Genomic DNA, 144,179 nt, shown 5'->3' on the forward strand with positions numbered 1-144,179 from the left:
TGAGAACCCAAATATTAAAACTATAGCTTTTCCTTGTGATTTTCAAACTTTTAAAATCGAGTTTAATCTCCCATACTGACAAGCCTGTAATTTAGAAAATTAGAATTATAAAGTTGCTCCTCTTCCCTAGAATTCTAAATCTCTCTCTCTTCTTGCCCACTCTCCATCTCACCATGGATGACTGCATATGACAGCAGCCCCAACCAGATTAGCCAGGATCAAAACTGAATTTACCACGTGACAACTGCCAACATGCCCATAAAAGCGTGTTGCAGAGGATGTGAAAGAAACAGCCTTCAATTCCAGAATACTCTCGACCCTCAACAGGGCAGCTTGCAGGAGAGCTGCCCACACCCACTTTGGGGTCCTGCCTTCCTTCACTCCCTGGGCAGCAAGGAGTCCTTCCCTCCAAATTGAGTTGAGGTATTTCCTGGGTAGAATTACACCATAGTTGAAGCATGTCGGAGCTTTTCTTTGTCACTAGAGCTGTTAGCTACATTCTGAGTTTCATGTACCACATACTCAGCAAATGCTGGGAAGGGGTGGGATAGGAAAGTAGTACACAGATGTATAGTTAGCATTTATGTCCTACAGGGATACCCTGAAACTTGTTTAAAAATGTCAGTCAAGACATCTGGTCAGCTGTCCTGATCCATATTGGGGTTTTTAGGCTACCGTTATGCCCCAATATGCTTTGACCATTGCCAATATGCTTTGTACGCAGAAGCAGCAGTGTGTCCCCTTCGGTTTCTCAGTTCCTCCCCAGCAATGGTCTTTATAGCGTCACGTACAGAGCAAAATGCAAGACCACATACTGTATCTCGTGTGTCTGGCTAATGAGACGGGTCAGGCAAACCTTGTGCAATCAGGGACGGGGGCCGATTGGCTTCGGCCGGGTCCATCTTGCAGACTGCGAAAGAATCAGCTGCCGCCGTGCCATGCGGCAGATGGACAGTTTGCATCCGATTTCCAGTCCGGCGCCAAACCCTTTAGAAGCTTTGGCAGCCCAAGCGCCATCAGGAAGCAGCCTTTGATGTCCTGCAGATGGCTGTCACAGCCACCTCGCCTTTGCATCTGGAGAGGCCCGGTCTTGCTTTCAGGCAGCATTCACTCTGGCCTAGGACCGCGAGGTCAGCCAGAGAGAGGGGTCATGGTCTGACCTTCTACCACTTCTTCATGGGTAGCAGCTAAGCAATGTTCATTTATTGATAAAAGAATCTCTCTCTCTCTCTCAATATCTCTCTCTCTCTCAATATCTCTCTCTCTCTCTCTCTCTCACACACACACACACACACACACACACACACACACACACACGATTGTGTCCTCCTACTTCCGATCTCCAGTTGTAAACATGCCTTTTTACCTCCTCCCAAGTCCACAGTCCAACCCCTTTCTTTTTCCCTGGTAACTGAGCGACAGCTCTGATACTCATCACAGCTTTCCACCCACATCCACTTCTGTGCAGATGACACGGGCACCTACCTGTCCCTATAAAACAAAACAAAATCAGAAGGGGAAAAAGCAGGGGGGAGGGGGGAGAAAACTGAATCATGGGGCTGCTTCTTCCTTCCTCCACACTTCCTAAGGTGACTACTGCCTACTCTCTCCTTCCCAGGTCACAAGTCCAGTCCCCAGAAAATCTCAGACGCCCTCTCGCCGTGGCATTCCCACCCAAAGTGACAGCATTTGGGTAATTTCTGAATAACCAGGATTGCCAATGCAGAGGTTTCTGATGCGGTGTCCATTTTAAGACCCCCTCGGAGCTCCGCTTCATCTGGGTCTGACTTGCCCTAAGCGCAGAAGCAGAACAAAGCTTCGTCTTCCAGCGGTCAGACTCATCTTACACCGTGAATAGCCCAGAATAATCTGTCGAAAAGCTGAGCCTGGAGGTCTTCCAAGCGGAGCCTCGCGCATGTGGAGGGAGCAGTTAGGAGTTCTGACGGGCACTATTAGTCACAAGCCATGTCACTGCACCGCACAAGCAACTGGGGGTCTCCCCCCCCCCAGATCAACCCAGACATTTCCATTTTCCTCCACCCCTCGAGAGCAGCGCAGGCCGGGAGAAGTTTAGAGAGAGAGGCTGACGAAAATCAAAAACAAACTCCGCGAAAATAAATTCAATAATGTGTGCTTTCCAGCCACTCAAACGTAATAGAAATATTTGGTAAAAATATATAGATATATAAATTGCCAATTAATGCAAACTGGTTAAAGCCAGTAAAAGGGAAAAAATAAAAAGTTAATTAGAGCTTTTTGAAGCTTTGTGTTATATACATCATTTGCAGGTGCTACAAAAGTGAAAAATAACCATTATAATTACTAGTATTCAAAGATTCATATTTTTTCCCGTGTAATTTATTTAGGATTATCAGTTTCCTTGTAGTTACACAAAAGGCCTGTCAAGGTGTTTCCCACGTGTTTGGCTCATGTGTGTTCCAAAACCAAGCCAAAATGCTGTTGTATTTCACCCAGTAAAGGGAAGCTACTCTAAGAAAGAAAAGAAAGAAAAGAAAAGAAAAAAAATAGGCCAAGTTTTACCTGGATCTCTATCTTGGTTAAATTACCTTACATACGTTTTAATTTTTTTTCCTTGTTCTCTCTGTCTTTATCTTTCTCTCTCTCTCTTTGTTAAAATACATCTGTGTTTGTTGACTGCCCCAGATTATATCTAAGTGAGGAGTGGGTGTATGAGCACCTGGTATAGTGTAGGTAGCTTAACAATACATATCATTACATTATTTACAGCTCATTTTATGTTATTCAATAGTAAACTGCAAATTAACCCCTCAAGAACCAGTTGGAGAATATGCCCCATTAGGCATGAGGTATGCAATGAAGGGAAGGTTCCCGCCCGCCCCCCCACCCCACCCCGCCCCGGGGCAGAATTGTGAAGAGTGTATCTATAACTGGATTCATAAACACGGAAGTGTGTTCATTGCAGCAGGGATGCCCACCAGAGCCTGCTAATTCCTCTCTCAGGTAATCTGTTCATAATGATATTCCTTACTACACCACACTTGTACTTATGCTGATAACACAGGTTATAAAGGGGACTGAGGACTGGAATCAATTAATGTACTGGCTCTTTAACCTCCTTTATTAGAGTACACTAGGCACCAAAGGGAATCGATGTGATGCTGCTGGCAACAGAAACACCCAAGCGATACCATTTCATGCCGTCTCAGCCCTGTCTTCAGTTCACGGGAAGACACAGCACAATCTGACCTCATTAGGCACTGATTCAGTGGCGGCAGTCCAGTGTGAGAATGGGGGGGGGGGGGGGGGGGCGGGAGTGGGGGGAGAAGGTTGGTGATGAGAAAGCACCTTTCTCATGCCCGGTGAAAGAAACCTCCATCACTGATGTCAGGATCCATGGCACCTTGACCTTGACAGTCATGATGGAGTCATCAGATCATCAAGTTCTGCTGATGTTTTATGGTATTCACGTTTGGGGAAACTGAGGCAGTAATGACTCGGCTAAAGTCACCCAGCTTGTTAGGAGCAGAGCCCAAACTAGATGATTCAGAGGTCCTGGTTCCTAGAAGGGTCCTGGTTCCTAGAAGGGGGCTCCCATCCTATCCCCTGATGCCTTTTAAACACAAAAGGCAATCGTTAATGAGCCACTATTAAAGACTGAACCCAGAGAAGAGAAAGGGAGTGGGAGGTTAGAGGAGGGGGGGGCGGGAGGGAGAGAGAGAAAAGGAGAGATTGTAAGAGAGAAATTACAAGTTTCAAAATAAGTTCTCTTTGCTAATAAGAAATTGGTTTCTCTTTTCTCCACTGATTAGCATTAATGTGAAAATAAATGTATGTGTTGGACCATAATCGAATATAAATGTATGTTAATAATGTGGCATTTTCTAAAAGAAGGATGCATATAATTTGAGGTAGAAAGAATCCTACGCTACCATGCTACCCAAACACTACTGCTAACCTTTAAATAACCCAACAATGTCTTGTTCCTGAATTTATCACTCTGAAGACTATCAGCATTTTAGCTATACTTTGATGGTAATTAGCTTGATCAATTAAGATATGCAATAGAAACATGACATCTTATTGTTCCTGAGGTTTTATGGCATTTTCTTTTTAAAAAACAGCAGCTTTCTTTTAAAACGTTCAATTCTGTTGCAAGGAGACAACAAAATCCAAAGTTTGCCGAGTCTGGCTCCAAACAACAACAGCCTGCCCCAGATCCACTGGGCAAAATATCAAAGATCAGCCATTCATAACGCAAACTTCAAACCTGTGGTTTAAAATCATATTCAAATCCTAGGACTGTGGCCAGTAGCTTCTAAATAGTGAGAAACTATCAGTTCTATTCCTTCGTGTTCTCCTTTCTTTTCTGTCCTCATGGAACAAATGGGCTGGCGGAGAAATACTGTAAAAAATGGTGAAACATGGAGAACTGTTTGCCTGCTTATCCGAAGGGCTCCCTGCATAGTAAGAGTGCGAGAATGGCAAATGAGAGGCCGAGCTCTTTTTCATCAACACTGTCCACAAACAAGATGATTTCTTGGGGCTAATTTCCATTCGGGGGAGAGGGACCGTTCTTTTAAATGACCAAAGCCATTGCAGAAGGCGAAGAGCATTTCAACGTGTCCATGGGGTCAGGACTGCTAGCTCTCAAAGACTCGAAATGCTCCGTGCAGTGCCTCTGTACAATTCCCTGCCTCTCACAATGAATGGAAATGAGAAAAGGTATCTTCCTCGGAAACAGGCTAAAAATATAGCAATTACCCGATACAGATGTGGTGTTATAAGCCCCTGCTCCAAAGCATTCTGTTTCAGCCACGATTTCCATTGCAGAAAACGGTCCTAATAGAAACATCCCGATTAATCTGAATTTGAGATATTTCATACAATGTGTATTACCTTTCTGCTGCCTGCAACCTTCTGCCAGGTTTTTTTTTTTTTCTTTTTAGGAGGTGCTTTGAGGGGACCATACCATGAGAACAATACACAGCTGCTGCTGTATAGAGATATCTAATTGTCAATATTGTGGAAATTCTACAGCTTATTACGTGCATTCAGTCTAATTCTGGGCAAATTGCCAGTCACTTCAGGGACAATCAAGTGAGCCACATTACACGTGGTACAGCATCACAGCTTTGAGAGACCCGGCTGTTTTGCCTCTGGCCAGAGACTGTTTGTACCAGTGCTACCGAGTGAAGGGGGGTAACTACAAATAAAATAAAATTTGTATTTTTTTTTCAAGTGGGCTGCATTTCAAGCCCAGATGTTAGTAATGAAAGATTCCATTTAAGGATTTAAATTACAAATAAATAAAGTATGAAACAGATGTGATTTTTAAGGAAGTTCAAATTATCCAGGAAGAAAAATATCTCTGTGCATGACAAAGTAATAGGGATTGTCTTGAAGAGTCTGTTGAAAACAATCTGCTAAGCGCGATTCACCCTCAGGACAGGATTGGTTTGGAATGGGAAGGACTGGTGGAGCTTGTCATTAAACAAAAATTGTGTTTAATAAAACTTTATAACCGTGATTAATCCTATGAGGCCCTCAAGGAGTTTGCAGTTTCTGATAAACACATTTGCCTTGTTTGCAATGGTAATGATATTTTGGAGTAAATGGAATAAGAACAACAACAAAAAACCTCTAAGGGTAGAAAAAGGAGGCTGTGGCAAGGGAGCACCTAGGCAGAAATTACAGGGACCCGGAAGACACGGGGCCACCCAGGAGGATTCTGCTTTGATGTGCGCGCGGCACACGTGCGCTAGGATGGGCGCAAATGTTACCGAGAAACCACGCCAGTGAGCAGGCGGGAACAGAGCAGATCTTTATTTATACAGACAAGCTAATAAGGCTCCTCTAAAAAATTCTAAGCTGATCATTAAGTTTGCCCATCAAAAGGATGCCAGTGATTTAAGACACAGTGCCTGATACTGGTGAATACTCCCCTTAAAAGTGAAACCAGAAGGGACCCTCCAGAGTTGTGCTGTCCAGGACAGTAGCCATCAGTCATATGTGACTATTTAAATTCCTATTTTTTTAAAATATATTTTTATTGATTTCAGAGGGGAAGAGGGACAGAAACATCGATGATAAGAGAGACTCATCGATCGGCTGCCTCCTGCATTCTCCCTACTAGGGATCGAGCCCCCAACCGGGCAGGTGCCCTTGACCAGAATCGAGCCCCGGGACCCCTCAGTTCTCAGGCTATGGCTCCATCCACTGAGTCAAACCAGCGAGGGCTAAATTTCTATTTTAGTTAATTTAACATTTTCGGCGCTGCATCATTTTAGCGACATTGTGGCCAGTGGTCATCACTGTGGACAATGCAGGTGAAGAGCGTTTCCATCACCGCAGCAAGTTCCACTGAACAGCACTGCTCTGAGCAACGCAGGGAGTTAGGCTTAAACATCGGGAGACAGAGCTTGGCACTCAGTCCTCCTCTTTCTAGCCACGGGACCCAGTGCCATTTGGTTCTCCCTGGTCTTCTCTGAATCTCATGCACACCTGTGGTTACAGACACACACACACTGACACTAAAACAAGGCTGACAAAAGGGACCGTGACAGTAACCCTCATGAGGCCCCGAGGAAAGGCCAATCCACAAGCCCAGCTCTGCTGGCCTGACCTCCACTGCTGGTCAGTTATTTCCGACAGGTGACTGCGGATAAACAGCGCCGAAGTCTCATTCTCGATGTACAGGCACTCGGTGGGTGTCATAGCATCAACAACCGAGCCTCGGTTAAGCAAAAGGCCACAAAACTAAATCATTGTGTGACAGCTTAGATGTGGAGAAATGCAAACGGCAGAGCAATAGGCCTTTCCATTTTTTCTGCACTGAGAAAATAAAAAGTGCTCATCTCTTAATACATAAGCTCTACCAATTGGGTTGTGTGTGTGTGGTGGAAATCGTATCTCCTGGGCATCTCCCCAGCGTCCACTGAGCATCCTCAGGGCGCCGCCCACACACAGACCCACCCTGGAAGCACCGCACAGCTTCTTTGTGCGCAGGGCACGATCCCTCTGCCATATGAACTTTCTCTGACTCCTTGGAACCGCCAGCAGCCTTTTCACTTGGGTTCTGGCTGTGACAAAAGCACCACTGCCTCCCTGGCATCAGATGGAAAATGTGATTTTATGAAAACGCGAAAGTCAAAATCTTGCAAAAGTCAAAACCCTTCAATATGTGCCAGACTATTGAAGTCTTTCACAGGGTCTTCCTCTTCCAAGAGCACTTTCAAAATCTGTACATTTTTTTCTCTCGAGTCAAGTAGCTGCCTTTCTGACATCTCTCACATGGCCTTCCCCACATTCTCTGTTTGGTGAAGGATTTTTGTTTCATGAAGTCGCATGTAGTTCTCTAATAGACCAGGGTAATGCGAGTATTGAAAGAATCCTAGCATATGGGAGCGAGATGGGACGGAGAGATGCTGTGGTCCAGAGTTTATAACTTGGGGTCCACAAACAACTAGGAAGATTCATGAATGGGCATGAAAGAAGCATGCGAATCTTTCATTATATATAAAGTTGTATATGGGCATTTTTCTGAGAATAGGGTTCAGAGCTTTTATCAAACCATCAAAGACCAAAGAAATGGTCTGATTCTGCCCATTTGAAATTAAGATAACTGAGGCTCAGAGGGATAAAGTAACTTTCTGAGAGTCACACCAGCTAGTGTGACTCAAATTAGATTGGCAACTGTTCTCCAGAGTCACAATCAACTGCCATTTCCACTGTAACAGGCTGAAGAGGGCATTTTCCTTCTTGCCTGTAAGAAATTCACATGCCAATGTTAATTCAGTATCCCGAGATCTTCTTGTAAGTCAAGAAAGCCAAAAGATCACTACGAGGATTTCAAGGAAATGCTCAATGGAAAGTGTGTTGTGTTTTGTCTTACTGTAACACACACTCTCAAATTGTTACGACATTGAGGGAAATTTGAAAAGTCAGTTACTTGGAAAATCTTAGCCTTTTGACTTTTCCCAAATTTTAGAATTACTTTAAAAAGAAGACCCTACCACTGGTTATTTCCTAGCGGCATACTATTTGTTTCATTTTCAATTAAACTCATTTACTGAGTTGTGCTATAATGCCTTGGATTTGAGACCAAGATAAGCATGTTGATAATTAGAAAATGCATGTGTGTTAACATAAGTTGTTCACCAACAATTTTTAAGAGCTTAAAGAGAAAAAGATATTTTTTTGAATTGAAGCTTTTAAGACACTGAATGTATGCTTTTTTTATTTCTTCCACAGAATAATGGTTAAGAGCCCAAACTCAAAGCAGATGGACTTGGTCATAATCTTGGAGCCATCCCTCACCATCACACTAGCTCTGTGACCCTGGACAAACCATTTACCTCTCCAAACATGAGCTTTCTCATCTGTGCAATAGAAATAACAATAGGAGCTACCTCACAGAATTATGAGAATTATCACCCTCTCTAATAAAATGGTAATATGCAAATTAACCGTCACTCCGCTACATAAGCCACGCCCACCAGCCAAGCCACGCCCACCAGCCAATCAGGGAGAGTATGCAAATTAACCCCAATCCAAGATGGCTACAGCCACAGAGAGCAAGGTTTCCCAGGTAACAGAGCAAGCCAAGCTTTCCATAGCCTTTGCAGGCCTAAGCCTCCACTCAAGCTACAAAGTTTCAATTATAGAAGGTAAACAAATTCAAACAAATGGTGGCAAAATGGAGCTTGAGAGAGCAGGCCAGGGTTGCCGGCGGCAACAGGGGAAGCAAAGCTTTCCGCACACCCTGGCCGGGCTCACCCGCTTAAGGCTACAAAATTTCAATTGTAGAAGGTGAATTAACTGCCACAGAAATGGCTGCCACCCCAGAAATGTCTGCCACCCCAGGCTACAAAGTTTCAATTGTAGAAGGAAAATAAATTCCAGATACCAGGGCCTCCCCTTGGGTTGCCAGGGGGCGTGGCCGGCCTGCAAACCACCACAGGCCCCTCGCTCAGGCCGCCCCACACGCCAAGGGAACCCCCACCCTTATCTGTGACACCCTTCAGGGTAAACCAGCTGGCCCCCACCCGTGCACCAGGCCTCTATCCTATCTAATAAAAGAGTAATATACAGATTGATCATCACTGCAACACACAATATAGCTGCCCCCATGTGGTCAAAGATCCTGCCCCCATGTGGACACAAGATGGCCACCACAAGATGGCCAGCAGGAGAGGGCAGTTGGGAGGCACCCAGCCTGCAAGGGAGGGCAGTTGAGAGGGACCAGGCTTGCAAGGGAGGGCAGTTGGAGGTGATCAACCCTGCAGGAGAGGGCAGTTAGGGGTGACCAGGCTGGCAGAGGAGGGAAGTTGGGGGCAAACAGGCTGGCAGGGGAGCAGTTACGCATCAACCAGGCTGGCAGCGGAGTGGTTAGGGGGTGATCAGGCTGGCAGGCAGAAGCGGTTAGGGGCAATCAGGAAGGCAGGCAGGCAAGCAGTTGGGAGCCAGCAGTCCTGGATTGTGAGAGGGATGTCCGACTGCCCGTTTAGGCCCGATCCTGGTGGGATCAGGCCTAAACGGGCAGTCGGACATCCCTCCAGGAGTCCCAGATTGGAGAGGGCACAGGCTGGGCTGAGGGACAACCCCCCGCCGTGCACGGATTTCGTGCACCGGGCTTCTAGTAAAAGAATAAGCTCAAAGACTTTGTACCATGTAGGCACAGAGAAAGGGCTCAGTAAGGGTTAACTCATGATCACAACATATTTTAGATGCCAAAGGTCAGGCATTTCAAGGTACATAAGAAGATCAACAAACCCATTGTAGTGAGTTGGATGATGACTCTAAAATGATGCATCCACATCCTAACCAGTAGAACCTATGAATGTGAACTTATTTGAAAAGAGGATCTCTGCAGATGTGATGAAGTTTAAGATTTTGAGAGAAGATCATCCTGGATTATCCAGGTGGGCCCTAAATCCAGTGACAAGTGTTCTTTTAAAAGACACACAGTGGCCTGGCCAGTGTTGCTCAATGGTTGAGCATTGACCTATGAACAAGGAGGTCACAGTTCTATTCTCGGGGGCTCTATCCCCAGTAGGGGGTGTGCAGGAGGCAGCCAATCAATGATTCTCATCATTGATGTTTCTATCTCTCCCTCTCCCTTCCTCTCTCTGAAATAAAAAAGAAAAAAAAAAAATATATATATATATATATAAAGACACAGTGAAGAGACAAATGGAGACACAGTGAAGAGGAGAAGGCCATGTGAAGATGGAAGCAGAGATTGGAGTGATTCAGCCACAGGCCAAGGAACAGCTGCAGCCACCAGAGGCTGAAAGAGGCAATGAAGGATTGTCCCCCACAGCCTCTGGATGGAGTATGGGCCTGCCAACACCTGGATTTCAGACTTCTGCCCCCCACAATGGTGCAAGAATATATTTCTTTTCTTTTTAAGCCACCAAGTTTGTGGTCATTTGTTACAGCAGCCACAGGAAACTAATCCACCCACTATGCCTTAAGTGCAATTATGTATTACTAGAGGCCCGATGCACAAAATTCGTGCAAGGGGCTCGGCCCTCACAGGCCCGGCTTTGTCCAGAAGGTCATCCAGTAGGATGTCCGGAAGGTCGTTCAGCTGTCTGGCCTAATTAGCATATTACGCTTTTATTATTATAGATTGGTGCACACATACATATCTGCCATGATATAAAATTGAGATGATTTTTAAGCAGGTCTCACAAATAATAATATATTTGATTTATACTTAAACTGGCAAAAAGTTAATGAGGGGCTTCAGTTCTCTTGAGGGTTTCCCTGATGTCTAGGTCTTCCTTCTGTGGGGCCACACCAGAGCCTATGCAGCTTGCAGAAAGTGTGGGAGTCCCGTCAGAAAACTCCCCTCTTCTCCACCTCCCCAACCCTCTTATCTTGTCCTTCTTTGGAGAGAACAGGCTCACACAAAGCACCTCACTTGGTTTTATGACAAAGAGTGGAACAAGCACAGTTTGTCAAAACCACGAATAAACCCCCCAACCAAATTAATGCAGCAAGCTGAGGAAAGGGAGGGCCCGCAAAAGCATATACTCATTAAGTTCTATGAGTGGAATTTTCTTCTGCCTCTTATGAGGGTTCAGAATAGTCAAAGGAAAGTGGTGCTCAGAAGGAAAATAATTTGAGTAATTCAAGTAGGTTAAATAATAATGTATTTAAGAATCTTTACCTGCCCATTAAATGGCCATTACCCAATCAGTACTAAGCAATGCCAGGTAACGTCTTTTCAGTGAAAATAGTCAAACTTATATGTCACCTGTCTTAATGCCCATGTGATCAAATGTATAACCGACCTGATCATGCCAGTGTTGGCCCAGGTCCCTTCAGATCCCCTTGGTGGGGATCTGTGCACCCATCCCCCAGCCTCAGAATTCTCCACTCCCAGGTTGCCAATTATAACAGTCTCCAGGACAACCCTTCCCATACTGGAGCTGCTTCACCTCACACGCTGAAGCCCCTGGGAGCTTACAACAGCCCTCCCCAAGCCCCTGCCTCCCACCTACCCATTCACTTGACCCAGGCTATAGACCATCAGTCAGCTTGGGCCGAGATTAGCAATGCTAAACTTAGATGACTACCAAGTCATGTTCCAGAATCTGCACATCTAATCACCCTGAGTTTCTTGGGTATTTTAATAGAAATAGAGATGATGGACAGACAGACAGACAGATATCATCTTTGGTATCAAATATTTGACTTCTGGGAATAGTTTCATTCTTGGAGGCAGACAAAAGACTAGTGACCTTATCGCCAAGTAACCTTGTTTTGTGTCAAAAGGGGATAAGTAAAAAAATGAGATGGGTTGTCTTCTGAGGCTTATGAACCAGCTCTGAGAAACATTCCAAAAGAAGTGGTCACATCATTCTCGACAACGACAGAGCTCCCCAGTACGTGGATGTTTTTGTTTGTTAAAACAGTCTGTCTCCTTACTTCCTAACCAAACGGTGTGTCTGAGTCATGATGTTAGCATGCAGGCCAAATGTATATGCCATTCTAAGGGTTTGATAAAGTCTCTTTAAAAGTCTTCTGGTTCTGTCATTTTTAAAAAAACCTGAAACTTCTTAGTTTTTGCTATTTCTTGGTCACTAAAATTTATGTGGTTTCAAACCAGGAAGGAAATTGCCAGTAGGTTCAAAAGAGTAGGCAAGAGAGATAAGAATGAGATAAAGAGCAGGGGTTTGGGGTGGGGGGAGGAATTATCCTTTGAGAGAACAGCAGATGGAAAGAATAGAGTGCATATTGGAAAGAAAAGTGGCAGGTGAAAAGCACTGGACAAAGTCAGGAGTCCTGGGTTCAAATCCTGAGGTTCTGTCCTACTAATTGATTAGGTGACTTAGCCTACCTCACTTATAAAATGGGCACAATCCTTACTTCAGGTCTTTGAAAATCAGATGAGATACAATATGTAAAAAAATATTTAATGAGCTGTATGCACCAGAAAATGTTAGATTTTTTTCATGATTATGATAAACAAAAATTAGTAATGTTTGAATATTTGTGGCTGTCCCTGACCCCGCCCCCCAGGTCAACACCACCACCTGCCTACTGGACAGAATTCCCCTTCCTATGTTCCCCGCCCCATGCCATGCTCCAGCATCTTGGCAGCACCCTGTATGGCGCCCACCTTCCCCTCAACTGATTCTTTGGGCTTTTCTAAGGCAGAATTGAGAGAGTGGAAGAAACACAAGAGAAACAAGAAGAAAACACAATTGGCTAAAGAAAATTTATATATCAAAGTTCTGAGGGAGAGGAAATGGCAGGGGGGGGGGGGTGGGGAAGTATTGATGCCTGTTAGAAATAGAGGAATTTTTAAGTGATTTGAGGAGAGAGGCACTGAAATTATTCCAAAGTGTGAGAGAGTTGAGTGAAGATAAAAGAGTTGCTGTAGACTTATGTTTAGATCCTATTACAGGTTTCCAAAATTCAAATAGAGAAGAGAATTCCTTTTTAATTACTTTTGGCTTTGAAAATCTGATTCCTGAACAAGATGTGGCTTCCACACTGAGCCATATGGGATGCTGGTTTTATAAGGATTATACACTCTAGCTGGTTGGACTGAAGAGTTTGAACTTATCAAGGCATAAAACTGAAGTTATTTTATCTTTCTAGTAACTACTACCAACTGTGTTCTGCCAAACCACCCAATATTTCTGTAGATGAGTGGACATTCTTTATGATACCCCAGCCTGATTCCACAGCTTTTTTCAGTCACTTTCAGTTATAAAACAATCTCATTTGGGTTACTAAGAGGTAATCCTTACTATTTAAGAACATGTCTTCAATTCAGAGCTCCCCCTGGCCCCTCAGCGGTAGGATTGTGGCTCTGGTGGTCTGCAGGGAATATTATCTTCACTCTCCCATACCTCCTTCTTCCCTATGCTTATTCTTTTTGTGTCCCCTCAGGAAGAAAAAAGAGAAAGGGGTTATTTCCTAACATGACTGCTCTTGGCTGTGTTGTTCTTTGTTGACCAAAAGCACTGTTCCCTTACGTAAACATCTCATACTGGGCCTGTTCCTGGATTAAATACCCATATCTATCTCATGGTCCATATATCCTCAGAGAGGCAGTTAGAGGTCTTCACTGGACCTATTAAGGAGGAATCCATCCCTACCATTCCCCCTGCTTTCGCAGGTCCTTAAAAACAATGCAACTGATTCCCAGTGGGTGCTCTCTAATGCATGGGTCTCTTTGCCTCACACTGTAGTGGTCTCCAAAAGACCAGCAGTCCCTAATCTCGTCCATCCTCCAAATTTCTAACCTATAGGCATGATAGTCCATCTTCACAATCACTGATGAATTAGGAACTCAAGGAGGCATGTCATTGCCCCCTCCTCTTGCCAGAACTGTCTTACCGTCTCTCCCATTCTTTGTCCCCACTCAGATAACACTGGGGCAGATCAGTAAGCCCAGTGGCTCAGCAGACACCCAATTCAGGACCAAGATACTAGTTTCTCTCTCTCTCTCTCTCAGCTTCTGAAAAAAAGACCAGGTAAGTATTGTCCATGGGGGAAGAAGGGTGAGTTAGCCTCTTTAGCAAAGTGAGGTAGTTAGCATGGGCTCCTAAGAAAGACTATCTGGGTTCCAGTTCTGGTTTTATCATCTACTAGCTGGCCGTGCTAGTTATTTATCTATTTTCTCTCAGCAGTGAGTCCATCCTTCCATCCTTCACTACGGTGTACCAAAAAATTGGGGCTGGAAGAATACAAACTACATTTCCATATTCCCTTGCCAGATGGCCTACCATTTTACAGATTGGAATAAAAGAGGAAGGGAAACTTAACTCTCTGGCTTCCAGCTCCAGTCTACATCACTCAGCAGGATGAACAGTGTGAGCCAGGTTGGTGGACACACAGATATTGTGCCTGCCTGCCAGCTCTGTGAGGGTTTCAGAAAAGGAACAATGGCCTCTGCCAGCACTTCTGTCTGGTAGAAAGCTACCCTCTCTCCCCCAGCTCTCGCCCTGATGCCAGACAATTCAGTTCCTCCCCATATGTTCCTGGTGCCTTTTGAGCTACTGCCCCAGTGCTGGAGCTCAAAGAGAATGAGTCCAAGTAAGTCCATGCCAGGTCCCTTTAAGAGGAACTGCCTAACTCCAACAGCTCTATCTCACTCATCTACAGTCCCTGCTGGTTTTTATAACCAGAAGTTATGGGACTTCTCCTTTCACTGGAACCCTGGGCCTGGGAGCCAAGTGTAGGTCTGGGACCCTTCACTCCTCAGGATGGGGAGCCTCCATAGCTGAGATATCCCTCCCAGTTTTCATCTTCCACATGAAGGTATGGGACCAGCCTGCTCTGAGTCTCTGTTCCTCCTACCAGTCTGTATGTAGCTTCTTCTTTAAATCCCTAGTTGTAGGACTTCCATTCAGTAATTACAGGCAGTTCTGAATGATGGTTGTTCTGTAGCTTAGCTGTAATTTCAATGTGGTTGTGGGAGGATGCAAGTACACTGCCATCTTGACTGGAAGTCTTTGTAATTCCTTTTTAAAATATATTTTTATTGATTAGAGAGGAAGAGGGAGAGAAAGATAGAAACATCATTGATCAGCTGCCTCTTGCACACTTCCTACTGGGGATTGAGCCCATAATGTGCCCTGACTGGGAATCCAACTGTGGCCAGTTCATAGTTATCAAAATTCCACAAGTCCAGCACTAATTTTGGTACTACTCAGGACACAGAGGTGTGAAAGACATGGTCCCAGGGTTCCAGTGCCATCAGATAACTTTAATCTAGTTAGAGAAATCAAGATTAATATTCATGAAAAAAGTTAAGGAACTATGCAGAGACATAAGAAGGTAATTGGTATAAAAACACAAAATTCAACAAGAATATAGTCCAGTTTAGTGTTAAAAGAAACCCCTTTCTCATGCCTCACCAAAATAGGTGAACACACTTACCTCCACCTTCAGGTCTCAAATTAGACTGAAGATTCTCTTCATCTACATCAGAACAACCAAAGTCATTGTTATTTAAGATTCTCAAGCCTCAACCCACTGCCTCTGAGTCAGAGGGGCCTAGCAATCTGCATGTTAACTCTCCAAATGATTTTTTTAATTCCCCAAGTCTGATGGAAGTGATTTCCAACCATACTTAGAAAAAAAAACTGATTTAGGGATTATTCCATCCCATTTTTCTTTAGCAACCTGTGCCCTGCATCTGGGATCCAGGCATCTGGCCTCCCACCCCATTCCCCACTCTCCTTACCTTAGCTCCTAAGCTCCTTGTCACAAACTATCTTCAGTACCAAACTATTCCTTCAAGACTTGACCATACACTTTTGTACTGATCCTGGCTCTAATCTCCATCCTCACCTTGGATTCTACCAAGCCCACCACTTCTTGAGGCCTTATCCAATGCCTTTCACCTGCTTACCCCAAGCCTTGCCTTTATGTCCTTAGTCTTGCCTCTCAAGCTCACAGCCAGGCTCCTTAATAACATATGGGCTAACATCACCTGAGCTGCCCTCTCTGGAAAGCAGACTTACCCTGTACCTTGTAGTGTGGAACAGAGTGAGGCTAATTGGCCATCACTGCAACCAAAACCCAAATGCCTTAGCCTCATCAATTGAGATCTTGGAGCTAACCAGCTAAAGGCAGGAAAGCATATTCAATTACAGAAATTACCAAATTATGCCTCCTCCCTGTAGAGGAGGAAAGCAGAAAGACCTAATGGGCTTTGTGCAGCTCTGAATAATAATGCTACATGTGTGTGACAGTTTAATGCTTCACAAAACCTCTCCTATGTCTCACCTCTGTTGACCCTTTCAACAACTTTTTTTATTGTCTAAAGTTTTACATATGTCTCCTTTTCCCCCAATTGACACCCCCCCCCAGCCATTCCCAACCTGGGCAAGCCCCCACCACTCCTTTCACTAACTTTTAAGGGAGGCCAGGCTCTTATATTCATCCCCACTTTGTGAATGAGGAAACTGGGGTCCTAAGGCTAGCTTTGGAAGACTTACAACCATCCAGAAGGCTCTCTGGTCATCAACTAGCACTCATTAGGGTCCATGTAGCCCCCCAGAAGGAATAAAGAGCACTAGGCTCTTGCCAGGCACTTTACATGTATTACCTTTCTCCTCTCCCCCAGCTCATTCCTCTCCAGCCACACTGGCTTTCCTGCTGTTCCTCCAGCATGCCAGGCACTTCCTGCCTCAGAACTGTTACACTTGCTGGTCTCTGCCTGGGATGAATCCTTCCAGCTATGTACGCATATGGCTGGCTCCCTTCCTTACTTCTGGTCTTTGTTCAAATACTTGCTCTGTGAAGCCATTCCTGATGGACCTTCTTAAAAATCCCAGCTCCCACAACCAATCCCCACTCTTCCCTGCTGTTTTATTTTCCATAGCACAAATCATCATTTGACACGTTCTTTACTGTCCATCTCCTCATGTGACCTTTATGAGCACAGATTCTTATCTGCTTTGGTCACTGCACAGAGTAGGCAGCCAATAAACATTTGTTAAATGAATAAATGACATCATCTAAATCTAGAGTTGTCAAATTTAGCAAATCAAAATATAGGATCCCCAATTAAATGTGAATATGAAATTAACAACAAATAAAGTTGTTTTTTTAACGTGAATGTGCCCTGTATAATATTCGGGACATAACTTATGCTAAAAAATCTAAAATTATACCTGAAATTCAAACTGGGCATCCTGTATTTTATTTGGCAGCCCTTCTTAAATCACATTATAAGTAGGACACAGAGCTGGTAATCTATCTTGGTTTTCTTTGACCCCAAAGTACTACCATCCTAATTCTGAAAAGAAAAAAAAAGAGATCAGAACAAGATAAGCCTATCTATCCTCACAGGGACCATGGGTAAAGAAACTACCTTGACAAACCTTGCCAGAAGTTCCATCACAGTCTCTGATATAGCTGTACCTGCTCGTCAGAGGGAAAAAAGCCCACTTCATCCTCCTGGGCTGTCAGTCTTATAGCTTTCATAAGCTTTAAATTAATTTAAAAATCTAGAGCCTCTCAATGGAATTACAGTCCCCTAACTCAGTTGCCTGTTACTTATTCTGTATTAATAATCCCATTCTATGACCGGCCATTGGATATAGAGGAGTTGATCTCATAAAATTTTAAAGTAAACCTGTTTCATTCCCAGGAGGGCCCAGTGTGACAGAACTGATTACAGAAGATTGACAAGAAAATATTTGGGTAGCCAGGACATTCTCTGGAGCAGCATAAGGTATTTAAATGATTTATTGAGAGTGAGGTGATAAATCCAAGAAAAGAGTGGCTGGCATCAAGAAACTTTTCCTGTGGATAAGATATCCCTCAGCCAATCATGTAGGGAAACTAACCAATGCTAATGATGTTTAGCTTCATCATCCCTCATTTAGATTTTCATTAGCAAATATTTTTCCTCACCATTACCAGATACCATCATTTCCTAAGTACGAAGCTTATTATAAACCTGAGGCATTGGAAATCTTAGCAAGAGCAAAGTTTAGATCTCATGATCTTTTGAGGAACTTCAGGGTCCCAGAGTGGTTTCTGGGTCTTTCCTCTGTGCTTAATAAATCACAAAACTCTGCCCAGACCCGGCTGAGTTAGGATTGATGCACAGAGGACCTTGGGAAGGCATTCTGCACATCAAGGAGAGAGTGGGGTGGTGCGTAAGGCACCTCCTGTAGAATTAATCACATCTTGCTCTTTTATGAGCCCAAGAATTTGTCCCACAGATGCTAGTTTACTGTAAAGACATTTAAGTTATTCCTCAAGGTAAATTACAAGTTCAGAAGCTCTCATGAACTATATTTTATTAATTCTCAGAACATTCCTGTGGCATATAAAAGACGTAGTAGTTTTCATTGTCTTCCTATCAGACCTTTCCTCAACTTTTTCTAAAAGCATGCCCACATGCACATGTCTGCATGCACCCATGCGCATGCGTACACATACACACACACATATATATACACACACACACCACCACTACCACACAGTTATACACAAAACCTAGCCTTGCCAATTCTAAGCCCTTATCCCACCCCACCTCAGGCGATTGTTCAGGGGTGGGACTAGGCCAGAGATGAACCAATCAGAGCCTTTCCATGAAGTTATCTAACTGGCATGAGCAATGAAGACCTCTCATTTCTTAGGTGTCAGAGCTATAGACTATAAATCCAAAGTTAATGGTAATCATAATTTTTGCTATGTGAAGACAGTTGTCTGCCATCGGAAAGAAACAGAGCAAAGGCAAGTTGAGGGGGTGGGGGAAGAGAGAGAGAGATTGAATCCTAGCAGAACTGAGCCCCCTGGTCTGGTCCCAGGCTCCAAAGCTGCCCATTTCTTCCTCAAGCTCTTGCTTCAGACTCTGTGTTGACTAGAGTCCTTCCAAGAAAGCCTTTCTTTTTCTTTTCTTTTTTTTTTTAACTTAAGCTATTTTGAGCTGAGTTTCTCTCACTTGCAACCAGAAGAATCTAGACTTATACATAGGGAGATAATATTATCCCCATTTTATAAATAAGAAAAATTAAAGCACCACAGGTTATGTGGCTTGGCCCAAACTATAACCATAACATTAGACTTTAAAATTGCTACTATCCATCTGAAAACTAATACTCACAGCACACCTCCCCTATAGCAGTGACTTTCAGAGTCTTTTACAATTCACTATTAAAAAATAACTTTTACATTGTGGCCTGATATGTACATACATGTGTGTATGAAACAAAAATTTCACACATTATTTACCCTCAATAAGTGTGATGCACTCTTTTATTCTCCATTCTATTTCATTCTTTCAAATGCTATTTGCGACCCACTAAATTGATTTCACCTCCCACTAAGCTGGTTTCACAACCCACAAGTGGGTCCAAAATCGTAACTATTTAAAAAATACTTTTTACAATATATTTCTAATTAAATAATCCTCCCCACCATAAATTTCCCTTAGGTGAAACTCTAGAGTATGTAGATTTACTGCGTATTCATTTTGGCTTGAACATATGTAAATTCCAAGTCATTCCTACTAAAATGATTAGGAGAAGAGAATATTTTGGGTATGGAAGGAGAAAGGGGAAAACCTAATGCAGGTATTGGATGGAACTGGGTCAAGTTTGTGATAGAATCGTTTAGGATTGGTGGACTCAATGCGCACAAGTGTTAAGAGAACCTTGAGCAGTAAATGGTTACTTGATAACCTAGTCAACTATTATTCTGAGGAAGGGCTATTATTACCCTGATGAGACCTAGGTTACTAGTCTACTATTATGGAAAAAATGAATTTTTACAAGTTCCTGAAATAATAAATGTATTCACAAATTCATCTTTCTGGGCAAAAAATGTTCTAGAATAGTAAAATCTTGTGAACACAGTTTTAGTTCTTAATCATATCAAGCACATGGTTTCATATATAGGAATCTTATTTATCTGAGGTAATAATAGAACCTGCTTAGAACTGTGCCTGGCACATAGAAGGCACTTAACAAATGTTCATTGCTGTTGTTCTATAATTGTGGAAAGTTCCTGTCAGGTGCACAATAAATGTTTATTAAAGTAATTAATCATTATGATTGGAAAGACAGAAGTAAGTCAAGCATGAGAGAAGACTTCGATGATAGTGTCCTGAACTCTCCTTATGGATTTTGGCATGGAGCTACTATGGAAGAGGACATTGGGAAGAACATCAGAACAATTCTTCTCTCACATAGTGAGCTGAGTGGATTAAGTGAAGACGCCCAATATTGCCTCCACAACAACTATCCTTGTGCCATGTACCATGGTGGGACTGCATGGTGGAATCAAAAGTTGAAACAATAAAAAGACAGAAGTGTTGAACTCTCAGATGGAAGATCAGACATGGGATGGCTGAGCCCTTCAATACACCTACAACAAAGCAAACAACTTTCTATATGTCTCATTGAGACTGCAGGGAAGAGAGATTCTGACAATTTTCTATTAAGCAAGGATGGTGAATAGAAATGGATTTTGCGCTAATAATAATGTAAGATGTGAAAATGCTATAATGTCAAAGTGTAATTTTTTATAGTTGAAAACAAGAATCTCATACAAATATAAAATGAACACCTGTCAAAGATTTATTAGCTTATTAATGAAGGAGGCAGTGTGAAGGTAAATCTAGTTCAGAGCATTTTGAGCAACGAGGTGTTTATAGGCATTTAATAAGAAATGCTAGAATTAGATTGCTAGGTTAGATATAAAACAGATTAACGTTCCATGGGACAATAAAAACCATAACCTTTGGGGTTATCTTTGCTATCAGACAGAAGTTATTTGCATCTCTGCCATACAAGATCTACAAGTTAACATGTAAACTTCACAGAATTTGAACCCTTGAGTAATAGCAAAGAGCAAAGTCAAGCAAATGATAATTAATTATCCTTCGATGGCCTTGTTAATGCTCCCACATAGCACTGAAAATACGTGCCTTATTTCCAAGCATTAGAGAATTTTTATAACAATATTCTCTTTACTCTGTGTGTTATCTTTTTTCATTTAATGAGTTTAATTTCTATAGGTTCCATAACTTTCCATAGCTTTCATTGATTCTGAACTGATCCCCAACTCTAGTTCCCGTAAGGTCACATATTTTCAACCACAAGTTCTACCATGAAGGGGAGGGGAGTTGAAGGGGAGGACCATCAAGCTCATGACTGAAAAACATCATTGTACTTTGTGTCGGTCTCCTGCAGAATACAAGCTCCTCGGGGCTAAGACCTGATCGGTTCAGAAACTTCAGCATTTACCTCAGCTACACATTTCTGCTGTCCAGTGATGCCTAGTACATTCTGGAAGTGCACTCAATAATGATGCTTAGATAAATGAGTTGAATGCAATTAGAGCAAAGGAAAACTTATCCGTAATCAGGAAAAAGTTTTGAAGTTATGTAACAGTTTTACACACAGGTCCAGGCCATGACACAGTTTTATACAACAAAGGTACAGCTCAGCTGGCTGGGCCTCAGAGCTGCAGGACAACTGTTCTTTAAGGACAAGCAGAATTCAGCTTATAAGAAAACAATTTAGGGTAAGACAAAATTTGTTCCAATCGGCATTTAGCCCAGAAGATACTCTCTTCTACCTAAAACAACTGAGGTCAGGCTGTAGCCAGTTTGGCTCAGTGGATAGTGTTCAGCCCTCAGACTGAAGGGTCCCAGGTTCGATTCCAGTCATTTGGTGTGTCTCTCTCACAATGTTTCTCTCTGTCTCTCCCCCTCCCTTCTACTCTCTAAAAATCAATGGAAAAATATCCTTGGGTGAGGATTAACAATTGGTAGGTAGGTAGGTAGGTAGGTAGGTAGGTAGGTAGGTAGACAGACAGAAAACAACTGAGGTCTGTAAAATCCCAACTGTCCCACTCAGCAATGGGTCTTCAAAGAGCGCTGCATTGGAGAACTGATCCTCCTGGTTTCTGGTGTGTGTTTTTTCTGCTATGAAAGAATTTGTCCAATAATTTCAAAGAAGAGAAATTATGATAGAATCTATATGTTTGTTTGTTACATTTTTTCCTAGGTTTTATTTAAGAATTTCAAGTGGTTTAAAACAAGATACTAAAGAAGGGTTTTGGGGGGGTTTTTTAGTGAAAAAAAAGTCATAAAGTAAGGAAGGTTGGTTCCTGGACCAGAAACCTAGCCCTAAGCATCCTGGTAGCCAAAGCAAGAAAGAAAAGTCACACATTAAAACCACACACATACACACAAAAAAAGCCAAATGATTGGTTTTTGTTCGAGGAGGGATAAGAACATAAGATCACATAGGTTTTATAATATGAATCCAGCTTGTATGTCATGTGAGTTTCACTGACCTGTATCTATCACTATACTATCCAGGAAAGGTTAGCCCTGGGTCTCTAGGGATGTATTCCCAGTTAATTTAGATTGTCATAATAATGATCATAGAGAGTGTGAACTTATTTAATTGTGGCACATGCTGAGGACCAAGGCAATTCCAAAACGAAAGCATCCATCCATTCCAAACAGAACTCTCACTCTCCAGTTTCACCTCCTGCTTTGAGTCTGAGACATTGGCCATTTCAAAGTTCCTACCATGAGCAGGACAGACTGGAATCTGGAGAGAAAGGTGTGTGTCTCACCTCCTGACCTGCCCCTTTAAAACCTCCCATGCCTGGTCCTTCGTGCTCTTTTCCCTCCTCCAGTGACCTTGGGAGGCTCATAGTGAAGGAGCCACAGACTTGAGTATTGGGAGCCCCTGAATCAGAGCTTGGGTATCCTATCCCTGGTCAGGAGCATTAACCCCAGACAATAAGTGACAGTGAAATGGGATATGGGCTACTGGCTTTGGGATTTGGGGATTTGTCTATTACAGTAGCTGATGTTACCTTAATTAATATGCCTTCATAAGCACAGATACTATTCTCCCCCCATCATTGTACAAGGTTGGCTGGTGAATTAGAACTTCTTCATACATCAACTCTTGTCACAACCCATTCTATAGGCCTGCTCTCTACCTATTCAGTCATTCAGAATGATTTACTGAGCATCTGTTATGGATCTTCACTGGGCACAAGTATCATATCTAAGGGTCCCTTTAAATGAAACCCAAGAGGAACAATTCTTACTTTAAAGCTGGTCCCAAAAAGACTAGGCTTGGAGCTATAATTCTCAAGCAGAATGCACCTGCAATCTCTTTATCACCCACCCCTTCCCTCCTCTCCACCCCACCCACCTCCGCCCCTGCATTCCTGTGTGCCAAGGCAGAGATGGAGCTTCCAGCTATATGATTTGGAAGAAGGAAAAGCAAAAGTTCCCTGGGCGGTTTCCCTGCTCACCAGCAATTCAGATCCACAATTTCACAGGGACATCGATCTGGGGGGCACGGGGTCATTTCCACTGTGCTGGTGACAACAGAAACATGGGAGGGAGAAAGGTCTGCCCTTGTAAAATGAGAGATTTAGACTTTTTGTGTGTGTGATCCCCTCTTCTGGGTCCTCCAGTGACTCTCACTAAACACTGGGATTACTTGTTAAGACCTTTGCAAGTCTGTTTTGTTTCACATCAGTGAGTCGCAGCACTGAGGCAGAGCTCAGGGGAGAAGCAAAGGGCCCAGAGTTTGACACCATAGCTGAACATGACATTCCAATTTCTTTTTCTTTTTTTAAGTATATGTTTATTGATTTCAGCGAGGAAGGGAGAGGGAGAGAGAGAGAGAAACATCAATGATGAGAGAGAATCACCGATTGGCTGCCTCCTGCACGCCCCACACTGGGGATTGAGCCCGCAACCCGGGCATATGCCCTGACTGGGACTAGAACTGTGGCCTCCTGGTTCATAGGTCGATGCTCAACCACTGAACCATGCCGGCTGGGCTGACATTCCAATTTCCACAATCAAATAGAATTTACCTGCGCAACGTACTCCAGATTCAACTCCCAAACAGGTGTATGTCACCTCTGTCACGTTTCATCATGCATTTGCCTCTTAGCTACATGTTTTACAGTCTTTCCAGAAAGTTTAACCATTTCTCATGAACCTTCTTACACAGCTCAGCAGCTCCCTCGCGCACCATCAGATTTGTTTACTTGAAATGGAGAGCTGGGATTTGCAAATCTATTTTGATTTCATTTTTTTGTAAGTGACAAAAAATTAAGCCTAGATGACTATAACCCAGTATATTTTATTCTTTCCTGCTCCTCACATCCAACCTGTGGTCCCATTTCTCCAAGGAAAGATTCTTTTATTGTCCCATTGTCCCACCCATACTACTCCCTTCTTTGCTGTTTATAAAAGTACTGCTGGGAAATTAAAGCAAGATGTGCTATTTTCCACAGAAACTGAAGCATATCTGAGCTAAGGCAAATGACGTTGTTTTAAAGGATATTGGAGACTCAGAACCGAGTACAGTGTTCTGCAGACACTGTGGAAATAGTTAATTCTGAGGATGAAGATGACCTATCGGAAAAAAAGAAAAGAAAGCAAGCCACCGTTTCACAGTCTGCAGACCCAGCTCGGGGACCAACGCTCACGCTGAATATGGATTTCAGGAAACTTCAAATCATCCTCCATATGTAGAATTTAAGCCCCCAAGTCCAGGATCGTCTATTTTTCACATTTGATTTGGGCTGGGACCTGGGGCTGAAATCAGATATGGTTCCCCCTTCTCTCCACTATCCTCCCCTGCGCCTTTAACTCGGTTATTTCTCCTATTAATATCTCATCAACACCGGGCAGGTGCTTCCTGTACGGAGGTTCTTCATTAACAAGTTGTCAGCGGGACAAAGAGGCAGCTCCCCATGGCTGAGGGAAATTGGCATGAAACCTGGCAGGAGACGGCTGGAGAACAGCCTGCGGGACAATGACAGTTTCCATCAGGCCTATGTTTTCCTATCGCACTCCACTTTGGACTCACCTACCTGACTTGCGAAAACTTCCCCGGAACTTCCTCCTGGAGCAAACATTGGTTCTCAAATTAAATCTATTTTTATGCTCAATGTAATATCTGAATCAGCAGTTTTTAAATACTCAATATATCTTCAAATGCCAACAGACAACAAGTATAGCAGGTGTTTAATTGTGGTTTAAAGATCCACATTGTTCACATTTTACAATCACAATTAAAATTAAGCAATAACACCAAAGGAGTTCCGGTACACAGCAATAATACTTACCCGTATAGTGAAATTGATAAGGATCCAGATATAATGATGCTCATTGTAGTAACCCTGTGGTGACTGATTGCTATTCTGCTGTTAGCAAACAACCAAGAAATACTTTATTTTTTCAGAATTATCAATTTGTTTCTAGGGTATGTGAACAATGGAAACCTTAAGGGAGAATGCAATAGTTAGTGAGGTATTAAAACAGTTATATAACTAATAAAAACACTAAATCAACTTAGATATGCAGCAGTGTGTCATTTCCATTTTAATAAAAAAGTACATTATTCTCTTCCCGAAATTACAAAATTTTATTTTTTTTTTACTCCGTGCCAACATATTTAGAAAGTAAAAAAGTCATAAATCTATGGTCTCTGGAATTGTCATTTATGTGATTCTCTAGTCCTTAAAAAAGATAGAATAAAAACAGGCATTTTCATAAAACGATCGATTTGAAAAATTATTTGCATTCGCTGCTTGCAATTTTTTTTTTCTTTGGGAGGTTGGGAGGGGGAGCACAGGGACTTATAAATAAAACACATTTGATTTTCATAGCTTCCCTGTATGCTGAGCGTTAAGATCCCTGGAAGAGCCTGCTCAGAAAGGCGGTGTGTGGAGATGCATTATTGAGAGCAGCTTTCACACCCTTTGCTGTGCAACCTGCGTGGTAACAAAGACCCAGGCAGAGGGTCAGACTCCTGCTCAATTAAATCCCAGCACTGGCCACACGGGAGCCAGTAGGGGAACCGAGCCAGAAGGCTGCAGCAGGCTCTTTTGTGTGTGTAGGCCTGAGGTACCTTGGAATTCATGGTTCTAAATCTGAGCAGAGCTGGCCAGACCTTACATCAGGAAATTCAGATGCATGCATTTTTCTCCTCTGAAAATACAGGGACAGGCTTATCAACAGGGGCCACAGATGGTTTCCAAGCACCCTGAACATTCTCATGAGCTTATTGCCTGGGTTGCTAGTGAACATTCTCGCAAGGGGAAGACCCAAAAGTAGCTCTTGAAAGACCTAGAAGTCGTATTTTTGAATTGCAAGATCATTTGAAAACAGCTGCGGGGGGTGGGGGGGGGGTGGGGGGGGGGAAAGAGGTCCCAACTAGAAAGGACCTTTGAACTCATCCAGGGCACAGAGTTGCATTTTTCCACCAAAGTGCCAGGCTCAGTGGTCTTTGTGCTGCCTGCACAATAGTATCCTCTGGGGAGCTTTTAAATATGCACATATATTGATGCTCCATTCCAGACCAGTTGAAACCAAATCCCAGACACAGAGCCTGGGGGATTCGGACGCACGAATGTGCAGAACCAAAGAACGTGAGGGTAGATCCCTTTGTCTTGTAATTTGATTTAAGAAAGCATGTTGGTTTAATTCATCATATAGGTTTCTGTTTCCCCAAGTATTCAAGTAAAGTCAGCGAACCAGGAAGATGTGCCATATTCCCCCTGTGACCTGCCCTACCCCTGAGAGTGTTATGAATGCCAGAAAAGCAAGGATCTAACTCATTGGGTAAATGAAGAAACTGAGGCTCGGAGAAGCAAAGTCCTCTGGGATTTCTGATGATACTCTACCATCTGCTCCTTTGTATCATAGGTAAAGGACAACCTGGTGATGAAATACTCTGGATTCCACTCAAGAGAACATAAGGAAATATGAAATGGCTGGAAAGTCTGATAAGAGGACACCACAACAATGGCAGTTACAATTTACTGAGCCCCCCTGCTCAATATCAGAAAGTTGCAGATTCATGCATCCATGCAACAAATTTTACTGAATATTAGTATAGGAAAAGCACTGATCTAGCCTCCTGGGGATACAACAGATACTAACATGAGACATGATCCCTCATTTCTTGGAACTTCAGGCTACTGGGGGAGACCAACATTAACCAAAAGCACAGTAATGAGGAAATAACTAGGCCTGTGACAAATGCTCTGAAGGGAATATGGTTCCATGAAAACAGCAAAGAAAGATGATCTCAATAAGAGTTTCAGGAGAGGAAGGGATGCTTGAACTGACAGCAGGAAGGATGAGTAGGAATTCACCAAATGGTGGAGGGTGATAGAGTGAGGACAGAACATCCCTCACAGAGAGAATAGCATGCACAAAAGTCCTGCGGTGAGAGAAGGAAAAGCACTCTGGAAGACCTGAGAGGGTCAGAGTGGCTGAAATAGAAAGAACATGTGAAACAGAAGCAGACTAGAGAGGCAGGCAAAGACCAGGCATTTACTAGGTCTAATCTTTATAACCATCTTACACGGAGGATGTTTCGGTTCCCATTTTACCGATGAGAAAGCCAAGGCCCAAAGCTTAAATAATAGAATCCAAGGTCACATCACCAGTAAGTGGCTGAGTGGAAATCAAGCAAATTGGCTTCCCTGGGTTATCCCTTCTTATGCCCTGCCACTCACATGCTCAGAGTGGACAAAGGGTCTTTAGAAGTTGTCTATCGCACCTCCCTGGGATGTCCCCTCTGCATCGCCTGGGTAAGCACCATGCTCAGGGCTTACACTGCAGAGTCTACTAGTGCTGACCAGAGTGCAAGGCAAGTTCCTTCATACAAGACCTGAATCGGCCCCTGAATGGCCCGGAGTCAAAGTGCAGTGGAACAAGGAGAGGGGAGCTATAGAACAGCTAAGGCAGCACTGCACACCCTAAAATCTACGCGGAATTTTCATATTCTTACCAACAACTTTTTCAATCATTATGGTGCTTTTAACTGCATGTAACAAAAAAGTCAACTTTAAATGGTTTAAGCAATGAGAATATTTCATTATTCCACAAAACACAAGTTCTAAAGGAGCCTGGCTCCAGGGTTGACTCATTATGATGCCCCATCGAGGCCCAGTTTTTTTCTGTTCTCCATCTTCAGCTTGTTTGAGTTATCCTCAATGAGCTTCCGTCTCAGTCACAAGAAGGCGGCCATAATTTAGGTTTCACTTATAGATAGAACAACTAGCCAGAAGAAAACGGGCTATTTCCGACTTATGACTCCTTTTTCAGAGCAAGAAAACATTTTCCCAGATGTCTTTGCACCAGCCGATTTCTCAGATCCCAGAAGCCAGAACTGGGTCATATGCCCAACCCACACCATTAACTGTCTTGGGTGATGAGAAGACTGCATGTGGCTTAGACTAATCAGAATAATTAGTCTTAGAACAATTTACCCTCTAGCTGGGGATAGGGTCACTTGAAAGACAATTAGATGGGGGGAAAAATTAGAGTTCTGTTAGCAAAGAGGTGGGGGAACTTATCTGAGATAAGTAACCAATAGTCTTGTCTCTACTTTGCTTGGCTTGCTCAGAAAAAGTCCCACTTTCTAAGCAGCAGGAATTGAGTGATATCGGGCTCATTGATGGTGTTGCTGATCAGTCCATGTGGCATAAATAAAGCAATAAACAATGGATAGGAAGAAGGCAGTCTAACTTTGCATCCTGGATCTCTTCATGCTGAGAGAAAGAAAGCAAGACCAAATCACAGGCACACCCCAACATTGAAGATATTATCAAGCATGCAGTTGTACCCCATGCGTTCCAGTGTCCAAGTTAACTGCCCACACATGAGGGTCAGTGACACATGCAGGTCAGTCAGCCCTAAACTCAAGGACAAAGTTTAGATTATCCTGAGAGACCATTATCAATCAGTGGGATGAAAAACCACAGAGCAATCATTTGGCACATCACTCCCTGTTTCCATCTCAGGGGACCAGGGTGAGCTATAAACCTTAATTGGGAAAGACCCACAACCCTCCTGAGATGATAGCAGATATAGAATCGCATCTGTCCATCACAGTTACCTCAGAGAACAAACAGGCAGCCACCTAGCACCTTTCCTGGGGCTCATGACAAATGACATTGAGACTCAACAACTAGTGGGTGACTCTCAAATCTCGTTCAGACATAAAAAGAAAGTCGCATGCATCTGAGTTGCAAACAAGACCACCAATGAACTTGTAGTGGGGGCTTTTTGGTAATATTGTCGCCTCTGTCCTCTGCAGACAGTAAGTCCCTGTTCAAACTCCCTGGATAATTTCTATAAGTCACTTAGGAGTTTATGAAAACATATACAAACACCTATAATATAGTATGAAGTAGAAGTGAAAGCAAGGGTTTAGGAGTTAGATGTCAGGTAGAATACCAACTCTACTATTTACTAGCTGTGGGGCCTACTTTGCCTCTCCACACCTCAATTTCCTCACTGGTAATATGGAAATTCTTTTGATGGGGTTGTGAGGATTGAATGGAAGAATAACAATACAGTGCTACAGAGAGTGCATAATACATAATAGGTACTCAGTAACCACAGGCTTTGTGATCGAGGAGGAGTCATGCCTTAGATAACACACCAAGGAGCAGATCAGACAGACACAGGGCATGGGGGAAGAAATGAACTCTCAGAGAACAAGAATCCCAGGATCAGCAGATCTTGAGGTGAAAAAGGCCCCAGAGACAATAGAGAACTACTTCTTAAAACCACACTCTAGGATGAGTGAAATATTCTAGTTCTCCAGAAATTTAGAGAGATTAATGTCCCTAGAAAAGGAGAGACCCATTCCACAGTCACGACACTGTAAACAATCCCTTGAATCACAGATGTGAAGTTTCTCACCGCTGTCACTCTTTAAAGTTTCAATCATGCACTCAGCACACATTTCCTAAGTACCTACCATGGAGCAGGTGACTTTAAGGCCCATGCTCAACATACATAATTTCTTGTCCTGACACTGACCCTAAAGACTAGCTACTACTGACCCCATTTTAAAAGGATGGGTATATCTCAAAATCATAGCTGGTGAGTTTCAGGGATCAGATTTGAACTCTAGTCTATGTATTGCCACGGAAAAATGCTGCCCCCCAAACTATCCCTAATATCAGTAAATTAAACCTACATTCACTTATTCTCAGTGAGGGCCATTGGATCTAGGCTGGGCTAGATTCGGGGTAACTCTGCTTCCAACTGCCTCTCATCTTTCTGAGGACATCAGGCATCTCCAGCATGTTGTTCTCATGACCATGGCAAGCACCTTTCAAACATAGTTACAGCCCCATGCTAACATTCCATTAGCCAAAGAAAGCTGCATGGACAAACCCAGGTAAGGGCAGAGGAATATACTCTACCTTTTAGTGAGAGGAACTTCCAAGTCATATAGCAAAGGGGTGAAGAATTGAGGCCATTTATGTAATCCACCAGAGTCTGACTTCAAAACCTGCACGTGTGCCCTGGCCAGTGTTGCTCAGTGGTGAGAATGTCGGCCTGCACACGGAAGAGACACGGGTTTCATTCCCGGTCAAGGGCATATATCTGTGTTGCAGGTTCAATAACCGGCCCCAGTCAGGGCACATTCAGGAGGCAACCAATTGACGTGTCTCTCTCACATTGATGTTTCTCTCTCTTCCCCCTTCCTCCCTCCCTTCCACTCTCTCTAAAAAAAATCAATGGGAAAAAATATCCTCGGGTGAGGATTAACAACAACAAAAAAGCCTGCACATGTTCCTCCATCCCACCAGCCTCCCAAGATAAACAAATAAATAGAATGTCTGTAAAGGGTTAATAGAAATACATCTAAGATGCTGGGAAAGTTTGGTGGAAAGGAAACCTCACTCAGCCCAAGAGAGTCAGGGAAGAGGTGTAGCGAGAAATGAGACTGTTGAAAAAAATGTAAATATGCTCATGTGTCTCCTGATTAAAGACAAGGAGAGGGACAGGCATGACAATGCCAAGCTCTGGCCTCAGCAAGATCATCACAACGGGAGAAAGCCTGGGAGTGGAAAAGGCTTTTGATGACTCAGATTAAACCTGGAGACAAGCAAACTGGAACTGAAACTTTTGTGGTTAGCCTAACCCGGGGATCAGCTCGCTGGAGAGATGGACGTTATGATCAGTTAAACAATTTCATCAAACTTCATGTTGTAACTCTTGGGCAGAACCAGAAATAGACATTCTATGGGAGGAGTTTAACAGAGAGGGGTAGACAAACCAAAACTCTGACAGAAGAGTGGCATCCAGTGGCCAGGGGTTAATTTGCAATGAGCCACAGATGCAGGCGTGCAGATATGGCAGTTGCTGGCTAACCACATCCAAGCGATGTTCAGCAGACCACAAGTGGCAGGCACCAGCCTGGGGTCTGCAAAAGAGAGAACTCAACCAATGACAAAGACAGATACCGTCACCCTCCTCCTGGAAGAACACCAGAATCTGTGATGTCCTTCTCTCCTGGTGTTCCCATCCAATCAGTTCTACAAGCAAACTGTATCTTATGTACTAAAATGTAGATTTAATTACCTCACAATTTGCACCTCAACTCCTGGGCCCATTACATTTCTTAGGTTGCTAATGTAAATTTTATCTTTAGTTTCTCAGAATAGTTCGGTCTGGTTTTCCTTTCATTGCTGGAAACAAAACATACCACACATCCATCAAACCCATAAAAAAGGACCGTTATGCACATGACCCACCCTCTCACTCTCTACCATCAGATTTGACTCTGGCAGGGGACATGGCTATTAAAGGCTGACTTTCCTTCGTAGCTGGAGACCATATCCTGGGTCAAAAAGCAAATTTTCATTTAAAAGAATTTAAAACATACAAAGTATATTCTCTGACCATAACAGAAATAAACTATAAGTCGATAACAGAAAAATAACAGGAAAATTTCCATATACTTGGAAATTAAACAACACATTTCTAATCCATGGGTAAAAGAAAAATAAAATTCCCAAGGGAAATTAGAAAATAATTGAACCAAACAAAATTCTTAGAGAGAAATTCATAGCATTAAATGCTTATGTTTTAAAACATTCTAGTTTCTTGAAGTGGAAGCTTAGAGAAGTGCACACTAAGCCCCATTTGAGCAGACAAAAAGATTAAATAAATCAACGAAGTTGAAAACAGAAAGACAATAGAGGAAATATATAAAGCAAAGAGATTTTTTGAAAGATTAATAAATTAATAAATGTTTAACAATCTTAAGAAGAAAAAAAAGAGAGATGAGACAAATTATCAGTACCAAAAATAAAATAGAGGATCTCATTATAGACCTCAAAAATATTAAGAGGATCAGAAGGAACTACTATAAATATAAATGCAAAATCTTGGGTGAAATTAACCTATTCCTTGTAAACCACCAACTACAAACTCACCCAAAATAAAATAACCTGAAGAAGCCTAAAAATATTAAAGAAATTGAATTTGGCCCTAGCTGGTTTGGCTCAGTGGATAGAGTGTCGGCCTGCAGACTGAAGGGTCCTTGGTTCAATTCCAGTCAAGGGCACATGGCTGGGTTGTGGGCTTGATCCCCAGTAGGGGACACGTAGGAGGCAGCCAATCAATGATTCTCATCATTGATGTTTCTATCTCTCTCTCCCTCTCCTTTCCTCTCTGAAATCCATAAAATATATTTTTTTAAAAAAAAAGGAAGAAGAAATTGAATTTGTAGTTTAAAACTTTCTGGAAAAGAAATCCCCAGTCCCAGATGGTTTAACTGGCATATTCTAGCAAACATTGAAAGATGACATGACACCAATTCTACACATTCTCTTCCAAAAAAACAGAAATAGAGGGAAGATGTCCCAACTAATTTTACAAGCATTACCCTTATACCAAAACCAAACAAAGACATTACAAGAAAATGAAACTACAGACCAGTATCCTTTAAATACACATAAAAATCCTCAACAAAACATTAACAAATCATATCCAGCAATATATCGAATGAATAATACAAACAACCAAGAGGATTTATCCTAGGAAAGCTAGACTAGTTTAATATTTAAAAATCATTATATTTCACTATATTAGTCTAAAAAACAAAAACCATGTAGTCCTATCAATAGATGCAGAAAAATACTTGGCAAAATATAACACCCATTTATGATTTATTAAAATCTCTCAGCCAACTGGGATGGAAGGGACATTTCTAAAAATTATAAAGGATATATACAAAAATCTGTAGCTAATATACTTGATAATGAAAGACTGAATGTTTCCTGCTCCCCCCACACACACAACCAGAAACAAAACAAAGATGTTAATTCTTACCACTTCTATTGTCCTAAAGTAATATTGTCCTAAAGTCCTAACCAGTGTAATATGGAAAGAAAGAGAAAGAAAAGACATACAGATTGGAAAAGGAAAGATAAAACTGTCTCATTTACTGACAACATGAATGTCTCTGTGGAAAATTCCATTCTGAACTCTGCAGAATAAGGATATATTAAGTCTATGTCAGACTCCCAACTGGAGTTCTGTGTTTAGTTTTGAGCACCATATCTTAACAGGTACATGGAGAAAAATCAGTGACCTCCTAAAGGAATCTGACCAAAAGGATCAAGGTTTGAAAAACCATGCCATTATCACAGCAAGGAGAGGTGCTTACATGGAAACACAGTGGCCTTAACCGTTGCAAGACAGTCATCCACAAATACCTTTTATGTGTGTTGGGGTAAACATTCTCCAGATAAACCAATGACCAGAAAGTAGACAGTATACACTTGTTTAAATGTAATGTTAGAAATAACATCTAAAGCTTCTCTCAACTGGAACAAGCTACCTTGTGGGGTAAACAGAGAGAGGCTAGGACTGGAGTCCACAGTCTTTGGCTCTGCTACTTGGTCAAGTGGCCCAGGCCTCTTGAGTGAAGCTGAAGCTAAAATGCAACTGTTTTGAAGCAACTTTCTAACTATGCTGGAGTTAGTCCACAGTGCTGAGATTAAGTAGAGAGAGGTGCAAAATCTAACCATCCAACTAGCAAGAGCTATCCCCCAAATATATGTGGGGTAGGGTGAGAGGTGTGAGCAGATGCTATTGATGTTTTTTGTCGAGTGTTTGAAAACCCACTGTGAATATTGATTCCAAGAGCTTGTTGCTGGCTCTTGGAAACAAACAGAAGATGAAACAACCATTTTTTCCCCCTCAGTACAGGATCCTGTTAGCCAAATGCAGAATTTCAATTTGATTAAGAAACACAAGTCCATCATACATTTGCCCCTATTGTTAAAATGTGGTTGTTGGTGCTTTGTGGAGTGGACTCTCCTGAAAGGGTTACACAAACCACTGAGCACAGAGGCCCAGGTGGCCAGGCCATATGTGTGACAATACCCTGTCCTGAAAGCCGGATCAGCCAATGGATGGATTATTAAGTGATTATTCAATCCCTTCCAACAGAACCTCATTAGCTGCTACTATTGTCACCCTCTATCCTGCCAGTGAGTTGGATTTTCAGTTCAGTGGAAGCTTAGAATTTTCCTACTCATGCGGGCAGATTAAAGCTCTCAACTAACTCAGGTGTAACTTATTTAATTCACCACCCAACTAATTACTGCAGATGCAGATAAACCAGGCTAAGGGGAAAGAATCCATCTTCTAACACAAAACAAAGAGCAAACCCTATTTCCGAACACTCAGCAAAGGATATGTCAGATGGCAGACATAAAAAAGCAAACAAGTGTTCCAATGACTTCAAAAATCAATGAATTCTAAGAGGAAACACATTCTAGCATGGTTTTTGTTCATTTGGGGTCTACTTGGTTCAACCTTGAATGCCACTTAACATCAGAAATAGAATCAACTATTGCAATCAAGTAAAACTTGAATACAGCAGGTTCATACACAGTTCCATTTTAAGCCAGGTATCCCCACCCTACCTCACCCCCACCAAATTGGGCTTGACTCGCTGTGAAAATAGGACTATAAAATAGGACATTTTTTAAAAATGTGAACTCTCTTTCATACAGAAAGGTTAACTTAATTGAATGTCTTTTGCTCTAAAGAACATTAATTGGATGTAGCTTATTGTGATAAAAAATATGTTTCAAGGGAGATAATTCTGAAAATCTGATTTTTGTTTTGACGAGTCATTTTCTCAAAAGACATATTCAGGAAATAAGTGATTTGAGCATATACTTTGAAAGCAATATAGAATCAATAAAACAACCTGTAAAAATAATTCATTTTTTTTTCTTTTACAAAGATTATAGACTGGATAAAAGTTTCAATCTTGGCTGAGAATGGTATTCTTACTATGGAAAAAAATCTCCAGCCTGGCTGGCATGGCTCAGCAGTTGAGTGTTGACCTATGAACCAGGAGATCATGGTTCGATTCTGGCATATGCCCAGGTTGTGGGTTCAATCCCCAGTGTGGGTGTGTTGGAGGCAGCCAAATAGATGATTCACTCATCATTGATGTTTCTATCTCCCTCTCTCTTCCTCTCTGAAATCAATAAGAATATTTTTTTAAAAAAAAAGAAATATCCATATAATTCTTTTTCTGTTTTGTGACTACTGGTAACATTTTACTCATCATATTCCTACTGATCACTGATATTTTGGGGTAAATATTTAATGGCTCCCTTGTGTAAGAACTATAACCCATTCCGAAGAGTATGGCACCAAGGGGGACAAGCTTGGGCATTAGGAAAAGTTCAAGTACTAGCTCCATCATTCCCTCTGTGTGTGTCCTTAAGTCTCTGGGCCTCCGTTTCCACATCTGTAGAGTATCAGTCCTTTTGAAACATATAGCACGACTGAACAGAAATAAACCTTTAAGCCAAAATTCCATTAAAATGGTCAGGTTGTTGGAGGACTTACCACCAGAATTTTGACTCATAATCAGACTGTAGAAATCTATTCAGTCTGGGTTTCTAGGTACTACATGGAAAAAAAAAACAACCCGGCATATGCACTGAACACATACAAATGAACCAGACACCTGCTTCTATTCATTCTCATTTTTTCTTCTTTCTTTCTCCTTTCTTTCTTCTCTCTCCTTGTTCTCCCTCTCTTCCTCCCTTCCTCTCTTTCTCCCTCTCCCTCTCCCTCCCTTCCCCTCTTCCTCTCCCTCCCTTCCCCTCTCCTTCTCCCTCTCCCTCTTCTCCTTCTGTATCCCTCTGTGTCCCTCTCCCTCCCTCCTTCTCTCTAAGTGTTTTTGTAACTCTGTATTTTCTTGGGCAGGTAAAATTATCAGGCTCCCCAGCCATGGGACAGTGAGAAAGACATTCTTAAACTCTCTTTGGTATAAATTTACTTACAGCTGGGAGAAAGAAACCATCAACAACCCATTGCTCTGAAGCTTGAGGGCCATGACCTTTCTGGAGAACATCCTTAAAATTTTCCTCAGCAACCATAACTTAGTTCCCAGTATTTATTCTTCAGAATCAAATCCCAAATGGTTCATTGAGAAAAAAACAGGTTGGAGGCTCAATGACCAAATGTTGGGGAAACATTACATACTTGACTCCCCTCTTAGAAAGTCTTCATTCCTCTTAGTTTAAAGGAACTAATATTTGCAGGAAATAAATCTGCTTAACTTTGTTTTACCTGGTATGTCCCAAACATATTTGACTTTGTCCTCTTGGTAGCTATTTAGAAATCCACTTTAGTACTCTGCATTTAGGAAATTCTGATTCAATCCCATGGTGCCCGGTTTCATGTGGACCACTTTCTGAGGAAAACTTTTTGTTAAAGGCGACAGGAAAAATCTCAAAAAACTAGAATTTAAACAACACACTTCTAAATAATACCTGGGCCAAAAAGGGAATTTTTTTCTTCATCCTTGAACTTCAGAAAATTCACCAGACTTGTTTATCAATAATTGCTATTTCCATAATTCCCAGTTCAGGAATTTTGCCTGAATCATGGCAAACTCTCCCAATCCACTGACCCCGTTATTTTGTTTTTATTTTTGTTTTGTTTTTAATGCGAGTTTTCTTCTTACATTGTTCCTTGTTATTTTAATTATTACTCATATGCTTTCTTTCCTCCAACTCTTCTCCTTTAGCCAGTTTTATTATATATTTTTCCTCTGCATTCCTAGAGAATACTGCATGTTTGTCCTCTAAATCATTAATTCTCAGTGGGGGAGGAAAGTTTGCCTCCAGTGAAAATTTATACTTCTCTCTGCATCTTAGACAGTTCCCTTTGTATCCCACGTTGCATCTTCTTGTTGTGCAGTAGGGACTACGTGGATAATGCAGATACTGCTCCTAGCATGGCATCTAGGACACAGCAGACATGAAATACACAGCAGCTATTGTTGTAGCTATTATTCCATTTTACACAAATAGTTGAGTATACACACACACACCAAAAAAAAACTATAGTAATTATTTGTGCAGTAAAAAAAAAAAAAAGTATACAGCCCTGGCCAGGTGGCTCAGTTGGTTGGAGCATCGTCATCCTGTACACCAAAAGGTTGCAGGTTCAATCCCCGGTCAGGAGGCAACCAATTAATGTTTCTTCTCTCTCTCAATCAATAAATATATCCTTGGGTGAGGATTTAAAAAATGAGTATACAAAACTATATATATCATCTATGAATTTTCTCAGTAGACAAAAAAATGATAGCCATTATGTTTCTTTACATTATTAAAAACATTATGCAGAAAAATAATATGAGCCAGGAGCAAGAATCATCACCCACCCATCAATATTTCTGGAATGTCCACTGTTTGTACAGCCCTCTAACTCTACTCAGCCTCACCACTCTGTTCCCCTGTGATTTCTGGAGAGTAAATAGCAAATTATTTTGGCTCTAGTCTGCTGTTCATAACAGGAGTAAATAATCAGATAATGCAAGCTTTAAAAAATACAGTTACAAGAAAGAGAGCAAGAGAGAGAGAAATGAGACCATAAGAAAACTGCTTTTCACGGCCGCATAACCCCAGCAATAGAACGGTAATGGCTGTTAAATACAACCCTATTCCTACAAGTGAACAGATTATTGAAAATTTCAAAGTGGCAGCTTTGATTTGAAGATTCACCTCATTGACTATCTAATTCATTCCTAATGACATAATCATTGGTGAACAGTAAACGCAATTCAGAGGGTCAGAACTCTCCTATTAGTCATTAGCTTTTATATCTGGAGTGCTGTTTTACTGCTGAGCCTTGTATTTTACTATTTAAAAGAAGAAGGAAGCATCCCTATTTCCAAGGTGATGATTACCAAAGTGCTGCCACAAACTGCACATGATTATAGCACAAGCAGAGAGCTGTTTGAGACACACAAAATGCATTTAAATCTACTGCACCAAAAAAACCAAATTTTTCACAAATAAAACCCAGCTAGGGATAAATTACCTTATTATGTTCCACAAAGAAAACAAGTGTTAGATACCCTGGTGCATTGTTTGTGGTAAGCAATCAATATTTTACTGTCTAACCATATTTAACTTTACGTGTGTATCTAAATCCCTTTCTACTAGGAATTCTAATACAATACTCTAAGCATAAGTCATGGCCATATTCAGGTAAATTAAAGATTCCCTGAAATATGCCACATGAAGGAAGTCATATTTCATTCATCTGCATCTGTTTCTCTTACTCATTACCTAACCCTTCAACCCCTAATTCTCTTCCTAGTTCTTTATTAATTTAAACAAAATATGTTCACTTGGACTTTTCTTGGTAAGGTATAAATCTGTACACTTACCCTGTCACAGACTATTAACAAAGAGCAAAAATTTTTATATAGAAATTTACAACAAAATAAGTTTCTAAAATGTTATGTGATTAATCAGAAAACTGTACTTGCTTGTATTAAGCTCCTTTGAAAGGTTTGCTTATAGATTTAACTGCCTGTAGCTCAAATATTGATGTTTCCTGGATTTTGAAGATGGCTAGGACGGGACTATAATGTTTGGGTTTTGTAATAGTTAACCTGAAAGCCTTTTATAGATGTCCAAGAAATGGTTCAGTGGTAAATATCAAGAGCTCTTTAATCGTGGAAAATGTTTGCAGACCTACGTCTGTGTGTGGGTTTTCTTATTATTTGAAATTTGTTACCAATGCCTCTATATTTCAAAATCCAAGAGAGGGGCTAATGCTTTAAAAAAAGATAATGGTGAAGCAGAAAAAATACATAATGATAATCTTGGTTTTATTTCTGTATGTATATTGATGTGATATGATGAGTCCTAGGAGAGAAAGCTTGCCTGTCTTGTGTAACCATTTGAAGCTACTGTACTTAATTTATTTTACTTTACAGTTTATAAGTTTAAAAACTAATGTGCATTTGACTTTACACTTAATGTTTAATTTTAATAAATATTTTCATCCTCATGCCCATATGCTGCTACTTCCCTTTCTCAAAACTTCAAAGTTGAGTATTCTTAGAGAATATTTATCAATAAACTCTAAACTCTATACAAAAATTGGGTATTTCCAAAGGTTGCCAGCAAAGTCTCAGAGGAAATGAATAGACCAATAGCCCTTACTATATCCATCCCAACTGTGCACAGAACCCTGCCCTGCTTCATCTGGAAAGAAACCAAAGAGCAAAAGGCAGGGACTCCATCTAATAGACTTGATTGGAATTAGTACCCCAATCTGAATACATTCATTGATCCAGTCATTAATCCAAAAAACAAACAAGTTATTTTATAGGTGAATCATATAACTCTGAGTCAGGCCATCATATAATACTACTGATAACATTTTGTAACCCTGAGAGTCAAAGACTGGTCCATTTATCAGTGGAAAGCCCTTTTTCAGATTTTCTTCCCAAGAGCATTAAATTCTCAGTCTAGTGCTTCCTCTCCCCTCACTGCCCCCCCCCCCCCCCGCCCCACAAAAAAAAGATATTTTTACTAAAAGGGTTAGGGGAAAATGTGGAAGTTTTGCCAGGGCTAGAAGTTACTGCTTCTCCTTTCCCATGCCTAAACTAATAACGTATAATATTATGCCAAAAAGCCTTCAGGGATAATTCAACCTCAGTTATTACAACCTAGGCAACACTCACAAATATCAGACTTTATAATGTAAAAATAACTAACATATTACATGAAACTGAAGTCTTCTGAAATCTCAACTATCTCAAGTTCTTAGGAGGGAAGTGATTCATCAGCACTGTTATCTCATGGCATTAGAAATGATTTCTCGGTCTCTTATCCTTTATTTACAGTAAGTACTTATTTGTTCGCGATCACTTCAGCAATGAAGATCATGGATAAAGGGGAATACATTAAATTGGAGCCTCTCATCCTTCTTTGCCAAAAAAACCTCTAGCAACTGACTACATTCTATGAACTTCTCTGAAATCACACCTCCCACCATAACTTTCCTTCTCTCTATCAGACTCCCTTGTCTATATGCAATGGCAGCTCCTCATATTCCCTCACTTTGAATAAACCCAATTGACTTTGACTTTTGCTGTCCTGTCTGGTTTAATCCCATTTTGCCAGTAAGGGAGGCCCAGAGAATACCTGAAAATTCATGATAGAGCCCAAGAAATTCCCAGATAGGATTTTAACAAAATTAAAATGAGTTGCAACTCATTTAAATCATTTTCATAGGGCTCAATAAAAGAAATGTCACCCGACAGTCAAAATTGTATCAATAAGGTGTAACTTCAGTGCTCCATTCAGATTCCCTTTCCTTGGGTTGTGGAAAAGCTGCATTTGTAAACAACAATGGATTGTCATAAAAAGGAGCAATCAAAGATAAGAGATTTTGACAATTAAAAATATGACTATCATAACAAATTTGATAGAAAGGATGAGGCAAAAAAAGAAGAGTAAGTTTCCCAAAACACTGAGAAGAATTACAAATAAATGGGAAATAAACAGGGAATTGATTGAGGGAGGAGATTTGCAAACAAAATACAAGAAGAAACTAAGAAAATGAAGGGAAAAAAAAAATTGGAAACTTATTTCCTGAGCTGAGGAAAGATAGAAGCCACAAGATAAAGGGCAACCGAAAGAGTATTATGCTAAGCAAAATAAGCCAGTCAGAGAAAGACAAGTATCACATGATCTCACTCATATATGGAATCTAAAGAACAAAATAAACTGATGAATAAAATAGAGCCAGAGACAGAAACATGGAACAAACTGATGAATCTCAGAGGGAAGGTGGGGGAGGGGGAGAAGAGATTAAACAAAGAACCTGTATGCATATATGCATAACCCATGGACACAGACAATAGTGTAGTGAAGGCCTGGGGAAGGAGGGGGCAGACTAGAAGAGGTCAATGGAGAACAAAAGGGACATATGTAATACTTTCAACAATAAAATTTTTTTTTAAAGTGCCTAAGAGGATGACCTAAAGACAACTCATCCTCTGATAATTTAATGAGATTTCAGATCCCTGGAGTAATATGACAATCCAAAAATGACCACCAAAAAGGATAGGTTACCTACAAAGGAAGGAGAATCATAGAGGAACCAGATTTCTCACCAGTAACCTAGCTGCTAGAAGATGATAGAGTCATCCTGTAGAGTTATAAGTAGAAATTATTTTGACCCCAGCATTCTATTTCATGTCAAAACAATGCATTTTTAGACAAACAGTTGATCTCCACTAATCTTTTGTTAAAAAAATAAGTTGAGGTTGTAAAAAGAAACACGAGAAAGAAGACATGGAATCTAAGAAAGATTATTTCTATAACAGGAGGTCAATGAAAATATATCCCAAGAGGGAGCTGTGCAACAGAACCAGAAAATAGTTGTTCCATAATGGGATGGGAGGTCAGGGGGATCCAAGGAAAACATCTCTAAGAAGAAAGTATATTCCATTTCATTCTTTATTTAAACAAAGAAGCAACTTGAGCTTAGCAATTTGATTAAAACATATGTTTACTTTGTCATGGTGGGGAGGGGGAAAGAATGTCAATTAGAAACTCCAAGAAAAATCAGTTGCATAAAACAAAAAAATAATTCAAATATGAAAGAAACTAAAAGATGGCATAGTTTTGAGCAATTACGTAGAGTAAAAACATTAAAGTGGAAGGAAAACATGTGTAGTAGAAACTTTGGTATTCCTCAGGGATGACTCACCCATCCCCCAGCTGCTGGTAATATCAGATGCTAACTGTTTACCTCTTCCTTCTTCACTCAGCCTCAGGGACTAGTTCACCCAAGGTTACTTTCCCTATAGGATTGTCTGAGGCTTTAGTTGCAACCACATTGCACATCAGCTTCTCCCTCTGCCCAGTCCTGCCTTCCTCACCTCCTTAGACTCTCACTTTCCTCAATTCCTTACACTCTTTCCTTCTTCCTTTCTTTGTGAGCATTCAGAAAATTGCACAGTTCTCTTCTCTGGGAGTGGGGCATAGGATTCATGTGGAGAGATAGAGAAGAGGAGGAGAGAAAATTAATAGAGATATGTAGAAGCCACAGAGTATAGAGACCTGACTTCCACTCTGTGGAATCTGCATGGAAACCCTGAGCTGTTTGACCCTCATCACTTAACCTCTCTGAACCTCGATGTCTTCATTTGTAAAATGGATAAAAACCTCTGGGCTTTTGTGAGTAAAATGAGATACTATCTACAAAAAACACTTGAGATGAGATTCAAATATATATTAACTAGTGGCCCAGTGCACGGATTTGTGCACATTGAAAGGAAATTAATTAGAAGAAATCTTTTAATATCGCTATTAGCCCTTCCTCTATAATAGAAGTGTCAACCAAATTCACGATCAACAATGACAGATGGAACACACACATGCGTTTGGTGCCAGTGAGAGCTTTACATATATAGATAAATTTGCTTAATTAGACCTGCTTTCTGATTTAGCTAAACTTTTTTCAGCCCAGTGAAGCACCCCAACTTCTCTTTCAGGTAATTGTCAGCAACACAGCAGTAAATATCAACACAAAGCAGATTATTATTGTAGATCACAAAGAGAGAATAAAGGGTAAAATATTTAACTGCAGCAGTGTTTGACTATATTCTGCACAGTGAGAAAACCTGAAGTCATTTTCAGGGTCCACCATTTCTTACTTCTTTTCAGTTGAGGCAAGTTTCTAAGCTTTCTAAATCTCCATTTTCTGGCTAATGAAAAGAAAACAGAATTTCACCAAGTCTCCTATCTACCTACTCCAGGACTTCTGTGAGGACCAAATGAGATGAGGCACATGAAAACACTTCACAGACATTGGTTAAAGTATAAAATGTTTCCACCTGGCTATAAAGCAAGTCATATTCCTAGGCTGAGGAAACAGCAAGGAGGATCGTCTCTAGGGAGAGGAAGCCAGGCGTTGCTACGTGATGTCATTACCCAGATGGACACTTAGCATATTAGCCTTTAATATATATGTATATAGCCAGTATGCATCATATGTACCAGCTGGTCAGTCGGACAGTCAGATGGACATACGGTTGGTCACTTAGCCTTAGATAGATAGATAGATAGATAGATAGATAGATAGATAGATAATAGACTTCAGCCTGTGATGTCTGAGCATGCCTTTGGGCCCCTATAAAGTGGGCCAACTACAAATCTATTTGCAACAAGAACTAAAAGAATTCTATCCTATAGGAGAAGGGAATCAGATATATAAGCCAGTCTAATAAATAATAGTGATTATTAGAGGAAGGCATGATCCTAAGTTAAGACCTATTGCTTGGATTTGTCCACCCTACCCTCACTGCCCTCCACCCCCAACCCCAGTGAACTTGGTTTAACCTTTTGTACTCGGATGTCGAGATTAAAATTACTCTTTGAATGTATCAATTATTTCAAATATAAAAAAATCCAAATAAATAAGTTTGTATGAAAAGAAACTCGTTTTTTATTCTACTGCCGCGCTTTGTAAAATCTGGGGTATTTACAAAAATAAATCCCGAGTAGAATAAAGGAATCGAGAAAAAAGCGAGCGAGTGAAAAGGGTTAAGTTTGTGCTGATGGGCGTGGGGAAAAGGAGGGGGACAGGAGAAGAATCAAGGAGGAAAAGCTAGGAATAAACACAGAAGCACTGCCATAGTAGAGCTCTGTAAGACAGCACACATATCCCTGCATCATCATGTGACTCAAAATTAGGAGAAAGATATTTTATCTACTTCTGCCAGGAATCTGATGTGGCTCTGGCATCCTGAAGACCCAGAAAGTGTGATGCACAGCTGCCACCTAAGGAACCCCACACATCAGCAGCAATGCTACTCAGCCAAAGAGGTGGAACCTATGGAGAGCAGCTCAGTCATGGGCCCCAGACGCAGTGCAAGGACTAGAGACCTACGCAGAAGGAAGCCTGAGTAGCAGGGTGAACACATGGACCACACGTGGTTTCCATCAGAAACCACGTGGGACTCTAAACAATAACTGCCGGAACCTTTTACAGAAGTAGAGGTCCTGCAGTTTTTGATGAGAGGAGAATCAGAGAAATATGTGTTGTTATTAATGTCATCCTATCTCAACCAGGACTTATGTATCTTGGGAAAGCATAATGACAATTACTATATTATTGCTTACCTGATAATAGCAATCTTTATAAGAAAAATATCTTTAAATTTCTTCTTTATCATTGCCTAGCTTAATCCCATACAAATAGGTGCTGAATGAATGTTAACTCACTAAATGAATAAATAAATGCATGACTACTTCATTATATCAGGTTTCCCTGAAATTGGAATATAAAAGATATGACAAAATAAACAAAATTGAAACAGACTCATAGAAACAGAGGGAAGGGGGGTGGGGGCTGAGTAAAAAAAAAGGTGAAGGGATTAAGAAGTACACATTGGTAATTACATATTGCAATTATATACATAGGGAATATAGTCAATAATATTATACATCATGGGAATCTAGTCAATAATACCATAATAACTGTGTATGGTGCCAGGTAGAAATATCAAGGGGAACACTTTGTAAAGTGTATGATTGTCTAACCACTATGCTATACACCTGAAACTAATAAAAATAATATTGAATGTAAACTGAAATTGAAAAATAAAATTTTAAAAAGAGAGAGAAAATCCTATCTAATAAAATAGTAATATGCAAATTGACCATCACTCCAACACACAAAATGGCTGCCCCCATGTGGTCAAAGATGGCTGCCCCCATGTGGACACAAGATGGTCACCACAAGATGGCCAGCAGGGGAGGGCAGTTGGGAGGGAACAGGCCTGCAAGGGAGGGCAGTTGGGGGTGAGCAGGCCAGGAGGGGAGAGCAGTTAGGGGTGATCAGGCCAGCAGAGGAGGGATGTTGGGGGCGACCAGGCCTGCAGGGAAGGGCAGTTGGGGGGGGGGGGGGCGGACCCAGGCCTGCAGGGGAGAGCAGTTGGGGGGGACCAGGCCTGCAGGGGAGGGCAGTTAGGGGTGACCAGGCCTGCAGGGGAGGGCAGTTAGGGGCAATCAGGCTGGCAGGGGAGCAGTTAGGCATCAATCAGGCTGGCAGGGGAGTCGTTAGGGGGTGATCGGGCTGGCAGGCAGAAGTGGTTAGGGGCAATCAGGAAGGCAGGCGAGCAGTTGGGAGCCAGCAGTCCTGGATTGTGAGAGGGTGCAGGCTGGGCTGAGGGACAACCCCACTGTGCACGAATTTCATGCACCGGACCTCTAGTATATTATAAAAGCCTAGAGAATGGCAAATCAAGCTCATCCTCAAAGGATGACTAGTGAATAACATCAAAGTCCAAAGGTTCTGGAACGTTCCAGAAGCACTCAAACTTTCATGGGTGTATCATCTGTAAATATGTCTAAAAACTCCTCTGAGATTGATAATATTTTCCATCTGCAACATCTCCTTAGGGTGGTACATGTCATATGCTACTATCCCCTGAGTACGTAACATATCCTTTCCCTGTACCGGCCTGTCTAAAACTCTAAAGAGTGTTTTATTTGTCATAAAGTGTGTCTTTCCACAGGGCATTAACTGGGTACTCAGTGTTTGCTAATCAGAATGTGTCTTGAGCTGCACCAAAACGTGGATCAGTTTCTCCTGCTCAGCTGTGGTGAGTGACAGATGTGGAACTTCCTTCTTACTGACATTGCCAATAACAATGTGCTTTGACCTCTATTATTAAGAATTTAAACCATGCCAAGCAAAATCTTACACTCTAACCATGGTCCCTCCAGAGTCAAAGGGCAAATCAAATTATTTCCCTTTTTTAATTAAATTCTTTGTCCCAAGTAGAACTTCTGCCAAATAGATCTCATCTGTAAACTTCTCTCCTATGCTCCGGGATTCTTGAGTTTGAACTTACTTTGTTCCGAAACCTCAGGTTAAAAATAAATTAAAAGTTTGAAAGATTTTTGCGGGGGTAGCGGCTGTGGTGGGGAGGGGACTTTCAAATACTTGTATGGACAAAACGTTTTTAAAATAAATTTTTCTACATTTTTTTTTTTTTTTTTTTTTTTTTTTTTACTGAAAAAGGTCCTATTTATTCCCTCCCTTAACACACCTTGGCAGGAATATCCTGATTTCATTCAATAAGCATGATTCAACATGTTTTTCTCATCCCCTTTTTTCTCCTGCAAAGTTTCCTTAAGAGTAGAAGAATATGATTGCCATCAGCTATAACACGATCTATTTATCTGATCTCCTTTACGTTTTTTATCATATGCTTCACTATTTCAGGTGAATTAATCTTCTAAAAACAGATTACACTCTAAGATGTTTTATGGCTAAAAGCTCCATCAAGACTTTCTCACAACATGTTAATGGAACAGAAAGCAACCAGGTAACTGTGTTCCAGGTGCTGTAATAAATGCTTACTCCTGCATTCATTGAAGTCATTGCTGTTATTTCTCAGACATCGAGGAAACCTCTTTGTTTCATAAATCATTGAAATGTTTAAGGGCCTTTTTCATGAGCCAGAGATATTCTTAGAGTATTTAGCATCAATATCAATGAAAATCAACATGACAATGTCTTAAGCAATCTGAAATATTGTATGGGGAGTTCTATGGGAAGACTACTAAAAATAAGCACATTTTCATCACACACACACACACACACGCAAGCACACATGTGTGCTCACATACACACATACTACTTATGCAACTTATCACTTCTAGGGCTAATTAATCCTTTTTCTTTAATAGAATACAATAGCCAGACTTAATGCATAATGAAAATTTTACATTTTAATCTACTAATTAAAGTGATTAAAATTCACCAAAATTCATGATAGGTAAACTCAACTTCATGTTCTTTACTATGGAGGATCTTACTCAGTGAAAGTTCCTTTCTTATTTGCAAAATAGATAAGTATAAAAGTCCTATCAAAATAAATGAACTTGGTCTTGATGAGACTCATTTCTCTTCTTCCAGTTGCTCAGGCCAAAACTCTTAGAATCACCTTTGATTTCTCTTTCACCCCACATCCATCCATATCAAACCTTAATTGAAAATAACCATAAGCCAATGTCTCACACCTCTGTCGCCATCACCTGATCCAAGACTCCAAGCTGGTTTCCCAGCTTCCTCATTCACCCCTCTGTAATCTGTTCTCTACCAGAAGCCCAATGATCCTTTAAAAACATAAGTCACATCATGTCACTCTTTGGTCTCAAACTCTCCAAATGGCTTCCATTTCTCTGAAAGCAAAAGCCCAAGACCTACCATGGTTTAGAAAACCCCTCATGGCCTAGCCACCTACTGCCTTTCTGACCTCATCTCTTACCACCTTTGCCCTCAATCCAGTCACACTGGCTTCCTTTCTGCTTCTTAAATACTCTATGCTCCTCTTCTGCTCTTGCCTCAAAGAAGATTTTGCCCTTAATGTCCTCTCTGCCTAGAATATGGCTGGCTTTCTCATGTGCTTCAGAATTCTGCTCAAATAGTACCTTATCAGAGAGATCTGGCCACTATACAGAAAAGAGCTCATGTACTGGATCTGATTTATGCGTCTTCTACATTCATTTTGTTCCACCTGTCCCCGGGCATCACCCATTCGCCTTACTCCCCAATGGAGTAGTCCCAGCAAAGGCATTATCTATGACCAAAGCCTGGGTTGTCGCCGTCATCTGCTCATCTTTTTTTTTTCTTTTTTTTTTAATATATTTCATTGACTTTCCACAGAGAGGAAGGGAGAGAGATAGAGAGTTAGAAACATCGATGGGAGAGAAACATCGATCAGCTGCCTCCTGCACACCCCCCACCGGGGATGTGCCCGCAACCAAGGCACATGCCCTTGACCGGAATCGAACCTGGGACCTTTCAGTCCGCAGGCCCAACGCTCCATCCACCGAGCCAAACCGGCCTCGGCCATCTGCTCATCTCTTACCTTTGCTGGCTGATTCAGCTTTCTCTTCGGGGAGAGCCAGCCCTCTGCAGCTCTTAAATCCAGGTCCAATCCAGCCAGACTTATAAAGGTCCCAGTCTCCCCAGGAGCTGCCCAGAAAGGCTAAATAACACAAACCAAAAGTGGAACACTGTTAAGTGATCTTTGATCACTGATAGACAACAGATGGAAGCAAATCAACATAAATTGCTCTCCCCTACCACCCCCCATCCCCACCAATCCCCCAAGCACAAAGCTCCATATGGTCTCTGGGAATGTCCTGAGTGACCCAGCAACCAGGCGTTTCTTTGAAGGCTGTGGTCAGCTCAAAATTACACCACATTTTGTTTTCCTGATTTCTCTGTTTTATACTCTCTTTCCCCATATCCAACCCCCTTATGCTGATCCTGTCATTAGTAATAATAACTACTGATTGCTGAGCATATATGATGTGGCAGACAATGTGGTGAACATTTAGTCCTCACAACAACCCTGAAAAGTGTGGAAATAATTTTAAAACTCATTCATAATAAAGTGTTTGGGACTTACTACTAGTATATTCCCCTCAGAGTTGTTTGCCTGGATGAAGCTGACATGGTCAACAAAAATGAATCACTCTGTCACAGCTTCATGCATCAAGGTGCAAGGGTAACTTCCTCCCTCATACTCCTCAACTTACAGTCCTGCCCAAATCATTGCTTCACAGCCTTGTAACTATCCTGGGATTGCATCGTGAGAACATGTTCTGTCTCTATATGTACTTTAAAGCTCCTTCAGACCACACGTGTCTTTTATTTCTTGGGTGTGCCTGGACAGCTGTATCTGTCTCTTAACTTGATTCCATCCTCTAATCTCTCCCACCTGTAGCCGGTCTGTATTTCCACCACCAGATTTATTCTCACAAAGCAGTGGTCTCCACAGTAGGGGTGCACATATCTAGGGATTGAGTGGGATGACTTTTTTTGGGTGAGCAGAAAATAATTAGAACTTTTATATATACTTATCGTTATCTAAAAACTAAGAAATTATATAAGCTTAATTACAATTGCTATATGGACTCGTGCTATTGTCTTCCCTGGTCTACTAGTATATGTAAGAATGTCGAGGGTACATAAGATGCATGAGAGATCCAAACACAGAGGCTATGACCAGAACCCTCTTTTCCACATTCATGCATTACAGTTTAGGCATATGCATGTAACAATGGGATTACAAACTATATAACTGAGTTTTAACTAAACTAACTCTGGCAAAATGGATGCCTGGCTCAAAGATTCCTACAAAGAAGTCACGAAGAGCAGAGAATACCAATTTTGCAAGCTCAAGTGAACAATAAAATGGCAGAGGTAACATGTCTAGCCCTAGTACAAACTCTTCATCTAACACATTATAAAATTGTGACAAGAAATTAACTGGCTTTAAAAAGTTCAAAATTATCTGGAAGACCATTTAAAACATGGATTCACATTTATTTTCATTAATAAAGAACTTCATCTTATGTATGTATTGTATCTTTGACATATTAGTTAATAGTTGTGATATGAATATATAAAATTGTACTTCAAAGTAATAGCTAATAATATAAACCAATCACAATTAACAAGACATTAAAAAATAAGTGTCTGATATATAGAGAAAAGCCTTTGTGGTTTTTTCAAAGATATTTAAATTAGACAACACTCCATCCATTACTTTACAAAATTTCATTAAACATGTAGTTTCTTTTTAACAGTGAAAAACAAACAACTCCACGTTATTACAGAAATCATAACATTTTTGCTTTGCTGAATGCTGAAATAATACATGCAAAATCACATGGTACAAACCAAAATGGACACATCTGTCAACAAATAGAAGTTATTAACCAGTTTAAACTCTTTCAAACAAAGAATTTCAGTGGAACTTGAACCCACTTTGATAAAATGCATGGAAAACGTTGCTGAAAATTTTTTTAATTAAGAATTGGGACAAATTACACTGTTATGAAGTTTGATACATAATTTGAATGAAGATACCAATATTTCTATTTTACCAGGTCTCAGCATATGGTTTTTGCTAGGTTGTACTTCAGTAATAACATACATGAAGAATTTTTTTTTCTTTTTTCAAACCACCAAAGAGAAAATATACTGATAAGAAAAACCCTCAGCAGTAAATAACTTCCTTAATGGTAAAGCTGTGTAAGTAATGGAGCCACTACTTTGAACAAAATTTTAAAAAGATTTTGGCAAAGGTTACAGAGACAGATCCCTTGTGACTTTCACTCACCCTGCTATATATATAGGCGAGCATTTGCTAAGGGATTGGAGCCAGAAGCACAAAGTACTACAGGATGTCATTGATGCGGTAAATTTTATATTTTAGTTTATCTTTAAAATAGATTTGACTCTTTAGAACAATTTGAAATGGGGAGTAACCATGAATATATTGTCAACAACACAGGGATTTACCCCTGGCAAAGCACTCAGATGAGCTGAAAACATATGCAGGGTGAGGCAAAAGGAGCTTGACAGTTGTTCATATGGAAAATAATACAATAATTAATAAATAATACAAGAATAAACTCTGTGTTTCACATACTCACACCTGTAAACCTACCTTTGCCCCACCCTGTATTTACAAGAAGACAGTTGTTCCAAATATACTAACCTTTTCTATGATGGCAAATGGGCTGTGTATAACATGCTACCTGTAAGTATTCTTTTTAAATAACAATAGTAATAATATTAATAAACACAATCTATCCCTTTAAGGTGAATGTAATGTTTCAATAGTGAATAAGAAGAAAATGCTCTTCTAAGGAAGCTTGCGGTACTAACAGGGCATTTCAGAAAAGATTCTGTAGAAAGCTTTCCATTGGTCTGTAATTTGGATGCCAAAAATAAGATTAGTGAATCCATCATCTATTTTTTTAAAATCTCATATCAGCATATTCTAAAAAAGTGGAAACAAGATTTTTTTTAACCAGTTTAAAACTCTCCCAAAGAATTTCATTGGCATTTGAACCCATTTTGATAATGAAAAGTGGTAACACCTGCCTGTTGTTTTGCAAGAACAACTCATTGACATCAGAGATGACGGAAATCTACTGGTTAAATTTTAACTAAAACCCTTTAAGAACTAGTGATTTAGTTCAAACATCCAGTAAGGAAATTCTTGCATTTTGATTTATGTGTTTTGTGAAAATTATTTTTCAGTTGCAGAAACCATAACAATAAAGTACTGAAAATTAAGTCAATTTAAGAAACATTTAAATGACTGTATCACAAATTTTTAAAGTTTTCAAAACGCGTGAAACACATTCAAACATGGTAATAATTGAAGTGAGAGGAAAATTACTTTTGTACTGACTTTCTCTTCCCTTCTCATTGCATTTCTGAGTTAGACAGTCGGAGGTTTAATATTAGGAAGCAAATATACATAACAGATACTGACATGGTAGTTTGTCTATAATTTGGGGGGGAATAAAAAATATATAGCGAGGGTGTGCATTTAAATTTTTATTTTTTTTTTACTAATAAGGACGTTCAAACAAACAATTTGAAAGGCTGTGTGCCTTAAGTCAATGCTCTTCCCTGTGTTCTGTGAATCACAGCATCAACTTGGCATGTAAAACTGTTGGAAGTGCAAGTTCTGGGGCAACCCGCCACCCCCTCCCCAAATCCAACTGAAGCAGCATCTCTGGGACAAGGAGCCAGAAATGTGTTTTCACAAGACCCTGAAGTAATTCTCTGATGCACCATGAAGAAACATATTGTCATAATGCACAGATCAAGACCTTGTCTTTAAAAGCTGCCAGTTGCTTGCTAAATGATGTTCAAACTCACCATATCCTTTCAAAGGCTTTCCAAATACAACAGAACCTCCTGTAACGGCTTGTTCCCGAGACTTCCACCATGTTGGATGCCCCAGGTATTCCTGATTGCCCACTTCTTCCCTCCTCCCTGCCTCCTTTATATGCTCTCTTCTTCACCTGGGATTCCTTCCCAGCCCTATTACATCTGCTTAATCAAAATCTCGTCATCTTCAATGCCTGCCTCAAAAGCTACCTCTTCTAAGGGTTCTCACATGATCTTAGAAGAAGGGGGGTGGGGAAGGAACCTACATATTCTCCTTGCTTTTTTTTTTTATTTTTTTATTCCCAGAGCATTTTGTTTATGTCCCCTGGTATTTAGCACTGACTAGATTGCTCTATGCATTATACTCATTTGGGTATTTATGTAATTCCCTCAGTAGAATACAAGCTCCTTGAGAAAGAGACTTTCTTAATCTTCCTTTATCCCCTGGTTTAGCAAGGCCTGGAAGGCTCTCAGTAGTTTGCTACATAGTTGAAATAAAGCCCCACAACTGAATTCTGCCCACACTGACTGCTTCCTTCATCATTAGATCGGGGACATTACCTCATGTTGGAGAACGTGGATTTCCCATGGACTTTTCCAGATACAGCTGACCCTGGAACAACCCCAGTTTGAAGTCTGCAGGCCCATTTACACTGCTGGTTTGGTTTCTTTTCAATAAATGTAATCTGTCCTTCCTATCCACGGTTTCACATCCACAGATTCACCATCCGAGGAAGGAAAATGATTTTTACATTCCCACACGCAGTTTCTCAACTAGGGTGGTAAATACTGTTTTAATAGGTGTTAGTTGAATTTACCAAGGAGAAGGACTACTGAAAGTAGAGTCAAAAATTATACTCGGGTTTTCAAACGGGGGGCGGAGGGGAGGGCCGGGGTTGGTGCCCCTAATGCCCCCCTCCCACAGTTGTTCAAGGGTCAACTCACTGACTTTCTCGTTCCTTCACATTGCATTTCTGATTTAGATAGTTGGAGGTCTAATACTAGACAGCAAATGATGACTTTTTTTTTAATGGTTATCATGTTTGAGGGCTTACCAGTGCCAAACATTATACCAAAAACTTTACATGACTATTTCATTCAATTCTCTATTTTGCAGGCATATCATCACTCCCATTTAACCAGATGAGGAAACAGGTGCAGAAAGGTTAAGGATTAACTAGCTTGAGGTCACAGGGCTAAGTGAACGGTAAACCAGGATTGGAATCCAGGCTGGCTGGCTCCAGAGCCAGCAGAATTAATCTCTACATTACCCGATCAGATGATAACACTGCTCCAGGGTCATCCTTATATTATATCCCAGTCACTAGCCCTTATAACCACGAGAAAAAGCCATGTGTATTAGAATCAATTTTGATGGCAATATAAAAACTATGATTTTACTACATGAGTTCAATTTAAATCTAGATCAAAGAAATCTAAATTGCCCTTCATTTGGGCTATAATCATATATTCCAAAGCTTAAATGCTTATAAGAAAGCTTTATCTAAGTTAAGATTACTAGCTCAAATATAAGCACAGAGTTAATACTACTTTTCCTCTAAAGTAATCAGTACAGAGAGTTCTATTCTTCCCATTGTAAAATGTGTCATAGAACTTGAACTAGTAGGCAATCACTATCTTTTCTTCATAAGAAGAAAAAGCCTTTGAAATGTGTACCATAACCCCTGAAAAATACAATTATCCTTCCCAAGAATTGAGGCTTTTTTTTTCTGACTAAAACGATGGGCAATTGATCTATAGTTCTTTTCTTCCTCAAAAAATTATTGTATATTGTGTAATGATCATTATAATTAAAAATTAAGATGGCTTGCAATAATTCCACCATTATTTGATTCAAAATCTTTATAAAATATTGGCATTTTCCAACATTTATTTTTCCTGCCTATGTTCCATTTAAGGCCAAATTTTCAAACCCAGCTGCCAAATTACACATATAATTACTGCATTTGCGCACAAAAATGTGATAATTGCTTACACAATTTCAGAGGCCAGCTTGAGGCTCCTTTCCAAATTTGTTTTACATGTACAGTGCGGTGTATGTAGTTTTATATGAAAATGGGGGAAAGTAGAATTCATAGTTCTTCTGGGTGATGTGTGAAAATGGGTACAAAATAAAGCCTTTCTATAAATGTACGGGCTTGTCTTTATATTTTCTCTCTATAAACCTTTATAGAAGAAAAGTCTTATAGAGCAGCTTAAACTTTGGCTGGTGTTGGAGTAATGGCAATGGGAGGGGAAGATGCCTGGGATAATGCTGTCAATAACAGAGGTGCCCATTTTGTTGGTGGTTGACATGTGGTCATGAGGTGTTCTTCTGCCTGTGAACTGCTTCTGTCAACATGGGTAAGAAAAAAGAAAAGTGATACATGGTCCACAATTATAGTCAGCCAAGACAGCACCAACCTCAGTAGGGCAGCATGGTCGAGCACGGTAGCTGGAGGTTTACCCTTCATACTTTGCATGATGGTTGGTATACTGTTTGGCAAATATCCACCAAGGACATAGTTCACAATGGGTATTAATAGTGGAAGGTTTGGTTCAAAAAAAGACAAAGAAATAAGAGCCAGCTAGTCACACACATGAGTGAGATGATCTGAGACACTTTTGTTTCTACACAAATAGGGCAGAAAATTATGCCCAGTTCCACGCCAGCTGATACCTTGGTTTAAAAATATCTGCTTTCCAAACTCAAGGACTATGAATCTAATCTCTGACTTTATCCAAATACCTGACTATGGAATTGACTGAAGCAATTAGGCCACAGAAGTTTATTAAATATTGAAGGAAGCCCTATTGCCAAAGAAACCCTCAAAAAGATCACCCTCCTTATTGCCACCTGAAATAATCATAACATTTCCTGACTACTTGATATATATTAAGCAACTTTCTGAGCATTTTACATGCATTCTTTCCCTCTTTACATGCTTAATAATCCAAAAGGTAAGTGCTATTATTATCCCCACTAGAGGCCCGATGCACAAAAATTTGTGCAAGAGTAGGGCTTCCCTCCAGCACCCAGGACCCGGGCTTCCCTCTGGCCACCCGCAGGCACCCAGAACCCGGGCTGGCTTCCCTCTGGCCCCGGCTTCATCAGGAAAGACACCCGGTCTAATTTGTATATTACCCTTTTATTATTATAGATTTCACATCAAAGGAGAATGAAGCACAAAAGTTTTAAGAAATTTGCCCAAGGTCATACAATTAGAAGTTAGAAAAGCCAAGACTTGAACCCAGACATTCTGACACCAAAGACTTTACTCAATCACAATAACATATTGCCTCTCCGATGCGGGAAATAGTGGACAAGGGATAGCCTCCCAAATACAAGACTCTGTACAGCCAGTATCATCCAAAGAATTCACTACTGAAATGTAGTCTCACACCATTTTTGTCCAGCAGGGATGATATCGTCATGGACTGATGATTAATTTGTGCTGAATGACATGGTGAAAAGGTTGGCCTTAATTTAGTAAGCAATAGGCAGTTTTTACATATTAAGGCTGACCTATTTCTAGTATTACCTACCAGAAACATCATAGTATTTCTGTTCCTACAGACAATTGTGAGGATGCATTTTCCCCAGGAAGCATCTCAGGCATGTGATTATTCTCCACAGATATTTGCCACACCATCATTTGAATATCTCTATTTTCTCAGGGTGCTGAAGGAGAAAATGTTGATTATAGAATATTATGGAAGTCACCCAGAATAAGAAGGCATATTGTGGTCATGGTAGAATTTCCAGAGGTAATGTTCATGGCTTCATTGTACCTACCTGTTTGGCAGTTTTTCTTTTGTATAAAATGTCTATTCATTATATGGTCCAGGTATTTGTTGACTGAGTTTAGACAGAGTTAACAAGACAGGAAAATCTATATTCTTATACCAATTTTTGACAGCCCTAATAGATGTAAAAATATTTCTAATGCCTTTTCTGGGGCAGTTAAATACAGTAGTCAACCACAAATATGTTCAGAATCTTCCTTTAATTGCCAGATTGGAAGGTCAGCCTTAGACAAGTGCTTTAAAATCCAGTACAGTATTTCTAAAGGAAACTTATAGGATGCCTATATATAGTTTATTCTTGAAAAATTCTTCAGGATAAATGGGAGTGGGGCAGAGCAGAGAAGGAGAATGACAACAATTGTAGATTTTCAAAGGCCCAAAAGTGCTATAAAAGATAGGGAGGGAGGGAGAGAGAGAGAGAGAGAGAGAGAGAGAGAGAGGCAAGATCTAAGGGTTAATATAAATCTCTACCCAATGATAAATGCTACTCAGTTACTCAGCAGTCATATCATGTCCATTCTGTTTTCTACATATGAGTAGTTCACAGAATGGAAACATATAATAGATATCTGGTCATTTTAAATGTTTTCATCAGAGCCATTGCCTAAATGGCCACTGGTCAGTTGGAAGTTCACTAAAGATAATGTAGTAATCTAAAATGTGGGCTCTGGAACCAAGTTCCCTAAATGTAAAATGTCTCATCTTATTAATTAGCCAAATGATTATGAGCAAGTTATTTAACTGACTGTGCCTCAATCTCTCATTTGTAAAATTGGAATAATAACACACCTACCTAAACTTAATCGGGATAAATAAAGTGTCACAAAATACAGTGGCTTCAAGCTAAGTTTATTTCTCTCCTGTAGCAGCCCCCGGTTTCTGGTACAGTGAGTGGAGTAGCTCTGCTCTGCTCATTCATTCACAGACCAGGGTTCCCTCAATCTTGTTATTTTACCTTCCCCTAGGTCAGTGGTTGGCAAACTGCGGCTCGCGAGCCACATGAGGCTCTTTGGCCCCTTGAGTTTTTAGCAAAGGCCAGCTTAGGAGTACCCTAAATAAGTTAATAACAATGTACCTACCCATATAGTTTAAGTTTAAAAAATGTGGCTCTCAAAAGAAATTTCAATCGTTGTACTGTGGATATTTGGCTCTGTTGACTAATGAGTTTGCCGACCACTGACCTAGGTCATCGTCCATATCTGCTTTGTTGAAGCTGGGTCATGGACAAAACTGTAAACCAGCTCACGGGAATGGACGCAGAACACTGGATTGTATGCTAAGATGACCCATAAGTTGCACTCATCATTTCCACTCACATACTGATCCAAACATATTCACATGCTTTAAAGGAAGCTGAGAAATATAGTATCTAGCTGGGTGTCCATGTATCCAGCTCTATTTTGGGGGAGAAGGAGGAAATGGATTTTATTGAACAGAGAGTTTGTCATCCTACCTCATAGGGTTACTGTGGAGTAAATGAGATATGCACTCAGAAGAACTTACTAAGTGTTCTGTAATGGCTAACAATTGGTAATACCAGGTTATAGGCTCCTCACAAATATTCCCTTTCTCCCTCTATTAGGCAGATGGTCAGACTGCAATTCCTTGACCCTTCTGATGTTTGCCATTTGACTTTCTTTGGCCAAAGACATGTGCATAGCAGTGATGAGTGTCACTTCTGGGCAGAAGAATTATGCCCTAATTTCTTCCCCCTGTCATGGCACTTATGGAAACACATGTTAGCCTGGATCCCTGAATAAATACAATGAGCAGAGGCCACGTGACAACCCATGGACATGTAACATGAGCAAGAAACAAACATCTGTTGTGTTATGCTACTGAGATTTGGGGATTGTTTGTTTTTGCAGCATAACCTAGCTCATCTTGACTGATCCATGAAAGTTGCAGGACATTTGGTAGAGAAATAATTTTTAAGAGGTTTCTTTACCTTCGAGGTCTGCAATGTTAATTAATATCACTAAAAATAAAATGTAAAAATTGGCTGATGAGCTTGTGCATCCTTTGGCTGCTGTTGGATAGTAATTGATTATACTGAGACATCATAGATATTGATGACCGTGTGTGCAAGACAAACCAATCTACCTGGGCTTTGTTTTATGCTGTAGAAGCATGTTCAGTGATTGCTAAGGTCTTCCTTCCAAATCTTCATCTGAAAGCAAACTGACATTTGCAATCTTCTAATGCATCTCCCCTGAAATAAGGAAGGTAGCCATCTGGCCACATCTGTGGAAATGCCAGTATCAAGGGGTCGGTCCTGAATAGAAATGTAGGTCCTGTGAAATTTTTTGCATTTCCTCAATTTTGGATTTCAATATTTCCTTCAGATGAACCCAATATTAGCAATTCAGAGAGTACCAGGTAGATATTAAAAGTTGTATTGTCCTGCAAGAATCTAGAAAGTAGATAGTGTGGGTTGCTTGTGAGGGTGATAGACATAAAACAGTTGTAGTTATTATTTATGATCACTTACCACATTAATTGTCAGTGTACTAAGTGCTTTATCTTCGTGATCTCATTTAATTCTCACAGCAACCTCTTAAAGTAGATACTACTGCTATTTCCATTTTATAATTTAGGAAACAGGAACTTAGAAACCTTATGGAAACATTTATTTCTTGGTTATGTTACATATCCATGGATTATGTGAAATGCCTGTCGCATGAAAGACATAATTGGAATTTGAACTCAGACATTATGGCTCCCAAAACCCACTTGTACCTCCAATTCAACAACTGTTAGAACTGAAATATGTTCAAAAACCTGTGGGAACAAAGAAACAGCATAAAGAAGGGGGAAAGACATTCAAGTGAAAGTAAAAGTTATATTCACCATGACCCTTATAAGTAACCATGCTTTCAGCTTTATATTGGCTGCCAGGGAACTCAGAGTCAAATTTATAATACTCTTTCAGTAACTATATAGAATCTAATGGCATGAGCATTTGTGTTGTAACCAGGTCTTTATCAGAATTCCATTCCTACTTTACTCTTTGCCCAATTTCCCAATCTCTGTATGTTTTTAGCCTGTATAATATAAATATCTTTATAGTTGTCTTCTGATTCTTTTTGGAGCAAGACTCAACTACTTTAATATACAAGTTAACAGGCAAAAACAAATGTTCTTATTTTTTTTAAGTAACCTCAGATTCATTTTGTAACAATAATAATTTTGCTTCCAAAAACCCAAATAAATAAATTATAAGTGATAGCATCTTTCCCCTGACAAGGCCATGAATTCCTCAAACATAAAGGATAACTCTATCTGACTAGCAAAAATTCAAAAGTTTAATAACACTCTATGTTGATAAGGCTGAGAGGAAACAAGCAATCTCATATATTGCTGGTAAAAATGTAAGTAAATAAATTCTTATAGAGGGAAATTTGGTAATTGTTATCAAAATTACAGACTTGCCCAGGTGGTGTTGCTCAGAGGTTGAGAGTCAACCTATGAACCAGGGGGTCATGGTTCAATTCATGATCAGGGCACATGCCTGGGTTGTGGACTTGATCCCCAGTAGGGGGTGTGCAGGAGGCAGCCGATAGATGGTTCTCTCTCATCATTGATGTTTCTCTCTCTCTCTCTCTCTCTCTCTCTCTCTCTCTGAAATCAATAAAAGCATATTTTTTAAATTACAAATTCATAGAACCACTGACCCAGCATTTTCTCATCTAGGTATTTCTCCTACAGATATTCCGGTACCAAGACAAAATGACATATATACAAAATTACTCACTTCAGCCTCATTTCTAACAAGAGATTTGGAAGCAAAATAAATGTCCAACAATAAAAGACAGGGCAAATAGATTATTTTAGTTCTTAAATATTTTTGTATATCTTTGGTATGCTCATAATCTATGGAAACTTGACCTATGATGTCTGATTATTAAATTGGTCCCAAAAGAGCCAGGAAGTGTCAATCTTCATCTCTCTCTCTCTCTCTCTCTCTCTCTCTCTCTTTTTTTTTTTTTTTTTACAATGCCTTATCATATTGCCAGGTCAGTATTTTGCTGCCTATATGAGTCACTGAGGTTAAATGGATTGCTAGTAAACAAATATGTGCACTGTTTTCATTTATTCATTCAATTCATCTATTTGTTAGCCATCAGATAGTCATAGCACCTACTCTGCACCAAGCACTCTAGTAGGCATTTTTGAGGTCAAGGATCTAATATATATATATATATATATATATATATATATATATATATATATATATATAAACCACAAAGATTTCTTACTGATAAGTGATGAGTCAGAAAACTCACACTCAGTGTATAACTATGGGGCTTAAGATTCAAAAGTGAGTCAAGTAAAGACAAAGGTTTAAATCAAACTTTTATTCTTTTAGGAGTTTGATAATATAATGTGAGTAGAATTCAATCACAATAGTGTTCATGTAATTTATTACATTTGTCTTCCATTTCAATTACTAGGTGGTCCAATGCTATTATCATAACCTTTGGAAGACATGATGGTAGTAGTTTTCAGAAGTTGAGGTCCAACGTCCAACCAGCTCATGGGCCCTAGCAAAAATTCCACCAGTATTAGGCAGGAGGTAATTAAATAGAATATCCCAATTTATCTCTCCCTGGGGGGTGTTTGATGGTGTTACAGAAGTGTCATTATGCTTTACAAATGGAAAGGATTTGTACTCTGTTTATATTCCAATCAGGAAAGCAAAGAGGCTGGGGTAGAATGATGAATTGTACACAAATACCTGATTTGAGGGGGCACACCTATGGCTGGTCTAGTCCTTTCCAGCTTTGCTGCATCCTGTGGAGTACACTGGAAGACTTCTCTGAGGAAGAATGTTGGAGAAGCCATTGAAATGATGCCCAGAAGAGCCAATGGACTGGGAAGCAAAAAATGGCAGCCATCACTGGTGTTTTCCTTTTTCTTATAAACCACTGTTCTTTTTTCCTTCTCACTCCACACATCACCACCAACAGAACTAAATGAAAGTCACACAATGAATATTTGGAGCCCACCTATGTACTACCCCTCTATCAGTATAATAGCTCATTCTTTAAGCCAGAATGTTCCCTGTAACACATCACTAGTCATTGTGGGGTTTGATTCCTCTATTTGAAGTGTGCCACATGTCTGGTCAAAAAAACTTCTTATAGCTGAACAACAATTGTGGGTGGCCTGAGATCACCTCACAGAGTGTCTGTTACACCCAGAGCTGGTTGCCAGATTCCTCATTACTTACTTCCCAACCACCCCCGCCCCCAACACACACACACACACACACACACACACACACACACACACACAAACTATGCTCCATGTATCATCTCCTTCCTTGTTTTTTGCTGGTAGTTGCTGGGACCGAACAGCAATTTGCAGTTATTTATGCAGCTTAAACCCTATTGTCAACATCCTTATCCTCAATGCACAACCATTCCAACGGTGGGAGCTGAGCTTTTCAGGGAGGACTGTGAGCAGGGGAGGAAGACGGGCTGAGGTTAACAGAAGCAAGGCTTCCTGGGGTCCTCAGCCAAAACACACACTGTTGCCTGGCTGCTTTTTCTCCTCCTCGCCTCTGTTTGGGGTGCATTTTCATTTGGAATTAAAAACGGATCCCAGCTTGCTGTTTGTTTGGTATTGTCAGGTCAGACCAAGCACTCAGGGAGAGGGTGGTAGCATTGTGTGCATAGAATTTTCTTGGCAGTGTAATAGGGAGGATGGAATCGGTCTGTGTTTGTATCACCTTCTCTCCTGGGCTCTCCAAAGGCTCCCGAAACAGAACTGAATCCTCCCAAAAGTGGGGCGTGGCATGGGACATTGTCCTCCTCTTCCCTCAAGCCCGTTTTTTTGAGGGTGTAGTTCCGGGAATGAAGGTGACAACAAATGGGAGGGGGTGGGGGAGCCGGACACTTTCTTAGAGAACCAGAGCCAGTCTTTGTGCTCCTTACCATCAAACAATAGCATCCCCTCTGTGTGGGTAAATTTCAAAAATGCGCGCTTCCCTCTAGACTCTCCGGTCCCCTGCCAGGGCACACAGCTTTGGTGAGTGAAATGTGGACTGGGATTTAGGCCCCAGCTCATCCCCCTCATCCAGGCGCTTTTATACATAGCGCCACTGTACAGGTTGGCCCTGAGTTCCTGCACCCAGTGAAGTGAATCAGGTTTTTGTGCTTAGTGTCAGAATTTTGTCGAATGGCTCACTATATCCCCATTACATTGACCAATGGAGAACTCCATCAATGCCTTAACATCATAATTGAAAATTACAATTTAGAGGCCCCTAACAGTCTTTGCAAGCATCATCTTATTTATTCCATAAATATTTAGTAACCACTTATGTACAAAGCGCTAGCCCCAGGAGCCTAAAGCCCTTTGGGAAGACAACAAAATTGCAATAAATAACTATAGCTGTGGGCCCCAGTGATCTTCACCGCCTGGTATTAATGCTCTTATATAACCTCCTCCCCTGGAATGCAGGCCAGGCTTAGGAACTAAAGAATTCTAACACAATTCAGTGATTAGACTACAGCAAAAGTGATGGCATACCACTTTGGAGAAAAGATTATAAAAGACTGTGGCTTCCATTTTTTTGAGCCCTTCCTCTCTCTTGCTCTCTCACTTGCTCACGCTGATATACATTCAGCTATAACGTGAGATGCTGTACGGAGAGCCCCGTATGGCAAAGAACCGAGGGAGGCCTCTAGCCAACAGCTTTTGAGGAATGAGGCCTCAGTCCAAAAAATCCACGAGGAATTGAATCCTGCCAGCAACCACATGAGTAAGCTAGGAAGTGGATCCTTCCCAGTCAAGCCTTGATCTGAATGCCACCTCGTTAGAGATTCTGAGCCACAGGGCCCTTTCTAAGTCATGCCCAGGTACCTCACCCACAACTGTGAGATAATAAATGTAGGTTAAGCCCCTACTTGGGCGGGTAACTTGTTATGCATCACAAGGCTATTATCACAAGGTTGGAATCAAGATGTCAGCTGGGACTCCAGGTTCCAGTCCCTTGAGTAGGGAAGGATACACTTCCAAGTTCATTCACAGGGTTGTTGGCAGAATTCAGTTCTTCAAAGGTTGTTGAACTGAGGGCCTCGGTTCCTTGCTGGCTATTGGCCAGGGGCCACCCTCAGTTCTTGGCCACATGAACCTGTTCATAGGATAGCTCTCAATATGGCAGCTGTCTTCCATCAGAGGGAGCAAGTGAGAGAGCACAAGAAGACAAGCAAACAGAAGCCACAGTCTTTTTGTAACCTAATCTCAGAAGTAACATCCCAGCACTTTCGCCATTTTCTATTGGTAAGAAGTAAGTTACTAGGTCCAGCTCACACTTCAAGGATAAGAGATGATACAACGATATAAATACTAAGAGACAGAAATCACTAGGGGTCATCTTGGAGGCATTCTACCTCGCCTCTTCTCTCCCTCCCTCACCCATCCCTTCCCCAGGTCCTCACAGGCCTTGGAGATTGTATCTGCCCCGTATTTTCTCTATTTTCTCATCACTACATTAATTTGTGCACAGCCTTCACAATGCATGCTTAAACTCCAAACATAAGCCTCCTATTGAACCTACCTACCTTCATTCTTTCTAGTCTCCCAGCTGGTACCTAGAAAATGGCTTGATACTTCTTAAGATAACACATTGTATTGTATCATTTTCCCATTCAAAAATGCTCACTGGCTCCCAAATTCCTCTTCCATCATTCAAGACTTTTCTCAGACTAACCCAACATACCTTTCCAATACTATTTAACCTCCTACTGCCCTCCAGCCAAACAGGTAAACTCATTGTGCAGAGATCACAGCAAATTGGTCCCTTTTTCATGGCTTTATTCAAGCTGTTGCCCCACCTGGAATACTCTCTCCTCTCTCCATCTATTAGAATTCTCCTACAAATGTAATGACTTGGTCAAGTCCTATCTCCTTTCTGAAGCTTTAAAACTTATGATAGAGCACCTTGGACATAGCTGGTCAAGTAGTCTATCTGTTAGCCTAGTTAGACTTCTGTTAGTCTGCTATCCCAGTAGAAAAAAAAATAGGTTATCAATGCTAAAAATATTAATGCATATGAATTGAAGGTGTGAAACAAGTTCAGATTGAAGATCCAAGCTGAGACATCTACTTTGGGAAGAATGAAATCTACCATCAAACTTTACCATAGTCACAGTATGTTTAGGAGTTGTCCTATCAACCTTCTCAGGATTCCATTGCTTATTACCCTGTCACCAGTGATTCATCATTTTTAGACAAAGTACTGCCATTTATATTCACAAGCATGAATTACTTAGACTTCTCAGACACCATTTCTTAACTACATCATACATTAAGTTTAAAAAAAGAGGGAGCTGGAGGGGAGATAGAATACCACAAGTGTTTGAGACTCAAGAGAGTGCTATAAGAATGGCTGAGAATGTAGATGTATGTAGATAAAGAGCTATGGCACATGGTAAAGGTGTTGGTCGCATCTCAATGATGTACTACCCAAGGTGATAATCTAAAAATAAAAAGAAATAACTCAATAAAAGAGGAAATGTTTTTGGTAAAAGGAAGGGTAAGTAATTAGGGAAATATAAGAAGGTTAAAGTTTCATTCACATACTAACAGACAACAAAAACTAATCATTAGTGATCACCTCCTAAGTACCCTAGATTGTGTTATTCTATCTATTCATCACAACAACCCATTTTACAAAAGAGAAAATGAAGGTTTAGAGAAGTTAAGTAATTTACCAAAAGTACATGACTTTTGGTAATGGATGAGACAGAGATTCTGACACCAGTCTGGCTGATTCCAAATCCCATGCATCTCCCTCTTTTGGACATTACACCTGGGAGATATGGCCTCTTGTCTGTTAGAAGGCATCATATTATTTTGGTTATCATCAGATGGAAGGCAGCCTGTATCATTCTCCCAAAAATGATTTCATTATCTTTTAGCAGCTGTGCCAATCCAATCTGTGCCTATAGGAAAATCATCCTTCTCTACATTTCCAAATGAAATGAAGCACAGACTAGCCAACCCACCAAGCAAAGTTTATGGTAAAGAGAGGGATGGATGGTGAAATTTGATGCAATCATCTTATCCCACAATAGATCTTCTGATGTCACATTCTTACTAATCTTGGAAAAAGCTTTCAAATATGTTCTTTTTTTTTTTCAGACACATGTTGCCTTCAGACCTTAAAAGTGTTTTTTCTAGGGAAATATCAGCATACTATATCTCTACATAAAATGTTTCCTGGAACTACAAGGGGATATATGTATAGTTTCGTCTCAAAATTAGCAAATCTTGTAACTAATATATCTCAAGATAACTGCTTGTTTAGTATTCTTTTCTGGGCTCTTTAGAACCATCCATTCAAAGACTGTCAAACCACTGTGTTTAATGTATTTAATATGTAGACCTTACCCTAACCCTAACACATTCTGGTTTGACAAAGGTAAGAGTACAGAGGAGTCAGGCCAATGATCAGTCTGGGCAGTGCGGGTCTGGGAACCATGGGCCTGGGAGCCATGAGTGTGGTCTGTGGACAGAGGGGGGCAGCAGAGAGCTGCTGGAGAGGAGTGCTCATTAGGGAGCTTCCAAGTTGGTTCTGGTCACCATGGAGACATTGGCTGGAAGACCCTGCCCTGGGATCAGTAACCCAGCTGATAAATTAGCCCTGCTGAAATCCTTGGCTGGAATCCACAAACAGGACCCTCCATTTTCCACCCTGTGGCCAGAGATTTTCACAAGCCTGCCTCTGTTCATGTCCTCCTCGTACTAACAAGGCACTTGAATCAATTGCTCCTCATTGCTTAAGAACACTGGTTCTCAAACTTTGGAATGCATCAGCCACACTTGGAGGACATGGTAAAACACAGGTCACTGGGCCCACTCCCAGAATTTCTGATACGTTAGGTCTGGGGTAGAGGCCAAGAATTTGCATTTCTGACTAGGTCCCAGGTAATGCTAATGTTGCTGGTCTCTACTGGTCCAGGGACCACACCTGGTGAATCACTAGCTTAGACATACTTGAGCTGCCCACCCATCTTCTATCCAACAGCTCTTCTAACCACTCACTCCCTCCTGTTTTCCCCACACCTTCACACACTCTGTTCTACCTGGGAACTTCCTTCAGCTCCTCACAGGAGCTATGTCTTCCCTCACCTCTTGACTTATTCACATTTGCCCTCCCTGCTGAAACCCTCTCCCTCCATCTCTTCACCTGACTAACACTGGCTTATCTTTAGATCCCGAGGTATAAATCTCCATTCTATGAACTCCATAGTTAATGGAAGTACTTCACTTCTTTCCTTTTCTTTTTTTAAAATATTCTTCGTTTATAAACCTTTTGTACATGATTTTAATTCCTAATCCCTGGCTAGGTTCAATGACAAAAGATCAAAATCTCTAAAGATGGCGATTCACTTGAAATCACACCAGAAATCCTGGCTCAGTCCATCTCCTAGGATGAAGGCTGCACTGCATCCACTGGCCACCTGAAGTAGGGACACATGATGTCTGTCATCAGCCACTCATCTTTGCAGTCCATGTGGTACAGGTGCATGCTTGGCAGAGATCAAATGGGGTCTCTGTGAACAAAGTCCATCCAACAGATCACGCACTCCTGGATCTTGTCATCTGCTCCATCTCCTCCATGGTCATAAACTCCTTTCGGCAGATGCTGTATGAGGCTGATTCTTTGAGCTATCCTGATTTGTTGCTCTTCAGGCAGCTTAGCATGTGGAACTTGCTCCTGACGTGGCAGCCACGGCCGTATCCTCTCTCCAGAACAAGCGCAAGCCCGATGTCCATGGAACTCAGACTCAAGAGCCAAAGTGTCACCCGAGGTGGGAGGTTGGAAGGCAGTTCCCCACCTTCTGGGCCTGGGCATGTGGTCTGTGCATTGTTCTGCTAGTCTTCTTAATAGCAGTTCCCCTCCCTCCCTTCTACTGGAATCCAAAGGGAGGGAAATGACAAGGCAGCTGATTCTTTATTGAGGTCATTGTCTCTACTCTTGGGAGCTCAAAGTTGCTTCTCTCCACAGACTGACAGTACTTCACTTCTTACACTGTGTTATAAATAACTGTTTGTGTGTTTGTGTCCCAACTAACACAATCTATCAGCCTCGGGACAGCAGGGCTCACAGACATACATGCCATTACAAATTCACAGTCTCCATTCTTATTTGAATTCTTACAATAGCCATGCTACATTTGCCTCCCTTTTCCACTCTCAATGACAATTTCAAACAGTCTTCACTTTCCCAAATCTCTAACCTTCACAGCTCCTCTATCACACTCAACAGATGGCCTTGCCTACTCCTTCACAGAGAAAATAGAAACCACCAAACAGAAACCTCTCAACTTCCCACCACCAAACCTACAAATCCACCAGAATCTGTACACACCCTATCCCCCTGACCTCCTGTTCAACAAAGGAGCTGCCTGTACTTTCTAAGGCTAGTGTCTAAATCTAGACCAGCCATTTATACTGTGGTTTTCTCTCTCTGGCTTCCTCAAAACCCCCACTATCAACACACACTCTTCATATCTCTTCAACTTCTTCCTCTCCACTGATTTTTCTCCCTGCCATTCTTAAAACATGTTTGACACTCTCTTCTATAAATAATTATCCTCCTTAGACTCCATGTCACCCTAAAATAACAATTTTATTTCTGTTTGCTCCTGCTCAACCAAATATGTCTAACTTTATTGTTTCTATTTCCTCATTTCCCATTCATTTCACGAGCCACTTTTCCTCAAAAACTGTTCTCACTAAGGTTGCCAAGGACCTTTCTTTAGCTTAATTTCATGGACACTTTTCAGTTCCCACCATGCTTGGCCCAGTTAACTCCCTCCTCCATTTTGGAGCCCTCTCTTTCCTTAGCTTCTGTGACATCCCAGCCTGGTCTTCTACCATCTGGCCATTCCTTCTTTAAGGGCTGGCCCCCCTCTACTTCACTTGTAAATGTCAGTGTTTTATTGAACTCAATCCTCAAACTTCTTGTCGACTGTCGGCCTGGATATCCTTATAACCTTACCCATTCTCACTGATTCAGTTACTCTATACATACCAACCACTCCCTCTACTGGAGATGTCTCTATGAGGTCCAGATTCATATAACCAATTGCCTACGCTACATTCTTTTCTTTGAAGTTCCACATGGCCCTCATACTCAATTGACTTATGATCTGCTGCCAAACTTGCTCTTAGAGGTGCTTCTTACTAATGTCAGTGGCATCAGGGGACACATTCTTGACACTCCAAATCTCACCAAATCTACAATTACTCAATTCCACTAGCCTCTCTCCAGCTCCTCTACTACCACAGCCCAAGCCTACCTCTCCTGTACTACAGATACAACCACCAATTTCCTCTCATCTCTGGCCCCCTCCAATCCATAGAGAGGTATCCTATCTAATAAAAGAGTAATATGCAAATTAACCATCACTCCACAACAAAAATGGCGGCCCCCATAGCCACAAGATGGCAGTGCCCAGTCCCCTCAGCCCCGCTGCTGGAGTGTCTGGGCCTGTCTGCCGGAGGGGGCAGATCCAGCCTTCCCGCTCCACCGGTGCTGCAGCAGTTGGGCCCGTCAGCCCCGCGGGGGTTCGTGCGGACCAAGCGGTAGGCAGACAGAGCCAGAACAGGCTTGCGGGAACCAAGCAGCCAGGCTGGATCTGCCTCCAGAGGGGGCAGATCCAGCCTTCCCACTCTGCTGGTGCTGCAGCGGTTGGGCCCATCAGCCCCGCGCCGGGGTTCGCACGGACCAAGTGGCAAAGCTGGATCTGCCCCCAAACATGGCAGACAGAGCCCAGATAGCAGGGCTTGAGGGCTTCTTTCGCAGGGTGATGGCTGTGAAGCCCCAGGCCCAGCAGACAGAATCCAGACAGCAGGGCTTGGAGGCTTCCTTAGTTAGGTGGCGGCAGGAACACCCCCAGGCCCCACAGACAGAGCCAGGACAACAGGGCATAGGGGCTTCCTTAGTGTGTCAGTGTTGGCGAAGCCCCCAGGCCTGGCAGACAGAGCACACTGCAGGGCATTGGGCTTTTTTCGCATGGCGGTGGCAGGCATAGAGCAGGGCATGGGGGCTTCATCTCCATGGCTGCAGCGAAACGCCCCAGGCCCCGCAGAGAGCAGAGAACCATGGGAGTGGGCCTGAGCCATCAGTAGGACATCCCCTGAGAGCTCCTGGATTGTAAAGGGTGCAGGTTGAGCTGAGGGACCCCCATGCATGAATTTCGTGCACCGGGCCTCTAGTCCTATCTAATAAAAGAGTAACATGCAAATTAACAGTCACTTCGTGATAAAATGGCCACGCCCACAGCCAATAAGCAGGGAATATGCAAATTTGTGGGCCAAAATGGCGATGCTGGCCGGAGCCACAGAGCCTGTGGAGACTGGGGGGAAGGCTTGGTGTCCTGGGTCACCCCAGTGATCCAGGATGCCAAGCCTGACGGGAGAGCAGAGCGGGAGATGGGCAGGAAGGCTTGTTGTCCTGGATCACCCCAGAGCAGAGTGGGAGATGGGCGGGAAGGCTTGGCATCCTGGGTTGCCCCAGAGCAGAGTGGGAGATGGGCGGGAAGGCTTGGCATCCTGGGTCACTGGAGAAGGCAGTTGGGGGGACCAGGTGTGCAGGGGAGGGCAGTTGGGAGGGATCAGGCTTGAAGAGGAGGGCAGTTGGGGGGCACCAGGCCAGCAGGGGAGGGCAGTTGGGGGCGACCAGGCCTGTAGGGGAGGGCAGTTGTGGGGGGACCAGGCCTGTAGGGGAGGGCAGTTGGGGGAGGACCAGGCCTGCAGGGGAGGGCAGTTGGTGGGGGGCACCAGGCCTATAGGGGAGGGCAGTTGGGAAGGACCAGGCCTGTAGGAGAGGGCAGTTGGGGGCAACCAGGCCTGCAGGGGAGGACAGTTAGGGGTGACAAGGCTGGCAAGGGAGGGCAGTTAGGGGTTACCTGGGCCAGCAGGAGAGGGCAGTTGGGGGCGACCAGGCCTGTAGGGGAGGGCAGTTAGGGGCAATTGGGCCAGCAGGGGAGCAGTTAGGCATCGATCAGGCTGGCAGGGAAGTGGTTAGGGGTGATCAGGCTGGCAGGTAGAAGCAGTGAGGGGCAATCAGGTAGGCAGGCAGGCAAGCGGTTGGGAGCCAGCAGTCCTGGATTGTGAGAGGGATGTCCGAGGGCAGTCGAACATCTCTTGAGGGGTCCCTGATTGGAGAGGATGCAGGCTGGGCTGAGGGACACACCCCCACTCCCTATGCATGAATTTCATGCACCGGGCCTATAGTTTCTAATAATAATTGTCACTTCCTTGCTTAGCCTCCACAATGGCTATCCATCATCATTGGGATAATTTAGTCTTGTATTTCCCCCATACTCCAATCACATTAGTCTTCTTTTAGCTCCTCCAAAGCACCAAACTCCTACCTACCTCAGGGCCTTTACACATGCTGTTCTCTCTCCCTGGAATGCTTGCCCTCGTGCCCTTCTTGGCCTAGTAAACTCCCATGAATCCTTCAGGATTCTCTGAGGAAACTTTCACTGACCCTCCACCACCACCCACTACATGCAGAGCTAACTTTACCAGTTAAACATTCTCATAGCATGCTGTACACTTCCTTCATAGCATTCACCACAATGTATCCAATTAATTAATTATAAAATTATTTTTAATTCCTCTCTCTCTTTCTAAGCATCATACAAGCAAATCAAATCTTTCTTATTCTTTACCATATCTTCACTACCTTTCATAATGCCTGGCTTGTACTAAGCTGTCAACAAATCTTTAGTGAAAAAATAAGAAATGATTTATGAAATATATGCTATAATTTGAGATTCAACACCTACTGAACTGGCTGGTTTGCTGATTCTCTACATTTTGCAATGTCCTCTATATTCACTAGATAATAAAATAATTGTTCATATTTCTTTAAGCTTTCTGTTTGATGCTGTCTTAAGTGTATTACAGTCTCACCAATTTCTGTGTCTGATACTATTATTATCTCCATTCAACATTAGAGGAAACTGAGGCACAGAGAGGTTAAGAATCTTGCTCAAGGACACAGAGCTAGTAAGTAAATGAGCTGAGCTACATATCAAGATAGTCTAATCTAGATCCTGTGTTCTAAAACACTACAACATACTATCTCTCAAGATCTCTGTTATATACAAGGAAGACCTCTGTGAGTGTTGGAACCTGTGCATTATCAAGGCTGCTGTTACAGAGAAAGACAAAACATGTATAGACCAATGGTTCTCAAAGTTTAATGTGCATTATAATCATTTAGATAGATAGTTAAAATACAGATTACTGGACCCCATCACCAGAATCAGTAGGTCTGAGGGTGAGGCCCAAGAATTTGCATTTTTAAAAGGTTCCCAAGTGATGCTGATGCACTTGGTCAAGGACACACTTTGAGGACTATTGCAGTACATAAAGGATTTTCACAAGATTTCTCCATTTTTAAAAATACATAGTACCCTTCCCCTGCAATCTGCCCTTATCCTACCTAATAAAATAGTAATATGCAAATTGACCGCACCTTCGCTATGCCCAAGCCACGCCCACCAGCCAATCAGGGCGAGTATGCAAATTAACCAACAAAGATGGCGGTTAATTTGCATACGCTGAGGGAGGGAGGAGTGAAGACTGAAGACAACTTAGAAGGAAGAGGGAGGAAAAGCGGAAAGCAAGGTGGCTGCCAGAGGGAAAGCCCGGGCGGGACGGAGCAGGGCAGAGCGGGTCGGGTGGCAGCGGCGCACAGGTGCAGGCGTGGCGGCCACAACGGCAGCGGCAGCGGCAGGGCACGCGGCCGCAGCGGCCGCTTGCAGGATTCTTCCTGCAAATGGGCTACTAGTCCTATATAATAAAGCAGTAATGTGCAAATTGACTGTCATACCCTCGCACAAGATGGCCACCCCATGTGGTCACAAGATAGCCACCACAAGATGGCCGGCAGGGGAGGGCAGTTGTGGGCAATCAGGCCAGCAAGGGAGAGTAGTTAGGGGTTACCAGGCTGGCAGGGGAGGGCAGTTGGGGGCAATCGGGCCAGCAGGGGAGCAGTTAGGTGTCGATCAGGCTGGCAGGGAAGTGGTTAGGGGGTGATCAGGCTGGCAGGCAGAAACAGTTAGGAGCAATCAGGCAGGCAGGCAGGCGAGAGGTTGGGAGCCAGCAGTCCCGGATTGTGAGAGGGATGTCCGACTGCCGGTTTAGGCCCGATCTCACAGGGGTCCCAGATTGGAGAGGGTGCAGGCTGGGCTGAGGGACACTTCTCACCACCCCCCACCTCAGTGCATGAATTTCATGCACCGGGCCTCTAGTATAATAAATAAATAGAAAAGAGAAGATGTTCAAATGAAATAATTCAAATGCAAACAAAATAGAACAAGGGTAAAGTGGTATTTCAGGTTTCTTCTCTTTCCTTTAATCCCACTGCACAGGTTGTGGTATGCACATCCTTTTGAAAAAATGAATGTATTTGCCTCTAATAAGAAGAGTGTGTTACCTAGCTAATCTTGTTTAATTCACACAACTTCATAACATTACCACTGATATCCCCCTATTAGAGATGAAGAAACTGAGACTCCCAGAAGTTAAATCACTGACCTAAGATCACAAAGCTGGAAAGGAGTCCCAACTCAAATGTTTGTTCTTGTCACTCCAAATCCCTATTCATTCCATTGATTGACGCCATCCTCCATATTTCCATTTACCTTTTTAATTTTCCTACATGTGCAAGTAGCAAAAAGTAATTTCTCCCACACATATAGAAAATGTCAACTGGAAAAAAAAAAACAGATCAAAATTCATCTCTAGTCAAAAAATATGCTTTTAATGCTCTTCTTTTGATTACTTGTTAAAAATTGGTTGCCATTCATTTCAAATATATAGTGAAAAACCCCTCAAGATCTTGAATCAAAGCATTATGGGAGCCTCTCAAAGAAGTAGATAGCAACCTCAAATAACCACAGCATAGTTTGTCTTTCTTGAACTATCAGACAAGCTGAATTTGATCACCTTCCTAGTTAGGTTGAAGAAAGAAGCCTTTTAGAATTCCACTGCAGTGCCGGGAGGCCATACATCTCGCAGGATTAATCACAAATATTTTATAAAGATGAAGTTTCGTTATATCTTTGTTCTTTGTATCTTGGCTTTTGTTAGCGCATTTTAATTAGGATCTGGTATCTGCAATAAACAGTAAACATAAAGAGCTTTGCAAAAATGTATTAGACTGTTTGTTTTCACACTCTAATGCATATTTGCACAATTTTACCATGAAAAAAGAAAAACATGCTAAGCTCTTGGGCTCCATCCCAAATGTCCTGGAATAGAATCCGGAAATTGCTAAAAATGAAACCAAACCTCATTATATTCCAGCAATTAACCTAAGAAACGAGGGTCCATTCTCTGTATGAAAAAAAAAATTTTTTTTCTTTTTTGAGGGGAGAAGTCTGTGGAGGAGAATGCTTCTCGATAACACTCAAATCGCATTCTCCAAACCTGTTTTGAAATTTGGACTATTTCCCTTCCATGCTAAAAAAGCTTAATCAACAAATTCGGTTGGGCAATGTTTTGTTTTTCTCTTTCAGAGTGTTAAGAAAGCCTCTCTTACTGAATCAAGGCAGGAAGGAATGCTAAGCATAAAACAAGGGATAAAATAATCACATGTGGTCTCATTTTTAAAAGTAGCTGGGGATTAATAATCTCCCTGCTAAATAGTTATACACCAGAATGAATTATCATGAAAACGGTAGAATCATGGCGAATGCTGATGACAAAGGGCAGTTTGGGATTTTTTTCTTTAAACCTATCCTAATCCAAAAGTAGCAAATACTTTTAAAATCTCCAAATGTGGCTCTTATGTGCAATTGTTATTGATAGGACACCTTGATAGTGTTCAAATGCGACACAAAAGCCTGAAAGTGTGAGCAATACAGAGGCATAAAATAATTTTTTCTTTTGTATCTAGCCCTTAATATGTTTCCAAATAAGACATAAGATTAAGTAATTTATTTCATTGCACGGTTTACTTATGATTGAAACACAGTAAAGAATAGATTAAAGGCATAGTCCCAGGCATGAACTTAAAAGATAAAAAATCATTACATTTTAGAGGAATTTATATATAAAAATGCCAATGTGAACTGTGAAGAAAGTAAAAGTGTTAGCTCAAAGTCTTAAATCTGAGTTAGACTTGGTGTTCCCAACTCCCCTTTAAGGGAATGAAATGTCTGAATTTAATTATGAAGCTGATTTTTTAAGATTAAAGTTGTGAGAAAGTTAAAAGGTTGGATCATGCAAAAATAAAAATGACTCTGAGGATCTTAGGGAATTTGAACCGGTAAACTTAGATTTTATTTCCTGCCAACTGTTTGTGGGAGGATTAAGAGATGTACAGGAATTATTAGTTTTAGATAAAAGCCAGCATTTTATAAAGCAATTAATTTTTCATTAGTTTCACATAATTTTGGCAAAAAAATCGTTTTGTTCCAATAAAGCTATTGCATTTCAAGAGGTTACTCTAAAATATAGCCATTAACTTTGTATTAATTTAACCAAATTTATAACAGGCTAAACTACTGGCAGGAAAGAAGTAATAGTTTTTTACAGAATATATTAGAATTAAAAGGCAAAAATTAAGATGAAAAATATTTTTAAAAACAGGCTGTAAAACTTCTAAATTTCTAAGCATGGTTATGCATTTATTTAAAAGACATTCTCCTATAATGTTTCTTAAGCCTATGAAAAGAATTATATGAAGTTCACCGTAAGTTTTTGCACTTGGGAATATCCGATATCATTATTTTTATTACAATAAATTCATGTTATATTACAATAAATAAAATATATTTTAAAGATTAAAAAAAAAAGGTGTTAGCAGTGAAAACTATTCACAGAGACATAAATTACCCTTCCCAATGCTAAAACTACCTTTACAGTATCCACAAAATTCCACTCCTCTGGCCCATTTACCCAATAACGGACCGTCATGTCAGCACCTCCAGTTTCAGTTTTTCAATCCTCATCAGAATGACAAAGAAGTCTAGTTAAGTCAGGGTCTTAAAGTCAGAGACCTCAAAGTCTTAGGTGGAGAATGTTTCTTCTCTGTTTACTTCCAAATAGGCCTCAATGGATAGCACGTTCCATCTCCATCATCAACCTGTCCCAGCCCAGAACTACCTCTCTCCAGCTCACTGCAATGTCCTCCTACTAACTCCCTCAAATTCCATTTGTGTCGCATTTTCCATACTGTGAACACGAAAGACTTTGTTAAAAATGTAAATCAGGCCATGTCACTCTTAAGTTGAAAGCCCTCCATTGGTTTTCCTGGCACTTGAAGAAATTCTTGCTGCTTACCTTAGACTACAGAATCCCTGGCTTTTGTTTCTCTCCTCTGAGTAACCCTCCCTTCCAGTCATTTCAGCTCAACCCTGGGAGGTTTACCTTAAGTGTTCTGCAGCCACTCCTACCCCAGTCATGCACCAGGAACCAGGTAGATGCTGAATTCCTAGTTATTATCACTTTCATGATAAGAAATTTGTCCCAACTTGTTCTTCCAATGACTTTCTACCCATTCAGTTTTTAGATTCGTTGCTTGGTTTTGCACCTCTCTTTGCCCTTTGGACTGGGCACCCAATATACTCTTTCATATAGGATCCTGACTCCCTCTCCACTACTGCCTTGTTACACCCACATTCCCTGGTTCAGTGTAGGCCCACAGTGAGCACTGTTCAAATGGATGGTACATTTGCCTAGACTATACTAGCCCCTTGTGGGTCCAGGGAAGTACCATGTTATCTACCACAAGTCTATTCTTTAATGATTGCGTGTGTACTCATATTGCCTCCCCCAACAAATCATTAGGTCTTTGAAGGTAAGTAATGTACTTATTTAGATCATGTTGGTGGAGTGTTGAGGACTTAGCAGATGTCATATCTAACCTGGGCTCAGCTCAGAACATGGTGGGACCTCACAATTAGCTGGCTCAGAGAAGAGCATTAAGACAGGAACGAGTAGAAACCACACTATAAGGAAGGCAGATCAGTCACTCATTCATTCAATATTCTCCTATATCCTAATAGCTATGCTAAGTGATGCAGAGAGAACTGAATAAAACATAGCTACTGAGTTTTATTTCTTTCTAAATTCTTGGTGTCTCATGATCATACACATGGTACATACACACACACACACACACACACACACACTTTTTGCTTTTCTTCTCAGTATCATTAAGTTTGCCTAAGAAGAATAGTGAATCATTGTGTATTTAGAAAAACCCAAGAGATAAAATGAAAAGCAGTGAAAACTAATAATAGAATTCAATTTAGTGGTAGATTATTGGATATATGTAGAAAAATCCATTAATTTCCTATATGTAAACAATAATCAAGTCAAAATTATTCCCATTTGCAATACCACTGGAAAGTATAAAATAGCTAATAATAAACCTAACAAGAAATATGTATAAAGAAAACTCTTAACTTGGGGGGCATATGAAACAAGCAGTATAATTTGAGAGGAATACAACGTTGTTGTTTTTTATCAGAAAATTCATTACATAAGGTATCAATTGGCCCCCAAATGATTTTGAAATATGTAATACCAATTAAAAGCCTCAAGAATTTTTTGGAATGAGGCAAAATTATGTTCTTGTGAAAGGATAAATGAAGATGAATCCAAAAATTTGAAAAGAATAATTGTGTTAGTTGTCTATTGCTGCATAAAAATTATCCCCAAATTAGGAAGCATAAAAGAACATACTTGTTACTATTTCCGTTTCTTTGAATCAGAAATCCAAGCTTGATTTAGCTGGGTGCCTCTGGCTCAAGTTTTCTCACAAGGCTAAAGTCAAGGTATCAGCTGGGGCTCTGATATCATCTAAATGTTCAACTGGAATAGGATCCACTTCCATACTCGCATATGTGGTCCCTGATAGGACTCAGCTCCTCTGAGTTGTTGGACTGAGGGCTTCGGTTCCTCACTGGCTGTTCTCAGAACTGAGACCTCCCTCAGTTCTTGGCCACATGATCCTGACCATAGGGCAGCTCACAATAAGGCAACTGGCTTCAAAGCAAGTGAGAAAACAAGAAAGCTTATCCAAGACAGAAGCCACAGTCTTCTTGTAACCTCACATCAGAAGTGACATGCCATTACTTTTACTACATTTTATTCACTAGAGTCATTAAATCCAACCAGTACTTAAGGGAAGGATATGCATGCCCAAGGACATGAACTTGAGGAGGCAGGGTTCATAGGAGGCCATCTCAGAGGCTGCCTATCCCCATAATTAAGGAGAATTTATGCTGCCAGCATTAGACCATACCATGAAGCTATAATAATTAAAACAGCATCTAACTGATGGCAGAATAGACATTGTTCAATAGAGAGAATAGAAGCCCTAAAACAAATGTAAATATATATAGGCATTTAGTACATTAAAATGGTGGTCTTTGAATCAATGAGAAAAGGATAGATGGTTAATTAAGTTGTGCTGGGAAAATTTGTTATCCATTTTAATATATATATATATATATATATATATATATATATATATATATATTGACTCTTTAACTCACTTAATTATCAAAATAAGTTCCATGTATTCAAAATAGTTAAATATATATACACTAGAGGCCCGGTGCACGAATTCGTGCACCTTGAAAGGGACTGTGGGCCACAAGGCTGCAGTGGGCACAGGTGCAGGTCTCGGCCCCTCCTCCATGCCCCTGCCCAACCCTTCCTGCAGCACATTTGCACATTAGCCTTTTATTATATAGGATTACATTTGAGGAGGGAAATAAATGAATCTTTAATTTTATCAGTAGCATTTAATCTTAAGCTGAGTTGGGATACATAGATATTTGTTATATAATAGCAAAACTTAGCTCACCACACATCAGGCATGGTTATAAGTACTATACATATGTTCATTTACATAAACTTCACAAAACTATCTTATAAAGAGAGTCCTATTATTTTCTCCATTTTAAAATAAGCAAACTAAGGCACAAAATCAGACAGCTTGAAGATTCATGCCCACTGTATTAGTCATCTATTGCTACATATCAAATTACCCTCAAACCTAGCAGTCTTACAAGCATTTATTATCTCTTACAGATTCTGGGAATCAGAAATCCTGGAGCAGTTCAGCTGGGGCTCTCTGCCTCAGGGTCTGTCATGATAATGCAGCCAATGTATCACCTGGGGCTACAGTCATCTGAAGGCTGGGTCTGGACAATCCCCTTATTACTGATGTAGCTGATGGCCTAAAGTCTCCATGGATTCCTCTTTGACTGCTGGTAAAGGCCTCAGTTCCTCATCTCGGGGACCTTTTCCTAGAGTTGATCTAATGTACTCAGGGCATGGTAGTTAATTCCCCCCATAGAGGGGAAGAGAGGGAGATGAGGGAGATAGAGATAGAGAAAGAGATAGAGATAGAGATAGAGATAGAGATAGAGATAGAGATAGAGATAGAGATAGAAATAGAGATAGAGACTGAGACGGAGATGGAGATAGAGAAGCCCCAGTGTCTTTAATGACCTACTGTAGAAAGGCATAATCCATCATTTCTATAATATGTACTAATTAGAATTGAGTCACTAAGTTCAGCCCATACTCAAGGGGAGGGGAATTAGGCTCCACCTTTTGAAGGCAGGAGTGTCCAAGAATTTGTGGACTTATTTTAAAACTGGATCCAGGAAATCAGGCTCAAAAATCTGTTCTCTTAACCAGTATATATACTGCCTCTCTTAAATTATTCTTCATACCAGTTTTTATGTGTGGAATATTTCCTAATAATTTAAAGGTTAAATATAAAAATTAAAACCATTAAATGAATTATAGGCAAGTATTTTAAAATTTTTAGGATGGGTTAATGATTTCTAAGCATGACACCCACAGTAGAAGCCCACCCCAAAAAAAGACTGAAAGGTATAACTCCATTAGAAGTAAAAATGTCGCCGAAACCGGTTTGGCTCAGTGGATAGAGCGTCGGCCTGCGGACTGAAAGGTCCCAGGTTCGATTCCGGTTAAGGGCATGTACCTTGGTTGCGGGCACATCCCCAGTAGGGGGTGTGCAAGAGGCAGCTGGTCGATGTTTCTCTCTCATCGATGTTTCTAACTCTCTATCCCTCTCTCTTTCTCTCTGTGAAAAATCAATAAAATATATTTAAAAAAAATGAAAAAAGAAATAAAATACAAAATTAAAAAAAAAGAAGTAAAAATGTCTAAATATCAAAATCACCATCAGCAAAGTTAAAAGGCAAATGGAAAATGTGGTAAAAATAATAGCCACATATATGACAGATGAAGAGTTCCTCTCTTTAATCAAAGGGTGCTATAAAATCACTAAGAAAAAAAATACATTAATAGAATAAGACATTGACATAAATAGACAACTAAAAAGAAGAAATAGAATGTGCCAATAAACATAAGAAAAAGTATTCAACTTATTCAATGTAAGAATAGCTATTAAAGTGAAATCTGGCCCTAACCAGTTTGGCTCAATGGAGAGTGTCTGCCTGCGGACTGAAGGGTCCCAGGTTCGATTCCGGTCAAGGGCATGTACCTTGGTTGCAGGCACATCCCCAGTAGGGGGTGTGCAGGAGACAGCTGATCGATGTTTCTCTCTCATCGATGTTTCTAACTCTCTATCCCTCTCCCTTCCTCTCTGTAAAAAAATCAATAAAATATATATATTTTAAATGAAATCTGTACTTTAACATTAGGAAAGATTGAAAAATTATAGTATTTTTAAGATTTGGAGGGAAAGGGAATTTTATATGCTCACAGGTGTATAAATTGGTAGAAATTCTGCAAAAAAAATTTCAATATTTATCAAAAATCTTAAGGAGTTGTATGCCCTTGACATAACAACTATACTTCTACAACTCATCTTAAGAACTAATTGGACAAAAATGTATGTATAGAGATGCTCATCACAGCACTTTATATTATAATAAAAAAATCTGAAACAACTTAAATGTCCAAAAACTGAAGCTTTTGTTACATAAATCATGGTACAGTGGTGAATGATGGAATACAATGCCATTTTATAAGTATGTTTACAGACATAGAGGAAATTCATGAAGTTAAATGAATGACATTTAAAGTCACATAAAAGTGATATAATTTTTGAGAGAAACATGTTAAGCTGTATTGCATAGAGCATATGTTACTAGTGTTAAAATGTTATACGGAGCAAAATGTTAGTAGTGTTAGCTTTAGAGGAAGCAAGTTGGGGTGATTTTTATTTTCATCTGTTTATTCCTGTTTTAAAAATTCTACCTGTGAAATAGGTCCAAATCATAAATTTGAAGTTATTTCTTCAATGACCCCTCAGTCTTTCTCCTTTGCTCCTCACTAAGTGACTAAAAGATAGAAGAGGCTGGAACCTGTTATCATCATTTAGTAGTCATTAACTCCCTCACCCCTAGCACAGCCTTTGTAATTTGCATAATAAAGAAATGAGTCTGAATTTCCCTGCCCAGGGATCTGCAACTGCTTTAATAAGCCTTCTAGAGTTCTGCTTTTAGGCAAGAACTTTAAGCAGCATATTCAAAATGATATGTTTACACTTAGAGCAAGTGATCAAAAACGTACATGAGTGTAAGTCTGTGTTGCACACCTAAAGAATTCACAGTAGCTTTGTCAATGTAGTCTACCACTTCTCAAAACTGCATCGCTGTCATTTACCTCTGTCATTTTAGAGATGGTTGAAAGTTTAACTTTGAATAGGAACAATTCTTACACTGCATACACAGGTCTATAATTAACAGTTAATCACTCTTATTGAAAGGTAACCAGGGCCAAATAGACAATCCACTTATTACTCTTATGCTCTAATGGATTAATGTTTTTAATTAAATTAGCCAAACTCTGGCAAACTTTCTATCAGGAAAAACAAAGTCCAAGAAAGCAGGTAACTGCTTTTTGATCTAAAAAGAGAAACTCATATTGAGGTCAACATTTTTAGAAGCCAAAAACAACTACCTAAACTGCATAATAATAATAATAAAGCATTTTAAAAAGCAATGACAAGCATAAAGTCACCACTCACTTTTTTTAAACAATAGAGTATTCCTGCATTTTAAAAGTAAGAATGAATTTGAATTGTTAAGAAAGAATAAGTGGTTTTCCTCTTTCTTAACTGATAAAAATCTCACAAACTCCTTTATTCCTATTAGGCCACACATGCCAAATAAAACCAATATAAACTTACAAAGTTTTAAAAATTACTTGATTACTTCATTTGGGGAGATTTTTATGAGTAACTTGCCACTATTTTTTCTGAATGATTATTGATTATCTTTGGAAAAGAAATATTGGCTGATGGTACTTGTCCATTTAGAACATGAAGAAAAGGTTTTGGAGCTATCAATTCCCACTGAGAACCAACTCCTTTGATAGTATTAAATAAATAATAAGAATAAAGTTATAACATCCAATCTCTGATTCAGCACCTGGCTTAATGAGGTAATGTTAAGTGCTTTGAAATCCTCAGAGAGTAAAAAGAACATAACATCATTCTATTATTAGAGATTAATATTTCAACTTTTCATTTTATTTTAATATTTTCACATTGGTCTCTTTTGCAATGCTTACCTATATTTGATGAAACAAGATAAGATAGATAAGATAGAAATAAGCAAAAAGTCTAAGGGACTTAGAAATATTTGGGGTGGTCCTTTCTATCAATGATGTTTAATGAAGTGAAGTTTATTGTATTTAGAATGGCATTAAACTAATACTTAAAAGAGGCATCTGTTACATAGTAGAAACAAGCTAAGAATCAGTTCTTTTTTCATTATCTGTGGGACTGCTGGCTGATCATCAACCTAAAAAATGGTGACTAATAAGACCATCTCCAGCTACAATATTCTTTGAGCACATTAAGTCCAAGTTGAGAAAGACCTGTACCTGAAAGTGATTCCGAATTTTTGGACTGGAACCCGGATTCTTTGTCCGCCGGAGTCGAGAATGAAACCACGGACAGAGGGTAGTATAGCAAAGGTGGAGATTTATTGAAGAACAAGTACAGACTCCCCCACATGGGGAGAGGGAAAGAGTCCCACAGAATGGAATCCCACATGGGGAGGGGGAAAGGGTCCCACTGAGTTCCTTTTCCCTATGGCTTATAAAGGCTGCAGATCCTGGTGCCTTGATATCCCCTCTGATAGGTCACTATTCCCTTAGACTGGTTACTATAGTGACTCCCGAGGCCCTCCTCCCTCATTGTCTTCCTACTCCTTCTGGGCTTTCTTCCTCCTTCTTTATTTTGTAAATATAGACCTTTCTTGGCTGCTTCCACTTCCCTTATCTTATGGAGCTTTAACGGCACCTGGCTTCCTTGTGTTATGGAAATGTACCTTCTCCCAGTCTGTAGCCCTGTGTTTTTCCATGGACCCCAATTCTAAAAATTCCCTAAGCCTGCCTATATTCCCCTAAAGTTCCTGTTTCAAAAGTGTCTAATTAGGGTGGTTTGTGCTTCAATATGGGGGTGCTTCCTTAGGAACCCTAACCTAAGAACCCTCAGTCTATGAGAACTCCAAGGTCATTCATTGACATAACCAAGTTCCCTCCCAAGGAAATCAAAACGATCACCTTCAGCTCTAGCTGGTTTGCTTCAGTGGGTAGAGCATCAGCCTGCAAACTGAAGGGTCCTGGGTTCGGTTCCAGTCAAGGGCACATACCCGGGTTGTGGACTTGACCCCTAGTAGGGTGTGTGCAGGAAGCAGCTGATTGATGATTCTCTCTCATCATTGATGTTTCTATCTTTCCCCTCTCTCTTTCTCTCTAAAATCAATAAAAATATATTAAAAAAAAAAAAACAAGAATGATCACCTTCAATTATCAATTCACCTTGACTAATGACATCATTTGTTCAAAATTACGTTTAGAATCAAACCAGCAATTTGGTCCAGAGCTTACCCATCCTGAGTCAACGATGCACTAAATTCCCTAAGTTTTAAGCTATGTGAGAAATCAAAATAAAGAAAAGGTTTTCCGTCATTATTTAGCCTAATACTCCCTTTTCAATATCATCAAAAATTCAGGTCACAAAACTAAGTTGAAGATTTTAAAACATTCTGTTACGATTTCACTTTTGGAAGGTCCCACTCCCTTGAGATGAAAACACTGAGGACCCTTTCTTTGAGATTTTGGTACTAGACAAAGCTTTGCCTCCCCTGAGAGGTAAGTACACTTTCTCCTTTCTGGTGGCTGAGTTGTAATTTATCATGCCTCCTTCTTACCCAGCCTGACAAGAAGCTTAGACTTAGGGTTGAAACTCAGTCACAGCAACCACGTGAACAATTACAGTTAGCATATTTTTCTTGTCCTTTTTTTCTATATCCTGCTTTTTAAAAATTTTTTATTAACCTTCTTGCTAAGTCATTTTTTATGTCATTGGCAACCTTTATTCAAAAGAGATTTAAGAATAAGTACAACTGTAAAATGAGCCTAAAATATAAACATTAGTTTATTTCCAAAGAACAACATCCTTTACCTCTATACAGTGATATTAAAATTAAAAGATAGTTTATTTGAGACTGAACAGCATGATATCAGCAAAATCTAGACAAGTAATTTATTAGATGCTTCATCAAGTGTCTCAATCCATTTTGCATTATTAAGCTCTTGGGAAAAATTGAGACTTCTTTAAACACTTAGAGTGCTCAATTAAATTAAATATTTTGTAAAAATACTTAAAACTCATTTTTAGGTAAAAGCCTACCTTCAAAGTGAAGACAAAACTTAGAACCAGAGGCTCTGTATTATCTAGGGGAGTATTAGCTGCTCTAATAAATCCAAAGTGTGTAAAGACTCAAACACATCTGAAGTTTATTTTTCCTGGTTAGCAGGAAAAATATATAGGTTGTGCTTCAGGTGACCTGGGTTCCTTCCATCTTTGCAAGCTTCACCACTCCCTAGGATATCCAGCTGGCATAAAGGAAAGAGAGCACAAAGCATTGGATTGAAAATAACATATTACTCCCATCCTCATTCCATTGGTGAAGACCAGTCAGGTGGCCACATCTAGAAGTAAAACAAGGAATGGGGGCAGGGCATTAGGACTAGGAAATGTAGTTCATGGCTGAATAGCCAACTTTCCAGTAATAACTCCATACAATGGAAAGGGAGCATGTAAAGTTTTGTGGGCAGCTTGCCCTGCCTGTTACAGGTTCATGCCTTTCCATCCTTTGTGTCAAAACTCTCCATCCTCTATGCAATGGCAAACACTCAAACACAAAGGAGTAATTTGGCACCATAACTTATTCCATGTCAGACTGGGGTGCCGGCGGAGAAGAGCTGTGGTAGAAGGCAGCTGAATAGAACCAGGAAATCACACCAAAGACTGAAGAGGTAAGTAGACACCAGTCCTGAGGTCATAAATGGACATCTTTCTTCTGTGTTGTTGAGTTCATGGAAACCAAATAAACTAGATAGTCCAGGACAGACTCAGTCTCATTTTCTTGTCTTCAGTGAAGGTTCTTTGTTTAACGTGTTACAAAATATGATACCTCTGAAAGACTTTTCTTAGTAAAAAAATTACAAGTCAGAAAATTTACTTTGTCAAGCCAAATGTCCTGATGTTTATTCAGGAAATACAGTTATTACCTGGGTTATGGGTTTAGCTCAGCCATTAAATAGTTGTGTGACTTTAGACAACCTACTTCACCTCTGTGGCTCTCAGAATTCTTTGTTTTAAAAAAAAATATATAAAGGGAATATATATATATATATATATATATATATATATATATATAGTCTCAAGGGATTCAGCCAGATGGTAGCTAATATTCAACTAAGATCCAAGTTGAAAAACTCTGCAATCTGAGTTTTTAAAACTCTGCAATATAAAGCCAATCCAATTTGAACATATTTTTAACTTAATATATTCTGGCATCAACAGTAAATCAAGTTATTGTAATAAATGCATCCATTGACTGGATTTTGAACAAGAAATGGTTTGTTAAATCCAAATATTGCCTACAGTGGGGGCTATTCTCTCCATATACAGACAACACTTAACAAAATGCCTAATCTGATGTTGGAGAATAGAGTCTTGATAAGTCTTTACCTCTTTACAACCATGAATGACATTGCCTTTAATTGAATGACATGAAACTTCATGCACAACTTCTTGACCTAGTTATCTGAAAAGAAAGCACACTAAAGTTAATTAATCAAAATGTGTTATAAACATAAATACCAGTCTTCACCTATTAGGTGCTTCCTGGGCCAGTCAGAATGTCCTTCAGTAACAGCTGAGTGCCTGATTTCGTGAACTAATCATAATCTGGTTACTCATTGGGGTAACTCTGCCTTCCTTAAGCAGTGCCCCAGGCCAAGGAGCTGCTGCCAGGAAGTGAGCCATTTCCCCCCACTCTCCTCCCTGCACCACTTAGAGAGTCCAGGGCTGGGGAAGTGTCCTGTCACCTCTCCCATGTCCGAGTTCATCATGCCTCCCCAGCAAGTATCCTCACGCAGCCTAACTCAACATCTAACTCTCAATTGGAGAACAAAGTAGCACTATCTTTGGCTTTGGCTTTATTTGCTTTGCAAACCTCACTACAGAAACTTTGGTGCACAGTTTCAGAAACTGGTAGACATCATAAAAGAGGAAGCGGTCAGTTCTACCTCGGTGGAGTGTCAGGGGGAAGGTTTAGAAAAGGCTTCATAAATAAGATTGGCACTTGAGCTCTTCCCTTAAGCAGCCTGAGGTGATCTCTGAAAATAGTTTGCTATTCATTTAACCCAGAAAGCCCCACAAAATCATGCAAATCAAGAGGTTCAAAACTTCGTGTTCACTTGAAGAACACTCATGAAACTGCCATTAAGGGTATGCATATCCAAAATGCCACCAAGTATCTGAAGGATATCACTTGAGAGAAACAGTGTGTGCCATTCCGCCGTTACAATGGTGGAGGTGGTAGGTGTCCTTCAGGCCAAACAGTGGGGCTGGACACAGGGTCGGCGGCCCCAAAAAAGAGTGCTGACAATTTGCTGCACATGCTTAAAAATGCAGAGAGTAATGATGAACTTACGGGTTTAGATGTAGATTATCCGGTCATTGAACACTTCAGGTTGACAAACTTCCCAAGATGTAGCACAGAACTTACCCATTCATGAGCTCTCCCTGCCACATGGACATGATCCTACTGAAAAAGAGCAGATTGTTCCCAAACCAGAAGAGGAGGCTGCACAGAAGGAAAAAGTATCCTAGAAGAAACTAAAACAAAAACTTACAGCCCGGGAATAAATTCAGCATGAAATATATGCTAATGAAAGTTAAAAAAAAAAAAGATGACACTTGAGAAGCTCTTTGAAGACAGGAGGGACAAGGAGATTGACAAGGAAGGATACTCTTTCTAAAATGCATAGACTAGAGAAATAAACCCAAACTAGGTCATGGAGGACCTAGTACAGGGGGCTAGAGTTTGAACTTCATCTTGTGAATAATGGAAAATCCCTGAAGGATTTTGAGCATCAGGGTAACATGATAAAATTGCATTTTACTGAGATTGTTATTCCGGCAACAGTGTGGAGGGTAAATTGTGTGCCAGGATGGAAACAAGGGTCCAATCAGGAGACGACTGTGGTCGTTATTCCAATCTCAGTTTAGCACATTGGCTAGGATGAAGTTCCAGGCCAGAAAACCACCCGGCAACACACCACCAGCCCTCAGGCAGGTTCACAAGCCACAGACAAATGCCTCTAATCTAAACATAGATGCTTCTAGGCAGAAACGTTAGCTCAAGTTGCATTTATGAAATATGTAGAGCTAGATAAAAATGCCTTCCTTCCTATTGATTACTTTCAATTACCTGGGATCGTCTTTTGCCAGATACGCCTTATAATTTAGGTCAGTATTTATCTGTGGGGGAAGAACCAGGTTTGTGTTTTCTTTTTCCAATTTGTAGCAGACTGACTCTTTTGTCAAATAACAATCATGATAAATCACTAGAAAGATGAAATGACACAGCAAAGAATACAAAGTACAAGCCCCTTTCTCTAATTTTGTTGAACAAATGTAAAATAACTCCATCAGATTGCTATCCGAGTTTCTGAATCCTTACTCTCAGTTTCTTCCAGAAACGAGCAAGAATTTGCAGACCACACAGTGATTAGCATTGGCCCATATGGGCATAGCAAGAGGTGTGGGAGCACAAGGAAATGGAGAGCCTCCAAGGGGAGCCCAGACTCCCCTCTTTTTAGTCTCCCCCAAATACACTGAATGATAATAGTACTAAAGCCATTAGGCAGAAGTGGGCAGACACCAAGTCCAGCTTTGTATCATGAAACAATTTAAACAAAGCAGCATTTTTATTAGATTTGGGTTTTGGGGGGGTGTTTCCCTCCTACATAACTTTGCTTTTAGCAACCACTGAGACCAATATTTAAACACGTTAGCACTGATGAGCAATGCCAGCAAAATATAATCAAACAAAGTGACTAAATTAATAATTTATACACTAACAACTATGTGAAAATATAAGGCACGAGGAATTAAATTAGAAAAAAAAATGTAATCCAAATTAGAGTGCGTTTCAATTAAATTAGATTCCCCAGCAGTGCTGTAAGTTTAGTTAAAGCCCACAGCACTGCAGTGACCTTAGCATCACTAATGGTAACTTGACTTGGAGCATATCTGGTATATTTGGAGCACTTTATAAATACTTGTGTAGCTGTTTTGCTTAAGCTTAAATGGTAATAAGACTCTTCCCAGACTTCTCTTTATAATGCCATAATAACAGTATTTTATTGAACATTGGTTATGCTTCAGAGGCATTATTCCCTTAAACATACCCTGACAAACCTGCAAGATAAGAACTACATTCTCCCATTTTAAAGATGAGAACATTGAGGTTCAGAGAAAGTAAATACCTAAGGAGAGGTACACTGTTGTTAAGAGGAGGGGCCGAGTTGAAACCCAGATCTCTCTGATACCAAAGCCTGTCCTTCTGGACAATATGCTCTACCGTACTCTGCCTGAATCATCAGCTTTAGTAGAGCTTTGACCCAGAACTGGAGACTGCCTGGCTGGAATTGTGTTTTCATATTTGAATGGGAGGGAGATACACTTGTCCTTGACCTTCACTCAGTAGTAAAATCCCTAGCAATGTGCTTCCACCCAGGGAAGATCTCTCTGTACCTGCCAGTCTTTTCTTTCTTTCTTTTTTTTTAACTTTTTATTTTGTAATAACTTTACACTGACAGCAAAGTTACAAAAATAGTATAGAGAGTCCCCATAGAGCAGTCGTCCTCAAACTACGGCCTGCGTGCCACATGCGGGTGTTTTTGCCATTTTGTTTTTTACTTCAAAATAAGATGTGTGCAGTGTGCAGAGGAATTTGTTCATAGTTTTTTTTAAACTATAGTCCAGCCCTCCAACAGTCTGAGGGACAGTGAACTGGCCCCCTGTTTAAAAAGTTTGAGGACCCCTGCCATAGAGCCTTTACCTAGTTGCCCCTAATGTTAATGTCTTATATAGCCACTAGAGTCCTGGTGCACAACATTTGTGCACTGGGGTGAGGGGGGTGGGGGTCCCTCAGCCTGGCCTGCACCCTCTCGCAGTCCAGGGCTCTCGGTTGATTTGCATATTAGGGTTTTATTATATAGGATAGTACCATTAGTGAGACCAGGAAATTAATATGGTTACAATGCTGCTAATTAAGCTACAGACCTTGATTGACTTTTGTCACCTTCCCCGTTAGTGCCATGTTTCCTGTTCCAGGATCCAGTCCAGAATTCCTATTTGCATTTAACTTTTATCCCTCCTCAGTTTCCTCCAATCTGTCACAGTCTTCTATCTTTCTTTGTTTTTCATAATCCTGACACTTTTGAAGAGTACTGGTCAGTTATATTGTACATGTCCCTCAATTTGGATTTGCTGGATGTTTTGTCACAAAATTTTAAAGGTCAGGATTTGGGAGGAGGAACACCACAGAGGTGTTTTATGTCAGGGGATACATGTCAATGTGTCTATTATTAGTGAGATTAGTCTTGATCACTTGATTTAAGGTGCTATCAGGTTTCTCCATGGTAAAGTTACTATTTTTCCACTGTCTAATTAATAAATGTTTATTTGGAGGGAGAGGAGATGCTTTGAGACTATCCTGCCAGCTTTTCTAGTTATACCAGCCTATTAATTTGGGCATGTACGACACTGACTTAAGAGTCCTGTTTTGTGTAACTGTTCAGAAGAGGATGGTTGGGGTGGATGATCAGAAAACAAACTTACCCATCAGTGAGAAGAAAGAAAGGCCTCCATGGGACTGGATGAGGAACAAATAGGCAAAGTGAGAAAGTTCAATAGTGAAGAAATGACACCCCACAGAACCCTAAAAAAAAAGACTAGAAAGTGTCCCTCACCCTAGTGTTCATTATTCCCTTATTTAGTAATTTAATCTCTACTCATCCTCCAATTTTAGCAAGACACATGGCTTTCCAACTTGAAACTACATTTCCCAGCTAGATGTGACTAAATTCTCAACAATGGCATGTGAGCAGAAAGTCTGGGTGCCCTTCATTAGAAGGATGGTTCTTGCCCTTGTGCCCTCTACTCTCCCTCTTTGACCTTGACTTAGACTTCTTATTCATTTTATATCATGGACTGGTTTGACATGCTAGTGAACCCCCAGAGACCTTAACAGAATGATCTTTTAAATACATCAAGATACAAAGGATTAGAAATCAACCATACTAAAATTATAAAAAATTTGAAGAAAACAAATCATAATGAAATACCATTATTAAATATTTAAAATAAATATATGATGCATTATACACTGCTTTAGTGACATATTATATAACAAGATTTAACAAGAAAGCCTAATAATTCACATGGTTTTAAAGTGATGACTATAAATGGTAGTTTGAGATAACTGCAGTAATGTAATCTATATATATAAAAGCCTAATATGCAAAGTGTCTCCTCGGGTGGGAGTTAGACCAACTGAGCTCACTATGATGTGCACTGACCACCAGGGGGCGGTGCGGAATGAAGAAAGGCCCTGGCCGGCATTGGCAGCCAGGGAAGGGAGGCCCCGGCTGGCAGCCAGCAGCTGTTAGGAACCCTACTCATGCACGAATTTCATGCACTGGGCCTCTAATGTGATATAAAAATATCTGTGACTTCTCTTAGTGACAGAGTCACTATCCTAGTAATACTACTATGATTTGTTGCCTATAATTGATGGAAATGCTACATTTGTTTTGTTTTTAAAATAGACTCTATTTTTAAAAGAGTTTTTAGGTTCATAACCAAAATGAGAAGAAGGTACAGAGATTTCCCTTATGCCCTCTGCCTCCACGTGCATAGCCTCCTCTACTTTCAACATCCTGCACCGGAGTGGGTCATTTGCTACAATTGATGAACCTACATTGAGATGTTATAATCACCCAAAGTCCATATTTTTAATTAGAGCTCACTCTATGAGTTGTAAATTCTATGGGTTAGGACAAATGTGTAATGACATGTATCTATTACAGTATTACACAGAGTAGTTTCACAGCCCTAAAAATCCTCTGGCTTCCACCTACTCATCCCTCCCTTCCCCTACCCCCTGGAAACCACTGGTCTTTTTACTGTCTCCATGGTTTTGCCTTTTTGAGAATATCATATAGTTGGAACAATACAGTATATAGCCTTTTCAAGTCAGCTTCTTTTACTTAGTAATATGCATGTAAAGTTCCCCCATGTATTTTCATGGTTTGATGGCTCATTTCTATTTAGCACTGATTAATATTCTATTATCTTTATATACTGCAGTTTATCTAGTATTCACTACTAAAGGACATCTTGGTTGCTTCTAAGTTTACACAATTATGAATAAAGCTTGGAAATGCTACATTTCTGTTAGAGATTATCTATTTAGGTTCATAGATATACTGAATTCTATCCATAGAACCCAGATTAGAAGATATTAGAGCAAAAAGATATAAGGCATCTGAGATCCAATTGTTCTGACTTCCTCTCTATTGATCTCTGGACTATTGCATAAAAAGAGAGAAGTTTCTATATTATTTGAACCACATTATCACCCTTTTTCCTCTATGTGTCTCTTAGTTATAATAGCTAAGCTATACTCCAACTCAGTATTTCTCAAACTTTTTGGTCTCCAGAACTCTTTATAATCTTGAAAATTATTGAGGGACTCAAACAACTTTTAAATGGGTTATATGTATCAATATTTACCACATTAGAAATTAAAACAAATAAATTTTTAATTCATTAAAAATAACAATGATAAACATAAATAACATTTATTATGAAAAATAGTTGTTTTTTTTTCAACCCCAAAAAATCAGTGAGAAGAATAGGCATTGTTTTACATTTGTGAAAATCTCTTTAGTGTCTGGTTTAATAGAAGACAGCTGGATTCTCATTGCTGATTCTGTATTCAATATGTTTTGCTTTGTTGTTTTGGTTGAAATACATGAAGAAAATTCAGCCTCACACAGATATGTAGTTGGAAAAGAAGGAATATTTTAATAGCAAGTTCAGATCATTTTGGGTATTCTTTTTTTTATAGTATACTAAAACTCTACAAGTGGTAGTTTCTTAAAAGTTAGTTGTAACAGAATCTAAAACCATATCAATGAAATTTTTACTGTAATTCTGTTACATTAAAATACATCGGTCTATCTTGCATTTTGAATGGGTCTCTTACCCACACACAATTTTGTAACATTATGAATTGCTCATTTAAAAAATATTGGTTCACTGAGCTATGCAGATCTTCTCAAGGTTGATACACGTCATTACACAATATTGAAACATTCCATTGGTTAACATCACCATAGATCTTATAAAAAAATAGTTCTAAGTATTGGGAGGTTGTCAAACTCAGGGTGGTGGATACAAGTCCTCCAAAATTAGAGTTTTCACTTGAGAGCTCAAATGTTATCATTGGCAACAAATGCTGTCAGTTGTTTTCCTTGAAGTGACAGGCTCACTTACTTCATTTTTGAGGAAATGTCTGCCAACCACCACCATAGCTTGACTATTAGTCATTCTTTTAAGAAAAAAAGGAATTCCATAAAAAAGTGGCTAATTTATTTCACAGCTCCAACAACTGCAGAGGCACTTCCTCTTGAGACAACCATCGCATTTGTGTGTGCAGTAACAGCTGGCCCCCAAGACCTATGAGTGAGGCTACCCAAGACTAGCCAAGCCTGTTCCAGGTCAGCAGACCCTCCCTGCCAATCCATAACCTCATAAGAAAGAACAAATGATTATTGTTGTCAGCTACTAAAATTTGGAATTGTTTGTTATGCAGCAATAGCTAACTGATGTATGTAGGGAAATGCAGCAAAGGACTTGACTGTGTAGTGGAAATAAAGTGTCCTAAAAAGGCATAATTCACTCACAGTACTCTAAAATTTCTGTGTTTCATACACTAAATCACTACTGCAGATGGTGGGATGTTTTCAATCTGTATGTTCAAATAATTTTCATTCAAAAGACTGATGAGTGACCTGAGTCCTTTCTAGAATGAATAGAGCAATAAAGAGAAATAGGAATCAAATAGCAAAATGAAAGAATTCTGCTGTGCTGTTCTAGACACAGCTGCCCTAATAGAGAAATGTGCAGTTTCTACTTTCCTTGCAGTTTTTCAGTTTAGAATTACTTTAAAATAAATCCCAAATGAAAGCAGTAATCAATTATGTCAAGAAGAAAACAAAGTTTGATCTGAAAATACCAACAGAATCTAACATTTTAGAAATAAAGCACTGTGCCATGTCCTATGACAACACTGTATCAAATTGCTTAAAAATAAATCGCACAATCAACTCTTGGGTATCTGCATGTGTATTACCCTTTTTGCAGATTATTCATGGAAAACATTTAATTCCAGGGTTTTATCCCTCTTCTCTTCATTGTATTTTTCTACCACCTTTCTGACTACTATCAGTCATAGTAAGCTAAGGGGACAGAAATGTAGTGAAATACAATAGTAATTCATTTTTACTGAATCCTGCAAGAACAAGGTGTTAAATGTAAGTAAATTTCCAACATAGCCTAAAAGTCATTCAAGAACCCTTGCTCATAAAAAGGGCGGAGTGGGGATGAAGGGGCTGTAAAATGTATTTTACATTTTCTTCCCTTATGAAGCTGAATATGCTTTACTCCTTACCTTAAGTAAACCTTTATTGTACAGGTATTTTAATAGATGTTAAAAGGAAACAAAGATGGCCCTAGCGGGTTTCTCAGTGGTTAGAGCACCAGCCCACAGACTGAAGGGTCACAGGTTGGATTCTGGTCAAGGGCAAGTACCTCAGAGCATGTGCGAGGGCAACCAATCGATGGTGAGACACATCGATGTTTCTTTCTCTCCATCTCCCCTCCTCTCTTCCACTCTCTCTAAACATCAATGGAAAAAATATCCTTAGGTGAGGATTAACAACAATAACACCAAAAAAAAGGTGATTCAAAACAGTATTCCAAATTGCAATATTTCATCTTTTTATGGCTGAGTAGTATTCCGTTGTCTTGAGAGCATTATGCTAAGTAAAATAAGTCCAATGAAGGACAAGAACCATATGATTTCACTCCTATGTGGAATATAAAACAAAATTCAACAAATAAACTCATAGATACAGACAACAGAATGGTGGTTTCCAGAGGGAAAGGGGCAGGGAGAGAATGAAAAGGGTAAAGGGGGTCAAATATACATAGTGACGGAAGGAGACTAGTTTTGGGGTTGTGAATACACAACACTTGGAGTATATAAGTGTTGTATTATAACGTTATTATAGCCCTGGCCCATGTGCTAAGTGGGCCAGGGCTATAACACGAGCATCTGCCAGAAGGGTTTCAGGTTCAATTCTCAGTCAAGGGCACATACCTGCGTTGCAGTTTTGATCCCCTGTCCCAATTGAGGTGTATGTGGGAGGCAACCAATTGATGTGTATCTCACATCAATTCTCTCTCTCTCTCTCTCTCTCTCTCTCTTTCTCTCTCTCTCTTCCCCCTCCCCCCCACTTTGTTCCAAAAAAAAGTTGTATTAAAAAGTTGTATAATGTTATTAACCAAGTTGCCCCAATAAATTTATTTATTTATTTATTATTATTATTTTAATTTCTTTATTGATTAAGGTATCACATATTTGTCCTTGTCCCCCCATTCCCATCCCACCCCCGTCCCCACACATGCCCCCACCCCCCTGTTGTCCTTAACCACCGGTTAATAAAAATGAAAGAAAACACCCACAGGATTCCAACCTCAAGTGGTTTTCAACTGAATGAAGGAGGATAGATGGTAAGACATGTACATGTAAGGTCATAAGAATGGTAAAGAAAAGTGATATATGAGTTTAAAGAAAATACTGAATCTATTAGAATCTCCTCTCATGAGAGGAGTTGAACCTTGAGGACAAGAGAGCTGGGACTAGGGTGAAGCACTTGCCCCAGGTACAAAATTTAAGGGGGTACCAAAATTACAATAATCAAGATATGTAATATTTTAATGTATAATTTTAAAAGTCAAAATTAATGAAGGTTTTAAGTAAAGACTGGATCAGTAACAGTACCATGAAGAACCATGTTGGAGTGTGAGGCAAAAGGAAAAGTCAATGAAAGACTGTTGGGGCTGGTGAGTGGTGAGTTCACTAACTAGGAAGTTATATCATTTTCTAAAATTAGTCTGTTGTGAAAAAATAGTGGCCTACTGCAAGGAACAATAATTTTTATGATCATTGGCCTCTTTCTACAATTTTGGGTGCCACACTCTGAGTGAAATACTGCTAATAGGAGCAGATACTGGCCTTGGGCACTTTGTCTGCTAACCATTAGGATTTTTAGATGGAATCTAAAACCTGATACCACTCTTCAAGTTGTAAGTCAGAATACTGGGTCAGAATTGTATTGCTCTAATAATTATATCAGTGTGTTTTTTCTCTACACTTTCTGCTAGAGACAGCTCTCTCTAGGCAGCCTGAGGCATCCATCTGCCTTGGGGCAAATTAAGATTGTGTAACAAAAAAAAAAAAAAGAAGAAGAAGAAGAAGAAGAAGAAGAAGAAGAAGAAGAAGAAGAAGAAGAAGAAAAAGAAAGTTATAATTTGCCTCTGACTTGGAAAATAGAATTTTCAAATATGCAGCAAGACTTCTAAGCTCAGCTTTATAAAAAATAAAAATAAAAAAGGAATTCCTACATTCCCTTACCTCCTCCTTTAACTTATCTAGAAAGGAGCTGACTCAGATCAGAGAATGTTTTCCATAGTGAAGGTCAGTATCCCGCCCACCTTTGGCCAAGGTCTAGGCAAGGAGCACAGGGTGTACAGAAAGTGAAAAGCGCACCTGCTGCTTCTCTTAAGAAGAGATTTAGAAAGGAGACAAAGGGGAAGGAAAGGAGTTCCTCTGAAAACGGTATGTTGGAGAGTTGGCGGAAATGACAAGACCATAGGGGATTTCCCCCAATTCAATTTTAAGGTATGGGAGGACATTGCCTCACAGGCTGCCCTGCCTTCAACCTCAGGGACAGCCCCATTAAAGTCAAAAGCATAGTAGGGCAGAGTTAGGCCCAGGGTTTAGTTTTTCTGAGTCCAAGTAAGGTATGGACAGAGCTCGAAAGTTCTCCCATGCCCCCAAGGGGGAGCTAGAAAGGTAACTGAGATGAGAGCCAAAGGGCTTTCTTCCCCATATAGCAAAGACTATTGGTAAGCTGTCTAAGCCATGACCAGGGGAGGGTGTGCCATGTGAACCATGGTAATGCTAAGTAAACAGGTATGCATATATGTACACAGGCTATACAATGCATGGTCACAGGTAGAGGGATTCCAGGTCCCGACCAAGCCAGAAAACTACTCTCAGTTATATGAGCTGTCCCCTTTAGCAGCTTGTGTAATGCAGTTTATTCTCTTGGCCTACATGGTAAGATGTGACCATGTAGAGCAAAGAACAGTTTTACAAAACCAGGAGAGCCAGAAGACATCATGAGGAGGATACTATCAAAGCTCTGCCCAGATCCCCTTGGATCTATTTAGAGGTTCTGGGTGCACCAACCCGACCCCCCTCGTTTAAGTGTGCTTTGGCCTCCAATGCCTGCAACTGGGGCTCTTCATTGGAGATATGCCTTCAAGCTACTGGAGCAGCTTCATGCATCAGCCACGTAGATTTAGAAGTGTCATGTGAATGGGCCTTAGGCAAAGATTGATGGGGGAGAAGGATGTATGACGGGAATAGGAAAGGCCAATCTCTTCACTTTAAACCCTCAAATGAGACTACATTGGCTGCAAGGAGAGACCCTGGAGGACCACCACACACTATTGAAGCCGGCCTCTCTCTGTCTCTTCTCAATGTAAGGAAAGGGCTGTTTTGCCCGGTGCTTGACGGTGCTGTGTTTTCCCTAGAGACTCCGATACCAAATGCAGTGGGCAGACATGCTTAGAATCATCCCCTGGGGTTGGTAACCAGTGCAGGTTACCTGCTCTACAACTCTTCTCTCTCCATCATTTTATGGGCTAGAGCAAGTCACAAAAGCCATGCCTGTGTTCAGCAAGATAGGAGTATATAGTTTTCTTGCAGGGAGGAGCTGTGGGCTGAGGTTCAGAGACAACATACAAGTCCCTGGGATGTCTGGTAAAATCATGGTGCCCCTGTCTTTGGGGTTCAGAGTGGCAAAGTAGGTTAACAACACAGGGTTTCAGCCAATGAGGAACATGGCAGGGGGCAGTCATTGAAAGTGGTGTACAGGTTGCATGCTTAGCCACAGTACATGAATTAAAGAGTGGAGAGACCAAAGAAAAGGGAAATAGTCCCAAGATCCCCACAGTAGTCGCAGAAAAGAGGGAACTGAAGCAACTATGAAGTCCAGTATGAGTGGTGAGGGCAAGAAAGAGTCAAAGGTATAAATATTCTGAGCTCTGTAGGAAACTGTATTGTGGTATCTTGTCGACTTGTAGAGCAGGTAACATGCACTGGTTACCAATCCCAGGGGATGACTACATCTCCCAGCATTCTTTTTCCTCTTTAAGGTTAGGCTAGGATTTGCCACAGGAGAGATCTCCTATGAAATTTGGAAGGCAGAAGTGAAGCAGTAGCAACAGTTTTTTGGCCCCTGATGGTCAGGGTGCTGGACAGTGTGGCAGCTCAAGTACATTGTCAGTGACCCACATGGGTCAGCACTGACTCACAGCTCCTCCAGCTCCCGCCAAATGTCTGTCTTCGGCTTCTCCCAGTGCAGTATCAAAGCATGCCACCTCCATGGCAAGGGGCACCAGCTGACCCTGCAGGACACCCACAGTACCAGGGTTGGAATTAGTGAGAAATGGCCATTCATTTCAGTTCATCTTCACAGATTTCAGATTGTCCTTGCTCTTGTCTTATTTACTATATTCTCCCAATTTCCACTGTCAGTTAAATGCCAATGAAATGAATAGGATATGTGAAGTTACTTAAGATGAAAGCAAGAAACGCTCTAATTCATGCCAGAGACCAAATATGTATGGATGTTGTCAAAGTATAAATATTACCACCACATGGCATTAGTTCACGGGACACTCAGGAGATCACCCTGAATCTGGAGAAGACTTCACAGACCAGTGGTCTAGAAGACACTGTATTAGGGAGTATATATGCTCTAAATTCGAGAAAGACAGATTTCCTTTTTCCTTCTGATTTAATTAAGTCTCTCTTTAATACAATCCTATTATGTGTGGATTTATTATAGTTGAGATTAGTCTTTAAAAAGAAGATAAACACCGAAGGCAATTCGGTCATTGAGTAAGAAAATCAATTTAATTTGTCATTATTCAGAATTGGGGTTTTACAGGGAAAACCCATAAATTCTGACTCTCTCATATTTCTATATTGTGAAACAGGTGATCATAATGCAGATTATAGAGATTATTTAGGTGCTGCCTAGATGTAACTCAGCAATAGAGTATGAGCTCAGATCTTGCCAATAGATTACAGTAAAATTTTGAAACATGGGAATTCAGGTAAGTTTTTTTGTGGTTTTTTTTAGTCACTGGTCTTCCTATATGCTGAATATATGTATGTAGGAGCCCACTAGAAATTCAGATGCAGAATTTCCTTTCATCTGATCATGTAGAAGTGAATTAATGTAGATAATATGAACAGAGAAAGATAAAAAGATGTCATGTTGAATATTCAATAATCCATTACTCAAAGATAAAAGTTTTCTAATAGCCATTAAAAAGAAAATCAAAGAATATATAAATTTTAATCTAGCATAGCATTGCATCACATCATAGCTTGTGGGAGCATCTAGCAACAGATGGATTACTGGTCATTGACTAAGAATTTGCCAATGCCAAAGGTAAAGAAAATTGGACTGCTCCTAAAAGACTTTAAATAAAAAAAAGAAGTTAAATTCCCCATCGTAAACACCTTATGGAAAGCTGTTATGAATTTAGGCACTACTGAATAAAACTGCAGTTAAGAAAGCCAATTATTTTTATAGGGAAAATAAATTTTTCTATGATAATTCAGATAAAATTGGTAAGTGGATAACTGCCTTAATAAAAGAGAGAGAGAGAGAAAGCTCATCATAACAGCAATTTATACAAAACAAGGAGTGATAATGAGGAAAGAGATAAGAAATATCTTTACGGCATTTTATGAGAGTATATAAATCTGAGAACCTGGTAAGTATGGTAGATTTAGAAAGTTTTGCGGGGGGGGGAGGGGGGGTTGAAATCTTATATCTCTTCCTAAATAAAAACATTCTTAAAGATGAAAGTGTCTGCCTACCTTGAATGAGTGCCTATAGGATTACCCCAAAATGTGGGGAGTTCTAACCAGGACCCAAAATTTCAGTTGACACGTTTCAATAATATGGAGGACTCAAACTCATTTTGAAATTACTATATTCTATTGAATTGCTCCTAAATCAATTAACTGATTCTGTGAAAAATCATTCACCTGCATAAGTCAGGACTCTATAATTGTAAACTAACTGGGGTTGGCTTAACCAAACTAGTAGGCTAGGTTTGTTATTGCAGTTGGAAAAGCACTTGGTTAGCACAGCAGGTGCTGAGTTTAAGGACTGGTGATCTGGATTTACCACCACCTGGATTTGCTTCCCTTTCTACTTGTCTCCAGTTTCTGATTGCTTCTGATGTCTCCAACCACCTCCAGTGGGAGAGAATGAAGCCACGCCAAGACAGTCCAGAATTAAAGAAATTAGAAGCAAGAGCGAGAACAAGGGGGAAAGGTGTCTTTATGGCAATAGAGTTCCAGTTTCAAACTCTGAGATCCCCAGGACTGTGCCCGCAGGTTCCTGAAGCTTTTCCTCTAGTTCTGTCACCTGTAACAAGAGTCTTTAACTAAAATAAAAAGACCTCCTTTTGGCTCAAGCTGGTTTGAGTTGAGTTTCTATCGCTTGTAACCAAAAGAGTCCACATTAATATAACTTACCTCTCTGAATAATGCTGGAGAACTAACTTCCTGGGAAAGGAAATGTGTGGGTAATTAAATTAATGTTTGAGATTTGTTACAAAAAGAGGGAAGTCTTCTTTAAGTGGGGCTTCAGAAAAGGGACTGGTGCAAGTTATTTGTGAGGCAGAAAAGTGGAAGAGAACAAAATTTATAGGGTTAAAGTAAGGAAGTAGAGTTAATGATATGACTATGTTATATTAATCAGCAAAATTATTGATATCCATGCTTGACAAGTATTTACTGAGCACTCTTATGTGTCAGGCATGGCAGTTTTAGCAGAATAGTGTTGGTGAAAGCTACTTAAACATATAAAATATTTTATGACACATAAAAATATTTAAGGAAATAGAGCATTATCAAATGGTTGAAGCCTCTGTGTACTCCTTTCCAACAAGAGGTAGAGATGAATTAGAATGTGTGCTTAAAGCCACATTTTGAAGAGTTAAATGGTAAGAGAATGGAGGCAGGGAATCTGGGAGGCTCTTTGCTGATTTGATGCTAAAATGAATGAGAACAATAGAAAGAAAGCTTGAGAGGATCACAGAGTGGAGGGAAGGTTTTAAATTTAGAATAGAGCAGAAGTGAGCAAGCTTCTGGCTGAAGTAAAGGAGCCAGGCAGAGACTAAGGATGCAAGAGAGGGAGAGAGAGAGAGAGAGAGAGAGAGAGAGAGAGAGAGAGAGAGAGAGAGAGAGAGAGAGAGAGATGGGAAGCTGCAACTAAGACAATCCACTCTCACAAAGGTAGGAATGGTGGAAACAGGCACTTTGGAGTAAAATTCAGCTATATCCCTGAAGATCCATTCTAGTTATTAAGACAATTCCATTTATTCACTTTCATGTGTTTATTTTCCTTGTCCTTTATATATTCCTCCAGGTAAAATATATGTTACATTAGCACAAGCTTTTTTTTTTTTTTTTTTTCCAAATCACACAAATCCCTTTGGACATTTTATAAAAGCAAAGAAATGGTTAAAACTCAACAAAACAGTAACAGAATACCAAGTGAAGAATGTTGCTGCAATTCCTTGAAGAATTGAACCCTGTAAAAGAGACAATTTTTTCTTTTTTATTTCCAATAGCGCCACATGCATAAATCAATCTGTGTTCCCATTTTTACATTATTATTGTAAATGAATAAAAGAGTTTCTTGGCTGTTGAAGATGTTACTCTATTTTCCTCAACAAGATTATGCAATAATATCCCAATTTTAACCAACAGAATGAGTTGGGTTATGGAACAATTTATTCATAGAGATAGGACTCGCTTCATAAAAGGTAGACTCTCATGAAACAATGTGAGCAAGGTCCGGGTATTATTAGTTGCGCCCCAAATATTTTATTCCCAGTTCCGATGATAGTGAAATATACTAACTGGCATTTGATACCATTTAAATGGCTATATGCTTTGGAAGGGTTTAAAGGATTTGGTCTCAAGAAACTATTTACAATATTCAGTTGATATGCCTCCTTATATACATCTTTGAAAGCATTTATTAAAATTAATAATATTGATTTAAAGGGTAGGGTGATCCAAGATAGCATCTGTCTCCATAACTATATGTGCCTAATATTAAGTTGCTTTTGTACATGTTTTAAGCAAAATAATGACATATTAAAGTACTAAAAGCTCAGGCAGCATCTATTATTTATCACTGAAAATTATTTTAAATTTTCTTTCATTTAAAAAACATCTAAATATGTTATTACACTAGAGGCCCTGTGCATGAAATCTGGGGTCCCTCAGCCCCGCCTGCTCCCTCTCACAGTCCGGGACCCCTCAGAGGATATCCGTGAGCCAGGAGGCAGACATCCCTCTCGCAATCCGGGATTCCTCACTCCTTACTGCCCGCCTACTCACTCCTTACCTCTCGGCTTGCTGCTCCTTTGCCCTGCCACAGAGGCGGGAGAGGCTACCACCACCACCACTGAGCTCGCCAGCTGTGAGCCCAGCTTCTGGCTGAGCAGCATTCCCCCTATGGGAGTGCACTGACCATCAGGGGGCAGCTCCTGCATTGAGCATCTGCCCCCTGGTGGTCAGTGTGCATCATAATGACCCGTCGTTCTGGTCATTCCACTGTTAACGGTCGCTTAGGCTTTCATTAGATAGATTTCTGTTTCTGAGAGATATCACATGGACATATATTTGAGTCTCAATATTTTATGTCTAGAAAAATAAAGTCACAGAATAGAACTCTAAATAGGTTTCCAAACTGACTTCATTTATTAATGATACAGTCAACAGTATTTATATGTAATTTTCATAGGATTATATATTTGTAAAATAAAACACCAACATTTTCCTATATGAAGTAATACTATTATTCTCATCTTGGTAAATATCTGGAACATATTTCCAAAAGAAAAATAAAGTTCTTTCCTATGGACTGCCATGGCTCTTGGGTAAGTTATTTAACCTCTGAGACTAAACTAGTACCCCAGATTAGCTAGTTTATCCATTAATCAAACAAACTACTGGGCAAGGGCCCATTGTAGTATTTGATATTTTGAACCATGTCCTTTGAAAAAGATAAAAACTAAATTTAAAAGAAGTCAATGGGGGGAAAAGGAGACTCATGCAATACTTTAAACAATAAAGAATTGAAATTAAAAATAAAAAAGCCAAAACAGAGATAAAAAAAAATAAAAGAAGTCTCCATTCGACATTGTCTCCTCCCATTGTTTTTGCCACTTCGGTTTATTCTGTGTTGTCCTTTTGGTGGGATGTTAGAAGGGGAACATTGTCAGAGGTCTTCAACCTGGCATATTTAAACAGAAGTCTGCAAACTTTCATCTTCTATCTGATATGCTATGTATCTTTTTTTTTTTTTGGTTTCTGTACATACCAATGAACTCTAACCTTCAGGATCCTGCCTTATAAAAGGACAGCTGCTTTGAGTGGAAATGGTATATACACCTTCGCCAATAAAATCTTGCTTCAGGAAATTTATTCTCTTTTGGGGAAAAAAGCGTTGATCTGTTAGCCATCATTAACATTGACATGCAAATGAGTTTTGTTTTTGTTGTTTTGATAGGGGGAAAAACCAGAGGATCCCGTTTAGGATCTTGATGATGATTTGCAAAGGAGTATCTCCTGGAGCAGTGGTTCTCAAGCTTTCTAAAGCCGCGACCCTTTAATACAGTTCCTCATGTTGTGGTGACCCCCAACCATAAAATTATTTTTGTTGCTACTTCATAACTGTAATGAATCGTAATGTAAATATCTGTGTTTTCCGATGGTCGCGACCCACAGGTTGAGAACCGCTGCTGTAGAGCCTAAGACCATCGGAAAACACAGATATTTACATTACGATTCATAACAGTAGCAACATTACAGTTATGAAGGAGCAACGAAAATAATTTTATGGTTGGGGGTCACCACAACATGAGGAACTGTATTAAAGGGTCACGGCATTAGAAAGGTTGAGAACCACTGTGACCTGGAGGAAAGGGCTGAGGCTGGGATCTGTAGATACAACTGACCTACTTCACAATTTTACTTGAGGCCCGCACAGTATTTTTTCACTAAGCTGAGGTGTGTATCTCTTCAAGTCTCTAACTTCTCAGGAAATAAATAATGTATTGAGTCCCCAAATCTTCCCGAAGCTTCAATTACCCCCGATCCTTTGCAATAAAGAGAGAAAGCACAGCTTCTGCATCTTCTGCCCATTAGAATAGATTGGTTTACCTTTCCACCAGCTTAAACAAAATAGCCACTCCATGGTCCTCCGAGGACTAACCAAATAAGAAAACCAGGCTCTAATCAATGTTACTGCTAGGCTTAATCGTTTTCTGATATTTGGTCTAAATTTTATTGCTGTCAGTTGAGTATCCCTTTTTAAGCAATTCTATTTGCCTCTCAATTATGTGCATATGTTTCCTGTAATAGCCCTCCTTGTGGTAGAAGAGGAAGGGGACACTGAGAATGACATTGGTTATTTCGTTTTTCCTGTTATTACAATCAATGGTTTCTTTATGATCGTTTTGTTAAACTAGGCATCTATTAGGATTTTTATTTTGGGTTCAGTGAAGTCAGTATTGTTGGCCATTTACCCCCATGTTCAGTATTTTCCTCCCATCTGATGAGAAAGTTGATAACAGTGTCGTTTCATCAAGATGCTTTTAAGGTAATTTTTATGTTTTTGTTTAACATGGCTCAAAGAGCAACCCCAAACATCAAGACACAGATGCTGATTAAAACACATGGCTGTTTGCTTCCCTGCATATTGGCCCAGTGCCTGGAAGGATCTCGCACCAGCAGGTGGATAGGAGTGTGGCTGATACACCTGACATGAGAATGGACTAAAATGAAGCCCCGGCTGCACTCCAGTAAAAAGCAGGATCTTCGTATCTTTGACTAAATCACTTCAGATCAAGCTTCTATTATGGCAGAACTATCTAGTGGTTTTGAAATTAAAATCAGGAAGAACTTCAATGTTATTAGACTGTTTCCACATATTGCAGGAATCTTAGAATTGGAGAATGATATCATGAAGCTGAAGGAGGAAAGGAAAACCCCTGTGGTAGATTAAGAACAAAAACTGGCTCTCATTCTTTACCCTCCTTTGCCATATTGCAAGCCTCGGCCTTTTATGGGATACATTTGAGTAATAATAAATAGAACATCAGTATTATTACAAAATAAAAGAAATGTAATAAAATATTTTAAAATTGCTATTGCATCAAACAACATTCAAAGAAGCCATTCCAACTGCGGGATGGGACCTGACGGAGGATGGTGAAATCAATGTAAATCCGTGTTCCTGAGCCCAGGCTACTCCTTAGAAATGCAGAGGTCACTTCTTAAAATCCCAGTGACAAGGTTCTTCTCCAGACCAATGAAATCACAATATTCAGTGGTGGGAATTGAGGGGGAATGCTGAAAATGGGGGATGAACCCAGGCATCAGTATTTTTAAAAGCTCCCCAAGTGATCTTACTGCACAGCCAAATTTGAGAACCACTGATTTAGACGGTCACAAATAGCAATTCTTTTCATAGCTAACGTAGACTAGCAAAGAGTAGAGTGAATAGAATAGATAGAAAAGAAGATATCAGTGTTTCACATGCAGTATTATTATTAGATGTTTTATTATTTTAGATGTTTTTGTTATTATTTTAGATGTTTTTATTTAGATGTTTTTGTTCCATATACATGGATTATTTTAGATGTTTTTGTTCCATATACATGTATGTTAGAGTATATGGGTATGTTATATTACAAAGTACATTTCTAACTGTGGGTCACTGCCAAGAAATTTTTTAAACTACTGTTTTAAAATGAAGAGTGAATAAGCACATAAGAAAAGATGGAGAAATATTCACAAATGATGGTCTGGATTTTTTAAGAAGTTACATCCCAGCACAAATGGAGAGAAGACAAGAATTAGTTTAGGACACACAATTATCAACAAACCTTAAATAGAAAGCAGAAGAATCTGGAATGTACTGGCCTAAAACTTAGAGCATTCTTGCTTGTTATATGTACTCGTGTTCAAGCTAAAGATGGAGGAAAATACACACCATGAGCTTCCAATAGTGAAAAAGGTCACTCTCAAATAATCTGTTATATCCATAAAATCCTGATTTAGAGAACTTTTTAAGAGATTGTGAGAGAGATATCTGAAGTATGTGGTCAGTGAAATTCAGCAGACTATACACCCCTTGTAACAGTGGTTCTCAACTTTGCCCCTCCCCCGTTGAAAATCCACTCCGAGCAAAGGTACTTCTTTAATAAAAATACATATATTCAGCTACACATGGAATTTTTGCACAAAATAAAGACACCCGCTCCTCCCAAAGCCATTTATGGACTATTTCTTCACAGTGTTGATCCCTAGATTAAGAGTCCCTGAAAGAATGTGACTTTGAGAAAGCTGACTTCCACGTGGGTGCCCTGCAAATTATTATTATCCATTAATTGATGACACTTGATATATAGAGTTTTCATTTCACAGAATTAATAAAGCAGGGGCCAGATTTAGTAAATGAAGTAATCAAAGGTGAGGTCCCAGGGGCCCAGTTCTAAGGTCGTGCTGGTGGTGCAGTACCCTTGCCTGTGCTAGACATAACTTCCTATTCTTCCTTCTGTCCTCTTTATCTCTCTGTTTTAATCGTGGTTTCTTTGTCATAAAATATACTTAGCATAAAATGCATCATCTTATTTTTTTTATAAGTGCACAGTTTAGTAATGTTAAGTACATTCACAGTGTTGTGCAACCAATCTCTAGAATTCTTTCATCTTTCCAAACTGAAATTCTACATCCATTTAACAAGAACTCCCCATTTCCCCTCCCCCCCAACCCCCTGGCAACCACCCTTCCACTTTCTGTCTCTATGAATTTAGCTACTCTAGGAATCCTATATAATAAAAGCCTAATATGCTAAGTGTCCAGTTGGCCAGTTGGCCATTCAACCAATCAAAGTGTAATATGCTAATGTATGCTAAGGCTGCTCAACTGCTCGCTATGATGTGCACTGATCACCAGGAGGCAAACGCTCCAATTGGTAAGTTGGCTTGCTGCTGGGGTCCGGCCGATCAGGACTGAGCAAGATGGGCCAGACATGCCCTGGAACCCTGCCGCGGTCACTCCCTGGTTGGCCAACCTCCCTCATCTCTCCCAGTCCCCGATCGTGCACCAGTGGGGTCCTTTGGCCTGGCCTGCACCCTCTTGCGATCTGGGACCCCTCAGGGGATGTCGGAGAGCCGGTTTCGGCCTGACCCTGCAGGTCAGGCTGAGGGACTCCACTGGTGCACAAACTCGTGCACCAGGCCTCTAGTTTCATATAAGTGGTTTCATACAGTCTTTGTCTTTTTGTGAATGGCTTATTTCACTTAGCATAATATCCTCCAGGTCCATCCATTTTGTAGGATGTGTCAGAATTTCCTTTCTTTTTAAGGCTGAATAATGTTCCATTGTATGTATAGACCACATTTTATTTATCTATTCAGTAGTGATGTACACTTGAGTTGCTTTCACCTTTTGGCTATTTTGAATAATGCTGTTGGTTTTGTTTGTTTGATTTTGTTAATCCTCACCAGAGAATTTTTTTCCATTGCTTTTCAGAGAGAGTGGAAGGGAGGAAGGAAGGGGGAGAGAGTAAGAGAGAAAGAGAGAGAGAGGGAGAAGGAGAGAGAGAGAGAGAGGGAGAGGGGGGAGAGAAAATGGGTTATATGCTCTTGACCAGGAATGAAACCCTTGAACCTACAGTGCACAGGCCGACACTCCAATCACTGAGGCACACTAGCCAGGGCTAATGTGGCTGTTTTGTTTTGTTTTTAAAATATATTTTTATTGATTTCAGAGAGGAAGGGAGAGAGAGGGAGATAGAAACATCAATGATAAGAGAGAATCACTGATTGGCTGACTCCTGCACACCCCCCACTGGGGATTGAGCCCGCAACCTGGGCATGTGCCCTTGACCAGAATCGAACCCGGGACCCTTCTGTCTGCAGGCCAAATTTCTATCTACTGAGCCAAACCAGTTAGGACTAATGCTTCTGTTTTAATCTTTTAAAAACTTGTTGCAAAGTTCACCCCAGAGAGAAGCCAGAAAGAACCTTAATTTGGGACTCTAGAGTAATCCTAAAATGAAAGCAAGCACTATCAACCATCATCAAGGATGACAAAAAGTGCTAGCCTCAGATCATAACTTGCCACACTGTAACTTGAGGGTGGAATGCTCTGTTCTTACAGAGAACAGCTGATTTAAAATTTTATAATTTTTCTGATTATAAAAATAATAACTGATTATAAGAATAATATATGCTTACTGTAGAAAATTTGGAAACTAGAAAAAGAATAGCGAAGAGATTATCTCTAAGTTTCAACCCAGAGATAGTCACTGTAAAGATTTTGTTGGGTTTCTCCTAGTTTTTCTGCTATATTATGTAAATTTATATAAATGTTATGCTATAAACTATCCTCTCTAATAAAAGGGTAATATGCAAATTAACCATCACTCTGCTACATAAGCCACGCCCACCAACCAATCAGGGCGAGTATGCAAATTAACCCCAGCCAAGATGGCTACCATTGGGTTTCCCCGGCAACAGAAGAAGCCAAGCTTCCCACACACTCTGGCGGGCCCAGGCCTCCACTCAAGGATACAAAGTTTCAATTATAGAAGGTAAACAAATCCAAGCAGCAGCCATGGATCCAGCAGGAGGCTTGGCTCTGCTCCAGGCTACAAAGTTTCAATTGTAGAAGGTAAATAAATTCCAGATACCAGGGCCTCTGCTTGGGTCGCCAGGGGCTTGGCTGGCCTGCAAACCACCACAGGCCCCTTGTTCAGGCCTCTCCATGCCCCAAAGGAGCCCCACCCTGATCCAGAACACCCTTCAGGGCAAACCAGCTGGCCCCCACCCATGCACCAGGCCTCTATCCTCCTATCTAATAAAAGAGTAATATGCAGATTGACCATCAATCCAACACACAATATGGCTGCCCCCATGTGGTCAAAGATCCTGCCCCCATGTGGACACAAGATGGCCACCACAAGATGGCCAGAAGGGGAGGGCAGTTGGGAGGGACCAGGCCTGCAAGGGAGGGCAGTTGGAGGCAATCAACTCTGCAGGGGATGGCAGTTAGGGGTGACCAGGCTGGCAGAGGAGGGAAGTTGGGGGCAAACAGGCTGGCAGGGGAGCAGTTAGACATCAATCAGGCTGGCATGGGAGTGGTTAGGGGGTGATCAGACTGGCAAGCAGAAGAGATTTAGGGGCAATCAGGAAGGCAGGCAGGTGAGCAGTTGGGAGCCAGCAGTCCTGGATTGTGAGAGGGATGTCCGACTGCCCGTTTAGGCCCGATCCCACTGGTGAGATTGGGCCTAAACGGGCAGTCGGACATCCTTCGAGGGGTCCCAGATTGGAGAGGGTGCAGGCTGGGCTGAGGGACACCCCCCCCCCCCCGCACAAATTTCGTGCACCGGGCCTCTAGTTTTATATGTAGCTGTATACAATTTTTTAAATTAATTTGGATCATACTGCATATAATTTTGTTTTCCTTTTCCATTTACAATAACACACTGTATTGTTAGTATTTTGTTTCCCTATTGTTTAATATTTAAGTTATTTCCAATGCTTTATCTATTATAATCTGGTAAACATCTTTCTACAAAATCATTTTCTACATTACTGATTAATTTCTTTTGGCTAGATAACTGGAATAGAATTGTTGGGTACAAAGGTGTGAATTTATATAAATCTCTTACTACATATTTCCAAATTACTGAAAACCTGCAACCAGCTTGGCAATATGTAGTATAAAAATTCACACTATTGGGTCCAATTATTCTAGAGTATTATCTTTTATTAGTCTTTGCTTATTTGTAAGATCAAAAAACAATTAGTATTTTTATTTTTCTTTCATTTGCATTTTTCATAAGTTTAATGGCCTTTACATTTCTTCTTGACATGCAAAACTATGTAGACAGTAAAACTATTAACAGTTTCCAGGGATGGGAGGGGGTGAAAGAGAATGATGAATAGGTGGTTCACAGAGGCTTTTTAGGGCAGTAAAAATACTCTGTATGATACCATAACAATGGATACATGTCATTATGTATTTTTCCAAACCCATAGAATGTACAACAGTAAGAATGAACCATAATGTAAACTATGAACTTTTGATGTTTCCATTTTTATATTTGATTTTTAACTATCTAAAAGTTATCTTGATATCCTGTGAGATGACAATCTAACTTAATTTCTTCCCACCCCCAACCCTACCAACTACCACAAATTCAGCCTTTCCCAAAAGGAATAAATGTTCAATAACATTTTGGGAAACAGTGCTGTCATATTTTATTATTAAGAATTGTTTGGACTATTGTTTAAGATAGTCATAAAGGACATACAATTTTATTCTTGGACCTTTAAGAGTTTCTATCAAGAATGAATATTCACTTCATTAAATAACTTTTTCAGCCTCTACTAAGATGATAATGAGTTTTTCAGTTTTTCCTAATGATATGATATCCTATCTAATAATAGAGTAACATGTAAATTACCATCACTCCGCTACGGCCACGATTGGGTGGCGGGAGGCGGGGGGGCGGGACTCGGGGTGGCCTATCCGGCCATTGAGAGGCACGGATCCGCTGCCACTGAGGGGGGCTACCCTGCTGTTGAGAGGCGCAGGGGGCGGGACTCCCGCCCCCTGTGCCTCTCAAGGGCCAGATCCGCGGCCGCTGAGGGGGCCTGCTGCGGACACCCAGCTGCGCCTCTCAACGGCAGGGTAGCCAGGTGTCCACGACAGCCCCCCCTCAGCGGCCCTTGAGAGGCGCAGGGGGCGGGAGTCCCGCCCCCTGCGCCTCTCAACAGCAGGGTAGCCCCCTCAGCGGCCGCGGACCATCAAAAGTGGGGGAGCTGGGTGCCTGTCTGCTCCGGCACCAGGCCTTTCAGAAGCCTCCGCTGAGCCGGAGGCTTCTGAAAGGCCTGGTGCACCAGCGGACAGGCACCCAGGTCCACCGCGAAAAGCAAAAGCATGTAGGGGACCCTACATGTGCATGATTCAATCATGCACTGGGCCTCTAGTGTTTATATAATTTCCTAATTTAAAGCAACCTTACACTGCAAACCTAAATACAAATAAATCATGGAAGATGGTTGTTTTAATATAACTGATCAATTCATTTTATTTTAATCACAGTTTAAAAAAAATCACAGTGATTTTTTATTCTATACATAAGTAAAATTGTGTATTACATTTTTTAGGTTTTGGTATCAAAGTTCCATTAGTTTCATAAAGTTGTTTGGATAATTTTCCAATAAAATTTTCAACTTATTTGCTTTTATATCCACTTTTTAAAAACTATATTTCTTTATATATTGTCTCTTTTTTAAAAAAAATGCCTTATGAATTTATCAATTCTTCTATTTGTTTGTTGGTATTTTTTTATTAATCCTTACTTTTATCTTTATCAATCCAATTCTTCTGTTTCCCCAGTTTTTCTGTTTGAGTTGTTTTCCTTTGGCTTGGATGCTTTTTTTTTTTTGTAATAAAGTATAACACATTTATACCGAAATGTACAAATATATACGTAAAGCTCAAATTACAATGATCAGAGTCAGTTAATTCCACCTGCCTCTTATTAGAAGGAAAAAATAGTTAAATAAAACATTATTTCATAGACAGTTTAAGAGGCACAACTTCTCTTTGTGGAATTCTGATGTATATATGTTTAATCAGCCTTAAATTTATAACAATCGTTGGTATATGTTATTCAAATTATTTTAGAACTATTGGTTGCAAGAGGCAGATTCCACCTGAACATTCTTAGAACAAAGGAGGATTCCTTGGCTAGACTGAATGGCGTTCCTGTTACTTGCAACCAAATAAATTCCTTGATTCGTTATAACGCGTTTTAGGAGGATTTCTCAAGTTTGTCCTCCACGTTACTAAAAGAATCAATAAGCCGGAGAATGAGACAGGCAAGTCCGGCTTGACCGTTTAGAGAGTTTAATAGGGAGGGAACTTATGTACAGAAACAGGTCCTGGGTGTCTGGAGGACATTCAGATCTCTATCTTCCTGTCCTAGGCCACCCTCTTCCATTTCCCCTCTGACGTAGAGCTATGTGCTCTGAGAGGAGTGCATGGGTAGTCATGGGGAGACCGAAAGGCCAGACAGATATCAGCAGGTGCTGTATGAGCTAAGAGATAGGTAACATCTAGAGCTTCTTGCTAGAGGAAGGAATAATGAAAACTCTGTGACTAGCCCCAAACCTCTGTACACAATCCAGAGTCCACCCAGGGGAAGAGGAGGAGGTCAAAGGTCCCAGCTCATTCACTGGCAAGTTAAGCTGTCAGATCAGCTTCGAGATAGTGTTGGATCTGTCCACACACCCTCTTTTTTGCTGTGTTTTTTTTTTTCCCCCTGGGAGTTGTTTCTGAATGTGTGGAGAGATGGATACTCCTGTGGTGAGGTGGGGGAAAGAGAAGGTGCTTGATAGAACTTAGCTCTCACTGGCTAAGTTGGTGTTTGTTTATGGTCAACAAAGTACTTTTGCAAGCTGGACTTAAATACAGACAGTGAGGGAGAGGCACGTCTTTCCCTGGTTTTTCACATCATCTGTCACATTCTGCTTTAGAGGAAAGAGCTCACAGAAAGTACATTTTCAGTCCATCATCATCAATAAAACAGTTAGTTGAAATTCCACCTGGACTTTAGCAACTGTTCCTCTCTCATTTTGCGTCCACAACACCATTGCCAGTCTTTCTCCTTTTCTGTATCGTTATGGGCATTTTAACAGGAAATTGTAAAGCAGCCTATCAGGATCTCTAGACAATCCCTTGGTGAATCCAAATTGGAGACGTGCTTTTAAAGGCTTTTGCCCTAGGAATATACCTTCAATATTTTAACATAAGATATGGAAGTTAAATGAGAGAATAGTCTGGTAGATGGAATTTAGCTCTACTCTAGCCTTTCAGGAATGCATCTGTTCATGTCTTAAGGCATACATAAATGAATTGATAATTGGATATCCGGAGTTGGCTACATATGTGACACTTACTATGACACTACAGAATTTGGAAGGAACCGCATTATGTTCTTTAAGTATACTTGATACAATAGTGTTTCAACCTCTGGCGTTTCTATGTAATTTAAATTAAATGTAATATTTATTTAAATAGTTCATACAGTATAACATTCAATGTCCTTCAGATAAGCCAAGTTAAATGGCAAGAAGAAAATTATTCCATATTAATTCACTTTAATTGTGAACAATAGTTGAAAGCGGATGGTTTCTGGAGGATCTGTGAGTTTAAAAGTAAATAGAAACATAGCATGTCAGTTTTCCAGGTTTATAAAGCTGGACTTCATTTATGAGTAAATAGATCCCAACAAAGAACCACGAGTTAAAGAAAACTACTGAAATTTGAAACCACAAACAGGAATAAACTATTGGCACTACCCATAATATATCTAAGAGAACGTGTTTCTTTTTCTTTGGATTGCACCACTGCAGCCTTTTTGAATGAAAATTACTTTTTTTCCAGTCACCTATTAAACATTCACGTGTACTATACTGTACATTCCTTGAGGCTTCGTCCATAAGATAAAATTCCCAAAGTAATTTTTCTAACTGAACCCATAACTCTTTCATAGCCCTCATCCCTGAATATGCATGATTTCCCATTACTGTTTATGGTTAGGACTTCTGTCTTTACAGTATATGGGCACAAAAATCTATGTTACATTTGCTATGGGAACTATAATTTTTAAGGCGCTGTGCTTGTAAAGTCTTTACCTTTATTATATTACCATAATGTAGATTTTGTATTTTATAGAGTTTTGCATGTCGAGGGAACACAGTATTGCACTGTTGGATGGACTGAGTTGTTAGTTACACCATGGTGTGGCTTGTTCTTTTAAAGCAGCAGTCAGGGAGCTCATTACAGTGCCAGATCAACTTGATCAGCTTCGAAGGTTGGCTACCTTGTGCTTGTCTTCACTCATTACTGCCCATTTTTTAGTCTCTCCTTATATTGGAATTATTGGCCATGTCCTCGATCATGGGACTTTGCATTGCCTTCCTCTATAGCAGTGGTCGGCAAACTCATTAGTCAACAGAGCCAAATATCAACAGGACAACGATTGAAATTTCTTCTGAGAGCCGAAAACCGACTTCTGCACATGGGCCACGAAGTTTCAATCGCACTGTACGTGCGCGCCCGCACGTGGTATTTTGTGGAAGAGCCACACTCAAGGGGCCAAAGAGCCGCATGTGGCTCGCGAGCTGCAGTTTGCCGACCACTGCTCTACAGCAAACAGAGTTATTTTCATACCATATTGATATTGAACTTGGCCATATGACTTGCTTTAGCCAATAGAATGTGGGAAGTGTGATAATGTACTGGTTACTCTGCTTATCTTTTGTCATCTGCCATGAGCAGAACATGAACATTCCCTATGTAGCTGCTGGTCCCAGAATGAAGAAGACATGTGGAACAGATCTGAACCTAGCCCAAAGCCTGGAGTCCAGCCTAGCCCAGCTTGGCCCAGCCAAGCCCAAACTAGATCATGTGAACCACAGCCAATCTGCAATCCCTGAGCAAAAAAAATAAATGCTTTTGTAAGTCATTGAGATATTGGAGTTGTTTGTTAAGCAGCATTATTGCAACAGTAGCTAATTAATACCTCTCCCATTCCTGATGGTTTCCATGCATTTGTCTACAGTGTGCATGTTCTGTGCTTTTGGCTGGCTCTTCAAATGGACAAAATCAATTGAGCATGCCAAGGACCACGTGAGACATTTTGAACTCAGCCCTGTGAATTCCTAAGCTAGCAAAGAGATGTTGTGTACCTTCAATGTTCATATTTCAGTCACCATTTTAAAGGACTTATAGGTGGGCATTCAACCTAACCAAACTACTGTTTGGTGATTTGGGGGTTCAACTATTTTTGGTTAATGAGTTATGACTCATCCATTCAAATGTAAGGACTTCTGTGAAAGATATTCTTCCTTTCACATCGTGTGTTTGGAGCATTAACGCATTTTAGCAAGCATCTGGACATTCTTATGAATTAGCATGTGAACCTAACCAAGTTTCTTCATTTGAGAGAACCAAGTACTAATATTTTATTTATACCAAGGCCTGTTTCTGGTGAACAGACTCTAGGATAGCCCCAATTACCTCTGCCTCCTGGTATACATGCCCCAATGTAATACTTTCCCCTTAAGTATGGAAAGGGCCTATGACTTGCTTCTGACAAACAGCATATTGTAAAGGTGAGCGATGGCACTTCCATGATGATGCTCTATGAGATTGTTACATCTGTCTTGTCAGGAAACTCTCTGCCTTGTTGGTTTTGATGAAGCAAATTGCTATGTGGTGAGCTGCCCTATGGGGAGGCCCACTTGGCAAGGAACAGAGGGCAGCCTCCAGCTGACAGCCAGCAAGAAACTGAGGCCCTCCGTCCTGCAATTGGCAAGGAACTGAATTCTGTCAGCAGCCATGTAAGCCAGTCAAGCCAGAGCTACAGCCTCAGCTAATATGATTGCAAACAGGCGAGAGATCCTGAAGCAGAGAACCTAAGTACGCCGTGCACAGATTCTGGACCTGCAGAAACTGTGAGATTAGAAATGTGTGGTTGTTTTAAGGAGCTACACTTGTGGCAAATTTTTACACTACAACAGATCCATATAATACTCTTCAACCATGTAGCAAGTCGATGATTTCCATAATGTGATACATACTTATTTTTATTCCTATCAAACATTTACTGAATACCTCCCAGATGCTAAGCACTTCTTAAAACACTGCTGATGAATACAACAGGCTGCTTGCCCTTGAGGGGCTCATAGTCTAGGGAATGTGACATTCAAGCAGCTAGTCATGCTGCAAGGGGACAAACATTACAACAGGGATATGAACTAAATGGTATAAATGATGTTGCTTATTTACCATTTTCGTGGCACATTTTAAGCCTCCTTCATCTGGAAAAATGTAAGGGGCTCATTCAGCATATAGACACTATAAAATCACTGTTGAAAGGTGTTTACTATGGAGCCATCTGTACATTCCTGACCAAGAATAAGTAATCCAGTGAAAATAATTGCTATCACAGGAACAAAAGCTTCAAAGAAGTGGCTTTACATAATTGTGCTCATGATTCCATTACCCTTCCACAAGACTGGAAAATCAAAACTGATTATGTCCCCCCAATAAGTTCTTTCTCCTTGTTGGGTAATGTTTTTAGATGTTCTTTCTAACAAAGTTAAGACATTACTTGTATTGCCATGCTATTTAGGCATATTTGTATTATATATGTTCGGGCAGTGCAACAAAAATACCTTTGTCTTGTTGATGTCCAAAGTAAAGTCCAGAATTTGCTCTTTTGTGTGTGCAAACAATGAATCCCAATCATTATTGTTATATCCAGAATAATTTGCTCTTCCTCCAGACTGATAAAGACTTTTTGGATCAAGACTCTAAGATATAAAATAATATAAAAATATCTACTTTTAAAAATTAAATAGTTCCCAGGTGCTAAATATCTTACTTAATGGTGGATTATCTCCATTAATGCTCATAGTCACATGATACGTTAGAGATTACTAATCCCCATCTCACATATGGAGCTGAAGCCATAGAGGTTAAGTGATTTAATTAATTTGCTTGAGATTACATTGTTAATAAGTAAGAGGAACTGAGATTTGAGCTTGGCTAATTCTACTCCTGGCTCTATGCACTTAACCTCTATTCTCCATTGCCTCCTAAGGTCTCTGGCTGCTCCAAGATCTTTATGGTCAACTTTGAGCATGGGTGCTCTGGTGATAATGAAGAGCATAATGGTGCAAACATGTGCCTTGTGTATCGAAGCATTTGATGTTGCTCATAGATCCATAAATGTTGACATGATTTCCTCTAAGGGCAAGTGGATTTATCTATTTGAGTTTTAAAAATTGATCTAGAAAATCTTTTGTGCGATTCCTCACATACCAATTTAGTTAACAGAATATAATACCTTATATATTGCATCAGGTAAGGTGTAGGGTATGCAGATTTTTAAAAAAGATATAAAAATTCAGTGGCTTACGCAAGGTAGAAGATTATTTCTAACTTAGAGTTATAGTGGGGAAAGTCAAGGTTGGGGAGGCAGTTCTCCGTGAAGCAATCCAGGGACCTGGTTTCCTTCCATCAGTGTCTCTACCAGCTCAGCACACTGGGGTGGGTCACCCCCATGTCTGTGTACAGGTGGCAGGAATAGAGAAAAAGGCAGTATAGGGCAAGCAACTCTCTTTTAATCAAGCGATATGGAAAATGTACACACTGCACCTCTTATACTCCATAGATGAAAACAAAGTCACATGGTTGCATCCAGCCACAAGGCAGAGTGGGAAATGCAGTCTCCAGACAGATGGCCATGTGCCCAGCTAAAGCTCAGTTCCAATGAAAAGAGAGAAAAATAAATTTGGAAGGGAAGATGAGCTAGCAGTCTATCACACATAGCTATGCAGACACCACATACAAATTAACTTCTGCTTTCAGCTTTTTTTTTTTCCCTTGGTAAGCTCTCTGTAAAATAATATCATTCTTGTTTTTCTATGACTTGGATGAGAGTTAAATTGACTTTCAAGCCTAACATCACTAAAATCTAATATTACTGATCAATTGGTTTCATACCTGCTAATAATACCTACTCTTTAATGACAGGGTTAGTAAATGGATAGTTGCTTTATGTTAGGTGAGAGCATTTTGAATTGAGTATAAGAAGGTTGGGTACGTGTGCTGAGTAAGTAATGGAAGGAATGCAGTGAGCATGTACTGTTTTATCTGCCAAGCATCCCTTTTCCCATCTGACAAATAGCTACAACCCTTTGTTAGGAAACTGGCTCTGTCCCACTCCTTGGGACTGTCAGTGGGGTGGGGGAAACCTTGCAGATGCCTTATGAGGAAAACTGCCTTAAGTAGTTCTTTCTGTAGGCAACTCCTCAGACTCTGTGTTACGATGGTAACCAGAGGACCCCCAGCCCTAAGAACATGATGTCTTCCTTGTGTCTCTGACTTAGCACTAGCACAGTTCCTTCTTGCTGTTGCTAATCTCTGGGTAACCTCCCCATCACTTGGGCTCTCAGCTCTTCCATCACCTGTGTCACTCATTCCCTGTATTAGATCCCCTCTGTTGTCAATAATTGAAGTGGTTTCCAGTCTCCTGACCAGAACTTGACTGGTGAAATGGCCTACTGCATTGCGTTGTTACCGTTCTAGTCATGCACAAAGACTAACCAGTTGACTTTAACCCAAGTTCTCTCAGAAAGAGAAGCTGGTTGGCCCTGTTTGTTTCAGGTTCTTGATGGGTTTTGGGGGTGGGAGAAGAGAAAGGCCATTGAGAGTTGGTGGGAGATAGCCCTGATTAAGAGCTGGACACAATCCCCAGTGTATCTTCTACAGCAACCCAGAATGGGGTACCCAAATGGCCCTTGTTAGCCCACAAAACTTTTAGTAATCCTATCTAATAATAGACAAATATGCAAACTGACCATACCTCCGACACGCCCACAAGCCACGCCCACAAGCCACGCCCACCATCCAATCAGAGCAAGTATGCAAATTAACCCAAACCAAGATGGTACAGCCACAGAGAGCAAGGTTTCCTAGGTAACAGAGGAAGCCAAGCTTTCTGCCTGCCCTTGCCAGGGCTAAGCCTCCACTCAAGCTACAAAGTTTCAATTATAGAAGGTAAATAAATTCAAACAAATGGTGGCAGATTGGAGCTTGAGAGAGCAGGCCAGGGTTGCCGCCGGCAACAGGGGAAGCAAAGCTTTCCGCACACCCTGGCCGGGCCCACCCGCTTAAGGCAACAAAGTTTCAATTATAACCCCAACACAAATGGCTGCCATCCGCGGAGGGAGACCCAGGCTTGGCGTCACTCCAGGCTACAAAGTTTCAATTGTAGAAGGAAAATAAATTCCAGATACCAGGGCCTCTGCTTGGGTTGCCAGGGGGCGTGGCCGGCCTGCAAACCACCACAGGCCCCTCGCTCAGGCGGCCCCACACCCCAAGGGAACCCCTGCCTGATCCGGGACGCCCTTCAGGGCAAACCAGCTGGCCCCCAACCCTGTACCAGGCCTCTATCCTATTTAATAAAAGAGTAATGTGCAGATTGATCATCACTGCAACACACAATATAGCTGCCCCCATGTGGTCAAAGATCCTGCCCCCATGTGGACACAAGATGGCCACCACAAGATGGCCAGCAGGAGAGGGCAGTTGGGAGGCACCCGGCCTGCAAGGGAGGGCAGTTGAGAAGGACCAGGCCTGCAAGGGAGGGCAGTTGGAGGTGATCAACCCTGCAGGAGAGGGCAGTTAGTGGTGACCAGGCCGGCAGAGGAGGGAAGTTGGGGGCAAACAGGCTGGCAGCAGAGTGGTTAGGGGGTGATCATGCTGGCAGGCAGAAGCAGTTAGGGGCAATCAGGAAGGCAGGCAGGCAAGCAGTTGGGAGCCAGCAGTCCTGGATTGTGAGAGGGATGTCCGACTGCCCGTTTAGGCCCGATCCCGGGATCAGGCCTAAACGGGCAGTCGGACATCCCTTGAGGGGTCCCATATTGGTGAGGGTACAGGCTGGGCTGAGGGACAACCCCTCTCCGTGCACGAATTTCGTGCACCGGGCCTCTAGTTTTTAATATTGGCCTCATAATCTTTATTACAATCTTAATTATCTTTATAGTCAAAATAATTCATAAACAATCTTTCTTATTTTCTTAACAATGAAAAGTTTTATGTTGTTGTTATCTCTACCTGAGGTTAGCTGCTTTTTAATGGATGTCTCTGAAAAATGAAACCCCAAATGCAAAAGAATGAAAGAACTTAGGTTTCTTGTTATTACTCAATAACTGTATCTTGTAGCCCTAGTCTGAGGTGGCCCACTATAATGGGGGATATTTTAGCTCAGGTTCCCAGAGAAGCAGATACCAAGATGAGATTGGATATACAAAAGTTTTAATCAGAGAAAACCAGTGAAGGATAAAAGGAAGGAAGCAGGAGCAGGGTAGGAGAAACTTAAACCAGTTTTCAGAAAGCTTGAGCAGGCCTAGGAGGAATCCTCCAGCCAAAGCTGCCCATTAGAGCAAACCAGCATCTTCTGAGAATGAGCCTGCACTAATACCACAGCAGGCAGCAACCAAGGCTGAAAGTCAACTATGCTCCCTGCAGCAGGAGATCTGAGCTGGGTATTTCTATGAACGAAAATAAAAGGCAGCAAAGGAGGAGATAATGTTATCATGTTAATCTAGGCCACTACGGCATTTTCAGTATTTGATGGTGGCTCATTTACCCAGGCAAGTTGAGTGGCATGGAGGAGAGAAGAGCCAGTAGAGGGGATGCAGATGTTGGCCTGGTCAGACAGAGAACATCTGCAATTGTTTTTTGTTTTGTTTTTATTTTTTAGAGAGAGAGGAAGGGAGAGGGATAGAGAGACAGAAACATCGATGATGACTGGCTGCCTCCTGCAGCCGCCCCCCCGTCCCCCCCAGCCCACAACCTGGGCATGTGCCCTGACTTGGAATCCAACCAGTGGCCTCTTGGTTCCTGGGTCGATGCTCAATCACTGAGCTACACGGGCCAGGCCTGCATTTGTTTTTAAGCTTCACTTTCTGCCATGCCATAAGACAGACAATGCACACAGATGCTAAAACAGAGAACCAACTAGCACACAAGTAGCTGCAAAATTGTGTCAATTATTCAACTCTTTTTTTCTAAGAATGCTGATGTTGGTTCAAATTTAATTTTTCTAGCTTAAAAAATATGAATTGTATTATAAGTAGCATAACTCAAAATGAATTTCCACACAATGTTTATATTTTCTGGAGTTATTAATCATCAGCTTTATTACTTTAGTTTCTTTTTCCTAGATTAGATTGCAGGCCACTCTCAGCCTTGTCAATACGGTCTGTGTTGCCTGGGGACTAACAAACCCTCATGTTTTCTCTTGGAGACTAAGGATGTGAGAAGCCAGAGAAGAGCTGGATTCTTAGAGCTACTATTCTACCTAAAAGATGAGGTCTTTGGTATGGCTCTCCATAGCTGGGCCTCCCAGCCTAGAAACCACCAGGATGCAGGTGATGGGAGATGACTGGGCTGGTTTCCCATGTCTCCTCACTTCCTGCCTGCCAATTAACCTCTAAGGCAGGGGTGGGGAACCTTTTTTCTGCCAAGGATATTTTTTCCATTGATTTTTTTTTTTTTTTTTAAGAGAGAATGGTAGGGAGGGGGAGAGACAGAGAAAAATACTGATGTGAGAGTAACACATTGATTGGTTGTCTCCTGCATTTGCCCTGGCCCTGCAACCAAGGTATGTGCCCTTGGCTGGAATCAAATCCAGGACCCTTCAGCCTGTGGGCCAACACTCTAACTACTCAGCCAAATTGGCTAGGGCCATTTGGATATTTATAACATCATTCGCAGGCCATACAAAATTATCAACTTAAAAATGAGCCTGCTTAAAAAAAAATGAGCCTGCTATATTTGGTCAAACATTTAATTAACTCACCCCTAATGCCTTGGCAGGGCCAGACCAAATGATTTCGTGGGCCTTAAAGGGTCCACTGGCTGGTCATTCCCCACCACCACAATCTAAAACAATCTGGGGGCAGATGGGAATCTTCCTTGCAACGCTGAAGAAATTGACTAATCCTCAGTACTTCAGGAGAGATAATGAGGACCAGAGGTGAGATGTTGGTGGGGCTGAAGAAGGAACCCAATTACTTGGTGCCTGAATGTTGCAGGATAAGGAAGAGTCAAGGAAAGCTCTCAGGTTATCTGCTTGGGCTCAGAATGGGAGGGGAAGATAATGCACTACCAGTGCACAGGAAAACGGGCAGATTTGGAGGGAATTTGAAAAACTCAATTTGAGCAGGTTGACTTTGAGGTGCCAGTGGGACCCTTTGGGACACATCTCTAGCAGGATATACAATTCTATTCTGGTTATTTATTGCTACTAACAAATCACCACTAAACTCCGTGGCTTAACAGAACAACACATTTGCCCACAATTCTGCAATTTGGACTTGGTGGGGAACAGCTTGTTTGTGCTCAATGTGGTGTCAACTTGATTGGGGTTGGAGAATCCACTTCTAAGATGGCCTCACTCACGTGTGTGGCCGATTGGTGCTGTGTCCAACTGGAGCACTGCTGGGGCTATTCGCCAGCGGCCTCATTGTCCTCCATTCAGCCTCTCTGGACGGCCAGGTTAGACTTCTTACAGCATGGTAGTGTCACAGTGGGTGGTTTGCTTACATCATGCTTCCCCCAAAGGAAAAAAACAGAAGTGGCTGTCAAACACAAAAACTAAACAAGCAACGGAATAGATTTTATTTTGGCTACTGAAATAGGGAGAGTACCCAGATTTGAAAATGAAGATCAGAGTGCCTTGGGAAGGTGGTTGTGACTTACGCTTTTACTAGTAGCCAGTAGCTCTCTGTGGCCCTCCTGTAGCTGTCTGCCCGCTGCCCCACCCTCCTGTAGCTCTCCCAGCCCCCCTCTCTTCTCCCCCCTGCCCCCTCCTCATAGCTTGCTGCCCGGCCCCCTCCTGTAGCTTTTCACTGCCTGCTTGTAGTTCGATGCCCCACCCTCCTACAGATGCATGATCTGGTCATTACGCAGTTGGTCGTTAAGCCTCAAGGCGTAACGGATAATTAGCATATTCCTCTCTTATTATACAGGATTATATAGGATAGGGAGGAGTAGACAAGTGGCAGCTGGGATTATTTGGTAATCTGGGAAGTCTTGGTTAGTCAGGAAATGTTTATCTCTGGGTCTAGCTAATTTCAAGGGGACAAACAATTCTAACCTCAGCTAAACTTTCTTGAGACAAAGACCAGGAAATGGAAGGATTTTTGTTGGAGCTTTTGAACAAGTTTAGGAAAAAATGGAAAGGTCTGTGTTGGGCTTTGTCACAGGTAAACAAGGAGTCATCTTCTAGTCTCATGAGAAAAAGTGGACAGTGAATCTCATCTAAGTCATATGGGGAAGGGTGTTTTTTGTGTGTGTTTTTTTGTGGTAAGCCGTTTCCCAGAACACAGACAGATGGGGGGATTTCCTAGTCACTTCTTTTTTTCCATAACTAGGGCTTCGATAAAGTTCAACGTGGTCACTGCAAAGCCTTCTTAAGGCCTAGGCCTCGACCTGGCATAGTCATTTTGCCACATTTTATTGTTTAAAGCAGGTAACAAGTCCAGCCCAGACAAAAGGGGAAAGGATTACACAAAGAAGTGAATACTGGGAAGGCCTGGTTCATTGTGAGCCACCAAATTAATGTTCTCCCACAGTCTGAACCTTGGACTGGATATTTAGAATAGGTAGCTATTAGCATAAACTAGGTAGCAACAAACTATTTGGAAAGAGATCTGAGCTGGAAGGAGATTTGGTGGGATCACTCTGTGAGTGTAAACATTGGTGAGTGCAGAATAGTGTCTGTCAATATTGCAGACATATAAGATTGGAGTTTTGAGGGTTGTGATTGAAGGGGTTCAGAACAGGCCTCCCCAAAATGTGTCACTTTGGCAATGTGGATTATTTGAAGGCAATCAAGGCCCAGGAGATTCAAGAGAAACTTTTACCTGTCCCTAAATTACTGAAAGAATTTAGATAGACCGAGTGTCCCAGAAAGAGAACTATTACCAGACATAACTTTTTATCTGGATAACTTATCTGTATGGCAGGGCAAACACTTAATTAACAAACATCTGCTCTTCCCATTTTCCTATGAATTATCCTTTCCCTCCGTTAAGCCCTGTTCCCTATCCCATTTCTTAGCTCAGTATGGCATACAGCAGGTCCTTGAATAACGTCATTTCTTTCAATGTCATTTTGCTATAATGTTGATGAAATGCCCTAGAAACTTGATTATATCAATTAGCCTACGGTAAAATTGATTTTGTTGTATGTTGTTTCACTTAAAGTCACAGAACCTATCAAGAATATTAAGTGAAGATTTACTGTATAAGCCTCGAGTGCCCAACTTGCCCTTGGGTCTCACATTCTTTTGGGACCCCATATACTGTATATGTAATTAAATTTGTTTTTCTCCTGTTAATCTATTATTTTACATAATTTGATTATTGGACCAGCCAAAGAACCTAGAAAGGTAGAAAGAAAATTTTTCCTTCCCAACATGATTTTCCTAGTTTTTCAGAAGCTCTGCTAATACTGTTTATTGATCAACATTTATCTCAACATTTTCTGGGATTTTGTTGCTAGTCCTGTTTCTTGAACATCATGTCAGTATTCACTAGTTTTATAGTAATGATGACTGGTCTAGCCAGAACTGCCAGTTTTTACATTTTAATTATTTGCCCTGATTAAATCTGGCCAGAAGCACTAATTTAGCTTAGCCACATTCTACATCAAAGTGGGGCAACAGAGGCTGGCTGGTGTGGCTCAGTGGTTGAGCATCGACCAGGAGGTCATGGTTCGATTCCCACGTGCCCAGTTGGGTTGCACACTCCATCCCCAGTGTGGGGTGTGCAGGAGGCAGCCAATCAATTATTATCTCTCATCATTGATGTTTTTTTCTCTCTCTCTCCCTCTCCCTTCCTCTTTGAAATCAATAATAAAAATATATATATATATATTTTAAAAAGTGGGGCAACAGAAAGAAAGGGAAACCCTGGGTGAATGGGAGTGTTTGTGAAGAAAGGTCTCCCATACAGGGCCCCTCTCTGAAGCTAGCTAACCTTTGGAAATTTGACCTTTCTCTCCCTTGTTTTCCTTTTGCTGGACTCAACAGTATCAATTTCCTTTGGAGCTCTTGGTGCAGATAGGGTAATATAAAATCATAAATCTTTTTTACAAGTTGAAGCATTTACTACTCTCATTAGTCCTGCCTTTCAAAGGCTTTCATATTGGGGAAACAAATACTAGCACTCCACGTGTTCTTCTGCTTCTGTTAAAGGGTAAGTGGAGGGCAATAAGACACAGGGTTTAGACATTGCCTGTACCCCGTTCGTCATCACACCTCTACTGAGATGCCACAATGCTAAAGACACATACTAGGTTATGGGGAAAAGATAAAATCCGAGCCTAGGATTGAAAATTTGTAAAAAATAACATATATAAGTTCTCTCTATCGGTTATATTAAAGTAGGTCAGCACAAAATGCTAACACTCTCCCCAGACAGGGTAGGGAACATTTCACGGAGGAAGTGGCAGATAAACTGGGTCTTGAAGTATGAATAGGAGTCTCCTCAGCTATAGTCAACTAATGGAAGACCATTTGTCTACAAGGAAATGTAAATCCTGAGGCTGGGCGGGTCCCGGGGGGCTGACATCTCCCCTTCCTCTCAGTTGCAACCAGGAAAGGCAGTGGTGAGTGTGAGTAGCTAAGTCCCAGTGGCAGGTTCCCAGACTCCAGCTGCAGGATTGGTGGTGGTGGTGCTGGTGGTAGTGCTGGTCCTGGCGTGGTGGAGAGAAAGGGAGGACAAAATTTAAAGAGCCTCCTGCGCATGCGCCCTCGCGGCCAGCCTGGCCGGCTCAGCAAGGCTGCGCCGCTGGTTCACTCCCTACCTCCAGCCTCGTGGGGCCCCACACACTTGGCCCCGAGAGGGAGCGCGCCTCGCGCCCGCGCAGTCCCCAGGCCCAGGCGGGCGCCTGCGCACGAGCGCCGCGGGCCCGCGGGCGCCGCGGGGTTATTAGAGGTGGAGCGCGGGGAGGGCGCGCGGCAGGAAGCGGCCGCCGTTACGGCGCGAGCGTGGTCACGTGGTCGCTGGTCGCCGCCGCCACCCTTCCCGCCCTGTTCTCTTTCTGGTCGGGCCGGCCGGTTCCGCGAGCGCCCGGCAGAGACCGAGGGGGAGAGAGAGAGAGAAAGAGGAGGGGAGGAGGAGGATTCAGGGAGTAGGAGCTGGGGAGCCCTTCTGCGCCACAGGTAAAGCAAAATGATGATGATGATGATGATGATGATGATGATCATGAAAACGCTGAGCCCCAGGAGCGCCGCCGCCTTCCTCCAGCGCATCCCCCACATGCAGAGGCTCCTGCCCCGGGCCCCCCCCTGAGCGTCTCAGGACCAGTCCCGCCTCCCCGCCCCTCGCTGTTGCTGCTGCCTCCGCCTCCCGGGGTGGCCTGCGGGTGCGGGTGCCGCCGCCGCCGCCGCGCGGAGGGGTGTCTGGTACAGCCTCCCGTTGGTGCGCTTCCCAGAGCGGCGCGGGGGTGGGGGGGCGGGCGGGGAGGCTCCCCCAGCCCCCCGGGGGGGCCGGGCGTGGAGGCTGCGCCCCCAGCCTGCCTGTCTCCCCTCGGGAGAGTGGGGTGCAGGCTTCAAGGCCAGCTGCAGCGAGAAGGCAAGGGGCACGGTGGCTGGACTCGGGCTCCACTTCCTACTTGGTCAATTTCCCTGTTCCTTTCGGCCCCGGGCGGCACGCTTCCTTCGCAGGCCGGAAGCGAGACCGGCCCGCAGCCCCCAAAACATTCTTTTAAAAGGCTGCCTTTACGAGAAATGGGAGCCTTTCACCTTGGAGGGGAAGAACTGTGACCTTGTGTTAGTACGACTTCAGTTGATTCACCTGTAGGAACATGCACGTTGAGGCCTTTCTGGAGACGAGAAACTTTGCTGAGGGTGAAAGTTCTTTCTTCCCCCTTCCCTCCCCTGACTTTTCCTGGAAAAACGAACACCAATTTCTAAAAACAATTTTCGTTTTACGGTTCTACACGTGACTTTTTCAGTGCTCCTCTTAAACAGTTTTAGTTCCAGGAATCTGATCTGTGCTTTCAAGTTTACATCCTTAAGATATATTTTTTTCTGAATGGCTTTCTGGAAAAAAGTTTCATTTGTCGACTTTAAATAGGACTGAATCCTGAAATTTTAGCATGCAGAGTGCACAGTTTGGGGCCGACTGAGCTGAAATTTCTAGACCCGGTCACTTTTGCACTCTTTGGACAATAAAATATAGTTTCCATAAAACTATGTATTATTGGTTTTGTGCTGTTGCACAAAATAATGACTCAAAGCAGGAAGCATTATTGTTGTTGAAAGTAGTATAAATCTTGAATACTTATATCAGTGGTAAAGAAATTAAATTATGTTGGTTATTTCTCATAATGAGCTTTTCTAATTCCACATCTTGGTTGGTTTCACAATATATCTCTGAATTCAAATGTAAAAATTGAGCATTTTTAATTTTTACAGTAGAGTCGTTTGGCACAGTGCTTCTCAAACTTCAATGTGCATAGGAATCCCTTGGGACTCTTGTTTGAAGGTGCCAAATCTGATTCAGTAGATGTGTGATTCAGCTTGATATTCTGCATTTCTTATAAGCTTCTAGGTACTGCTGGACAAGGAACCATTCTTGAGTAGCAAGGATGTAGATAACTTGTGTGCTAAGAAATAAGATGATGTATCAGTGAACAAGTGCCTTTTAATAATTCACCCAGTGTAGAGGTGACCTGAGAGAAGGGGCAAATGGGATGAACTGAGAAGGCTTTTCTTAGGAAGATCACTTATGCAGAGTGAGCAGGCCAAGTCTGGGTCCCAGGGCGGGAGAGCAGTAGAACTGGGGGAGCTGCCCCAACCAGGAAGCGTGCAGGTACCAGGTGTGCATGCTGAGTGGAGCCTATATCACCTGGTCTGTGGATTTTCCGTGGAAGCTTGCTGTATTTCTAGCTGAAGGAATTGCTCAGCTGTAGGCAGTTGGGTTTTATCAACATAAGTTTCTTTAATTGGTGGGAGTACTGAGTGTGTGCTCTCTCTCTCATTGAAAAGCAGCCTCAGTTGAGTATTGCCATCCTGAGCCTTGGAAGCAAACTTGTAAAGAGTTGAGGGTATCCTAACTGGATTCAGATGTTTTTCTAACGTGATTAAAAAACGTAAAGTGAAAAGTTTGTGCCACTCATAACCTCAAATATGTTATGTATAGAAAAATTGTTTTACTTTGAAACAACTTTATGGAAGTATAACATCAAAACTTTTAGTACCATAAATTTTATAGTCATTAATTCTTACTTTACCATTGTTTCTTTATGTTATTAACTAGTATTTATGACGGCACTTTTGAAGTAGTTACTAAGTGCCAGGCACTGTTCTAAGCACTCAGTAGCTACTTGAACTCATTTAATCCTCACAACAACCTTTAAGGAAACTGTAACAGAGAGAGGGTTAAAAGTCACATGCTCAGGTTTACTCAGCTAGGACTCTGGTTGGCTGACTCTCGAATCCATACTTTTAACAATCTTCTCTATGTTGCCTTTTTAGAAGATAAATTGATGATATTCTTTTATGTCTTCTTTCTTATTGTTAAAATTATGAGCTTTACTTTCATTTTAAAATTCAAATTTGTCATCCTTTTTTATTTTTTTAATTTAATTTTATTGTTTAAAGTATTACAAATAGTAGTACATATATCTCCTTTTTTCCCCATGCAGACTGTCATCCTTTAAAAAATTTCCCTTATTTTTCCCCCATTTAGAAATGAAGAACTAGTATTAGTTCTTCAATGTTTGTAATTTTTACTGAATAAGATACTGAAATTTGCAAAGAATTATTTTGTTTGTACTTGTTTGCCGGATCAGTCTCTAAATTTGTAGGTCACTATTAAATGTACAAGTATCTGCTTCCCTTTGACCCTGCAGGTTTTCAGTCCTTTATTTCCTGCCTATGCCTGCCCTCCACCTTCTCATGAATAATTGGTAGATTCATTTTATTTTTGTTAATCCTAAGAGTTTTTTGGGGATTGACAGGGTTGCTGATGTTATTTTGCTAGTAAGGACAATAAAAAACTAAGCATTGGTCATCATGATCATATTTTAACACTGCAAAAATAAGAAGGACAACCTCAGGACAAAGGATGATATTGTAAGTTGAATAATTTGTAATTTATAAACATTAATATATGGTCTGTCTCCTACCCCCTTTTTGTCTTGGACCATAGAAAGCTTTGTCTAAGACATCTGTTAATATGGGGAGGTCACTAGAATGGCAGTGTGTGTGCTAGAACTTGAGAAATGAGAGATTGTGGCTGAGTTTAGTTGTGGGAGGGGACAAAGGTAGGGGGAGGGAGAGTATTGGGGATGGGAAGGGCCTGTGGGGCTGATTACAGTAGCATTAATTCTCTATTAACTGGAATAACCGTGAGTTGGGAAGGAAATCAGTATAACACCAGGTCCTGTTGTAAATGTTTTCTCAAAGCTCATACTCTATTTTTGTGATGTCTGTTATAATGTCATGCTGGCCAGTTCCTTAGCCTCACAGTACTTCACTTTTCTATTTTTAAAATGGAGATAAATAATAACTATCTCAGGAAGTTGTTTTGAGGATTAAATGAGAATATATGTGTACATATATAGACATATATACATGTAATATGTATACCATGCATATGTAAAACTAGAGGCCCGGTGCACGGATTCGTTCACCCGTGGGGTCCCTCAGCCTGGCCTGCGCCTTCTCGCAATCCGGGACCCCTCGGGGGATGTCAGACTGCAGGTTTCAGCCTGAAACCGGCAATCCGACATTCCCCGAGGGTTGCAGTAGTGCATGAAGTGGCAGGTGGCCTGGGCGGAGCCTGAGCCTGAGCCTGGGCTGGGCACTGCTGCTGCTTATCCTGGCCCCACCACGCCTGCCTCCGCCGCCGCTCCTAGCGCTGCTGGAGGCAGGAGAGGCTTGTGCCACCGCGGCTGCACTTGCCAGCCATGAGCCCAGCGACTGGCACCTGTCAGTCAGCTGACCACCAGGGGGTAGCTCCTGCATTGAGCGTCTGCCCCCTGGTGGTCAGTGCGCATCATAGTGACACGTCAACTGTTGGTCAGTCGACAGGTCGTAATGGTCACTTAGGCTTTTATATATATAAATGGTTATGTAGTATCTGGCCCGTAGTTAAATCTACCATGTATGCTGTATGGATAATCTGCAGTGTGGTTGATCATATCCACATAATTAAGACTGACTATATTTGAATGAACCTAATGGAAATTGTACATTTATCCTATCTAATAATAGAGTAATATGCAAATAACCATCACTCCGCTACGCCCATGATTGAGCAGCGGGAGGCTGGGGGGCGGGACTCGGCCTACCCAGCCATTGAGAGGTGCAGGGGGTGGGACCCCTGCACCTCTCAATGGCCGGATCCTTCGCCGCTGAGGGGAGACCCCTCAGCGTTTGTGGGTCGGAGCGGTGGCGGCGGTGGTGGTGCCCCCTGGACCCGCAATGCTGAGGGGTCTCTCCGGCGGCGGCGGCGGCGGCGGCAGTGGCAGCGGCACCCAGACCTGCCCCCGCCTCCATCAGCGTTCGCGGGTCTGGGGGCGCCACCGCCGCCGCCACCGCTCCGACCTGGGAACGCTGAGGGGTCTCTCCGGCGGTGGCGCCCAGACCTGTCCCCATCAGCGTTCGCGGGTCTGGGGGCGTCACCACCACCACCACCGCTCCAACCCGCTAATGCTGAGGGGTCTCTCTGGTGGCGGCGACCACCGCCACCTGGACCCGCCTCCATGCACCTGCACTGGGTGAGGGCCTGGTCAGCAGCCACCGAAGCTGCTTCAAGGGCCAAAGAGGGAGGCAGGGCCAGACAGCAGTGGCCGCAGCTGCTGTGGGGCCCTGGGAGCCAGGCAGGGCTGGACAGGCAACCTCAGGGTGGGCCTGGGGGTGGGTCCAGCGGTGCAGCTTGACAGCAGACAGCAGGGCCTGCTTGGCCGTAGCTGCTGGCGACCCACAACAGGCAAGTGGGCCTGCAGGCAGTACCCAGCAGGGCCTGCTTGGCTGTTGCCACAGCGACCCGGGAGCAGACAAGCGCAGCTGCAGGCAGCACCCAGCTTGCCCATTGCTATGGTGTGGAGCAGGCAAGCCCCACAGAGAGCAGAGAACCACAGGGAGCGGGCCTAAGCCATCAGCAGGACATGCCCTGAGGGCTCTTGGATATGCCCTGAGGGCTCTCACATCGAGTACACCACGCAGCCGGGCCCACAGAGGCTTCCACGGCCGGTGGACTCCCCTGCGGCTCCTGCGGAAGAGTCCTAACGGGCGAGTGAGCAGACACATGGGTCAGAGGCACCCCCGGCCATGTAGACCCCCAAGGCTCCTGTGGACGGGGCCATGGGCGCTCCCACGAGCGAGCAGAGCAAGCAAGGCAGAAGCACGAGGTCAGCGGAGAGCGGGCTGAAGGGTCCCGGGTCAAGGGCATGTACCTTGGTTGCGGGCACATACCCTTCCCCCCCCCTTGCATGAATTTCATGCACTGGGCCTCTAGTTTTGGTATAAGACTGTATGGGCTTATAAAACAGAAAGTTTGTACTTTGTGGATGAAATACAAAATTGGTATAGTAATGCTCTTATCTCTTTGGAGAATTAAATATTATTAAAAATGGTTTGGCAACTCAGATCTTTCAAAACAAGGAAGTAAGGCTGTAGAGATGCTAAATATGTTTTTGGTGGTTGTTTGAAAGGTTTGGTTTAAAATTTTCATGTGTAGTGTTTTGAAGCCTAGAATAATAAAACCTTTTTTTCTCACAGCTTCTCTAACTGTATAACTTATACCTTCTTCAACCAACTCCTCTGCTCTTTAAAATAATCTCTGCATTCTCCAGACCTGGTCTATAGCCCCTTATCTGAAACCCATGGTGGCATATGTGTCTCAGAAGTAAAAAGATTTTATAGTTTATTGTTGTGAATGGGACCTATCTCTATCTCTATCTCTATCTATCTCTCCCTCTCCCTCCCTCTCCCTCTCTCTCTCTCTCTCTCTCTCTCTCTCTCTCTCTTTTTCTCTTTCTCTCTCTCTTTTTCTCTTTATCTCTGAGTGTATTTCTACCTGACTTTTGCTGGTGAATAAAGAGCTGCTGATTTTTTGTGTGTGTATTTTGTAACTAGTCATTTTCTGAATCTATTTATTAAGCAGTCTTTGAGTTGATTCTCTTACATTTTCCAAGTAGATAAACATAACATTGAGGCCAGCCATTTTTATGTAAGGATTTTTTTCATGATTAATTTTCACTATGGTAGCTGTGCTGGAATGATTTTCTTAATTTTATTGACTCGGAATATGTTTTGATATGGTATCACTGTGAATTGATGTACTCAGCTCTCAGAAAGTTATTCCACCAAATGAGTTCTGTTATGGACTAAATGTTTCCCCCCAAAATTCATAAGTTGAAATCCTGTTCCCCTTCCCACGGGATGATATTAGGAGGCGAGACTTTTGGGAGGTAACTAGGAGTTAACTGAGGGAGAGAGTTTTGAGGTGCATGAGGTCATGAGGGTGGAGCCTTCATGAATGGTATTAGTTCCCTTATAACAGTCACCAGAGAACTTGCTTCCTCTCCTTGGTATGTGAGGATACAACCAGAAGTCTGCGGTCTGCAACCTGGGAGAGGGCATTCAGCCCTCAGAACTGTGAGAAATACATTTCTGTTGTTTAAAAGCTACTAAGTCTATGATATTTTGTTATAGCAGCTGAAACTGATTAAAGACAATCTCTAAGCTGAAAAGTTTTGTGATTCTACTTTGTCAAAAGACTCCCAGTAACAGACACAGCTCTCGGGTACTTTAAGTTAAAATAATTGTGGTTGTCTATCTCTACCTCCCAAGCAATTATTCTGAGATTTTTGCATTTTTATCTGCTTAGAGCTTGAAGAATTTTTCTATGTGGTTTGGCAGAAATTAAAAGATAAGACTAATAGACTACAGAGATCAGACCTGTGTTTGCTTGTTTGCATTATCAAGTATCATGGTTTTCTTTTTTTGATCAGGTGGTGTAATTAAATTTTGTAATTGTTAGACTGAGTGTAATGGAAACTATTGGGAAGTGAAAAACGGACCAGGAGGCAGTGACTGGCAGAGGATAGGATGGGGAAGTGTCTGGTATGTCAGCTCTTCTTTCTCTGGCCTTTTTCTACTTTCTTTTTTTTTTTAATTAATTTCTTTATTGATTTAAGGTATCACATATTTGTCCTCATCCCCCCATTCCCATCCCACACCCCTCCCCACGCATGCCCCCACCCCCCTGTTGTCCTTAACCATTGGTTAGGCTCGTATGCATGCACACAAGTCCTTTGGTTGATCTCTCCCCTTTACCCCACCCTCCCCTCCCCTCCCTCTGAGGCCCAACAGTCTGATCCATGCCTCCTTGTTTCTGGGTCTGTTCTTGTTCATCAGTCTATGTTGTTCACTATTTCCCCTAGATGAGTGAGATCATGTGCTATTAGAAATACACTTATAAGAACCGAAAATGAGACAAGCAATAATGGTTATGCTGACAGGCAAATGAATCAGTCTGTAGTGAGTTTCTTTCTGGGCCAACAGTTCTTTTGAGACCCAATTTCGATGTCAAACAGTTCCTTATGTGTACATGTCAGCAATGACATTTCAGTTCTGGATGGTGGACAAATGGTGGTAATGCAGGTCCAACTCTCTCTGGTTTGGTCCTGGGCAACCTGCAGTGACGTACAGCTGCTAACTGCTAGTATGGCAAGGTGACGTCAGTGTCTTCCATCTCTGGACTGCTTCTCTTCTGTCTTCATGGCTGGAGTAGTCCTGTCGATTCCTCTCTGTTGCTGGAATCCACATGGTCTCGGAGTTGTTTTCTGAAAATATACAAACATATTTTCAACCAAAAGTTAATAAAGGAATATTTTCTATAAATTTGGGATCCTGTTTCATTTTTTGCCCAAATGATTTTCCTCTGGCTTGTTTTGACACCTTGTGTGTTTTTCATGGGTGTCTTGCTTTTAGCCTTACAATTAATTTTCTTCTACTTTCTTTTTTTTTTTTTTTTTAAATAACAACAACAACATTTTTTTTTTTAATTTTATTTTTATTGATTTCAGAGAGGAAGGGAGAGGAAGAGAGAGATAGAAACATCAATGATGAGAGAGAATCATTGACCGGCTGCCTCCTGCACACCCCCCACTGCGGACCAAGCCCGCAACCCGGGCATGTGTCCTTGGCTGGAATCGAACCCAGGACCCTCAGTCCACAGGCCAATGCTCTATCCACTGAGCCAAACCAGCTAGGGCTCTTTCTACTTTCTGATTATCTTTCCTGGACTTCTTTAACTCTTTCCTTCTAATGATTTTCTGACTTCCTATATATTCTCCAGGTATACCTCTTGATGTTTTTTTTCCAGAGAATATCTCCCCTACATGCTTTCTACTTTGATCAGCAGAACAGAAGCTTTGTGCCAGTCTGGGAAGTGCTCCTGATCAGTGCTTTGAATTTCCTTCCTTCTTGTCACTAAAACTACCTGCAAAATGCCCTGACCAGTGGCCATTAAGCATCCTACCTTGCAAAGCCTGTGGAAAACAATGATTAAACTTGGGTCCTCATAACATAAAGCCACTGCCTTGGAAATGGTAACAAAATGAGAGAGCCAGATATCTTATAAAGACAAATTGTCAGAGAATTGTGGAGTGGTTGAGGACTACAGAAGAGATAGTGTGAGAGATTAGTGTTACAAAGATAGAATAAGCTTCTGATAGATCTGGAGACCTATCTTAGATCTCCAACCCTGATTTCTTCCTGAGCTTCAGATCTGTGTTATCTGATTGGCTACTGGGTAATTCCACTTTTGAATGGCCTACAGAAAGTTCATCTTCTCTTGCAAAACCTATCCTCCCTCCCAAGTTTATTATTCTCTCTAGTTGTTCAAGCTAGAAACCTGGCAGACACATTTTACTTTTTTTAAAAAATCCTTACCCAAGGATATGTTTTTGTAAAAAAAAATTTATTTGAAAGAGGGGTGGGGGGAGAGAGAGGGGAGAGAGAGAGAGAGAGAGAGAGAGAGAGAGAGAGAGAGAGAGAGAAACAGAAACATCAATCTGTTGATCTGTTGCCTCCCGTATGTGCCCTGTCTGGGGATTGAACCCGCAACCTAGGTACGTGTCCTAACCGAGAATCAACCTGCAACCTTTTGGTATATAAAACACTCCAGCCAACTGAGCCACCTGGCTAGGGTTTTACCTTCTTTTTTAAAAATTTCACTTAAAGGCATTGAGCTCTGTGTATTCTACCTCTTGACCCCATTGTCTTTAGATCACTACTCTGGTACATTATCTCTTGATTTGCCAGATTTTCTGTCTCTTGATATTGTTTCTGTAAGGTTTTCTGACTGGTGTCACTGTAGCCAGGTGATCTTTTTAACTTCTCACCCGATTCTCTTACTCTATAGCTTTGAACCTTTAATATTTCCCATCACTTGTGTCCCAGTCTTGTATCTCCTTCTTCTGCCTATCCTATACTCTGTGATTTTATTTTAAAGTACTGAAATCTTTGAGTTTTTGGAACTGTTTATGATTTTTGTTTGTCTCAAGACTGAAATATTCTGTCTCTTGATCTTACTGAATTGTGAGGTCTCAGCTTAAATGCCATATCCAGGAAGCTTCCTTAAACCACTAAGTCTGAGTTGTGCTGTCCTGTTAGGCCAGATACCCTGTACTACTCCATGACATCAATATATTATAACTAGAGGCCCAGTGCACAGATTTGTGTACCAGTGGGGTCCCTCAGCCTGGCCTGGTGCCCTCTTGCAATCCGGGACCCCTGGGGGGATGTCAAACTGCCGGTTTTGGCCCAATCCCCATAGTAGTGCACAAAGCAGCAGGCGGCCGGGGAAGAGCTCTAGCCCCATGGGGCTCTCTCTGCCTGCTCCTGCTCATCCAGGCCCACTGCTCCACTCAGTAGTGCTGCCGGAGATAGGAGCTGGGCAGCGTCTGGCGCCCATTGGTCAGCTTAGTGGCGCTCCCGCTGTGGGAGTGCACTGACCACCAGAGGGCAGCTCCTGTGTTGAGTGTCTGCCCCCTGGTGGTCAGTGTACGTCATAGCGACCAGTCAACCAGACATTTGGTTGCTTAGGCTTTTATATATATAGATTGCCCTTTTACCTAAGAGTCTGTGTCCCACTTTTGACTGGTCTGTGAGTGGCAAGGCCATATACATCATCTTTACTTCTGGTGCTATGCCTATTAAAAGTTGATGTCAGCCCTGACCGGTTTGGCTCAGTGGATAGAGCGTTGGCCTGCAGACTGAAAGGTCCCAGGTTCAATTCCGGTCAAGGGCATGTGCCTTGGTTGCGGGCACATCCCCAGTTGGAGGTGTGCAAGAGGCAGCTGATCGATGTTTCTAACTCTCTTTCCCTCTCCCTTCCTCTCTGTAAAAAATCAATAAACTATATTAAAAAAAAAAAAAGTTGATGTCATACCAGGTACTGAAAATACAGCAGTGAATAAGAGGGTGTTCCAGTTATTAACTACTGTGTGATTAATCTCTCCACAATTTAATAGTTTAAGACAACATTAATATTTATTCATACATGATTTTATAATTTGTATAGAGTTGGTAGGGGCAGTTTATCGGTTTTACTTGGTGTCAGCTCTTTGTTGGTTAGTTACTACTTCTAAGATGGCTCACTCAGATGGCTGGCAGTTGATTCTGGCTGCTGCCATGGAGTTCAGTAGGGCTGTTGATCAGGGCACCTACATGAGGCCTTGTCATATGGCCTGGGCATGACTGGTGGGTTCTGAAGGGGAGTGTCCCAAGAACAAGCATTCTAAGAGTCGGAAGTGGAAGCAGCCAGTCCTATTAAAGATTATGCTTGGAACTGCTGAGCATCACTTCTGTCTTCTGTTGGTTGAACAGAGTCAGCCAGATTTGATGGGAGGAGAATTAAACTCCATCTAAACAGACCTAAAAAACAAACAAAATAAAACTATAACAGTTGTTGGGTGAGTTACTTTCTGTCTATATTTTCAGCCTCCAAGAATCATGATCATATATCATTAATTTAAAAATAATATTCTCTACCAGTGAAAATATATTTCAAGAATAATGGTGAAATAATGACAATTCAGGCAGAATTGTAAAATATTATTCTCTGATTGTAAACGTATAGGTTGATATACTTTCCTGATTTGTTCTAGTATTTAGAATGAAGAATTCTAATTAATATAACAAAGCAAATCCTAGCTTCACATAATTATTTTATTCTTAGAAAATTGTTGTGTTTATACTTAGTAGACAGAGATACTGTTTGATAATACTTGTACTGATATATTACTCCAAGTTTTGGATCTTTGTTCAGAATCTTCAGTATTGTAGGGCATCTTTTATGGTGATTAATGCATGGCTTTAAGTCTTGCTCAATCGGTGATGTAATTTTTAATATTTGTATATGAAATATTAAAAGTCAAGCCAAGAAGAATTTGGAGAAAATTGTGTCTTGGTATTTGCAAAAATAACTCCTGGAAATGACTTTATTCTCATCCCCCAGTCCCCAGTACAAATTTCTGGGGGAAAAATAGTGGGGGGGGGGGGCAAAATTTTTTTTTAACCCATTAATGGTAGTCTAGAATGATGTAAGAGCAAACAGATCTTAAAATTGGTTAGATGGACCTGGGTTAAAATCTGGCTCTATCATTTAGTAATTCAGTCTTGGTTATGTGACTTGCCCTTTCTGATACTTAGTTTTCTCATCTGTAAAATAGGAATAAGACTACTTTACCAGGTATCATGGGAAATAGAGTAATGTTTGTAAAAAGCAGTGATTACAGTCTGTGGCTGTCAATGGATTTCTGAGTAACACAGAAAAATGAATTGAATCTGGGCAGGAATTTGAAATTGTTACTTTTAATGTTGAAGAGTTATACTTATAGTAATGATAAACTTTTTTGAAGTTAAGAAATTGTCAGAATGTGACTTGTTGACTTGGTGGTTAATTTTGCATTAGGTCATCTGTGTATTCTGCGTATAGGTTACATAGCTTCGCATTCTTTAGAAAGTTAAAAAGATTGCTAGCCACCACTACCACCACCACCAACCCCCCCCCCCCCACCGCCACACACAATTTCTATCTCCTGAAATTGAAGTTTATGATGACAGTTAATATTGTACACCTGAATACTTTAGGAATTTAATTCAGAAAATGGTTATGAAGTATGAACTTAAAACTTTATTCTTTTGTTTTCAGAAGTTAAATATATTTGTTGGCGTCCAATAATTTAAAGTAAGAGCTATCAGAGCACTCTATTGCTATTTGAATCAAAGATACTAATATCTGTAAAATATTTAGACCTAGATTTTCTTTCCTCTGCTTTTTGTTGTTTGTAGTCAAGACATGAATTAGAATCTTTTATGAAGTGGAATTACTTGTACACCTTACAAATTATTTTCTAGTTTGTTATTCTTTATTTAATATCCAGACATTTACCTCATTTAATAGTGATAAATATGTGGAATATGTTAGCTGATTGCATTTTTTTAAACCATACTTCTTATTATCATAGCAAAATTAAAAAATCTATAATGATAAAAGTATAATATGATAATCAGACGGGATCTCCTTCCGGACGTCCTTCCTTCCAGACAAAGCCGCAGTGGGCAGGGGCCGTGGCAGAGGTGGCAGAGGCCCCCGGCCACAGTGGTGGCTGCGGTGAGCAAGGGGCTGGGGCCAAGGCCCTCCCACGAATTTTGTGCATCAGGTCTCTAGTTATATAATGAAGACAATTCAGTAATTTATAACTTTGCAACTTGACATCATTTTCATTTATTTATTTTATTACTTTGAAAGTCTTTTTACTTAGTTTTAGAGGAAGGAAGAGAGAGAGAGGCAGCAGTGTGAGAGAGAAACATCTATCGGTTGCTTCCCATACACTCCCTGACCAGGGATCACAACTACAACCTAGGTATGTGCCCTGACTAGAATTGAACCTGCAACCTTTTGTTGCATGGGACCGACCACACTCCAAACAACTGAGCCATCCAGGCAAGGCTTGACATCATTTTTAGAATCTTGGTTACAATAATATGTTGTATTTGTAGCTTTTGAATTTATTCAAGTTATAGAGACAATTACTGAAAACAAATCAGGCATTTCAAATCTTTCAAGAAGTTCCTTGATTTCCGATCAAATACTTTCAACATAATTTGGGTAAAAAATAGTGACACAACTTTGTTTAAATACATACATGCACAAATGCTTCCTATTAAGCATCCTATCTAATAAAAGAGTAATATGCAAATTAACCACCACTCTGTCACAAAGATGGTGGTTCCCATTGCCACAAGATGGCGGCACCCAGTCCTCTCAGCCCCGCCAGAGTCCCCCAGTCCCGGGGGGGGCGGCCGCTGAGAGCAGGCAGCATGAGCGGCCTGGTGGAATGCTTCCTTCATCGCTGTGGCGACGAGGCAGGCATTCCACGCCTGGCCGTGGATGGCCTCTGGTCTGCGGAGAGCCTCTGGGCAGCGGGCACGGAGCAGCCAGGCCCTGCAGTGAGCTACTGGTGCACGGGTTCGTGTGCAGGGCTACTGGTCTTGTTATAATTTTCTTGATTTACTTCAGACATTCCTGTTATGCAGAAGTTGAGCCGCAGCAATTTTTTGTGCAGTTAGGCCATATGTTATTGGTATCTATACTGTACTGCTTTTGATCTTGGAAGTAATCCCTTGTAATCACAAACTTTAAAGAACATTAAGATTATACTTTCTAAGTTGATATATTTGCCTTAGTAAAAAAAACCACATAGACTTTTTTTCTTGTTTACGTTTGACTTTGTATTTTATATTTTGAGCTTTGGTTTATATTTCACAGGCTGGTAATTTCTTTTTAACTAGTGGTTGTACTATTGGAAAAAATTATAGGTTAAATTGGAATGAGCCTGTTTTTCTTTTTATCTTTCAATTTTTTATATTTTGTGTTATTTTATGATATCAAACTCCATGTGAATCAAAGTCATTCCTTATAGGAATAGAAATTATTATAGTCTGTTCATTAGGGCTTATTGATAAATTCTTCCATGGTCTAGTTTGACTTTTTTGCAGAACCAAAGATTTTTAGATACAATTGTATCTTCACATCCTATAACAGTATTAAAAACCCTGATAAGGTTAAAACAAAAGCAACCTAGTTTTTTTCTTATTATATGAATGCATGTACTGAGCTGTGATGTAAAGTGTATTCAGTGGAGCGGGCTTTTTAAAAAAAGGATTAGTATAGAGGATATTGTTGACCACCTAGCAGGTAGAAAACAAATGTCAAATTTGCACAAAGGGGCTAGGATAATAACTCAATTTCCACTGAGTTTTCAGACATTAATCAGACAACTAGGTGGAATAATTAATCAAGATCTGATAGGGGTATTCTATCAGCATATGATAATAAGTCATGTACAAAGTGAGGGGAGTAGGTTGGATGTGGCTTGGAGATGCTAATCTCATTTTAGAGCTTTTGAATCAGTGAGAAATGTTTATTAATTGGTAATTACTTACAAGCTTTTGAGATAGGTCCTTGTAATTGGTTTATTTGCAGAGGTTGACATAATAGGTACTAAGTAAAGTTCTCTTTATACTTACACAAATATTTATGCTAAAATGTGTGTGTTTGATAATAGTTACTATTTAAAATACTGGCTAAAGATTGTGTTGTCCTTTTAACCTTTGTATTTTTTTAAAGTAATTCTCTGGTTCATCTTTAGCTTAAAATCACTCACAGGAACATTGTTTCAGAGACAGCAAGAAAGAACCAGACAAAACTGAACCCAAATTTTACTTCTACTGTTTGCTAGTTAAGTTGGTTGTTTGGAAAAACTATGTAACCTTTTTGGGTTTCCATTTCCTTACTGTGAGGTTTTAGGTAAATTGAGGTAATTTACATAAACTGCCTAGTAGTGTGTAGTTGCTCAGGAAATGCTCGTCCTTACTAACCTCAGGCCCCTCTTTCTTTACATATCTCAGTCTTTCAAGTCTGTAATCTCAAATTGACCTTTTGCTTTAGTTTGGGGATCATTGTCTAATAGTATTTTTCTGTGATCAAGAACAACTAGCCTGACTGGTGTGGCTCAGTGGTTGAGCTTTGACCTATGAACCAGGAGGTCACAGTTAGATTCCCAGTCAGGGCATATGCGAGGTTTGCAGGCTTGATCCCCATTGTGGGGCGTGCAGGAGGCAACCGATGAATGATTCTCTTTCATCATTGATGTTTCTATCCTTCTCTCCTTCTCCTGCTCTGAAGTCAATACAAAAATAAAAAAAAATTTTTTAAAAAAGAACAACTAATTCAGTGGCTAAGAAATACTGTTCACTCAGAAATTAAAAACAAAAATATTTTTTTCTGCTCTGGAATGTTTCATTTTCTGAAATATTTTATGGATGGTGAGTGATTGCTGAACTATTTTTTTAGACTAATTTATTTAAGGAATTTCATGTAATGATTACAGGAAAGGGGAGTTGAGAAGTCCTATAATAATCAGTGGTTAACACTGAACTGTTTATAAATTGTGCCGTATTTCTTATGTTTAAAGTAATTCTTTTCAACTTTAACATTTTATGACCTTTTAAAAATTTATGAAATAATATTAATGCTTAAAGGTATATTTTTTAACTGATTAGTGTAGTTGGATTTGTTTTGAAAAAGGACTGAATTTTGTGGATTTGAATAAGTCAGTGACAGGAGGTCTTAAACATTTTTTTCCCTTTGAACAGATGTCTTGGCCTACAGTGACTCCAACTCCCATAATCCTTCCAATTTTCCCCTCTACTAAATAAGTTTTTAAAAAGTGACATTTTTATTATAAGTGATTGACTTAATTCAGGCAAACATTATAGCTGAGGAAAGACTTCATTGCAGTGAGGAACACTTTGGTATGAATAAAATGTTATATTCTTTATTTTTACAAATTTAATCCATGGGTTTCCCTCCCCCGCCCCCTTATCTGTATTCAGAACAATATTTTTTGTGTAATAAGCTTTCTCCAAGATTAAAAGTTTTTATACTATAGTATGCTGAGGTGTGTCTAATTCATTCTATTTTAAATGACAGTTAAAAACAGAATCAGTCTGGATCCATCCAGAAGACAGTAACCACAGTAGGACTTGTATCAGAGGAAAGTTAATCCAGGAACTGGTTGCACAGGTAATTGCTGAGAAGCAAACTGGACTATGAGACAAACCAAATATTAATAATGATACCATTAGGGCTGGGGGAAGATGAGAAAAGCTGGTATTACCAGAGTACAAAAGCCAGGGCTGAGAGTGGGAGGGGAGCTAGAGCCATAGTTGAGGCTTCATGGTGGGATCTGGGACCTCAGAGGGCAGGACTCCTGGAGGGAAATGGAGTTATAAAGTTTCTCCCAAAGATGTGTGAGGAAGTACGGAGAGTGAAGAGTAATAGTCTGGCTTCTCCCTCTTCTGCCTTCTATCACCCTGAGTGCCTCCCCACCAGCCAAATCTTCCTGGAAGCCAGAGGGCAAGGTTGCTTGGAAATTGCAGTTGCCTTTGATAAGAGCAGCACAGGATAAGCCCGGGGAATGGATCTGAAAGCATTTAGTTGACTAGCTCAACAACTATGTTGCTAATGTGTAATACTATATAATAAAAGGCTAATATGCAAATTGTCCCCTCGGGAGTTCGACAGACTGGGAGTTCACCCACTTGCTATGATGTGCACTGACCATCAGGGGGTGGCACGGAATGAAGGAAGGCCCCAATCGGCCCTGATTGCTGGCCAGGCCTAGGGACCCTACCCATGCATGAATTTCGTGCACTGGGTCTCTAGTGTTAATATACCTGTGCACTTGTGTAGCATTAGCCAGAAAGAAGACTTCGCTTGAAATACCCACAAACAAACAAACAAACAAACAAACAAAAAACCCTCTTTGTTCTTCTTTTTGCACAATGGAATGATTCCTTAAAAACCAATATTAAGATGAGCATCTCAGTTCAGTTCAAACATTTACTGAGTGACACTGTATTAGGTAAATGAATACAAAGTTGAAAACACTTGGTTTTTTGGTCTTGTGGTACAGTCTACTGGAAGACTTTATTATTTTTTAAAGGACTTTCAATTTTAAAATTTTAAAAGAATGTGTGATAAGTTAGAGATGGGGACATGTTTTTGTAGGAACTCAAGAAAGGAGCATCATTAACCTAGTCTTGTAGTTGATGGAATATTTTCAGGAGTTGGAAAATGTGAGCTGAGCTTTAAAAGATTGATAAAGAGATGTGGAAGGGGGAATCCTGGAAGGAAAAGCTTGAGCAAAGGTTCAAAAACCTAAAATAGCTTAAAGCATGAATAAGAAATTTCGATCACTATTGCTGGAGCATCAAGTTTGGCTCATAAAATGGGGCTGGGACCCAAGAAGAGGCCAGGTTATGTTTCTTCTCAAACTTAGAGGGAGTTATTGAAGGTGTAGTGGAGTGGCCTGATTACTTTTGTTTTGGCTGAGCTTTTCCATAAATGTGGAAGATGAGGGTGCTGTCTAGAGGTAGGAGACCTATTAAGAGGATATTAGACTAGTCCAGGCAGTAGAGGGTAGACATAAACTTCCAAAGGTGTCTTTATGTCTTAGAGTCATTCATTTCATCTAAGTGCCTCCTATCCATGCCGCACTTTGATGCTATTTTGTTTTCACGTTACACATGCCTCCCTCTATATTGTTACTTGTTCTCTGAGAATCCCTGTTCTAGGGTCACAGGCCTTGCTCTCCAGAAGCAGGCATGGGAATCGGCAGTTATCACGTAGTGTGCTCTGAGTGCTGGAAGGGTGCTTTGCTCTCCTGCAGCCAGTGACTGCTATGTTCCTGAAATGTGATGGGGTGCAGTAATTTCCTGTAGAAATTTCCTTGAGAAAAATTTCCTGTATTCCTTAATGTAGTTTCTGATATTGAAGAGTGACAGATTTGCAGTGTGACATTTAATTTTAGTAAATATATCTTTTAAAATACCAAAATCCTGCATTTGAATAAGATTCACTTTACACATTGATTTTAATGTATATTTCTAATTTATTCTGATTATAAATGTGAGATTGGTGTTATTATTAGTGCTATTTTCTTTCTTTCTTTACAAAATCTCATATGGGTTGTCTTACTCATACTCTAGTGGGATTTCTACTGTATCATAAATGAGCAAGACAGAGTTTTTGTCCTTAAGGAGCCTCTGATCTACAGGCATTAAGTCATAATCCAAGGCCTAAGAAATAAGTTAAAGAGAGAGACACAAATACTATATTGAGGGAATGTAGAGGAAGAAGATATTTACTGTATTTTACTCAAAGGCATATATTTTTTACTCATTTCAATGTTTCTAAAATTGGCACATGTCTTACAATTTGATAGCATCTTAGACTTGAGGAAAATTATATTTTGAGAGAATAATAAAGGAGCATAGCTCTCCGAGGATGAGGAATTTAGTTAAGTGGAGAAAGTGGTAAGAAAAAGCACCTGGGTGAGAAAGCCTTGGTGTGCTAAAGGAATGATAAGTGCCTTTGGAAGGTTGTCATTTAGGGCTCAAGAATAACATAAGAAGTGACATTAGGTAGGTGGGTTGAATCCACTTCATAGTAGATTTTGAAGACGAAGCTGTGGAGAGGTGGAATTCTATTCTGTAGTAGGTGGGAAGCTACTGAGAGGTTTTGAGAAGGGGAAGTATGGTACATATTACATTGAATTTCTTGACCCTATTTGGGAATATAATGCTAGAAGAGAGATCGAAGGAAGGGAAATTGTGATGTTTTGAATTAATGACTTTTAGCTGAAAGGAAGAGAAGGAAAGATGTTATGGAGGGAGGTAGAACTGACAGAAATTGGTGACTGACTGAATGTTGGGGGTGGAGTAGGTGGTAGTGAGGGCTAGATACCAGAGTTACTAGTACTAGAGGCCCGGTGTACGAAATTCATGCACTCAGGGGGGTGGGGTCACTCGGCCTGGACTGCACCCTCTTGCAGTCTGGCGGGTCTGGGGTCCTCTTTTCACGGAGGTGGGAGAGGTTCCTGCCACCGCTGCTGCGCTTGCCAGCTGTGAGCCCAGCTTCTGGCTGAGCAGTGCTTCCCCTGTGGGAGCGCACTGACCACCAGGGGGCAGCTCCTGGGGTTGAGCATATGCCCCCTGGTGGTCAGTGCGTGTCATACCGACTGGTCGTTCCACCATCGAGTCGAAACCGGCTCTCCAACATCCCCTGAGAGGTCTCAGATTGCGAGAGGGCGCAGGCCAGGCTGAGGGACCCCCACCGGTGCACTATCGGGGCCGGGGAGGGACATGGGGGGGGCGGTTGGCTAGCTGGGGAGGGACTGCAGGAGGGCTCCAGGGTGTGTTGGCCTGTCTCAGTCCTGATCAGTCGGACTCCAGCAGCAAGCTAACCTACCGATTGGAGGTCTGCCCCCTGGTGGTCAGTGCACATCATAGCAAGCAGTTGAGTGGACTTAGCTTATATCATTAGCATATTACGCTTTGATTGAATGGCCGACTGGACACTTAGCATATTAGGCTTTTATTATGTAAAACTAGAGGCCTGGTGCTCAAAATTTGTGCACGGGGGGTAGGGTAGGGGGGGCCCCTCAGCCCAGCCTGCACCCTCTCGCAATCCAGGACCCCTCAGGGGATGTCCGACTGCTGGGATCGGGCCTAAACTGGCAGTCGGACATCCCTATCACAATCTGGGACCACTGGATCCTAACCACTCGCCTGTCTGATTGCCCCTAACCACTCTGCCTGCCTGCCTGATCACCCCTAACCACTCGCCTGTCTGCCTGCCTGATTGCCCCTAACCACTCTGCCTGCCTGCCTGATCACCCCTAACTGCCTCTGCCTGCCTGCCTGATCGCCCCTAACCGTTCACCTGCCAGCCTGATTGCCCCTAACCACTTTGCCTGCCTGCCTGATTGCCCTTAACCACTCGCCTGCCTGCCTGATCACCCCTAACCACTCTGCCTGCCTGCCT

At 41.1% G+C, this 144,179-nt stretch overlaps 1 protein-coding gene and 1 pseudogene across 3 annotated transcripts in view; both read left to right on the top strand.

Moving 5' to 3' along the window:
* The first annotated feature begins 20,049 nt into the window (after positions 1 to 20,049).
* Positions 20,050 to 85,913, top strand: LOC307113426 (large ribosomal subunit protein uL22-like; annotated as a pseudogene). The gene is made up of 2 exons: positions 20,050 to 20,233; positions 85,413 to 85,913. The product of its transcript is annotated as a large ribosomal subunit protein uL22-like (transcript).
* Positions 85,914 to 124,273: 38,360 nt separating this feature from the next.
* TBC1D5 (TBC1 domain family member 5) overlaps positions 124,274 to 144,179 on the top strand; it is a 446,950-nt gene continuing 427,044 nt past the window's right edge. For both annotated transcript variants that reach the window (XM_079795163.1, XM_079795164.1), the window contains exon 1: positions 124,274 to 124,420. The gene's annotated coding sequence lies outside the window, so the exon portion shown is untranslated. The remainder of the gene's footprint in view (positions 124,421 to 144,179) is intronic.

This window comes from Cnephaeus nilssonii, assembly GCF_951640355.1.
Source record: "Cnephaeus nilssonii genome assembly, chromosome: 17".
NCBI lineage: Eukaryota > Metazoa > Chordata > Mammalia > Chiroptera > Vespertilionidae > Cnephaeus > Cnephaeus nilssonii.